The 144,179-nt window shown below is 45.4% G+C and overlaps 2 protein-coding genes across 3 annotated transcripts; one reads left to right on the forward strand and one right to left on the reverse strand.

The window, feature by feature from the left end:
- Positions 1 to 64,966: 64,966 nt before the first annotated feature.
- On the forward strand, positions 64,967 to 75,994 carry LOC138296931 (general transcription factor II-I repeat domain-containing protein 2-like). The gene is given in 4 exon segments (XM_069236451.1): positions 64,967 to 65,030; positions 69,061 to 70,887; positions 72,915 to 73,893; positions 75,832 to 75,994. Coding segments are annotated over 4 exon segments (3,033 nt in total).
- A 1,846-nt stretch (positions 75,995 to 77,840) lies between these two features.
- Positions 77,841 to 117,794, reverse strand: LOC138295299 (zinc finger protein 850-like). Of its 2 annotated transcripts, XM_069233506.1 has the most exons (3): positions 117,354 to 117,794; positions 86,494 to 86,653; positions 77,841 to 84,927 (listed from the first exon to the last, which is right to left on the reverse strand). In XM_069233506.1, the coding sequence occupies exon 3, from the start codon at positions 84,035 to 84,037 to the stop codon at positions 81,908 to 81,910; it is 2,130 nt and encodes a 709-aa protein (XP_069089607.1). In that variant the 5' UTR covers positions 84,038 to 84,927; positions 86,494 to 86,653; positions 117,354 to 117,794; the 3' UTR covers positions 77,841 to 81,907. The 2 variants fall into 2 exon arrangements, with proteins under 2 accessions (XP_069089607.1, XP_069089606.1); XM_069233505.1 differs by lacking the exon at positions 86,494 to 86,653.
- Positions 117,795 to 144,179: the final 26,385 nt, after the last annotated feature.

Raw genomic sequence — 144,179 nt, forward strand, 5'->3', positions numbered from 1 at the left:
AGCATGAGAAGGATTTCTGCAGGTGAGTAGCCTTTCCTGCATTTTCTTTGAAAAGCAGTTAAAAATGAACTGGTCTCTGATATACATGTCAACAGAATCCTCAAATTCGCACGGAGCTGCTAATATGCGTAAAGCAGCAACATATTCTTCCACGGATTCGTCGCTAGATTATTTGCGTTTGAAAAAACTGTGTCCTTCCAACAGTACACTCGATTCTTCAGCAAAATGTTTCTTTAGACTTTCAATGGCTTCAGTGTAAACATTCCAGATGCTATCTCTGCTGGGACTAGGTATTTGAGGAAGGTTGTCGAATATGTTCTGTCCTGCTACTCCCAGATGAGTGAATAATAATGCAAATTCCCTGGGTGGACTGTATGAAAGCCCATCTACAGCTGCTAGGTAGTTTTCAAGATCCTTATCCAGCGTTTCCACTGTATTTCAGGTTTACCAAGTCTAGGCAGGAAAGGAGGAGGATTGATCACATTTTGTGGAGATGCATGGTTTATGGTTAAAGAAAAGATGTTGCTGTTCCTTATTTCACTCCTTTTATCAAATGTTGCTCCTAAATGAGAAGCTGTAACTCTGTCTGTTTTTTTTCTCTTATAAATACGGCCGTACGTTTATAAAATCTTTGAAACTCCTAGGAAAGAGAAAGAAAAACACAGCCACATGTAAGCTAAAATGCCTCCAGGTAGGAGGAAGAATCACACAGTGCTATCAGTGCTGATGATCGATTCGTATCCAAGTGAGCTGGAGATCCAGAGTCAAACGTCTAGGCGCTGCGCGTGAGAGCAAGGAAGTCAGGAGGCAAGGATGGGCGCGTGCTCAGGCACGTGATGCAAGGTCCAGAATGAAAGCAAGGTATGCGCGCATGCTCAGGCGCGTGGCAGAGTACAGCGCGAGTCGAATACGGCAGACAAAAAAACGGTGAGGGTAAAATAAGAAGAAATACCCAGTTGCAAGTCTTATAGGGAGGCAGAACGCACTTGTAGCATTGAGAAATGGCCGCATAAACAGTTCCCATGCAGCGGTCACGCGCCAGTGGCTCTTTGCGGAGACGGAAGGCAAAAATCCTTTACCCCACTCCTGGCACCAAGTTCTATACAAATCAGCTGCCTCCCTCCTTTTCTTCAACTAGGAACTCCCTAATCCCCAGTGCTGAAGAAAACCCAAATATAGCTATTTGTACTGAGCAGATCTAAAAGTATCAAATGTTACACCGGAGAGGCTGGTAATCTGTGAAAATTACACCTTCAGGAAGTGAAAAGAGCATGAAAATAAAAAACAGCAGACCTTCATTTGAGTACTTTCTCTCCTTCTCTGTTCTTGTAGATATTGGGCCAACAGCAACCGTGAAAGAAAGACCATCTTCAGAGGTCCAGTATTCAATAGCAAATAATAGCAATACGTGTCATGCAATGTAGTCAAGCTTTACTTGCATTGAATACTACATAAACACGAATTGAGTGTGATATGTGTGGGGAGTGCAAAATCAGACACATCATGTTGACACATTTTAATAACTCTAACAAATGCAGTAATACCTTGAGTTTCATGTTTTCATTAAAAACATGCTTGGAACTTCATTCTAAGAAATGGTATACAGGAATATTATATGCATGACATCCTGGTACGAGACGTTTGGTGACCCCATATTTATCCCACATAAGAAGCAATGAAGTTAAGGATGTAAACGTCTGAACTGTGACTCAGGAAGGATTTGTTTCAGTTTCAAGGCTGCTTTAAGGCACTTATCATTGAGTTGGTAGTACTCTCTGGTGCATATTTAATCACTGTGAACATTAATTCCCAACTAAACCCAAAGATAGATGAGTCTTCCTCTTTACTACAGGCAACTCTGCTAGTTGAGGAGTTATCCCAGACCGTGGTAAAGCATCAGAGAAAATGTAAAACATTTATTTAACTCAAAATTAAATACTACAAATATTTTTATGTTGAAGATTAATGTAAATTCATTTTAGATATTTAGTTTAAATGTAGAAGAAATTAGAACAATGTTGCAGCACTATTAAATTCATTCTGAATTAAATCTTCAATCAATGGAAATGTAATAAATGACAATTATTGTTCTGAAGTTTCCATTTAAATAAAATTCCCACCTAAAGAAATGAAATATTTTCTATTGTGCATTAATAATTATTACAAATTATGTATAATATGAATTAAAATTGATTTAGGGCCTCATTACGAGTTTGGCGGTCAGACCGCCAGACAGCTCTCATGGGTCGCCCATATCTTGGCCAAGGCAGGACCTACAAGCGACAAGACCATCCTGCAGACAAGTCTGGTAAGCGAGGAGTCAACCGTGACAGATTGCAGCGCCCAACTAACCAGCCCTTTTTGAGCAGCATGGAAGATAACTCAACGGTAGCTGCAGAATCCAACCAGTCGTTGCTATTAACAATTTAACAGCAAGCCCAGGAACTACAACAAGTACGTAATGAAAATGCAGCTTTACGACAAGCCCTGGCAGCCCGAGCTTCCGACGTTGCCACTGTCTCTGCTACCACGCTACGTTTCTCAGGAGATCCGCACACACTCCGAGAGTTCCTTGATGCCCTTACTGTCTATTTTGCTTTTCGTCCAACGCAGTTCGCACAAGATAAGACAAAGGTGGGATACCTTATCAGTGCCTTGTCTGGTCCTGCTTTGGCATGGGGAACTCCGTTGGTAGACGCCGCTGACCCTAAGTTATCTGATTATTCAGCTTTTCTCACTGCTTTCAAACAGATGTTTGAACGCCCTGGATTAGAGGCATCTGCAGAAGAAGCGTTATGCGATATCCAACAAGGTAACCAAGACATTCTTCAATATATTACACGATTTAGACAACTAGCAGCAGAGACAACATGGGTAGAACGCACCTTGGTAACTCTGTTTTGAAGGGGTCTATGAGAGGAAATTAAAGATGAATTAGTACATTCAACCAGAATAGAAGATCTATGTGGATTGATGGATCAAGCACTTTCCACAGAGTATCGTCTCAAGGAACGCGTCTTGAACGAAGAAAGAATCGCGGTCCTTCTTATGTTGGAAATCCACGTCCAATAGTTCATTGTACTGAAGACACTCGATCAGCCTCAAAAGAGACGACAGACGACGAACCTATGCAAATAGATGACGCTCGTGGCCCTCTCGCAGCAAGTGGACATGAGAATCGGCGTCGAAAGGGATTATGTCTTTATTGTGAAGCTGCTGGCCATTTGCTACGTACTTGCCCTGTCCGTCCAGTAAAGGCCTCAGGAAACGCCATTCCCCGTCCTCTATGAGAAGGGAGGGGACGAATTTTCGGCGCTACCTTCTGTCAGTTCTTCCAACAAGAATTCTACAACATTGTTTTTGTTACCAGTCACCCTACAGCTACTTGATGGTTGGGAAGAAAGAACTTTTGCCTTATTAGACTGTGGGGCCAGTGGAATATATATGAATGAGAAATGGGCTATGGAACACATCATCCCTCGAGTACTGAAAGATATCCCAGAACAAGTTCATACTGTTGATGGTTCTTTACTAGCCTCTGGTCCTGTCACCAATGCTACGCCTACTTTGTGTCTACACTTTGGTAAACACCAAGAACATGTTTCTTTTGATTTAATATCCACACCTAACCATACTATAATCCTAGGCATACCCTGGTTTACAAGGCATAACCCATATATCAACTGGGAAACCAGAACTATTTTTCTTTCCTTGCACTTCTCTCAAGTCCACTGTTATGCTTCAGGCACATTTTTGTCTCCAAAGAAGATGTTGCCCATAGCACCTGGAGTAAGTTGTTCCATAAATGCTATTGAAGGGGTACCTAGTCATCATATGGATTATGCAGATATGTTTAAAAAACCAATAAGATCTGTGCTACCACCACACAGAGCGTACGACTGTACCATTCCATTGGAACCAGGTGCTGTAGTTCCCTTTGGTAGAATGTACTCACTTACTGAATCAGAAAAGAGTATACTCAAGGACTATCTGCAGGAAAATCTCCAGAGTGGTTTGATTGCTCCATCTTCTTCCCCAGCTGGAGCTCCTCTTTTTTTTGTACCCAAGAAGATGAAGGATCTACGACCCTGTATAGATTTTCGTGGGTTAAATAAACACACTATAAAGGACCGATACCCCTTACCCTTAATAAGGGATATCCTGGAATCCGTCAGAGGAGCGCGTCGATTCACAAAGTTAGACCTTAGAGGAGCTTACCATCTGCTGAGAATAAAGGAAGGCAATGAATGGAAGACTGGCTTTCGCACTCCTTTTGGTCATCATGAGTATAGAGTAATGCACTTTGGGTTAACCAATGCCCCCTCCACATTTCAGAGATTTATGGATTTTATATTTTCTGATTTATTAAATCACACTGTGGTTATTTACTTGGATGACATCCTGATATACTCTAGAAATCCTAATCATCATACCGTGCATGTACCCCAAGTCCTAGGCCAACTTCAACAGCATCAATTGCTCTCCAAACCTGAGAAATGCACATTTGATAAAACAGACGTGAAATATCTGGGGAATCACATCAGTCCAACTGGTAGTTCCATGGATCCTGAGAATGTGCAGGCTATCCTTGACTGACCATACCCCTCTTCTATTAAAGAAACACAGTGTTTTTTAGGGTTGGCCAACTTTTACTGTCAATTTATTCCCAATTTCGCACAACAAACCAGTCAAATAACAAAGACCCTTAAGAAAGAGAATTTACGTACTGGTTTCTTTGGACTGACATTGCCGAAAGAGCATTCCAAGAGTTAAAACATGCCTTTACCTAAGCTCCAATACTACGACATCCTGATACCACTAGACAATTTATTGTGGTCACTGATGCTTCAGAGAGAGCTATATGGGCTGCCTTACTACAGAAACAAGTGGATGATGACCTAGAACATCCCGTCTTTTATTTGTCTCATGTGTTATCAGATTCTGAACGTAATTATTCTGTTTTGGAACGCGAACTTGTAGCATTAAAGACAGCATGTAACGAATGGAGACATTTCCTTATGGGATCTAGGGAAGCAGTTGAAGTACTAACTGATCACCAAAATTTACAATGTTTACGGAACTTCCAATGTCAGAACAGTCGTCAAGCCCGTTGAGATTTTTTTTTTCTCAATTTGATTTTTATATTACATATATCGGTGTTCTCCGAATATACCCGCAGATGCCCTGTCACGGCGTTATCCTGACATCGTTCCTTCTCCTTCGCTACATCTTATTGAACCCCAAAGAATCATTGGTTTAGTACAGTCGTTTCTTGACAAAGTACGGTTAGGCTATTCCACTCTTTCGGACTCTGAAATGAAAGAACTACGTCCAAAATTGCGCAAGGTCAAAGAACATTTTTACTACAAGGATGCCTTGTTTCTTCCTTCAAACGAGGTACAAATGAGAGCACTCCAAATGTGTCATGACTCCCCTATAGCGGGTCATCGTGGAATTAAAGCCACACAAGAGCTACTCCTCCGTTCTTTTTGGTGGCCTACGCTTAAAAAAGACACTGAAAATTATGTGGCGTCATGTCCCATTTGTGCCCAAGCAAAGTCACCCCATACCAAGCCAGCAGGATTACTTCATCCTTTAAATGTACTGCCAGCCCATTGGTATACTATATCAATGGATTTCATGTGTTCCTTACCACCCTCAGCAGGTAACCAAGTGATAATGGTGACTGTGGACTCTTTCACTAAAATGGCTCATTTCACTGCCCTGAAGAAGTTACCCACATCACAAGAATTAAGCCAAATCTTTATACAAGATATATTTCGTCTTCATGGTCTGCCTCGTGCTATCCTTTCCGATCGTGATCCACAGTATATATCACGTTTTTGGAAGTATTTCTGCAAGACTTTACAGACTGAAGTAGCCTTGTCTTCTGGTTTCCACCTTCAGACCAATGGCAAGGTCTAGAACAATATCTACGTTGCTTCTGTAACACTACTCAGAGTAATTGGTCCACATGTTTACCTATGGCTGAATTTTCATAAAATAATACAATACATAGTGCTTCAAAAAACACTCCTTTTTTTCTGTTCATATGGTTTTCACCCCAAGTCTTTTCCTACCGTAATGAGAAATTTTTCTACACTCCCTTCAGTTACTTTCTATACTCGAAGATTCCGTACTATTCAGCGCCTGATCCATTCTAACCTCCTAGCTACCAAACGACGGATGAAAAGGATGGCTGATAAGAGACGCTGTGACGCTCCATCTCATAAAGTACAAGACAAAGTTTGGCTTTCCTCCCGGTTTCTACCTTTCTGGCTATCACAAAACAAGTTCAAGCCTCGTTATTATAGACCTTTTTCTATCCTTCAACAAATCAATCCTGTTTCATTTTGGCTATGTTTGCCTCGGACATGGAAAATTCATCCTGTTTTTCATGTCTCGCAACTAAAACCCTACAGGCCTGATCCTTTTGGCTGACAATTCCCCTGTCCTCCTCCCATTGTGGTGAGTATGAGGTCCAGGAAATTTGTGATTCCCGTCTGTTCCGCAATCGCCTCCAGTATCTCATCCAATGGAAACGTTACCCTTTGAGCGAGTGTTCTTGGGAAGATGCCTCCTCTGTTCACACCCCTTTTTCAGTACAGCAGTTTTTCCGTCTGCATCCTCACAAACCTGGAGCTCCGGGGGGGGGGCTACTGTTGCGCCACAGCCTACCGCAACGCACCCCAAGGTGACCAATTCAGAACGCGGCTGTGGCCGCGGTTCCTCTTTTCGGCCACTGGGCATGCCGCTTTCTTTTTTTCCTCACCGAGGCCCTAGGTTTCACATCCGGCCTCGGCGGGTGCGGGAGGCGACATGGACTAAGGATTAATTTGGCCTCATTTTCCCCACTTTAGCACATACCTGGTTTTCTGTTTCTCTCTATTCTTCTTTCTTCTGTTTTTTGTTCGTCTTTTATGGTCTATCTCTCTTTTGGGTGGAGCCATATTTTGTCTTCCTTTTCCCAGCACACCTTTTTCTTCCGTGCATGCATCAGGATCCCTATCTAACATGGTGTCTTCATCTACATTTTCTATGATAGCTGTCTCAAACTAACATGGCGTCTTTTCCCTTCCTGCATGTCACTTCCTGTTTTGGGGTATATAAGGACTCAGACACTTGATCTCCTTATGCTGCAACACTTCCTTTTGGTTGTGATCACGCTCCGGTTTTTCCAGCCCCTTTTTTTAGCTTCTTTCTGGCTTTCCAGTTATATTTTTGTTTTTTGACTACTTACCTTGCCTGTTCCAGGGAGTTCCAGGGAGTTCCAGCCTTGAGGTTTTTTTCCTTCGTTTTTTTTCCTCAGGGACTTCTTTTGGAGGGCATGGACTGCCTTGACGTTTCCTTGTCAACAGCACCGTGGCTACCAAAAAGGGTCGCCCATATCTTGGCCAAGGCAGGACCTACAAGTGACAAGACCATCCTGCAGACAAGTCTGGTAAGCGACGAGTCAACCGTGACATGTGGTCTGACTACCAGCACTGTCAGCCCATTAACCAACCACCAAATGTATTACAAGTCAAAAGTCGCAGTGACGGTTCAGCCATGGCAGTCTTCCAATGGTGAACCGAACCACGTGGTTCGCAAGCACCACAATACACAATACTACATTGGATGGATTTGAAAACAACACACCTGACACACATTGCCACACTCGACACACCTGCAAATCACAATCTGATCCAGGGACTCCCCCAGGAAAAAGTTCAGGAAAGAAACTTCCTAGCCTGCCCATTACTAGACAGTCTAGCATAGTTGGTAATGATGAAGAGCCACACCATACTAATAGTGTTGTCTCACATCATAGCAAAAGCATTTATTCTCACCACAGGGGTACTGATGTTTCTGTTAGCCAAGCTGTTAGGGTGCCCTCTGTAAGGGACAGGTCTCCTTCTGTTCATTCCCATCATACCTCTGTATCTAGAAATGTCCCTCCCACCAACCCTGATGACAGATTGTTAGAGAGGGAACTCAATAAGTTGAGGGTGGAACAAACCAGACTGAAGCTTGAAAAGCAACAGCTGGATTTGGATAGACAGTCATTAGAATTAGAGAAGGAAAGACAGAAGTTGGGTTTAGAAACCCATGGTGGCAGCAGCAGTATTCCCCATAGTCATCCTGCAAAAGAGCATGATTCCAGGAATCTGCACAAGATAGTTCCCCCTTATAAGGAGGGGGATGACATTAACAAGTGGTTTGCTGCACTTGAGAGGGCCTGTGTTGTACAGGATGTCCCTCAAAGGCAGTGGGCTGCTATCCTATGGCTATCATTTAGTGGAAAAGGTAGGGATAGGCTCCTTACTGTGAAAGAAAGTGATGCCAATACTTTTACAGTTCTTAAGAATGCACTCCTGGATGGTTATGGCTTAACCACTGAACAATACAGGATAAAGTTCAGAGAGACCAAAAAGGAGTCTTCACAAGACTGGGTTGATTTCATTGACCATTCAGTGAAGGCCTTGGAGGGGTGGTTACATGGCAGTAAAGTTACTGATTATGACAGCCTGTATAACTTGATCCTGAGAGAGCATATTCTTAATAATTGTGTGTCTGATTTGTTGCACCAGTACTTGGTGGACTCTGATCTGACCTCTCCCCAAGAATTGGGAAAGAAGGCAGACAAATGGGTCAGAACAAGGGTGAACAGAAAAGTTCATACAGGGGGTGACAAAGATGGCAACAAAAAGAAGGATGGTAAGTCTTCTGACAAGGGTGGGGACAAATCTAAAAATGAGTCTTCATCAGGCCCACAAAAACACTCTGGTGGGGGTGGTGGGCCCAAATCCTCCTTTAATCAAAAACAAGAAAAGAAACCATGGTGCTATTTATGTAAAGTAAAAGGCCATTGGACAACAGATCCCAGTTGTCCAAAGAAAAGCACCAAGCCTCCTACCACTGCAACCCCTACTGCTACCCCTAGTGTCCCTACTAATAGCAGTGGTGGTGGGAGCAAACCTACTAATAGCCAATCCAAGGGAGTAGCTGGGCTCACTATTGGTAACTTAGTTGGGGTTGGCCTTGTTAGGGAGGCCACAGAGGCTGTGTTAGTCTCTGAGGGGGCTATTGATTTAGCCACCTTAGTTGCTTGTCCCCTTAATATGGATAAGTACAAGCAGCTACCCCTAATAAATGGTGTTGAGGTTCAGGCCTACAGGGACACTGGTGCCAGTGTGACTATGGTCATAGAGAAACTGGTCCACCCTGAACAACACCTACTTGGTCACCAGTACCAAGTAACCGATGCTCACAACAACACACTTAGCCACCCCATGGCTGTTGTTAATCTCAACTGGGGGGGGGGTTACTGGTCCAAAGAAAGTTGTGGTAGCCACAGATTTACCTGTAGACTGTCTACTAGGAAATGATTTGGAGACATCAGCTTGGTCAGATGTGGAGTTGGAGGCCCATGCAGCAATGCTGGGAATCCCAGGGCATATTTTTGCTTTAACCAGGGCTCAGGCCAAAAAGCAAAAAGGACAGGGAAGCTTGGATCCTGGAACAATGGACCACGTGCTCCCTAAAGCTAGGGCTAGTAGAAGCAAACCACTTGCTACTATCCCTCCCTCTACAGTGGATTCTACTTCTGAGGAAGAAGAATTTCCACCCTGTGCAGAACCTACACCAGAGGAGCTGGAAGGAGACACTGCTGAGCTTTTGGGTGAAGGGGGGCCTGCCAGGGAGGAGCTGAGTGTGGCACAGCAGACCTGTCCCACACTAGAGGGTCTAAGACAGCAAGCTGTCAAACAGGCTAATGGGGATGTCAGTGACTCTCGCAGAGTTTACTGGGAGGACAACCTCTTGTACACTGAAGCAAGGGATCCTAAACCTGGAACTGCCAGGAGATTAGTGATTCCTCAGGAGTACAGAAAGTTCCTCCTAACTCTTGCCCACGACATTCCCCTAGCTGGACACCTAGGACAAATGAAAACTTGGGACAGACTTGTTCCCTTGTTTCATTGGCCTAGGATGTCTGAGGACACAAAGTAATTTTGTAAGTCCTGTGAAACCTGTCAAGCCAGTGGCAAGACAGGTGGCACTCCAAAGGCACCCCTTATCCCAGTGCCTGTGGTTGGGGTTCCCTTTGAAAGGGTAGGAGTTGACATAGTTGGCCCCCTTGACCCTCCTACTGCTTCAGGCAATAGGTTTATCTTGGTGGTAGTGGACCATGCCACAAGATATCCTGAAGCTATTCCTTTAAGGACCACTACAGCACCTGCAGTGGCAAAAGCCCTCCTGGGAATATTTTCTAGGGTGGGCTTCCCAAAGGAAGTAGTATCAGACAGAGGAAGCAATTTCATGTCTGCATACTTAAAGGCCATGTGGAAGGAGTGTGTTGTAACTTACAAGTTCACTACACCCTATCATCCACAAACAAATGGACTGGTGGAGAGATTTAATAAAACTCTCAAAGGCATGATTATGGGTCTCCCTGAAAAACTCAGCAGGAGATGGGATATCCTGTTACCATGCCTCCTTTTTGCCTACAGGGAGGTACCCCAGAAAGGAGTGGGCTTCAGCCCCTTTGAACTCCTCTTTGGTCACCCTGTTAGGGGTCCACTAACACTTGTCAAGGAGGGTTGGGAACAACCTTTAAAAGCTCCAAAGCAAGATATTGTGGATTATGTACTTGGCCTCAGATCAAGGATGGCTGAGTATATGAAAAAGGCCAGTAAAAACCTTCAGGCCAGCCAAGAGCTCCAGAAGCAATGGCATGATCAGAAGGCTGTTTTGGTTCAGTACAAACCAGGGCAGAAAGTGTGGGTCTTGGAGCCTGTGGCCCCAAGAGCACTCCAAGATAAATGGAGTGGACCCCACACAATTGTTGAGAAAAAGGGTGAAGTCACCTATTTAGTTGACTTAGGCACTGCAAGGAGTCCCCTTAGGGTACTCCATGTAAACCGCCTGAAACCCTACTATGACAGGGCTGATCTCACCCTGCTCATGGCAACTGATGAGGGACAGGAAGAAGACAGTGATCCTCTACCTGATCTCTTCTCTTCCACAGAACAAGATGCTCTTGTGGAAGGTGTAGTTTTGGCTGATTGTCTTACTGCTGAGCAGAAAGACCATTGCATAAATCTCCTAGATCAATTGTCTGAACTCTTCTCTACTGTGCCAGGTACCACTTCTTGGTGTGAGCACACTATAGACACTGGAGACAGTTTACCTGTCAAAAGTAAGATCTATAGGCAGCCTGACCATGTCAGGGACTGCATAAAGCAAGAGGTACAGAAAATGTTAGAACTAGGAGTGGTTGAGCACTCTGAAAGTCCATGGGCTTCTCCTGTGGTACTTGTACCAAAACCCCATTCCAAAGATGGAAAGAAGGAAATGCGGTTTTGTGTAGACTATAGAGGTCTCAACTTGGTAACCAAAACTGATGCTCACCCTATACCCAGGGCAGATGAGCTCATAGATACACTGGCATCTGCCAAGTATCTAAGCACTTTTGATTTGACTGCAGGGTATTGGCAGATCAAATTATCAGAAGATGCTAAACCTAAAACAGCATTTTCAACCATTGGAGGCCATTACCAATTTACAGTAATGCCTTTTGGTTTGAAAAATGCACCTGCCACTTTTCAAAGGTTGGTGAACACAGTCCTGCAAGGGCTGGAGGCGTTCAGTGCAGCATATTTGGACGATATAGCTGTCTTTAGCTCCAGCTGGGATGATCACCTGGTCCACCTATGGAAAGTTTTGGAGGCCCTGCAAAAGGCAGGCCTCACTATCAAGGCTTCAAAGTGCCAGATAGGGCAGGGTAAGGTGGTTTATCTGGGACACCTTGTTGGTGGGGAACAGATTGCACCACTTCAGGGGAAAATCCAAACAATTATTGATTGGGTTCCCCCTACCACTCAGACTCAGGTGAGAGCCTTCCTAGGCCTCACTGGGTATTACAGGAGGTTCATTAAGAACTATGGCTCCATTGCAGCCCCTCTTAATGACCTCACATCCAAGAAAATGCCTAAAAAGGTATTATGGACAGCAAACTGTCAGAAAGCTTTTGAGGAGCTGAAGCAGGCCATGTGCTCTGCACCTGTCCTGAAAAGCCCTTGTTACTCTAAAGAATTCTATGTCCAAACTGATGCATCTGAATTAGGAGTAGGGGCAGTCCTATCACAACTTAATTCTGAGGGCCAGGATCAACCTGTTGCTTTTATTAGTAGGAGGTTGACCCCTAGAGAAAAGCGTTGGTCTGCCATAGAGAGGGAGGCCTTTGCTGTGGTCTGGGCTCTGAAGAAGTTGAGGCCATACCTGTTTGGCACTCACTTCATTGTTCAGACAGACCACAAACCTCTACTTTGGCTAAAACAAATGAAAGGTGAAAATCCTAAATTGTTGAGGTGGTCCATATCCCTACAGTGGAACATAGACCTGGGAGTAGCCACTCCAATGCAGATGGACTCTCCAGATATTTCCACTTAGACAATGAAGACTCATCAGTCATCAGGTCATGGCTAGTCTTATTGTCCTTCGTTTGGGGGGGGGGGTTGTGTAGGAAAGTACCATCTTGCCTGGCATGTTACCCCCATTTTTCACTGTATATATTTTGTTTTAGTTGTATGTGTCACTGGGACCCTGTTCACCATGGCCCCAGTGCTCATAAGTGTGCCTGAATGTGTTACCTGTGTAGTGACTAAATGTCTCACTGAGGCCCTGCTAATCAGAACCTCAGTGGGTATGCTCTCTCATTTCTTTCAAATTGTCACTAACAGGCTAGTGACCAATTTTACCAATTTACATTGGCTTACTAGAACACCCTTATAATTCCCTAGTATATGGTACTGAGGTACCCAGGGTATTGGGGTTCCAGGAGATCCCTATGGGCTGCAGCATTTCTTTTGCCACCCATAAGGAGCTCTGACAATTATTACACAGGCCTGCCACTGCAGCCTGAGTGAAATAACGTCCACGTTATTTCACAGCCATTTTACACTGCACTTAAGTAACTTATAAGTCACCTATATGTCTAACCTTTACCTGGTAAAGGTTAGGTGCAAAGTTACTTAGTGTGAGGGCACCCTGGCACTAGCCAAGGTGCCCCCACATTGTTCAGAGCCAATTCCCCGGACTTTGTGAGTGCGGGGACACCATTACACGCGTGCACTACATATAGGTCACTACCTATATGTAGCTTCACAATGGTAACTCCGAATATGGCCATGTAACATGTCTATGATCATGGAATTGCCCCCTCTATGCCATCCTGGCATAGTTGGCACAATCCCATGATCCCAGTGGTCTGTAGCACAGACCCTGGTACTGCCAAACTACCTTTCCTGGGGTTTCACTGCAGCTGCTGCTGCTGCCAACCCCTCAGACAGGCATCTGCCCTCCTGGGGTCCAGCCAGGCCTGGCCCAGGATGGCAGAACAAAGAACTTCCTCTGAGAGAGGGTGTTACACCCTCTCCCTTTGGAAAATGGTGTGAAGGCAGGGGAGGAGTAGCCTCCCCCAGCCTCTGGAAATGCTTTCTTGGGCACAGATGTGCCCAATTCTGCATAAGCCAGTCTACACCGGTTCAGGGGACCCCTTAGCCCTGCTCTGGCGCGAAACTGGACAAAGGAAAGGGGAGTGACCACTCCCCTGACCTGCACCTCCCCTGGGAGGTGTCCAGAGCTCCTCCAGTGTGCTCCAGACCTCTGCCATCTTGGAAACAGAGGTGCTGCTGGCACACTGGACTGCTCTGAGTGGCCAGTGCCACCAGGTGACGTCAGAGACTCCTTCTGATAGGCTCCTTCAGGTGTTAGTAGCCTATCCTCTCTCCTAGGTAGCCAAACCCTCTTTTCTGGCTATTTAGGGTCTCTGTCTCTGGGGAAACTTTAGATAACGAATGCAAGAGCTCATCCGAGTTCCTCTGCATCTCTCTCTTCACCTTCTGCCAAGGAATCGACTGCTGACCGCGCTGGAAGCCTGCAAAACTGCAACATAGTAGCAAAGACGACTACTGCAACTCTGTAACGCTGATCCTGCCGCCTTCTCGACTGTTTTCCTGGTGGTGCATGCTGTGGGGGTAGTCTGCCTCCTCTCTGCACTAGAAGCTCCGAAGGAATCTCCTGTGGGTCGACGGAATCTTCCCCCTGCAACCGCAGGCACCAAAAAGCTGCATTACCGGTCCCTTGGGTCTCCTCTCAGCACGACGAGCGAGGTCCCTCGAATCCAGCAACTCTGTCCAAGTGACCCACACAGTCCAGTGACTCTTCAGTCCAAGTTTGGTGGAGGTAAGTCCTTGCCTCACCTCGCTAGACTGCATTGCTGGGAACCGTGACTTTTGCAGCTACTCCGGCCTCCGTGCACTTCCGGCGGAAATCCTTTGTGCACAGTCCAGCCTGGGTCCACGGCACTCTAACCTGCATTGCACGACCTCCTAAGTTGTTCTCCGGCGACGTGGGACTTCTTTGTGCGACTTCGGGTGAGCACTGTTTCACGCATCCTCGTAGTGCCTGTTTCTGGCACTTCTCCGGGTGCTACCTGCTGCTGAGAGGGCTCCTTGTCTTGCTCGACGTCCCCTCTCTCTCCTGACGCAATTTGCGACATCCTGGTCCTTCCTGGGCCACAGCAGCATCCAAAAACGCTTACCGCACGATTTGCAGCTAGCACGGCTTGTTGGCGGTCTTTCGGCGGGAAAACACTTCTGCACAACTCTCCACGGCGAGAGGGATCCGTTCACCAAAGGGGAAGTCTCTAGCCCTTTTCGTTCCTGCAGAAACCTCAGCTTCTTCTGTCCAGTAGAAGCTTCTTTGCACCCACAGCTGGCATTTCCTGGGCATCTGCCCATCTCCGACTTGCTTGTGACTTTTGGACTTGGTCCCCTTGTTCCACAGGTACCCAAGATTGGAAATCCATCATTGTTGCATTGTTGGTTTGTGTCTTTCCTGCATTATTCCTCTAACACGACTTCTTTGTCCTTAAGGGAACTTTAGTGCACTTTGCACTCACTTTTCAGGGTCTTGGGGAGGGTTATTTTTCTAACTCTCACTATTTTCTAATAGTCCCAGCGACCCTCTACAAGGTCACATAGGTCTGGGGTCCATTCGTGGTTCGCATTCCACTTTTGGAGTATATGGTTTGTGTTGCCCCTATCCCTATGTGTCCCCATTGCATCCTATTGTAACTATACATTGTTTGCACTGTTTTCTAAGACTATACTGCATATTTTTGGTATTGTGTATATATATCTTGTGTATATTTCCTATCCTCTCACTGAGGGTACACTCTGAGATACTTTGGCATATTGTAATAAAAATAAAGTACCTTTATTTTTAGTATAACTGTGTATTGTGTTTTCTTATGATATTGTGCATAGGACACTAAGTGGTACTGTAGTAGCTTCACACGTCTCCTAGTTCAGCCTAAGCTGCTCTGCTAAGCTACCATTATCTATCAGCCTAAGCTGCTAGACACCCTATACACTAATAAGGGATAACTGGGCCTGGTGCAAGGTGCAAGTACCCCTAGGTACTCACTACAAGCCAGTCCAGCCTCCTACAATGTGTTCCCCGGAAACTTGCCTGTGCGAAGAACCCAAACCAGTAGATGGTTTTATGAGGCTTTTTAGAGGAGCAACACGGCAAGGGTTAGGATGCCCGTCAGGGGGCCTAATAACGTTAGCTTCTACAAGAATAGCGAACAAGATCACAGAAATAAAAACCAAATGTCGCTGGCTATTGGCAGGCCGGGTAGATCTCTACAATGAAATTGGAGGTGTTAAATAGGTTTTGATAATCAATGTTTATATACAACCAGGGAACATGTCTGATTATAATACCCAGCGGGGTCTGTTTGAGGGAGATTTGGAACTTCTATATTCTTTGGCCACCTTCACTGTCACCCCACTCAGCAGCCCAGAGTCCACCTGTCCAGAGATCACTGACTGGCATCTCACATGTGAACTAGACTCACCTGGGGGAATGACAGCTGTGTACATTGTGTGTAGTACAGGGATTGACAGCACTACAATACCCAGCAGGCACTGTTCTACAATGACAAAAACCAGAACAGTGTAACATGCTCAAAATAAATTACCTTGTTTGGCAAATCCCTAGTCAAGTGTACCCACCTGACAGGATGATATCTGTATAGTGTGTGTGCAAGTCAGACAGGACTGCTAAGACCAGGAGGTACTGCTAGTGTCACTCTACTCAGCCACCACAATGTCCTATGCTCCAATGACCACTGAAGGGTTGTTCACCTGAGAGGTTGATATTTGTACGGTGTGTGGGCAGTACAAGCACTGACAGGACTGCTATGGCCGGGAGGCACTGCTACTGTCTCTACAAACACCAGAACAGTGCCCCCCGAAGACAACAGTATTTCAAAGCTGGTTATGTTCTGCACTCACTGGGGGAGTTGGCAGCTGTCAGGTATTGTGAAGCAGTGAGAGTGAGAGAACTGCAACTCACAGCAGCCACTGCTCTCCCAATTCAAGACTCCAAAACGGTGTCCTCCCCCACGATACCTCAGTGTACCAGTCACCACTGACGTGCACTCACCTGGGAGGAAACCAGCAGTACAGTGTATGTAATACAGGGAGTTACATGGCTGCCACTCACAGGAGGCTCCCTTACTGTCACTCCACAGACTAATCCAGTGTGCACTAGCAAAAATACCTTTCTATGGGAACCCACGCATGAAGTGCACTCATCTGGGGAGATGACATAAAACAACTGCATGAAGTACAGGGAGTGACTGCTAAGGCCAGGAGGCTCTGTCTTACAAAATCCAAACACAAGCCCAATGTGCATCTGTCCCAATATCCATGTTTAGTCTAAAAAGAGCAACCAGGGCACTCCATGATAAATTATTTTGTAACGGATACTTTAATCCTTAGCGTTGCAATATGTAAACAAAAATACAGAGATGTACAAAGTCCATGTAAACAATTGAATATACGTGAGATCGGTGATAGCCAACACGTGTTTCGTCCTCACGGACTTCTTCAAGGCTGTAAACAGAGACAGATTGGAACTCTTTTACAGAGAGAATGTTCCACTACCAGCCGGTAGGTACATATTCAAAGCGTTAATGTATGCATATTTTAACATGCAACGTGGGCCAGAGAAGAGATACCCATAAATGTTACAAGGTGTAGTTCAGAATAGAAACACTGTATAGGATGTGTACAAGAGGAAAAAGGGTGGGAGACGGTCGTAGACAGTATTAAATGAGAGAATAGCTAGCCACCACAAGTGAATAAAATGTGATAAAAGTGTGCTGATATATATACGACAGGGATTGCAGAAAATGCCCAACAATGTGCATAAACTATAGAAAATATGGAAAACGAGAATGCCCGTGGATATCTTAAAATACCTTAATGGTTCTGTGAATTCAGGAAATGCGAAGTTCCAATATATAGTGAAAGTAAAGCCATATCTGTATGGGGAGTCCAAGAAAAAAGAGAAGCACTTGTAATACAAATGCTAAATCTACTGGTACTGCACTGGTGCTAAAGTTGAAAAAACAGAAGAAAAAGGACCTACCCGGAAAATTGTGATTTATGTGTCCGGATAAGGGAGGGTCCTTAGTGATATCAGGGACCGATAGTACTCATCAGGGCATAAGACTACCCCAAGGGGTGAATCCGTAGTTTGGGATACACACTCCGTCTGAGGTCTCAGTAGACCATGTCTGCGGAATAGAGCAGAGATCTAGGAAGATAAATGTGCCGACATGAGAGACACACAAGAACCACATTTACAGTTAACTAAGGGAAATACCCAAAAATTAAAATCAAAGGGACGCGGTCATACCATGAATTCGGTCGTAGACGCCAAATACAGTGAGTAACAACTAGGTACCCGATTAGACTAACTCGGGACCACAGGAAGGTGTACACCGAATAAAGAAATCGATACTATCGTTACGAGTATGTTACAGCGTTGAGGACCTCGGTGTAAGGGGTTGAATATGGAGTGACCAAAAGAAAATAGTATGAGCCTGGTCCAACGCTTAGAGTTGCGGATACAAGTTAAATAGTGAGGAAGACTGGTGGCGGCTCGTATCCGATGAAATATATGACGGCATAGCCGTAAGTATTGGTGTAATTATCCCAAGTGTGCAGGCACATTAATCACTTCAAGCGTACGGGCGGGACAAAGTTAACAAAAGAAAACGCTCTCAATAGTGGCGCTACCCGCTAAACCTCCACGCGTTCAAATACATAGGGACTCTAGGACGGTAAACTCAGGATGCCCTTACCGGTGATTCCCCAGGATCCGGGAGTCAGTGACGCTTCGATAAGCGTGCCGGGTACAGCGTATGATAACGCTGACAGGTAACGTAGGACCAACTCAGGCTGAGCACTGCCGATATATAAACGTGTGCAGTGTAGAAAACAAAAAAGGACTACGCTTTCGATAGGGAGACGCATGAGTTGAGCTATTGACCACAATAAGAGGTACTACACGGGCGCCATGTTACGTGTATTAATGTGAGCTATGGCATGCAAAGAAATCCCCGTTATTTGTATTCAAAACAGCCAATTACCCAAGGAATGTGCTCCGATACGTTGTAGTGCGTGGTACAGGGAGAGCCCAAATTACCCGAGTTGTTGTATGCAGAGTAGTAGAGGGAGGTTCTTTTAATGACAGTAGGACATATTCTCAGGTGCATACAGCATATGTATTAGACACAGAGTATATATGAAAGAACAAAATGGAAAAAATGAAAAAAATATAAAAAAATAGTAAATATATATACAGTACAAAAATCATTTTCCTAGTGTGCAGTTGTCAGATGGTAACATATATACATTTAACGCTGTACTAGAACAAACGATTATGATCAACAAAACATGGAATTTCAGAGTTTGCCACACAGGGCATTATGTACAGGCACATAAGGAATTTATTATCATTATTGCAAAAATGATAATAATGGAGTACAGAGAAGGATTGAATGTATACATACATAGATGTAAAGCTAAAGTACCAATGGGCAACCGCTCACTAGTGTACGACTAACTGGAATAACATAGCAGTTTGTCGTCCAGTACTCAGTAACAGGGGATTAAGTGAGGAGGGAATGTCACAAGAATGTCATGTATTCAGTCAGCGAGAAAACACGCAAACTCAAAATGTGTGGATGCTGCAAGAGGGGGCAAAGCCTGTGTAGATCGATTACAGAAAAACATGTAGGTCTTTATGTACATTAAGGCCTTGTTCAACCGCTCGCAGTTTTATGATCCATCTACTTTCGAGGCGTCTGAGAGCCAAAGTGCGGTTCCCTCCTCGAGGCATTCTGTTGAGAGAGTCGATCCCATGGATATGAATATCCAGCACTTCTCTGTGCCCATGGGTTTCATTATAATGAATCGCAAAGGGATAGTTAGTATTACATGACCGGATGGCTCTCAAATGTTCTTGGATTCTCTCCTTTAATGGTCTGATGGTACTTCCAATATATATGAGCCCACAAGTACACACAATGCAATATATCACATAACTGGTGTTGCAATTGATAAAATGTTTAAGTTTATATGTGATTCGAGTATTGTACTGAAAACTTGTTAACTTATCTTTGATATAGTTACAGATGTTGCAATGTCCACACTTGTAGGTGCCCACTGGCGGTCTAGACAACCAGGTGTCCCTGTTCTCAGGCGGTAGAAAGCTGTGACAAAGTTGGTCTCGTAAGGTAATGCCCTTCTTATAGATAATGCTAGGGTTAGTGGTCAGACCATTTTTAAGAGTACCGTCTGTAAGAAGTAGTGGCCAATGTTTGCGTATAGTTTTATGGATGTTGGAGCTTAGTGCACTGTGCGCGATCACCAGAGAGATACACTCCCGTGTGTTCTTTTTCTTAGTGTTGGCAAGTAAATTCAGACGTTTAATTTTTGAGATCTTATTGGTCGCTTTTTTAAGAATCTGAGGATGATAACCTCTGTGTATGAAACGTGATTTCATGTTATGTAGTTCTTGTTGAAAAACCTGCTCCTCACTGCAGTTATGGCGGATTCTGGTCGCCTCACCATAAGGAATGGCGTTAATTTGTGGCTTTGGATGTGAGCTCATCGCATGCAGAATGGCATTGCATGCAGTGGGTTTTCTGAACAATTTAGTTCAGATTTTGCCATGTTCAATATAAATAGTGAGATCCAGGAAGTTAATGGAAGATTGGCTGGCCTTGTGGGTAAATTTGATGTTGTAAGTATTGTTGTTCAAGTGTTCAGTGAAGAGTGAAAGGGAGGATGCATCCCCTGACCAGAAGACTAAGATGTCGTCGATGTATCTACCCCAGTAAAGAATGTGTTGTGACAGGGGTGGAGGGCACGAGTGCCACACATGCATTTTCTCCAGATACCCCATATAGAGGTTGGCATATGAAGGTGAAAATTTGGCCCCCATAGCTACTCCCTGTATCTGTCGATACCAATTTCCATTGTGTAGGAAAATGTTGTTATCTAGGACCAAATTTATCAAATCCACAATCATGCTAGTATGGTTTAGTAGAGAGGCATCTCTAGTGTCTAAATAATGTTGGATGGCAACAAGACCCTCTGCTCTCGGGATGCTTGTGTACAATGAAGAAACATCCAAAGTAACTAAAAAATGCCCTTCCGTCCATTCGTAGTCAGTGATTTTGCATAGTAGGTCCTTTGTATCCCTGATGTACGAGGGTAGATTCTGGACAAAAGGCTGAAGGAAAATGTCTATGTACTCCGACAGTTTCTCTGTGGGAGAACCAATACCAAAGATAATTGGTCTACCCGGGGGGAATAGACCAGATTTGTGTATCTTGGGTAGAATATAGATACATGGTGAGGTGGGCGTGTTGTTATAGAGGTACTTGTATTCCATGTCCGATATTAAGTCCAGATTGAGAAATGCTTGTAGTTTCTTTAGAATACTTCTATTGACTTCCAGCATAGGGTTGTGTGAGAGTTTGCGATATGCGTTGCCATCTGACAGTTGCCGATCCAGTTCGGATAAGTAATCCGCTTTGTCCATAATCACAATGTTTCCACCCTTGTCTGCCTCCTTGATCACTATGTCCTTGCACCTGCTGAGTGAGAGTAAAGCTTGTTTTTCAGCAAGCGTGGTGTTATGTACATGGATGGATTTACGTCCTAACAAATATTGTTCTTCCTAGCAATAGAGATCACTAGTGACTCTACTGCAGAAAGAATCAATCGCATAATCCCTGGGTATTACAGGAGTGAACTTGGAAGTTGTCCTCAGACCACTGAGGGACCTGACATTGCAGTCTATGTTAAGATCTGTCTAAATCTCGGTTAGAGGTACTAAGGGTTCTGCATTGTGTTCAATTGAAAGCAAGGTTTGGATGTCTTTAACTTCCTTGATGGTCATTGTACTGGGAGTATGGTATAGGGTGGTAATATCCATGTTTGTGAACTTGCAATGGTACTGTACTCACATAGGAGGATAACTTATGTATTCTGTGTAGTACTTGGAGTAACAAGACTGTAAATTCCAGGAAGGCCACTCCATGTAACTCCAATCACCAGGACACTGTACTTATGTTGCAATGTATCTGTCTGTGAACTCACAAATGAACTTTACTCACCTGGGCGGGTCCAAGAGACACATCATGGTACACTCTGTGATGTGGCTAAACACCTAGATCCATCTTGACAGCTAAGCCAAGAGGAAGATGTTGTGGTCAGGAAGGACAGCTCAACATGTGCACACCAAAGAAAACAAGAACCAAAGGCCTCAAGCTGCGTCACCTGAATGATATTGGCAACAGGCACATTCACAATGCACTGACCACATGATGACTACAATCACATATACAGCAATGTCCAGGGTCTGCCGCATAACAGTCAACTAGGACTTAAAAGGGTCAAAGCCACATCCTCAACCATGTTTGCCTGCACTGCTTGCAAGATGTATCAGTGAGCTCATACATTCTGCAGCTGGTTGACTGAAATGGAATTGGTATATCCCACAAATGTCAGGTCTATACAATTGACAGCATGTGTACCAGTCACACGAGGAAAACCTGCCAATCCAACCTGTAAAAAAGCCTTGGCTAAATGTCACTGTAAACTATTGGAGGCAGAAGTCACAATATAACCTATAACACTGTAGCTCTCACATCAATAAGTTGAGCTGCCACTGGGAACACCAAGGCCACTGAAGAGACTGCCACTATCCCCATGGATGAAGCCCTCAGTGATGACAACACACCTGGACGTCTGGTCGTTGAGGACGGTTCTGGCCCATCAGGGCAACCTGGTCGAACAACACCAGTGAGCCTCACCGTGACCACATCAACTCCTCCCAGCCCCGTTGCAACTACATCTCAGGCAGCCATTCACCCCCTAACCTGTGCCCTGAGGACAGTGGCTACCATATTGTGCCCCCCGTCCAGGATCCTGAGTCACAGCAACATACCTCCGACAATGATGGACCTGGAACCAGGGATAGTGGGCAAGCTGTGCCAAGGGTTCAGACACATGAGGGTAGGGTGAGTGGGAGGGTTGTTGTGGGCCAGAAGCATGTGGCCACTGAGGATGGTTCTGGCCAGGACACCATCAGCCAAGTCTTGGGAGCCTATCAACAATCCCAAGGCACGATGGGCCAGGTACTTACTGAACTAAGGGAAATCAAGCAGCTTCAGAGGAACTTCAATCAACAGTCCCTGGAAAAGTGGGAGGCCACAAACACCATCATGGCCTCCCTATGAGGGCTATTCAGGGAGATTAGCAGTACTCTGATCAGGCAACGTGAACAACACCACACCCCTTCCTTTGGCCCAGCAACACCAGGCCCTTCTACATTGGTGGCAGCAACTCGGAGAGAGGCCCTGTCAGGGGATGCACCTGCCTCAGACCCCCTTGCCATTGTAGCTGCAGAACCCCTGAAAGTGGAGACGTAGACCCAAGACTCCAGGAGGTGCGGATGGAAGACACCTACCACTGCCAGCAAGTGACCTCTTCCTGATTTCACTCCTTTGGGTGCCAATTAATCACTCTGTTGACTGTTCTCCAACCACGTTCCATTTTCCATGGTAGTAGGGCACTGGACTTTTGACTCCAAATGTTGTGGCATCTATTAATATGATGTCATCCATCACGACTGACCCCCTCACCTTCATTTTCTGTTGCATCAGTTTTTTTTTTTAATTCCTGCACTTATGTAAATAAACTTACCAATCAAAAACAGTGCCTGCTTGCTTCTGTTTCACGTGTTGAAATGTTGAGATGTAAGCCCTTGTGATGCCCAGGAGGAAGACAAAAGATGGTACTAGAAGGAGGGATATGTCACACATAGGGCCTCATTACAAACCTGGCGGTCAAAGACCGCCAGGGCTGTTTTGGAGATTGTACCGCCAACAGGCTGGCGGTACAATCTTGCGGTCGCACTGCCGGGACCGGCGGTTTACGCCATGGTTGTCCCGGCGGTTTTAATCCGCCAGTGCTTGCAGCGCTGCCCAGGGGATTACGAGCCCCCTTCCTGCCAGCCTGTCCATGGCGGTATAGGCAGTGCAGGGGCCCCCAGTCACAGCCCCACACTACTTTTCACTGTCTGCACAGCAGACAGTGAAAAGCACAACAGGTGCAGCTGCACCCGTCGCACGGCCGCAACACCGCCGGCTCCATTAGGAGCCGGCTCCCATGTTGCGGCTGACATCCCCGCTGGGCCGGCGGGCGGAATCTCTGTTTCTGCCCGCCAGCCCAGCGGGGATGCCAAAATGGGGCCGGCAGGAGTGCGGCCGCATTGCGGCTGCACTCCAGTTACACCTTGGGGGGCGGCGGTGGCCGTCCGCCAAGGTTGTAATGAGGCCTATAGTGTCATGCTGAGGATTAATAGCAACACCCTGATACAAGTGTCTGGTCACACTAAATATTTTATTGCACTGTCCAGCACATAGGCTGTCAAAACCTCTGGACTGTCATAGTCAAGAATGTCTGAATCATATTGAAACAGGCTAGATATGCCAATGGACAGGGACGTGGAATTTCTATCGCCCGACACTCTGCCCGTTTACAGACAAGGGAACTGTCTACAGTTGAGGTAATATGTGTCTATATATTAATGCTGTTCGAACTTGTATTTATGGTTCATTAATGAAAAGCCTTCATTATTAAGGTGAGCACTGTAAATAAATGTTTTGAGGTCACACTGCACTACTGACAGTGGTTCCAGTAAAATAAAAAAATTAAAAGTCTACACACATGTTGAAAAGTTTGACAATATAAGGCTAAGTATAATGCTTCTAAAATGCTCTCTGATTAGATGCAAATGTTTGCAGATGCTTGTAAGCAAGAGCGATGATTCTTTGCTTTCAAAATAAAACGTTCAGCAAACAAATTGCAGGTAGAAAAAAAAACGTTTTGCTGCTATGACATTTTAGGTGCTCTTTCTTTGAAGTGTCATTTAGTAAAATGTGTTGATGCATGCTAGTATTTCCCAAAAATATTCCTAATGGAAAATCAGTGTAACCCTTTTCAACAAGATTATGGGAAGCATGGAAATAAACATACACTGGCAAAGCCAACCTATCCAACTTTTTTTTATTTTAGAGTGTTTTGGTTTCGTCAATGTGTGTCTTGTTTTGACATGGCTTATTTAACACTTTATTGATGTGGGATATGCCAAGCCCTCACCATTGGGAAAAAGAAAAATACGTTTTTGGTCTTAAAAAGCACACATTGACACCAGTGGTGCAACAAAGGCCCTGCAGCCCCCCTCCAAGGGGGCCCTCTCAGCACAGCACCTGCCCTGAGTGAGTCTGGAGGTGGGGGGGCATTTGTTCTTTTCAGGGGTCCCCTCCAGGTTTGTTATGCCACTGATTTCCACAGTAGTTCCTGGCACTAAACAAAACTACTTTGTGTGCCAATATGCTCCCTGTGGAAGAGCAGAATGCGATCACTCGCAGTAAAGCCAGTCGATAGAGAGAGGAATATAAGTTTTATAAAAACTAAATGTCTTTGTTAACACCAGACCTAATTAGGGGCCCAATTCTTAAAGAAGTCACGAAAAGTGCACCCATGGTATATGTCTTTTAATTAGTGGCTTTCATGAATTCACAGGAACTTACAGAAGTAGACCAGGAAATCATAGTCCTAGCAAATATTTGTGAACTGTATTTTAGTACGAGCAAATATGCATGTGTAGATATGCTCATGTGAAAATCTATTGAGCGTTTACAAGTTCACTTTCCCTCCAACCAATTTTTTCCCAACCCTGGAAGAACTTCTGCTTCTGCCATTGTCAGGAGTAAATTTCCAACCTTTCTCATTATGGGAAAAGATTAGAGAAGAGCTAGTGAAGATCCTTAAAACATGCAAGTTAGTAGGTTTGCAGACTCAAGGATATTCCAGCCCTAGAACTATTGATTACCGCTTCCTCCAGCCCTACTACATAGATCTGCAGGAAAGGGGCAAAATAAGGAAATTGCTATAGTAGGGATTGAAATTGCAAGTATTCAAGCCCGACAATAGTAGTCTTGGCATAATCAAAGCTCCTATAAAATGAGATTGCTGCAATAACGTGTCACCGCACATGGCACCAAAGGGACAGGAAGATTTTTTTACAGGACAAGTAGATTTAAGAAACAACATGTCCCTTTGGCAAGTAGATATTTTAATAAATTCCACACCCCTGCCCAGACCACAAAAGAAAGGGCCTTGTTAGACCTTGTCCCATGGAATAGGCTAAGAAATGAGTGGTTGTTTTCACCAGCCTGAGCCTTATCACATACCAAAACATGGTCTGACAACATATCATAAGCAATGGCACAGACAGAGGGCAGTACAACAGTCCCAGATCATGGGTCCATCCCATTACAATGACAAAGCATCTGGTGGTATGATACAACCTATGTCAGTGTTGTGGCGCATATTGCAAACCACAGAGGGTAACCCATAAAACCCAAAGGGGTCTGGGTGAAACCTTATTACCAAACAACAAGGACCCCTTAGGAACCAATTGAACCCACCTATTGCTTTACTTAATACCACAACAAACAGCATAGACCCCAACTTCAACAAACAATCCTTTATTCTGTATCCAAAATATATTAATTAGTTCTCTATATACAACATTCACAATCCCCAAGAGCTAGAGGGGGTCGAAACGTCGACAATGATGCTTCAGCCTGGATTTGTTATTTTTCTTTAGAAGGACTAAAATTGAAGATTGAATCCTGTCAGAATATTGTAGTGATTCAATGTGATAAAAGGAACAACAAACAGGCTGAGATATATCGTTTTAATCTTACCTTTTGAATTATATTGTGGGAGATTGATTATTCTTTGTCTTTTCTAACATTCACAAGCACTTGATCCAATTGCACTCTTTTTCTGTCCTTCTTCTTTGTGTTGTTACAATGGAGGATTGTAAATGTTGTATATAGAAAAGTAATTAATATATTATGGATACAGAATAAAGGATTGTTTGTTGAAGTTGGGGTCTATGCTGTTTGTTGTGGTATGAAGTAAAGCAATAGGTGGGTTCAATTGGTTCCTAAGGGGTCCTTGTCGTTTGGTAATAATAGTGTTGTAGCGCATGCACTCTGGCCTGCAATGAAGAGACATATCTACAGCTACAAACAAGTCGTACATGATCATTGTCAACCCAATGTGAAGGGAGAATGCACATATTGCACTTGATCAGAACATATTTACAGGCCATATGATCGCACACATGTGACAACTGGACCGACACACAAGGTCAACCCAGGGTATCCTGCACTTCAGATTTCCACCCACACACTGTCCAAGCTGCTTGGGCATATGACTCAAACACCATAAACCAGTGACCAATATTACCTGGATCAAACCATGTCCACTTCACATGTCAGAACAGCATAAGATACCAGCCAGTGTTACAACACTGAAATGCCCACATGAGGATGGCATGGTGAAGGCACCTGGATAAAACCAATACAAGGAGTTAAGGAATTTATACCTACGACCATAAGCTCATATCAAACATCAGTGGATGCATTTACAGTGCAATGAGACTGACAAAACCCTGCAGATAATCAAGGTAGTGAAATGTTCAAGTCTGACTTAGCAAGCAAACCTTGAATGTATCCTGCACAGCATAACATCCAAAATCTGTAGGAAATACATCCTACTCCACACATCCCGACAATTACAGTTCCTCATACACTCCCAGACATAACATAACAATACTTAGTTACACTCAGGTAAAGTGGTGATTGATGAGATCTGCCCGCAAGTCTTCACCTTTCTCCTCATCACTGTCATCCTCACTTGCCATTTCAGGATTCTCACCCGGTTGCATTGCTAGGTCCCAATCTTCTGGGATGTATGGCATATTTCTCCGTAGGGCAATGTTGTGGAGCATGCAGCAGGCCACAATGATCTTACACACTTTTTCCGGGCTCCACCTGTTTTGTCCAGACACCTAAATCTGGCCTTCAGGAACCTAAAAGCCGACTCCATGACACGCTGTGCTCTTCCATGGGAATTCTTGAAGCAGACTTCCCCTGGCGTAGTTGGGTTCCTCACCAGTGTCAACAACCATGGATGTACGCAGAGTCCCCTGTAATGGAATGGAAGATGTGTGCAACTATAAGTCTCTCTCATTGGATTTGTTACAGCAGACATTGCACACACACAAACATGATAGATTTGACTTACAAACCAACCAGGCCCTCTCTGGGTACAGTTGTGACATCAGTTGGGGAATTGCGCTGTTTCGCATAATGAAGACATCATGGACTGAACCCGGATAACGGGCACAGACTTGTGAAATGTAGCTACCCACCAAACAAACAACTTGGACGTTGATGGAATGGAAGCTCTTTCTGTTGCTGTACACTTGTTAATTGCCATGATTTGAGACCAAGGCAACATATGTACCATCAATGGCTCCCACCACATGCAATGTGTGCCAAACCATAGAAGACAGCCTTCACATGGGTCAAATCCTCAAGTTGAGGAAACCGGATATAGCTGTCTAGTTGTTTCAACACTGCTGAGAGTACATCCTTCAAAACCAGATTGAACATAGGCTGGGACATCTCAGCAGATAGGGCCACTGTAGTTTGGAAATCTACCATGAAATATGCAATGGGTGGTATGCTATTTGGATGACTAATGGCAGGCATCAATTCTGGCTCCAACTGACAACACAGGTCCACAATTGTTAGCCAATTCAGACGGTGGATCTGAATGATGTGGCATTCTTCCATGGTCTGAAGGTCTGGCAGTGGATGATAGACAGGAGGTTGTCCCCTCCCTGGGTACCTATGTATGACAAGAAATGAGTATTGTCATTATTCGATGTGTCCCTTGCAACATAGAGGATGCATGTGTATGTTAAAAATGTGACAAGGCATGTACTGAGGTGTGGACATGATACACAGTACACAACACAACTGATAATCACACAGCAGTCACATGTCACCCCCTTGCATTGCCCTACATGTCTACACTTCATGTAACTGGTCATCACCAATTGTGCAACAAAACATGCCTCTCGGACTGTGATTAGATGTCCCAAGCATTTAAATTACCTTTGTCGGGGTGGGGGGGAATGTGCCCCAAAGCAAATCACCATATATGCCTAGCAATGTAAAACAATGGTGTTTCAGTAATAGGAACTACGTGAGAGGAAAAGACAAGCAGTTAATGATGCAAAATCCAACTGTTATGAAGGTGTGATACATTTGTCAGTGCCATATAACGTATTTCAGGCCTCTAAAATGGCAGATACCTGACCTACTCCACAGGACATTAGGAACCGCGTCATGTCGGTAGGTGGTTGCAACCGCAGCAGACACATTCACAGGCTAAAATTGATTCCAGTGGCAGTCGTAGGCCAATGGCTGTGTCCGCCGGCGGTGACAGCCATGTACATGGCGGACGTGATGCCATGTTCTGCAAAATCCCTTCTCTTGACTGCTGACACTGCTGCCAGCAAGATCTTCACTACCTGAGCTGCTGTATACCGCCTCTGGGTGCAATCATGCCACACCCAGTTGAGTGTAATGTGAACTATGTGTATGGTGCCACAGACATTTCAAACCAGATCTGCCCTTGCTAGACTGTTGTTTCAAAGGCATATCCTGACTTACTCTGCTCCTGAGGTTAGCACAAAAAAACACATGCCAATTGGCTGTTGGCAACATGACGTACTGTCATTCATGGAAGTGTTGGGAATGGAGTTTCACGTAGGTCTGTCTGCTCAGCTTGCAGAGACCGGGGCCTGTCAAATGTATCTCACTGTATTTGTCCCAATCTGGGCTGATGTCGAATCACTTTTGCTATGCAACTGTGGCACTGTGCCCACTCCCTGTATCCCAGCACATCATGTTATGAGGCCAAATCTTGCCTCAGTGCTAATATGCAGCGTATTGAGGCTCTATCCTCTGATAAGAATGTAAATATTATTATGGAAGAGCTGATGATCTGTGATTGATGTGCACTCAGCATCTTTGTCAATGTTTGCTTCAGAGCCTTGACAGGTCCCTTGATCCCACAACACTGCTTTCACCTTCATACAGGTCACGTGTGCTGTGCAAGCTCATTGCATTTCTGACATTGCATAAAGTGCAAACAGGGTGTTCATTACTGATAACCCATGATGTGTGGCTTAGTTGTCTGGTCATATTGCAGACAATGTACAATGCATGTCTATGTTACTCTTAAGGTAATCTATGCATTATGGACACGTATGTCAAAAAGTGTGTTTTGTGTTGATGATGAGACACACAGACCCCTCACCCCCTGAAGTGGAATGATCATGTGTATTTGCACATGTCTACACATGGACAGGCTAGACTCTTTCCCGTGCTCACCATGCCAATCCCTCCATTGTTACCAATGTGTGATGTTAGAGCTGGCACCCTGGCAGTAGCCTGTAGGGACTGTATGCAGAGGATCATTCTCACAGATTGTGAGTGTTTTGATGCATTCATAGTTCAGGAGATTACCTTTCAGAAGCCACATAGGTGTGATGTCTTTCATAGTGTTTATGATCTCTGTCAGATTGCTAGATCACCTCCCAGAAGATGTCAGTTGACCTACCTATTCAGTGCAGGGCCTGAGCTGGGTGGTGGGTAGGGCTGCATATTGGGAAGTGTCTGTAGTCATCTCCTTGTAATCAATGACTGCTGTGTGCCACACTTGGGCAGTACGGGCAAGACAGGATGTTCTTATCTTGGTGTACTGACATGCATGTGCCTCAGCCATTTTGGAGGGGACTTGACATAATTTCTTGTCTTGTCTTTTGCAAACATTCAGGTCAACACCCTTCAGAAGAAAGGGATTTGGAGATTCATCGACAAGAAGGTGCGGACCCTGGGGTTCCACAGCCTGCGGAGCGGCCGATGTTGGAAGAGGTGGGAGGACCAGAAATGCTGGGCCCGGAAGATCACGGAGGTCCAGCTGGGGCTGTCCTCCCAATATGGGCAGGGTGTCCATCAGACCATGACCCCCCTAATGGCCCGCATTCTGGAGGTGGCCTATGCAGAGCTGGATGGGCATTTGAGGGCAGCACAGCAGCCACAAGGAGGTGAGTACACTGCAAATTCCTGCCTGTGCCTTTTCCAGGTGATGGAGTGAGATACTGACTTCTCCCCTTGACAATGAGGAGTGAGCCATGTGTCACACAGTAGGTGGGAGCTTGTTTGTGTTGACATGTCATGTGTATCAAACCGGTGTGCCTTTCCCTTTGGACCTGGGACATAGGACAATACTGGAGGAATCCTCAGGCCATTTTCTCAGCAGGGACCACAAAAGGCTGTGTACAGTGGTTGTTTATTTGCTGATTGTTGTTCTAGTGGGTCTAAATTATATCTAACAGATCACTCTTCCTAAATGTTACAGGCCAAAGGTAAGTAGGTTGTGTATCACTGTACTCTGCTGTGTCTGAGTTTATGTGTATGTAGACATCTGCACCCAGGAGCTAGTTATCTTCAGTGTATGATGGGTGCTGGTGATTCACTGCAGTCTGTGATGTGTAGGCGTCCATCATACATATGACATGGCTTACATAGGTATTGGTTTGCAGCTGTAGCAAACTACCTTCCCCTGGTAAGTGTTGAATGTCAATTCATATGAATGATGTGTCATCACTGTTGTCAACATTCCTTGTGCCTAAATGTCAGCATGTGTCCCTTTCTCTTTGGGAAACATTTATATGCTGCAGTTTAATGTATGTCCTACCTATGTTGATGGGATGATGTCTGTATCCCCTCGCATATATGTGCATGACATGTTTAGTGAAATATTAAATCTACAATGAGCGTCCATTGCATGAGGTGCCACAAACAGGAGTGTGCCACCATTGTTTATTGTTTGACATATACCTTCATGTGTCATAGTATGTCATTTGGCATGTAAAACTGCAGTAGCTATGAGGGAGATGACAGGTAGGCCCAGAGATTGGAATCACTTTGTGTTTATTTATGCTCTTGATATGGAATTATGCGGAAAATTGCACATGTGTAATAGTTGAGGATTGTGCCCTGACTGTTGGCATGCATCATAGATTCTTTAGGAAAGTACCCTCTTTTGGCATGGTTACCCCCACTTTTTGCCTGCAATCAGTGTGCTTAGACTGTTTTCACTGTGATCCTAACAAGGACCTTTGTGCACTCCACGATTGGCATACTGGTGCCCCCTAATAATTCCCTAATATATGGTAATTAAGTACCTAGGGCACGGGGACACCAGGGATTCCCAAGGGGCTGCAGCATGAATTTGGCCACCCACGGGAGCCCATGACAATTGTATCTGCAGGCCTGCCATTGAAGACTGCGTGAAAAGATGCATGCACACTTTTACCACAGGTTACTACATCAGGTCACTATAAGTCACCCCTGTGGTAGGCGCTCCTAGCCAGAGGGCAGGGTGTAGGTCCTTGTGTGTGAGGGTACCCCTGCATGAGCAGAGGTGCCCCCACGAACTCCAGTTCCATTGCACCGGACTTTGTAAGTGTGGGGAAGCCATTTTACCTATGTTGTTTGCACTGTTGTATGATGGAACCAAGCATGCCGGAACAAGGCATGCCTTTACAATGAATTGAGTTGTAAAAGCATCCCTAGAAAAAGGCATGTGTGGAAACAGCATGTAAAATGGCATGTGCGGTTCTTTCATGCAACCCGCCCTGAGGCCCCAAAACTACCCCAACACTAATACCGAAACTAGCCGGAGCCCCCCCACCAGCCCTGAGCCCTAAAAAAAATAAAAAAAAATATTCCAACCACCCCTAACACCGAAAGTACCCCAATGAACCCTAAAAAAAAACCTACCCCGACCACCCCACCCCTGCCCCATAAAAATAATGTACCCCGACACCACCACCCACCCTAAGCCCTAAAAAGCAAAAAACTATCAAGACCTCCACCCCACCCCTAAAAACTAAACTACCCTGACATCCCTACCTGCCTGAGCCCTAAAGCCTTCCCCAATAAGTAAACTACCTGACTCCCCACCCACCCTATTCCCTAAAAAAACGAAAACTATCCTGTCCTCCCAATCCCCTAAAAACTAAATTAACCCAACTACCCCACCCGCCCTGAACCCCCAAAAAATATATCCCTACCCCAACCACTGCCCCATAAAACTAAACTACCCGAAACCCCCACCCATTCTGAGCCCTAAAAAAGAATATATATATCCTGACCCCGCACCCCTAAAAATTAAACTACCCCGACCCACCTGCCCTGAGTCCTAAAATTAGCTACCCGGACTCCACACCCCTGCCCTTAAAAAACAAAAGTACCCCGACACCCCTGACCACCCTAAGCCCTAAATCCACCCCACTGCTAAAAACTACCCACCAACTCTGCCTCAACCCCACTTATCTCACCACGCCCTCTTTCGATCTTTCCTCCTTTTCTCTCTTCCCTCCTCCCGCCCTTCCTTAAACCTTCCGTCACCCCTCTAAAAATAAACTACCCCACCCCCACCCTCAGCCCTAGATAAAACAAAATACACAAACACCCTCACTCCCCCTAAAAAAAAAAATTAGCCCCCCCCACCCTAAGCCCTAAAAAAGAAAATACCAAAACACCCTACCCCAGACCCTCGAAAAAAATGGCGCAGCACCCTCTCCCTTGGAAATAGGTGTTACAAGGCTGGGGAGGGGTAGCCTCCCCAAGCCACAGGTTTGCTTTGAAAGCCACATTTGGTGCCTTCCTTGCATTAACCGGAATGCACCAGTCCAGGGACCCCCGGTCCCTGCTCTGGCGCAAAGCTGGACAAACGAAAGGGGAGTGACTTCTTCCCTGTCCACCACTACCTCAGGGGTGGTGCCCAGAACTCCTCCAGGTGACCACTTGATTCTGCCATCTTGAAACCAAGATGTGCAGAGGACCCTGGGACATCTGAGTGGCCAGGTCAGGCAGGTGATGTCAGAGAGCCCTCTTGATAGGTGGTCACAGTGCAAGATGACCAAACCTCCTTTTAGGGCTATTTAATGAGTCCCTTGCGGGTGGGTCCCCAGATTCGGTGGGCAAGACTCCACCAGGACTCCTCTGCATCATCTACTTCTACTGCTGGCCACCGTAATTGCAACTGGACATACCAGGAACAGACAGGACTGCAACTCCCAAGACCACCTTGTCTTGCAACATTGTTTGTCCATCTCCTTCCAGCAACTGCAACATTTCCCTGGCTGTGCATTCTCTGGGGTCAGCAAGACTTTAGCTGCACCAAGAAGCAAGAAGGAATCTCCCTTAGAGTGAAGGAGTTACCCCCTGCATCTGCAGGCACCAACAGCAACGACGAACAGCTGCATGGATCTGCTCTCCTCTGGAAATGTGTGGATCCTGCCTCACAGGTCTGGAGTGGTCCCCTTGGTCCTCTCTGTCCGCTGTCAACTCTCGGAGACGGTGAGCCCTTGCCTCTCCTTGCAGGACAGTGCCCCTGTGCACCGCAACTCTTGCAACAACCAACGCTTGTTGTCTCCTGCTCCAAAGGATCTTTGGGCTCCGAGTAGCCACGGCCCCAAGCACTTCATCCTTGCAAAGACAGTCTCTCCTCTGCTGCTCCAGCGACATGGGACTCCTCTCTAGGTCTGTTGACTGGGCCTCACTACAACTTACTATGCCTGCTGCCACTGGGATGCCTGGGTGGGCTGCGACTGCTTCTACTGACTCTCTCGACAGCTGAGGGTCAGCCTGGACTTCCCAAGGGTCGAGTCCTATGGACCTTGCTGGTCCTCTTCAGCCTTGCCTTCTTTTGCCTCCTCTTGCATTTGCCAAGGCTTGTTGGTGGTTTTCCTAACCACTGATCATCTGCGACCCTGCAACCGACGTGGGACATCATCTGCACTGCTCCAAGGACTTCTCTGTGGATCCTGGGCTCCACAGCTGATCCTCTCCTTCCCTCAGCAACCTGGATTTTCATCCACTGAAGGGTGGGTAGTGGCTCCTGCCCCAACTGGATACTCCATTGTGGACTGGTCTCTGTCCCCTTGTTTTTCTGGCCCTCTTCTTCCAAAATCCACCTTTGGTTTCCTCTGGTCTGGTCCTGTTCTTGCACAAACCATTTTCTAAGTCCTCTTGTTAGTCCTTGAGAAGACCAGGTACTTACCTCTCCTCTCCTGGTCACTGGTGGTCACTTAGGTACTCTTCTATTGAGGTCCAGAGTTCTCCCAACTCCCCTCTAACTACTCCATATCCTTGGGTGGGGTCTTCACTTCGCATTCCACGATTTTAATATACAGTTTGGTCCTCCCCTAGGGTCCTGTTTTTCTACAATTCTTGCCAATGCTTATTATTTGTGTGTGTGTATACATATATATATATATATATATATATATATATATATATATATATATATACAAATAAAACAAGAGAGAACTCTGGGAAGTTCCCAAATTTAGGTGGAGAGCAGCTCTAGTAAGGAGCACCCTACAACACCAGCGACACTCTAGATTTGCTCACCTCAAATAAGCATAGGATCAGCACAGTGCTATCCACACCAAGCTACATAGTGACAAAGTCTTTTGCCATTTATAAAGCAAAGTATATATATATATATATATATATATATATATATATATATATATATATATATATATATGTGTACTTACCTCCAGTTGGGGGACTGCCTATAAGTAATCTAGCGTAGTGTTACTGTAATAAATTACCTTTTTCAGGCTCTGGTCTCCATCTGATGGAAGCCATTCACCCCCGCCTTGCGTCCCCCCTCCACCTCCCTCTTCCCAGTCTAAATCCCTCCTTCCTCTACCTACCCAAAGCACACAAACAGATCCACAGTCATCGAACTCTACAGACAAATAGTGTGCACAAAAAAACAAGCACCACAAGACACACTGGCATACACACAAACAACATTCACCTACAGACACAACAGTCATTACTTCCCTGACACCCCCACCGCCTCAGCATCACTAACAAAAACATCAAGCATGCCTACAGATACCACCACAACAGTCACTGACACAGCCACTACACACATCCTACCCATAGACACCACCCCAGCAGACCCACAGACATCCACCACACCTGCATACACCACAACTACAGATACACATATATCCACCACATATGGCCAACCCGCTGTCACCACCCTAGACACATACCCACCCATCACTGCATACCCAAGCACCTCCACCTCCCGTCCCCCCAAGGCGCACAAACACCAACACTCACCCACCCAACAGACACCCACCACACACAAGCATACCTTGCATAAGTATGTACCCACGACATCCACACCTACACAGCCTACAACTACTCCCTGACCTCCAAATTCTGACCCCCTTCTGATGACCGTCCCCATGTTTCCAAAAAACTGTTCCTATGTGACCTTGACCTTACCCCGGTTCTACCCCCCCATACCACATCCAAATGGACCCAACCTAGCTCCAAGGCCATCCCTTTCACCTCCAAGGCCTCTCATGTAAGCACCCATACCTCTCCCACCACCAAGAAGCCCACCACTCCCAAGAAAAAGCCCCCCAAAATCTGATCCTCCCCATCCCGGGATAATTCCTGGGGTGCCTGCCTGCTCCCTTGATGCCCCTTCCTGTGCAGGTTCCATGGCAGTTGGGAGTCAGGTTTAGGCACATCACGGTGCTATTTACGGATTTTTTCGGATTGGCCAATTCTTTTTGGACTTGTTAATAAAACCCCAATATTTGGTTTTTTTTCTGGTATAAATTGGTCCTACAATTCCTTTACTACCATACTGTTGTTCCTGATAAATTTGTGTTGTGTGCCTGCAGTTTGAGCCTGCTTGCTGCTCCATGTGCTGTTGTTTGCATAGTGAGTTTGTGAGCAGTGCTGGTGTCACCTGAGAGAAGGGTATATATTGTGTGTATAGGTGTGTGTGTGTAAATGCAATGTTGGTATCATGGCATTGTGTAGTATTTTGTATGGTAAGTATTTCTTTTTGTGTTGTGCAATGTGGGCATGTATGGTGTCCACCTGCTATTGCTTCTGTAGGTATCTGATGTGTGTCATCTTGAGTTTTGTTTGTGCAGACATGGAGTGTGTTCAGTTGTGCTAGCTGTGTTTGACTTTGCCAGAACATGTGTCCATTAGGTGTGTGTCCCTTGCAGCTAGTTCCTGTAGGGGCATGTCCCATGCAGTAGGAGCTTTATGTGCTTCGATGACTTGCCCTTCTCCATTGTGCAGATGTGCCTGACATTTGCGTTTAGTATTGTTTGTTCCTGGGACCCATATAGGGCCATTTCCTGTGCACGTTAGTTTAGGGGCCTGTTTGAGGTGATGTACGTTCCAGTGCAGTCCCCTTCCCTGGGTGTTCCAGATGCCCCTCCCCCCATTTTTTGCATGCACAGTTGTCATTTTGTTCTTTGTACATTTGTCTATCTGGGTTTTGTGCATGCCATTGCACTTCCATTGTGCTGTGATGTGTAAGTCCATTGCAGGGTTGTTTCATGGTGGTGTTGTTCGTGTTTCATGCCACTTCGATACATATGTATGGATAGTCCCTGGCCAGTGGTGAATGTGGGTGTGTGAGTTGTAGTTGTGTATGTGCTGTAGGTGTGTTGTTTTTGATGTGTGTGACAATGTTGGGAAGCCTTCACTGTCCCTGTGCCTGAGCTGTGTGGCCTCCTGCATTTGTACAGTGTTGAGGTGCAGTGTAAGTGTGCTGCCCAAAAGGGGAATATATTGACTGTGTGCGTGTCTGTGTTGATGTATGTAGGTGTGTGTGGGTTGATATGTGTACCCCCCGCTGTGAAATGCTGCCCGTATGATGTGTGAGCACACTCAACACACTGTTTTTAATGTTATTAATGTTATTGATACAGGTAGGTGAGTGTACTTACAGTTGTGGGCATTCACAGAAGCATGGATTTCGTTGTCTCTCCATGAGCAGGAGCAGAGACATGATGCTTGTGAAGGGCTCCATGGCGGCACCGGACGTGTAAGGCTGCCTGCAGGTGAGTGACTCCCTTTTTACTCTTTGTTTCCACTAGCTTGTACATGGTGGTTGGACAGCCATAGTCACATTGGCTGTGTCCAACCTTGTAATGAGTCCGGCGGAAACACAGGCTCCTCTGGCCTGTTTGTGCTTCCTCATGACCGTGGCAGTCTGTGCTACCTGGCGGTGCTGGCGGACTTTTGTTAGTATGACTGCCATACTCGTAATACAGTGGTCAGACCGCCGCCAAAGCGTCCGCCAAACTCACAATCAGGCCCTTAATTCTTTGTAATAAAAATGACTGTATATTTTAAATTCAAAATAGGCTATTACATATTTTGTTATTAAATTATCAATTTTATTTGTTTTAAATTAATTTATATTTTTCATATTTTAGCTTATTTTAAATAACTGAATTTAATACAGGGTTTTATTTTAAGTCCATACCTCCATTATTTTATATAGAGGTTGTTGCGATACCAGAGGTTGGCCACGTCTAGTGCTAGACTTAGTACAAAAAACATAAGTTGTTCCAAAAGTGTACATTATACCTGTAAGCTACTACAAAAGTGTAAATTACTACAAAAGTGCACTTTGACAATCAGGCCTGTAGAGAGGAGTCCTGTCCTTTAGTATGTGTTATTACACTTAGAGAAGTGACCAAAGAATTAAAAAAAGATAGTCAATAATGATTGACACATTCTCAACTCTCTCTACTCAGGCCACGGTTTGTCCTAAAAAATGAAAAAAAACATCAACCATCTGATGATAGCCAAGCAAGCTTCCAAAAGAAGAGCATCCAACATAGCGTCAGTACTTGGTCTTCCCCTTTTAAAAATATTACAAGTACGAAAGTTGTACAATATGCGATCAAAACAAATCATATCAGAAATATCTACCTTCAAGTTACATGCTATGCAAATGTTATGTGCATGTTATGTTATGCAGATGTTATGCAGATTTGTGGAGAGCACTATTACCTGGGAGGGTATCCGGGCACTGAGTAGGTGTCTGCCTAGACCAGCTTACGACCTAGTGGGACTATTAAAAAAGCCGGGCCTCCAGCTTCTTGAAGTAAGGAGGTGCTACTATACTGTACAGTGGCAGGATGTTCCATGTGTGAGGAGCGATGTAGGAGAAGGCTAGACCACCAGATCTGGTTTTCTGTATGTGTGTGGTGTGTTGCTCCTTCTTTTCTGCCTGTACCTCTTCCTCTCCCTGTACATTTTCCTCCTTCTCAGCAGTCAAACAGGGTTGGTGTTACCTTTCCTCGCTTTCCTTGTATGTTATCCTCAGACACCTCTCACCTCATACCTTTTGTCTCGCAGCATGTCCTCCTGTGGATCCTCTGCTCATATTTCCTGCTCCTCCTTCGCCAATGCTTCCTACTCTCCCTGTACGTCACCATCCAGAGTTGTAAATCATTGCGGGTGATTTTCTGCTCCTCGCTTCTCCCATCGTCCCTCATTCTATACCTCTTGCACCTTCTGAGGTGTAAACCAGGTCTGGTGGACACTTCCCCCTACTTTTTCTTCTCTCCTTGTAACTCCTTACCAATGAAGCCAACACTCGACTTTGTGTAGTGAGTGAATTACCGTATAGCACAAATTGGCAATTTTTCTTTTTCTGTGTGGAACATTGTGTCCTGGTTATACTATTAATAAGCTGTTGCTGAAAGGGACTTCAAGCTGTAACTTTCATGAGACAAGTGCATGTTTACTGGCACTGTATTGCACAATATAAGGGTGCAGGGCTTCTACGTGAGACAGATCTTCATACACTGGATTACATCACAACAGTGGAACAAGGCGTACATGGAATTACTGTGCGGACCTTCAGTGTTATACTACTAGATTAATATTTACCTTTCTAATACTTGCTGGATTAAAACTTGCCTTTGGAATAATAACTACGGGGGTAGGATATATTTTTGGGATTGGTAGTGTTTGTGTAAAATTACTACAAGTGCCAACTGGTACAGTACTGTGTCGTTGTATTTAGCACTGAGTTACATTTATTAGTCATGGGTGCTTCTAATACTTTCACTGACTCAACCACAACCATTTTTACCCTAATCAGATGAACTACCTATTAAATGGCATGAGTGGAAAGAATATTTTCTCCTTTACTCTAACACTATTGAAGATGAGGAGTTAATGCAATTGAGAAGAAAGAAAATGTTACACTTGCTAGGTCCTCAAGGACAATTCCATGGGAAAAAAAACCTTGGGGTTCAGGTGACTCCAGTGTATTCCAACAACCATTGGAAGACTTAGACAAATATTATTCTACCTCTGTGTTTATTGTGATAGACAGTTACAATTTTATTTTTAGAAGAAAACAGAACAAATTGGAGCCTGTGGAAGATTAGGTCTTAGCATGTAGGTTTGAAGCTTTACATGATGAGCTTATCTGTGACCGGTGGTGGTGGCGGGGGGGGAGGGTTATAATGTATGTTTATAACAAGCATAATCAGAAGAGGTTATTAATATATGAAGAGGCATTCCTAGTAGATGTAATTACTAATGTTAACAGAGCTGAAATTTCTAACAAATGCGCCACAGCAGCTGGGGAAACCTTGACGGAAGAGTCTAAGGACGTGGTATGTAAAGTCAAACAGAGAGGCAAAAAAGACAAAACCAAGGTTGAGGGGACTACAAAAAAGACCACAATTAAGTTTAAAGACAGAAAATGTAATAGATGTGGTAATAAAGACGACTTAGCATACAGCAAGAAGTGTTCTGCAACAGACCAAAAGTGTAAAGGAAATGGAATTAAAGAGCATTTTGTGAAAGGGTAGAAAAAGTAAAGCAAGTAAAAGCGTAGCTAGGGTGCAGGAAGGGGCGGGTTCAGATTCCTGGTCGGAAGGGTCTGAGTCAGAGTCAAACAACAAGGACAATGAGTGTGTGTATAAGGTATCAAGGAGCACATTATTGCAGTGAAGTGAATCTTCTGAGTAAACATTTGAGGTCAAAATCGATCTGTGACATAAAAATTGATGGAGTGTAAATTGTAATTGTGGCAGACTCAGGTGCACCCTACACATCTGTCGACAAACAGGGGTGGAAGGAAACGTTGCTGATGCTTTAGAGAACACACCGTCTGCACCTGCTGTGACTCCAGAAATCTTTATGTGAGCCCCTATTTCGATGACAGGGTTTGGGGAATTAACATTTGAGCTGAAAGGTAGAAAAGATATGGGCCAACTTTATGTTGGGTTGGGTGGACCAGAGGACTCCTAACATCATCTTGGACCTGAATAGTGAGGGACAGGTATTGGTTGTTGGAGGTGGTGAGCAAAGTGGGTCAGTGTTCAAGAGATACACCCAGATGTATTTTCAGGAAAGATCAGCACACTTAAAGGGCTTTCACACACAATTGTGCTAAAAAAGATGCCATCCCAAGGTACAAAAAGGGAGATTCACTTCCTCTTTCATGATCCACAGAATCAGGAGATTGAGAAACTGCTCTTAGCAGGAGTAATTGAACCTGTGGAACCCTTCAAATGGATTGCCCCATTGGTAGAAGCCAGACATGCGAATGGGAAAATCCACTTGTGTGTGGGTCTCAGATACCTCAATAGTAACATTGTAATTGAGAGATTTCCATTACTTAAGATGAATGAACTTTTAACAGTGACAAAAGGCATGAAATGGTGCTCATCGATAGATATATCCTCTGCTTACCACAAGGTAAAACTGCATGAGGAAAGTAAACCGCTAATCACATTCCTGACCCCCAAGTATGTTATCGATCTATATGTATGCCAATCGGCCTCGCAGCTGCGGTTTTCCAAAGACGAATGCATTGGTTGTTCAAGAACAAGATGGGGATTGTGTTCTTTCAGAACGACATCTGGTTATGAGGAAAACCAGAACCCACATCACTATAGGTTGAGAGAAGTGATGGAAATCCTTCATGAGAATGGGCTTACAGCTGAGGTTGAGAAATGCAAGTTTGGAGTGACAGCACTAGACTAACTAGGGCAAAGGTCACGTCAGAGGGGATTAAGCCAAATAAAAATCTCCTTAATGCTGCTAAGGAGGCTCCAGCTCCTGCTAATAAGGAGGAGTTACCATATTTTTCTTTGGCTGGTGGACTTCTTTGCTAAATTTGTCAAGAATTCATCATAAAAGGGCCTATAACTCAATCCAGCTTTTAAACACTGAGTTAAATTTGCTTGGTCAGACACCTTATAAGTATGATTTTGTGCAAATCACAGGCAGCATTTGTAATGCTGGCAGCTTGCAGAGTTTTGATTCTATGCTGGACAGCATCTTAACCACTGATGCGAGCAATAAAGGTATAGGTGCAGTGCTGAGTGAACACATGGTGGGGTTTGCTTCAAGGGCCTTAATTCCTGCCGAAGAGTGCTATTCGGTTTTAGAGGAGGAAACACTGGCCATTGTGTGGAGTTTTGAACATTTCAATAATTTTGGGTGGAGATTAGAGGTGGAAGTGAGGTGTCATCATAAACCTCTACTGAAGGTGTTGTCCTCGGAGGGTTTATTCAACACCACATCTAGAGTTGGTACGCCTGTTAGATTATAGATACACCTTGTGGTACCTCCTAGGTATTACAAACAAAGTGGCTGGCTGCCTTAGAAAGGTTACCTTTACTTTTAGAAGAGACTGTCAGTGACGACAAAGAGGAAGCATGTGTGGCTTGGATGGGTGACGAGAGGATGGTTATTTGAAAGGATGAATGGCGCAAGGCAAGTGAACAAGATGTCACCTTGAAGAAGGTGACAGAATTTGTAATATTGGGCTGGCCAGAGAAGAAATGGTTGGATAATGATTGTAAGAATTTTTGAGAGGTTCACAATGAACTCACAGTAATGCATGAGAATGTCATGAGAGGGGGGTAGTTCTCTATAAGGAATTAAGAGAGTCTATCATAAAATTGTTTCATGATGGACATTTGGGTATTGTGAAGAGTAAATGGAGAATGAAAGAAAACTATTGGTGGCACAGAAGTATTTAATGTTAGTGCTAAATGTGTTAGTAAATGAAGGATTTGCAATTAGTGATAAACTATTCATGGAACCATGAATGAGCAAACTGTAGCTCTTTAGGCAGCACAGACATTAAATTAGATTGATTTGTGTACCGTATAGTACCAGATTGCAAGTCAGTGACATTAGAAACTCCTAAAAACTCATGTCCAAACTGCACATCAGAACTGATGTCCACATTGGTTGTAAGACACAGTGAAACAAACTGGAGCCGGTACGGTGAGTTCAAACAGGCGTTTATTCCTTGATAAAAACCGGGAGTGAGACACCGCATGACCGATGTCGTCTCCTCCTCTTCGTTTCTTTTCCTAGGTTCTGTCCCACGCGCTTACACGCCAGAGTCCCCCGTTGCATGGCACGTGGAACAGAACCGTACGAGGATATTACACCCCCCCGTTCCCTCGAAAATAAAAAATATACAACAACATCATCGTACAGAACATTGAAACATTAACTTAACATGAATCAAATATACAATAAATAAAAGTATTGATGATACAAACAAAGTATAACCCTAGGCAGAAGCACCTTGACAATAAACCCTTTTTTTTTTTTAAACATTCCGTGTTAAAGGTGCCTAAGAGATTCGATGACTTTGTCAAACAGTAATCAACCGACTTTGTCAAACAGTAACCAACTTTAACTTTACTGTTTGACAAAGTCGGTTGATTACTGTTTGACAAAGCCATCGAATCTCTTAGGCACCTTTAACAATGACCTGTCCCTAACCTTCACACCTACACACTCACTCTTGTTCAATGGAGGGTCAGTAGAACAGGTACCGTTATCTACAATGTTACCAGAGCTGTTTCCCAACTCAATAACTTCTTCCGTGTGAGACTTACAGGCACCTTTATAACCTTCCCACGGTTCCACACATTCCCATCACTCAACAACATGGTATATTTGTACACTTTTCTCACCTCCAAAGGCTCTTTAAATTTAAGATTCCCCTTTTGCTGTCTATGCACCCTTCACCACTCGTACCCAATCGCCAACCTTATAATCACCAGGCACTCCACCCATATCAACCTTTTTACTCTCCACACCTTTTGACATGAATGACCTAGGTTTTCTACCCCTCATGACCTCGAAAGGTGACTTCCCAAACTATGGGGGGGTTGTACGGTAAGACCAAGTTAAGTCCTTCACTGCCTTCTGCCAATTTATACCATTATAGATCGCTAATTGCAGCCCCTCCTTCAACGTCCTGTTCCACCTCTCCACCAAACCATTACTTTGAGGATAATAAACTGATGCCCTGATGTGCTCTATGTCATATTTGCATAAAAACTCCTTCATAAAATTTGATACTAATTGCACAACATTGTCTGAAACTATCGTTTCAGGGACCCCTTCTGAATCAAATAAATCCACCAAGAACGCCACAACACACATAGTGTTGACATTCTCCACAAATCTCATGACAGGCTACCTGGAAAAATAGCCAACAACCATCAAAGCATATTTAGGAACCCTTCCCAATACATTAAACGGACCCATTATATCAATGGCTATTTTTTTCCACGACCTATCCGATTTGTCAGATGCAACAAGATCATTTTTAACACCCTTTTGAGATTTGTCACTCCACGCACACAACATGCATTCCCTCACATGATGTTCCACATCCCTGTGAAGCCCTGGCCACCAACACTCCGATCTGACACGCCTTTTAGTTGTGCTCATTCCAAGATGACCCTCATGAGCCAACTTCAACACCCGTTGCCGTAAAACAGAAGGAACCACCAAAAGCTCACCCCTGAACATCACTCCATCCACCATACACAACACTACACAAACTTGACGGAAGCATTCTGCATCACAAGAAGCACCACCTCTATTTTGCCACCCTTGTCGGCAATAACCCATGGCCTCTTGCAACATGACATCTTTTTGAGCCTCTGACACCCATTCTTCATGTGAAATTCTACCTTCTGTCACGCTTCCTACATCTACACTTACAAGGGCTATAAGTTCATCAAGTTCAGGCTCACCCTTCCCCCCATGAACAGACTGCACAGGAAGCCTGGACAGACAATCAGCCAACACATTCTTTTTCCCAGGAAAATATACCAAATCGTAATTGTATCCCAACATTCTAGCCACCCAACAAGCTATTCTAGGTGTGGCTCTACCTGCCCCTTTAGTTGAGAACACCTCAATTAAGGGACGATGATCAGTACGAATCACAAACTTCAAACCCCACACAAACTTGCAAAAGTGACCTACACCCCACCAACATGCCAATGCCTCCTTTTCAATGGTGGAATAGTTCATTTCAGACTAACTCAACAGTCTGGAAGCATATGCAATGGTCACTTCTTGTCCCCCTCTTCTTTGCATCAACACGGCACCAAGCCCCACTGAACTGGCGACCGTATTACTAATGATCTCATCCCTGGTGTCAAACAGTTTAACAGCTAAAGCCGAGGCAATATGTTTCTTCAACAAACAAAACTCCCTTTCACACCCATCGCTCCACACAAATTGCTCCCTCATGCATAACAACTTCCTCATGTGTACAGTCTTGTCTGCGAGCTTGGGAATAAACTTTGAGTAATACTCTGCCAGGCCCAAAAACGATCTCAATTGATCTTTGCTGGCTGGAGAAGGCGCACTTTCTATCGCCTCTACCAAATTAGGTTTAGGAGAAATCCCATCTCTGTTTATAGAATGACCAAAATACTCCACCTTAGGCACGTTCAATCTACACTTCTCCAATTTGATCGTCAGACTATTTTCCCTCAGAACACTCAAAACTTTCATCATAGCATCATCATGCTCCTTCTGGTCTCCACCAAACACCAAGATACAATCTTGGAAATAAGTAACACAGGAGATATCTTTTAATAAATGATGCATCACTCATTGAAACACAGATGACGCTGATGCCAAACCGAAAGGCATGCGTTTTAATCTGTACACCCCCTCTGGAGTAATGAAAGAGGTTAATGCTTGTGACTCAGGATGTAACTCAATTTGGTGATATGCAGATGATAAGTCTAAGGTAGAAAACACACTTGCCCCCTTCACCGTGGATAACATATGACCAATATTCGGTAGAGGATGTCAATCCACCCATATAGCAGCATTCAAATCGCGCAGATCCACTCATAAACGAATGTCTCCGTTGGCCTTCTTAGTGATCACCACTGGCGCCAACCATTCTGACGTTCTATTTCTTCTATCACACCTTGCTCCGACAACTTGGATAATTCCTGTTGTAAAAGTTCCCTCATCACAATAGGAACGGGACACAGTTTATGCGCCTTAGGTACAGCATCCTGCTTCAAAGCAATCTTATGCATAAAACCCTTTAATTTTCCCAATTTATTACTAAATACCTGTGGGAATTCTTCGACAAAGTTGGCTCTTGGCACCATGCATACATTAGACCTCGACCCTAACAATTGATCCGGGTGATTAGGATCAAGAATTATGCCAAGGTGTTTTTGTTGCGGCCAACCCAATGAATTGGTGCCCTCCTTAACAAAATATACCTTAGATATAATAGCTGTACCTTGGAACTCTAGTGAAGCTTCCATATACCCCACAAGCTCAATAGGTTTGTTACCATAAGCTAGCAATTGCACATCGGGTGGTTTGATATCATGCATCAGAAAACTAGACATGTTTTCTTTTCCAGTCAAAGTATATTTTGCTCCAGAGTCAGCCATCACAAGTACATCTACCCCATCAATTTTAACTATGCAGTGCGGACCACTGGCACTCACACTACCTACATTCACCACTTGCAAAATAAATTGTTGTGCATCAATATCCTCACTATCACTTCCCACTGAATTGATTGTTCCTCTACCCCTCCTTATACTCATTTGCTTCCCCTTGCATACTTTCACAAAATGTCCCTTGGATTTGCACTTCCCGCAGGACAGCATAATCAGTCGCAATGTGCCCCTTAAACCCACATTTATAACAAATAACATCCTTTCTTCCATCCATCTTCGAAGATGTCCCAATTTGGTCCCCCTTTTTGAACTTAGAACCTTCTGCGTTAACCGCATTCACAGTTCCAGGCACGGTGGATAGTTCCTTTAAACCCTCATTAGTTATCTCAATTCTTTTAATAAAGTCAATGGCTTTCTGTAGTGCCAGATCCTCTGTATTCAACAACTTCTCTTGAACTTTTCTGTCATTAACTTTCAAGACGAGTTGGTCTCTCAGCATTTCATCTTGAAAATGACCACAACTTTATATTTTTTTTTTCCAAAGTTGTAGTTCAACTGTTCCATGGCAACCTCGTACTCATCCTTATTTTGGTCTTCTTACCCATAGGGGTATGGTAAATGTTTCAAAATGTGTCTACCTTCTGCTCCTAAACAGTGCTACAACATAGCCATTTTTCTAGATGCAGTGACTATGTCTCCACCGACAGCCAAGACATATGCTTCAAAACCCTCTTTCCAGTCCTCCCAGGATATGACTGGTTCTCCAGGGGTGTTCAAGAAGAAACTTGGTGCCGTAAATCCTTCCATTTTTGTTTTTTAAAGCAGTAAAATCCAAGTAACTGTGTCTGAATCTGAATTTAACTACACATGAATAGCTGCCAAGAGCATTACCAGTTGCTAAGTCTGGCTCCACGACCCTCAAGGACTAAGCAAGTACTGTTGCTAGGTTATATACACTAGCTCGGCACTGAGCACTCGGCTCTCAACAGAAAAATTTAATTCAAAAGCATTTCCTGTTGCTTAGCAACTGACCCCAGCTCGGCACTCAACAGGGAAACTCAATCCAACAGTGTCTCCCATTGCTTAGCAACTGACACTGGCACGACAATCTTCAGACTAGGCTTTCCACAGTTGCTAGGCAACCCACACAGACACGACGCCTCCTCCTCTTCGTTTCTTTTTTCTAGGTTCTGTCCCATGCGTTCACACGCCAGAATCCCCCGATGCATGGCACGTGGAACAGAACCGTACGAGGATATTACATACAGTTCAAAATATCAATCAACTGGGTTTTCTTCTAGACCATGGCTAATCACCCATTTGGGTCTCAAGGTGCTTGGGGGGTGAGGGGGCTGCAGTTCAGTCAAAGCACTGGCTGGCCGGTTTAGTCTAAGAGCCAGGTCCTGAGGTCCTTCCTAAATTGAGGGAGACTGCCTAAGATGAAGAGGAAAAGAGTTCCAGATCTTAGCGGCATGGTAGGAGGAGCATCTTCCTCCAGCTGTGGTCTTGCTTGCAGAGAATATCTCATTCTCATGCTGCAAAGATGTAGAGCTGTGGTTGCAAAATCAATACTGATATCACCAACTTAAACCTGGTCAGATATCAATTCATAAGAAAATATAAACTACTGTGGCTACTGTTTTCCATCATGGACACTCAATCAGCTCTGGTCAGCACAAAGTCTACCTTAATAATTCATCTGGCTGAACGGAATGTGATGATGTTTCTTCTACAGTAAAGCAGAGGTTACCCTGGAAACTTCAAAATTCCTATCTTATATTTCTACAACTAAAGGTCTAGAAGAAACAATATTTAGAAACATGTATGAAGATACAAATAGCCACAAAAACATTAAAGTTAATTTTCATTGTCGTTATGTGGCCTACTAAGGATGAATATCTAATGATGGAACTTTTCTAATAATAATAAATGAACTTAAAACACCTAAATAAGTATCAATGTGTGTTATGTATCAATGTTGATCTCATGCCCATAAAATGTGGGTTATTTTTCTACATGATTGCATTTCATTAAACTAAACACACTGTTAGTATCCTGGTGTATACACATTTTACATACTACTTCAAGATACATTCAGTGTACATACAAATTCCATTATAAAGAGTAGTACGCCACGAGAGGCTCGTGAGAGAAAACCAGGAAGCACTGCCCCCTCAGACTGAAAGTGAGGCATTGCCTCCCTGGCTCTTGCGAGTTCTCACTAGAGGCACAAAAGAACCACCAATTATGGTGGTCTTGTCTGGCTCTCCAGAAGTCTCCCAAGAGATTTTAAGAAGCGAAAAAAAGGGAAACATAGTGCATACAACATAAATCACGTAAGTAGAGGGTAGTTCTAAAAAGAGCTGTTTTTGTCAAGCGTTTCCAACAACTATTCAACTGTTTTTATATTTTCAAAATTTTAAATGTTTAAACAACAAGAGCGTTTCCTTAAGGAGAAAAACTGACAGAAAAAAAATATTTTTAAAAACTACTTGAGAGGCATCTGTGCTCTTGTATGAGCCTGCCGTGAGCAGACTTGCTTGTCTCTGATGAAAAAATGATCCTCTTGCACAAGCATCAAAATATTGTTTTATTCAAGTAAAAGGGTTATTGTGCCCTTGTCCAATGAGAACCTGCACAGGAACAGTATCTCGTGGGGAAAATGATGTTGAAACAACTGTCGAGCTGTCTATCTCCACAGCAGGAGCCAACTCTGCCCGTGCAACCCTTTGCGGATACACCGCCTCAGGTGTCTACACGTCCATGTGGTGCACATGCTATATTGTTTAATTTTTCCCTCCCTTGGCTGATCTTTTTGCTGCAAAGTTTTCATTTAACATACATTGCACAAACCTTCTTGGCACGGGCATCATTGCAAAGTATTGCCACATCAAGGATTCCCTGGGTGGCTGAGCTGGTGCAGAAGCCCCTTGATTGTTAGTCTGAATTTGGATGAAGTCATATTTCTGCTGAAAGGAAAGGGGATGTAAGAGCAAGCCAAGCATATCCATTCTCACCAAGTTCAAAAATTAAATAAAGCAAAAGGATGGTATCTTCTTCGTCTAAATAAAGACATCCATATGAACCAATCAGAGTTCTTATTTAGGATTTGGTTCCTCTTCTGGACCTCTTGCAAGTGTCTTGCAGGCATCTTGAGAGACAATAAACAATTCTTTTTTCATGTTTTATAGTGCAGTGGTTCCCAAACTTTTGGCTTCTGTGGACCCCTACTTTATCATTATTGGAACCCGGGGACCCTTGCTGAATCATTATTGGAATCCAGGGACCCCCATTGAGTCATTACTGAAAGCTGGGGACCTAATATGTTAATATCACATTATCTAAGCAGTCGTGGACCCCCCGAGGAGGCTTTGCGGACCCCCAGGGGTACCCGGACCACAGGTTGGGAACCACTGCTATAGACTCAACTGACCTATCTTAACAGGTAAATTTGTGTGGGGTAGGGCACCATCAAGCCAATTGTTAAGGTCTTCATAAGATAAGGGTATCTCTAAGGATGCATAAGCTCTATATTGTGCAGGAGGGTTTCTCGGTGTATAATTATGAAATGTATTCGTGTTCCCATCCACTGCTGGAAAGATGACCCTAGAATAATATGTTTCTTGGCTGCATGAGCTTCAGCAACAGATGTAACTCCACTCCCCATGGGCCGCTAAGCCATTTGCCAATAAATGTGCAGTTAGGGGGCCTCATATTTACTGCTATTGCTACCCGCTGAGGGTTCGCCATATTATTGGTCTATTGTGTTCAGAGATAAGGATACCAACTGGGGATCAATCCTTTTATGGTTCAAGCTGAACAACCTACAGCTCAGGATATGTCCCACCTGCCTAGCTGAGGAGGAGCTCCTCAATACCACGGATGTCTCCGTATATAGTATTGAGGTGTCTTTAGCCTTCAGTGAGACAGAGATACTTACGAGGATCAGATTTTTTGTTCCTGACCAAACGTTGGGCGCCATGTCATGTAGGTTCTCATTAGGGTAATGAGGCTACTGGATTTGCATGGTAGGATCGCCTAGATTGTGGGTACTTAGTACAACTCCACACCAGGTGACACATGCCTGCCTAATCCGGGGTTTCCGACTAACTAGCAGCTCCCCATCTCTGACCAAGATGATTGTGGCAACCGAGCTCATGGTAAGATAACCTCCCCAGGGAATCGTGGTACATCAGATAACAACCCGTTCTCTCAGTTACCAGGATCTCACTCAGGCAAAGACAACAAAGGTAGAATATTTTTCAATAAGCATTTATTAAAATATCTGCATCTTAGATAAAAGCATATGCATAGCAATAACAAGGATGCTAAAAACAATAGGAGCAGGCATGTGACTAAACATGTAAAACACAAAAACAGTCCTACCATCCTATCTAAACAGGGGAGTGGATCTATAGCCCCTCACCTATGCTAAGTATGAGCACAGGATACTAAGCCTAATCTGCTCTTCGGGTTTCCCCCTGGGAGAACTTTATCCCTCATACCTGAAGAAAAGGCCTGAAGTCTGAAAAGACACCATTCCTATTGGGATCAGGGCTCGGTCGTCTAAGCAGGTATCTGTAGTGAAGCTTGCAGCAATCAGCATACAATCGTGGCCATTTGGCTGGAATCTCCCTCAAACGTGTCTGGGACAAAAGGGGTGTTTTTATAATAAAACAGCTGGAATTCTAAGAAATAGTCCCCACGTACGAGTGTGTGTGTTTCTGCGAATGCTGGAGACACAGCATACCATGTTTGTCGGCAACCCTATCTGACTGTAGCCTTGAAGAAAGCACAAAGTGAAATAAACGACCTACCAAGAACGTGATGCTTTCCTAGGCGAAAGTACAAAGAGATAGAGAAAATAAAACAGCACCGCTAAAATAGCTATTGTTAGAATAATATAGCAATGCTGTATAAAACGTGACTGTATTAAAGTGCACAGCTGCAGGCCTAGTTAGCTAAAACAACTTTTTTTTAAAGATGACTAAAATAGCTACATAGCAATACATGGATGATGGTTGTTATCAATTTGGATCAAAGTGATACATTTCAGTGGCAGCAGGGAGGGTGGGTCGTCTAAAGTTACGCCCCATGAAGGAGCCCACAGCAACCAAGGTGGTTAGTTTGAAACAATATCGATTTCGGGAAGAACATGAGAAAATAAGTGAGACTATATAGGAGTTAATAGAGGCAGGTGTGGTGGCTTTAGTCACCACTGAATGGAACAATCCTTTGTGGCCTCTGTGCTGAGCAGATGGGTCGCTACACAATGATGATTGATTACAGCAGTTAAACAAATATACATCCCCTCTGACTGCTGCAGTCCCCGATACCATCCCTTTGATTGAAAGGATACAAAAACATAAATGGACCTGGAATGCAATTATTGATATTGCTAATGCTTTCTTTTCAATACCACTGGCCCCTGAGAGTCAGGAGCAATTTAGTTTCTCCCATGGCGTTAGACAATTCAAGATGTTAAAGCTCCCATTGGCCCCACCATCTGTCACCGGCTGGTGGCAGAACACTAGGATGAAATATCTGTCAGTCCAGGGGTGCAACTGTCTCATTCTATCGATGATGTGATGATTGAGGGAGAGACACATCAACAGGTGCAGACTCAGTTGGACAGGGAGTGGAACTCTTGCAGAGCAAAGGGTGGATGATCAATCCAGATAAGGCACAAGAACCCTCTCAAAATGTGACGTTTTTAGGAATCCAGTGTCAGCTGGGACATAGGGAGGTGTTGGCGCAGGCAAAACAAAGGATATCAGACTTTGCTATATCCCCGAAATAAGCAAGAGACTCAGCGATTCATTGGATTGTTTGTTTTCTGGAGACAGCATGTTCCTCACTTGAGTCAAATGTTGGCCCCTTTGTACAAAGTGACAAGAAAGAAGCATTAGTTTGAATGGGGAAAGCAGCAGCAGTGTGCGTTTGAAATGGCAAAGGAGGCGATCCAACAGGCTTTAGACTTATGTCCCGTACAGGAAGGAGACATTAAGTTACATTTAACCGTTCGGGGGCAATATGAAATTTGGAGCTTGTGGCAAAAACAGGGAAGAAAGAGGGTGCCCCTGTGTTTTTGGACCAAAAAGCTACCAGATGCTGGAAAGTGATATACTCCCTTTGAGAAACAGTCACTAGTGTGTTATTGGGCACTAGTGGAAACTGAGTAAATTACCCTAGGTCATAATGTGATTCTAAGACCGGAGATTCCAATAATGCAGTAGGTGATGAGTTCACCTAAAACTCACCGGAAAGGACATTCACAAGAAGCGAGTATAATAAAATGGAAGTGGTACATACAGGACAGGGCCCGAGTGGGACCAGCAGCCCCGCATGAACAGGTGGCACAGGCCCCGTGCAGGATAATGAGAGGGTGCATGAGGTACCAGAGATAAGAGTCACCAGTGAGGTAGGGTGAACCATTTGAATCCTTGTCCCCTGAGGATAGGACGCATGTATGGTTTACCAATGGTTTAGCTAAGTATGTGGGGGCCAAAAGACTTTGGAAGGCAGTGTCATATAACCCAGTCACCAAGAAGTTGTCTTCAGTTACAAGAGTAAAGGAAGAGTAGTCAATATGCATAATTATATGCTGTATATCAGGCACTGAAACAATAATTGCCTGGGGCATGTCACATGTATACTTATTCTTGGTCTACCACCAATGGGTTAGCCACCTGGCATGTACATAACTGGCAAATACATTCCATGGAGGTATGGGGAAAATAATTGTGGCAAGAAATTTGGTAAATGCTAGAGCAAAGTACTGTTACTGTGTATCATGTAGATGTCCACTGTCCCACTGACTCACTAGAACAGTGGTTTAATCCCCACCATCCGTGCGTCATATTTAAAATACGGCGCCCCATGGCACTAGTTAGGAGACTAGCGTCAGAATTTTTTACGCTACTCCGGCGCTTTGCAGGATTAGCGTAAAACTTTTTGACGCTAATCTTACAAAGCACCCGGAGGCCCATTGTAACAAATGGAAGCCTCCTTTTAATGCCTGCTCTAAGCAGGCGTTAAAAGTGCTGGAAAAAAGTGACCAAAGAAATCTGTCAGATTTCTTTGCGCTATTTTTTGGGCCCCCCCTAACGGGGGAGTGACCCCTTTGCATACATTATGCCTGGCTTAGGCATAATGTAACGCAAAGGGTTTCAAAGTGATGCAATGAATGCATTGCGCCAGGTAAACATGATGCCGCGTTTTTGGTCTTCTAACGCCACATTAACTAAAAAAAAAAAAATGACACTAATGTGGCATTAGAATGGCACTAGGGGCTTTTAAATATGTCCCTATGAGGCATATTTGAAAAAAAGTGGTGCTGCACACAGTACTGCAAAACTTTTCTTGCGCCCCTTAGCGCCCCCCTAACACCACCATGTGTGCGTTATATTTAAAATACGGCACACCATGGCGGTAGTTAGGAGACTAGTGTCAGAATATTTTACGCTAGTCCGGCACTTTGCAGAATTAGCGTAAACATTTTTGATACTAATCGTGCAAAGCACCCAGAGGCCCATTGTAACCAATGGAAGCCTCCTTTAAATGCCTGCTCTGACCAGGCGTTAAAAGTGCCTGAAAAAATCTGACAGATTTCTTTGCGTCACTTTTTTGGCCTCCCTAACGGGGTGATACCCCATTTGCATACATTTGGCCTAATGAAGGCATTAGACCGCGCAAAGGGTTACAAAGTGGCACAATGCATGCATTGTGCCACTTTGTAAATATGGCGCGTTTTTGGCCTTCTAACACCATATTAGCGTAAACAAATTACACTAATGTGACGTTACAATGGCACTAGGGCCTCTAAAATATGCCCCTATGGGGCATATTTAAAAAAAAGTGGTGCTGCACAAGGGCTGCACCACTTTTCTTGCACTCCTTAGCGCCCCCCTAACCCTATCATGTGCCCGTCATGTTTAAAATACGGCGCACCATGGCGGTAGTTCGGCGATTTGCATCAGAATTTTTTTATGCTAGTCTGGTGCTTTTCAGGATTAGCAACCAAAAAAGTTGACGCTAATCTTGCAAAGCACCCAGAGGCCCATTATAACCAATGGAAGCCTCCTTTTTTTATGCCTGCACTGAGCAAGCGTTAAAAGTGCCGGAAAAAAATGATGCAAGAAACCTGTCAGATTTCTTTGTGCCATTTGTTTGGCCCCTTTAACTGGGGGATGCTCCCTTTGCATACATTATGCCTGGCGCAGGCATAATGTAGCGCAAGGGGTTACAAAGTGGTGTAATGCATGCATAGTGCAACTTTGTAAATATGGTGCAGTGTGTTTTTGGCCTTCTAATGCCACAGTAACGTCAAAAGAATTGCGCTAATGTGGCGTTAGAATGATGCTAGGGGCTCCTAAATATGCCTCTATTTTTTATGTGGATAGCTGAGTGGATTAGTAAAGCCAGCCTTTAGAAATGCTTTAAAGCACATGAATGTAAGTGAAAGGGGAGCGACGGAGAGATGAAGGGCACATTTGCCGGGTGGTAGTGAGCGAAACCGAGGAGGTAGTCATGGGGTGGGGGTGCCAAAATAAACTGTCGCACAGGGCGCCACCAGCCCTAAAGCCGGCCCTGATCGGGAATGGATCTGCCAGTGGTAACCTGGCTAGAAGGTACCTTGTATTCTTAGGACACCAAGGAGCCCCAGAAGAATCTGGAGGGTCACCAAAAATACGATCCATGGCATCCTTCAGCTACCTAGCAGTGAAGGTGTCACTATCCTCTCAGAACGTGGACGGGTCAGCAGCGGTAGTGGAATCGATTCTAATGTGGGGGTGTCCGGCGACTACGAACAGTGGGAGTCTCGGTAAGAAGATCTTTTGTGCTTTATTTGACTTACCTGATCCTTGTGACCTTGATGAGCATCAGTCACAGAAAGAAGCCTTGAAAACGTGCCCGCGCCCTTGAGTACGACAGTTTCAACTTTTGGAATTTGATGACAGCAAGTTTGTTCTCAATCTCGAATGGACCTGCAATTCATTTTCGCACATCAGCTACATCACACCGAGCCATGTTTGGTGCACAGGCACCAGAGACGGTCTTGGTGGGCGTCTATCATGGACATCTGCTGATTATAGTCACAACAGAGCTTGAAGCCTATTGTTTTGGAGGGAGACATGACTGCACACTGAGGGGAGGGAAGGGAAGGGAAAAATCTGTCAGAAACTACAGCATTCAAGAAGCTCCTGATTTACATCAGCTTGCAGAAAAGCAAGAAATTGACCTCAGAGCATGGAGGTGGTGCATATCTAGTGGCCCTAATGTCATATCCAGGGAAGGACGATCCATTGTGGAGCGGGCCAATGCCACAATGGGAGAGAGTATTGCTAAGAATGTTTCCACATCCAGAATGACTGACGCCTTTAGATATTCACAGTGTCAGGAATCTGCGGTTAGAAGTCTATCAGAATGATATGTTTTCTGGAGTAATCCAGGATACATGCCAGAGCTGTGGTCTGCCTAATCCCTCTATCTGAGCAGACTTAGTCAACATACCACCAACGTACTGTAACCCTGCAATCAACTGTACATTATAAGAGGAAAAAATACAGTGGTCATAGATTGGTCCAGTGAGACACACAAATAAACTAATCATTAAGCTCTAAACCTCCTTTCCCAATGAATTGACACACTCAAGAAATATGTACTATGAATCTGGTTTTATTAAAATCAAAATCCTATTCCAGTGAATGCAATATGTATAGTTATTACTAAATAACAAACACAAACAGTGGCCACAATATTAACTAATAAAAAGGTTATTAGGAGACATTGCAAGATTAAAATGTTTAGAGTTTCCCTTCATCTGTGATCCAACTCCCCCAGTGTCTCATCCTAAACTAATCCTAGCACCAAAAGGAGCCTGTACACATTTCTTCAGTGAACTTGCTTTTTGCCCACATACCTTAGTAGAACAACTGACATTCTGTTGTGTGTGAAAACAGTTGTTGTCTGTCCCTGCATTCAACAGGGATGGTTTGTCCTCACGCAGGCCAACAAGACTCATGCCTGGAGGCTCTATGTGCCTGCCTTTGGTCTTCACATAGATAAAAATGTTTGCAGCTTCAGTTTGTGCAATTGCTCAGCTCCTTGGAGTGAAGATTCCTCGCTGTCTATCCTCTGTTTAACCCCTTCGATGCCTGGCCTTTTCCCCCTCAGGTGCAAGGCCTTTTTTTGGATATTTGGGGCAGTTCGCGCTTAGGCCCTCATAACATTTTGTCCACATAAGATAACCATGCCAAATTTGCGTCCTTTTTTCCAATGTCCTAGGGATTCTAGAGGTACCCAGACTTCGTGGGTTCCCCTGGAGGAGACCAAGATATTAGCCAAAAGCAAACATTTCAATAAAAAAAAAAAAAATGGGAAAAAGGGCTGCAGAAGGCTTGTGGTTTTTCCCCTGAAAATGGCATCAACAAAGAGTTTGTGGTGCTAAAATCACCATCTTCCCAGCTTTCAGGAACAGGCAGACTTGAATCAGAAAACCACATTTTTCAACATAATTTTGGCATTTTACTGGGACATACCCCATTTTTTAAAATTTTGGTGCTTTTAGCCTTCCAGTTAGTGACAGAAATGGTTGTGAAACCAATGCTGGATCGCAGAAAGCTAACCATTTCTGAAAAGTAGACAAAATTCTGAATTCAGCAAGGGGTCATTTATGTAGTTCATAGGTTTTCCTACAGAAAACAACAGCTGAAATAAAAAATATATTGAAACTGAGGCGAAAAAACAGCCATTTCTCTCCATGTTTTACTCTGTAAATTGTTCCTGCCATGTCAGATTTTAAAAAGCAGTATACCGTTACGTCGGCTGGACTCTTCTGGTTGCGGGGATATATAGGGCTTGTAGGTTCATCAAGACCCCTAGGTACCCAGAGCCAATAAAGGAGCTGCACCTTGCAATGGGTTTTCATTGTATACCGGATATACAGAAATTCATTTGGTAAAATATAAAGAGTGAAAAATAGGTAACAAGGAAACCTTTGTATTTCCAAAATGGGCACAAGATAAGGTGTTGAGAATCAGTGGTTATTTGCACATCTCTGAGTTCTTGGGTCCACATACTGTTGTGGTACTGAGGATTTCCACCCCAGCTGAACTTATAGTGTCACTACAATGGCGAATCCACAGCAGTTACAAATGGCAGTTAATATGAGGCACCCTCTAACTGCACATCTATTAGCGAATGGCCTAACGGCCTAGGGGGGTCCAGTCACATTTGTGGTGGATGCCCATGCAGCCTATAGAACAGAACTTTTCTATTCTAGGGTCACATTTCCAGTAGTTGATAGGAATACAAATACATTTCACGAATATACATCTGCAAATGTGCCTGGACAATACAGAGCGTACGCATATTTAGAAATACCTTTATTTCATCAAGAACATGATAATTGTCTTGATGGCGCCCTACCCCACACAATATTACCAGTAAGGGTAGGTCCTCTAAGTCATAATGGTCCTGCCTGGTCTTTATTGGCCACTTATACACCACATCCTGCGGTTGCAAATTTAGCAGTAGCTGAGGTTCGTCGTTTATATACTGAACTAACAGAGATATACAGACGATTAGTACAATTTGTAATGCAAACATTAAATATAAACCCAGCACGTGCTACTCCAGCACATCCACATGCAGCAACACCAGGTATAAATCCTGCCACTGTTCATTCGATTATGGGTAATAAAGTACCCGCCAAACGAGAGGAAGCTCAGTTAGCACAAAAGATTAATGCGCTGGAGGCAGTATTTCCCCATACGGGACCTCAGGATAAACATAGAATATTAACAATGTGCTTGCCCTTTGGAATGGTCCCCACAGTAGATAACCTGGGGCACGGTGTTTGCCACGCTCTACACAACCGCACATGGTACACCGACACTTGCAAATTTACCAGAGGTGTTGAAACAAATTCAAGATCTTTACGGGGCTGCCCCGGCCCTAGACTTAGGGATGCAATTGATGGGCAATTTTGACACAGTATCCTCAATCATTTTAAGTAATCTTAAAGGGGAAGCAGTAGCGCTTGCAGTGCACATGCAGCTCAGTGACGTTCCTCAACAGGATCAGGAACGAGAGCGACCCAAAATTATCACAGAGACCTATTCTAGTATCGGTAGAGAAAGTTTAGGGGCCAGACCATCTAAACCACAATTTCAGGGTAAATCGAGTAAAGATTCCCCCAAGCAAGCACCTGAGGGTAATAATAAATGCTGGGATAAAAAGCAAACAACTCCTAAAAAAGAGAGGGGAGAATCTCCGTGTACGGAGACCCCGCAGAACAGATATAATCTCAGAAATAGAGATAATATAAAAACGCCTGATAGATATCAATATACTGATACACGCCAATCTTGTTCCTTTCAGGACTCATCGAAAAAACAAAATGATAGAGGTGGGCGGTCAGAGCGAAGGACAGAGTACGTGAAACCGAGACAGGAATCACAACGCTCTTCGGAGGTTTCTGTTAAAAAGGAAGAGAAACCCGACCAACAAAAACCACAATTCAAAAAGAAAAAGGTGGCAGCAGTCGCAGTCTGACATGCCACTCAGGAAGAGGGTCCTCTTGAAGAACAGGAAATGGGCTCTAGCACTGCTAGACAGCACGGTAGAGGTCACAATAGTTCATCTGAGTCTTCTGGAGCATCTGGAGGTGAAAGCAACTGATGACTTTATACAAGTAGAAACTGCGGACATGCGTGTCTCCACGCCTGATAGGGTGTATAAAGTAATGCAACAGTTAGAAGGAGACATTGAGTGCATAATAGACAAAATCTTTTAGGATCGTGTAGTAAACACATATGATATTTTGTTGGCCGAACAAGATTGGCCACCTGAATTTGTCCGTACCTGCCCATATGGAGAAGATGTCATTAAGCCATCCTTCTCGCCACTTGTTCCAGAGGAACAAGCTGAATCCTATTCCATTGAATGGGCTTTGGCACAAGCACCTGCATTATACCGAAACCACTTTGGATGGGATAAAGAATCCCCCTACCATGTAATTCCAATTAAAAGTGAACCTCAACCGCAACTGCAGTATCCCATAAAACATGAAGCAAAAGCACTGGTGAGAGAAATACTCACGCAATTAGAGTACCAGGGCGTAATTGAACTCTGTGTCTCACCAATGAATAATCCATTATTCCCAGTAGCTAAGCCAGACCATTCATATAGAATAGTCTTAGACTACAGACATTTAAAGTCATACACACACTTATGCTATACAAAATTCACATAGCACAGCACTAATGAACAATATAGTGTGTAAAAAATACAAAACAACACTGGACATTTTGAATGTTTTTTTCTGCCAGAATATAGCATCTGAGAGTAGAGACTTAACAAGTTTCAGTGCACTAGGCTCCCAGAAAAAATTCTGTTTACCGCAGGGGTATAAGAACAGCCCAGGACTGCTTGCGGCTCATGTTACTGCAATTTTGCACAAGACTGACCCTGAAGCATTGTCCTATGTAGATTATATTTATCGTACGGATGATGAATTGCTACAACATTTAAGACGGGTAGCTCGCATTGTTGTCAAATTTCCTGAATTTGGCTACAAATTTGACTTAAAAAAAACAAAAATTGCCTTCCTCAGCGTCCTGTTCCTGGGATATGAATGGCAACTGACGTAAAGAGCCTAGCGCCACAATTCTTAGAGAAATGCGCACAGTTACAACCACCAAATACAATTACAGAAACTCCAATCTCTATTGGGTTTCCTAAATTTTGGCAGAATTTACATTCCAGATTATGCTACACGCATAAAACCTTTATATGATCTAATACGTCCTGATTTTTCAAGTAAATTCTGGACAATTGAACATACACGTATTCTTCGAGAGTTGCAAACAGACATGCTTGCAGCACAACACTTACACACGAGGGACAACAAAACACATTTGGTCATCAGAGTAATAGCTGGGGGCATCGGTTTCACCTATGTGACATTCAATGAAGGTGAGACAGTCCCGATTGCATACAAATAACACTTATATTCAGCGGCAGAACAACGCTTTGCTCCTACAGAGAAAATTCTCACTGCTGTACAGATGGCTGTCATTAAAGAAAGACCTCTTGCCCAAGAAAAACGCATTATTGTCATTTCTCCGATCCCAGACCTAGAGGCTGTTACAAAAGCCAGCGTTCCAAACGCAAAAGCATTACATCCATGTTGGATACAATGGGCTACGTCTCTGACAGCCACTGATGTAGACTACATTTTTGACCCAAAGTTACAAACTCAAGAATTTTTACAATACTAAATTGAATACCCAGTTCCAACAAATACATTGCCCATTGAACAATATCAGAGTCATGTACACCGATGGCTCAGCACAACCTGCAATTGGTACTAAACACCAATATTCTGCTGTTTTCGCAGTCGTAAGTGGCTACATGGAGGGCAATACATTTTGTCCTTTCCATACCTTTACGCAAACCCTGGGGGAATTGCACAGCACACTTGGCAGAACTAAAAGCTCTGCTGATGGCACTGGAACACACGGATCCAGCTGCACAGCCTACGCTGATTGTTTGTGATTCATATTGTGTCCAGTCCTTTAATGAACACCTGCATTATTGGTGCCAGAATGGGTTCAGAGATTCCAAAGGCAACACCATCAAACACAGACTTCTGTGGGGGAAAGCAGCAGATCTGAAAGAGACGCTACCAAAAGTCCACGTTGTATATACACTTGGACACCAGCACGTTGGGATACACGTTGCTGGAAATACATTGGCTGATGAAGCCGTAAAGTCAGCAGTGGCTGTGGCCGCTGTAGCTGCAGTGACTCGTTTGAGTTCAAAACTAGACGCAGACATTTGGGCTGCTGTGACAGCTACGGCTGATGGTACGCCCTATCCGAAAGGATTTCCTAACAAATATCACTATCGAATGGGAGGTATGCTGAACGCTGAGGTTAAGATACCAGGCGTAGGTGTACGAGACATTCCAAATAGAGACATAAGATCACAATTGATTAAAGCAGCGCATGATGGGGTGGCATCTGCCCATGCTGGTGTGGCGGCTACAATTTCGATCCTGCAGGCCTGTTATTGGTGGCCAGGTCTTTACAAAGAGACCAAGCAGTATGTCCTTTGTTGTGACATCTGTCAACAAATTAAAGTTTCCACTGCCAAGCGCCAGCCGCAGACACCCCTCTTAATTTCCAACAAACCATTACAATGTGCGTACTTGGACCACTGTGGTCCCCTAACACCGGACAGTGCATACAAGTATATTTTGATGGCTGTTGATTCATGCTCCGGATTTGTATGGGTGTGGCCACAACGTTCAGCTGACGCTCAGGCTGTTATTAAAGATTTGCGAGTCTTTATCGGTACATATGTGGTTGCGGCTTTCCATTCAGACCAGGGCACTACTTTGGCCTCCAGGGCATTGAGGGATGCCATGGCTTCGTTGGGGGTCCAACTCCAGTACTCATCTCCATTTCATCCAGAGGGAAATAGTGTCATGTAGCAATTAAACCGTGATTTAAAGCAATCCTTAACAGCCAGAGTCCTAGTTACGGGTCATAGTTGGCTTAACCACCTGTATGGAGTCCAGAGAGCACTAAATAATCTGCCTAGAAGGTCCCTGGGGGGTTGTACTTCATATGACTGCCTTTTCAGAACTTGAATGTATGATCCGGATCTTGATGGTCCTGGTGTGGAGGCAGCAGAAACACCCTTTGACATAAATTAACGTGTCACTGTCTTACAGGAATTGCAACAGTTCCGTGATGATAATTCTTCTATCAGTGCCACCTCCACAGGAATCAAGGATGTGCCTGTAACATCTACCGGCTGGATTCCCAAAGTTGGGGATCATGTACGTGAGAAAGTCGCCTATCGAGCAGCAGTCCCAATACTAGGGATACAAGGTACCAGAACTGTAATTCTACCACCGTCGGCAGGTGCCAAAGAAAATCGTTTTGTCTTCATCAACAATGCCAAACTACACCATGTGGCCGATCCTACACAGGCTACCAAGGGCAACCTCCAGTAGCTCACGAATCCCTCTCACTATTGGCGAAGATGTTCCTCTACAAGTCGTTTATACCAACACCTCTCCGAGCTTGGGGAGGGTGGAAGATGATCTTGCATTGGTTCCACTAACATCAAACAATTTAGAAATATTTGACCAAGTTGATTCAACTACAACACAGACGGATGGTGCTATCTATAGTGTGCCACCACAGGAAACACCAACTCCACCACTGACCACTGCTCCACCATTTGCACGAACTGCCTCTGGATATTTTGCTGACTTCAATGATGACTTCTCAGACTCATTCGCCTCATCAACAGCTGGCTTGTCAAGTGCGCGTAAGCTAAAAAAACTGGCTTAAAGAAACACATTTTGTTTTTCCATGGAACTATCTATGGCTCTCTTTGACTCTCCTAGCCTTTTTTCTTAGGATTGGTTTTGTCATTACCTTTTTCATACTAATAAATGGTCAGTTTCTGCCTGAAAAATCAACAGTTGAACTGGTGGAGGGGGTTTTAAAACCACATTTTTCATCACATAAAGTCCGAAGAGACATCCTTTGTGAACACTTCTGCAGTTCCAATTCCTGAAAAGTAATGTTTGATATATATGGTCCCACGGAAGTCATTCAAATACCAAACGTGTTCAAAATATCGATGAATGATATAGTGATACCAGGCATTGTTTCTGATGATTGGGATGTGAAAACAGTTGATTCTATGATGACCGAATTACAATATTTTACTGTCTTTGAAAACGAAGATGTTTATCAATTTAAAGAAAATTATGGTGATATGTTTTCCAATCATTATTATGGACACCATTTCATACATAGAGCTAGTAGCCCCAAAACAATTTTTAATTATACACAATGGGAACATTGTCCGACTCCACCACAGGGGAGTTCGAAAACATACTCTGAAAAGTTTGCATATTTTTCTGGGCACAATGCGAAAAAAGCTGAGTCATATTATTTTAAGGTACCACTTACTAAAGATATACATATTTTAATGACTAATATGAAATTTATATATTCAGAATCCTTTGTTTCCTGGTTGTCTATAGAAGGCTATGAACATTGGATGAAATTGATTGATCTGAAAAGTATATGGGGAACAAGAAATTGGCAAATTAAGTGAAAGGAAGCTTTGTTTTCAGCATGTCTTATTCCTGCACAAATCATCATTTTAAATGAAACAGTACAACAGACAAGATGTTTAGGCTTAGCTAAAATTAAGGAATTAAACATGCCCAGTATACCTGCCCCCGCAAAGTTTTATAAATGGCAAAAATATACAAATGCAACTGAAAATTAGCTCGATGAATGGGTCCAGAATGGTACATTCAATGCTACACTGACACGTCCTGGCGCATGGTTATTGTGGCCAGTGGATACCAATGGGTGTCATCAATGTTTTATTAACTCCTCGGGGGGGGTTTAGAACTAGTAGGCCAGACCCTCGCTGTATATCATCCTAACATGCGGGTATAGGCACAACATATAGTGTAGGTAAATTGTGCCAGCAATGGTTAAAATCATCACTAGACGCGGTTAGAGGGCACCTCAGTCTCCTGTCTAATACTACTGACTTACAGGACTTCTTGTTAGGCCCCAGAAGCCACCGTGGGAAACGTTGCTTCTATGTGGTATATAATGAAATTTGGAAGCTTTTCCAACAGGAAGCAGCCACCCGGTTAAGGCGAATAGACCAGGAAAATCTAAAAAAAATAAAAAAGGCATTAGCTGTTGAGGATAATGGGATGAACCCCTTGCCCGACCGGATATATACCATAAATAATATCGTCTCTTCGGCTATAGACATTATACAATCAGATATGTCTTCCTTATACCATGGACCGAGTCAGATCAGGTCCATTGTGCAGTTGGGTTGGACACTTCAAACATTGAAGGCGGGTTGTGTTTCCTGGCAGCATGTCAGTGCAAGGGAGATATTTTCTTCCTTTAATTTAACGCGAAAACAACTAATGGCTAAAAAGGAATCAACTTATGTGATGCTTAACATCGAGAAAGTAGAAAGGTTGCCTTTTACTGTGGATGAAATACCATCAGCTGAGTGTCTAAAACACAGGGTCATTAATCTGCCTATTTCAACACTGCAATTCACCTCCTGTTTAAAAAACATTCCTGTAGGCAGATATGAAAAGCTGGGAGATAGTTACATCCATGAGGTGTGGGAGCTTCCCTTCTCGTACAAATGCTTCAATGGCATGAAAGAAGTCTTTCTTAGCGATACAGAATGCGAGAGTTCAGTCAGCCATTCAATGGTTTGTAAACAGCTGTCCTTGCATGGGGCGTGTAACGCATCTGCTGCAAACTTGGCTTGTTATCTGAAGGGAGTTCCAGTCCCCTTGATTAGACCCACGTTCCAGGTGCTCTCAAACAGCAGCTACGTCCTCCTCAATGGTGAAGACTGTTGTGGCATGCGGGCCGGAATAGTTTACATTGTTTTGGTCTCTAAGGTCGTTACATGCTGCGGGAAAGTACTCTTCCCCCCCCAACAAAATTAAGGAGGTAGCTGATATTTGGCCTCACATTGCTACTTCAAACGTGAATTTTGACAAGTTGAGCAGACTCAAGGCTTTACTGTTTCAAAAGCATGTGGCCCTTACATTTGCGCGCGAGACCTACGCACTTCAAGTGGCAAGGTAATCGACAGAAATACAGTCCCTGTGAAATACAAACATTCTGAGACACTTTGGTGAACTCGTGGGACGAATATTTAATGCGTCCAGTACAACTGGAATCGCACATTTTCTTAAAGCTGTTGGTTCTGGTTTGATTCACACCTCCTCCGTATTCGGTTTGATACCTTCAGTTATCCACTCAACTTTCTCTAGTATTTTCGGGGGAATTCCGATAACTTTGGATTTATTAGCTGGCATCCTGCTGTTGCTGTTTTTTTATGCACAATGGCTGTCCCGCCACAACTTGGAGAAATGACGGCGCTCCCATCAGTGCAGCTGTGTCGTGAAAGTATGATGCAGTATTTTGGAGCAACACTCCTTGAGTAATTGGTGTGGCTGGTCTTTGTCATTCAGACCAGTTTTGCATTGTTTGCAGCCGGTGTTTCGGTGCCTCTGGTGCTCTTTCGAACATGCACTGGAAATCTGTTTTTAGCAGCAACGCTTGCCTGCAGTGGACGCTGATCTGTTGATGTTCTCACTGAGGGCTCAATACCGAACATGAGCATTAAGGTTGCGTTTGCTGCGTGAAGCTACTTAAGAGTTACCCTTCCTGGAGGAAGTTGTTCACGACTCATCACTGGGCACACCACTGGATGCCGCCTTGGTTGACACTAGGGCTACGGAACACACCTCTTCCTTGATCCTTCATGGCGAGGACTTCCCGATTTTAACATCGGCTGAAGAGGATGATCTCCTATTCTCCATGACTCAGAATTAGATTGGAACTTTTCTAAATTAACATGCCCTTCGAATTCGGTTTTATGCCACATGCTCATGTCTTAAATTGTCATGTAGGATGCTTGTGTGTCCCTTTAACTTGTCCAAATTGACTTTGCATTTATATATATCCTAGGTTGGGCTTTTTTAGCGATAACATTTTAGCTTTGGCTTTGAACCACTTTCAACCGACAAGGGGAGGGTGTTGTGTAGCCATTTTAGTTATAGCTCCATGCAAGTTATTTTAACATACTAGGCCGCTGTGCACTTTAACCTAGATATATTTTATTCAGCTTCGCTTTATTATTATTACAATAATCATTTTTACGGTCTTGTTTATTTTCATATATCTAACTGTTTTTGTCTAGGCCAGCACTCTGTTCTCAAACAAGACATTCTTGATCACTCTGTGCTTCATTCAAGGCTGCAGCTCGGTACATTGCCGGTGAATGTGTTAGAAGTTTAGTCTCCAACACTCATAGAAAATACACATCCTTACGTAGGGACATTTTCTCGGAACAGCAGCTGTGTTAATATATAAACACTTCCTTGTCCCTTACACGTTAGCGGGAGATTCCAGCCAGGGAACCACGACTATATGCGGATTGCTGAATGCTTCGCTACAGATGCTAATGCAGACCACAGGCCTTTGCTCAGGTATGGGAGTTGATGTCTTCCCAGGGTACCTGAAGGGCAGAATTAGAGCTTAACATGCTGTGCTCAAATTACAACCTAGATAGGAAATAGTCCATCGATTATAGTGACAACATGATAGCGTTTTTATGCTTCACTCTTCTCGTCACATTTTATATACTGTCATGTTGTGTCGTCCTGGTTATTGCAGCTCACGCTTTGCTATCTAAGATGCAGTCGTTTTTATTAAAACTCATTATTGAAACATATACTGCCTCTGTTTGTCATTTATACATGAGACAGAATTGTAAATGAGAGAACTGGATGCGACCTGAGTGACCACGACTTCCCTGAGAAGCCTAGTATGTCATGCGCTCGGCCGCCCAATCATCACTATCCTTGGGTAGAGATGAGGCACAGCTAGTTAGCTGGAGCAAAACCCGGATGGGAGCGACAGGTGTCACCTGCAGTGGGTTAGACTTAGTCTCCCACACCACAGGCGATTCTGCTGCTCAAAATCCAGTAGTCTCATTAGAATTATGAGAGCTTACGTGACAATACTTGCATGTGAATTACAGGGCATTTCTCAAATAGACGTCTTTTTTTACACACAGTCTTACATTTGGAACGAAAAAATGTAGAGAGAGACAAGGGGCAATAACACTTGTTCTATTCTTTGTTCCCCCAAGTCTCCTGATAAAAATGGTACCTCACTTGCGTGGGTAGGCCTAATGTCTGCGACAAGAAACGCAACATAAACACTTCACATTTTTACACTGAAATCCGACGTGTTTCTTGGAAAGTGCCTAGCTGGGGATTTTGGCCTCTAGCTCAGCCAGCACCCTAGGGAAACCTCCCAAACCTGTGTATTTTTTAAAACTAGACACCTATGGGAATCCAGGATGGGGTGACTTGTGGGGCTCTCACCAGGTTCTGTTACCCAAAATTCTTAGCAAACCTCAAAATGTGGCAAAACAAAAACACTTTTTCCTCCCATTTCGGTGACAGAAAGTTCTGGAATCTGAGAAGAGTCACAAATTTCCTTCCAACCAGCATTCCACCCAAGTCTCCAGATGAAAATGGTACCTCACTTGTGTGGGTAGGCCTAGTGCCCACGACAGAGAATGTCCCGAAACACAACGTGGACAAATCACATTTTCCTAAAGAAAACGGACTTGTTTTTTGCCAAGTGCCTACCTGTGGATTTTGGCCTCTAGCTCATCTGGCACCTAAGAAAACCTAGCAAACCTGGACATTTCTGAAAAGTAAACACCTAGGGGAACCCAGGACGGGGTAATTTGTTGTGCTCTCACCAGGTTCTGTTACCCAGAATCATTAGCAAACCTCAAAATTTCGAGAAAAATAAAAATCACTTTTTCCTCACATTTTGGTGCTGCAAAGTTCTGGTATCTGAGGGGAGCCAGAAACGTCCTTCTCCCTACCATTCCCCCAGGTCTCCTGATAAAAATGGTACCTCACATGTGTGGGTAAGGCATATACCTGCAACAGGAAATGCCCCAAAACACTATGTGGACACATCAAAATTATCACATACAAACGTTTTTGCAGGGGAGAGGGCACCTGCATTTTTGGTCCTGGGCTCAGCAGCCATACAGTGAAACCTACCAAACCCAAACATTTCTGAAAACTAGCCCACGAGGGAGTACAGGGAGTTGTGACTTGCGTGAATTCCCCAGTGTTCTTACCCAGAATCCTCAGCAAACCTTAAATTTAGCTAAAAAAATAACAATTTTCCCACATTTCTGAGTGGGATCACCGCACTGGCACAAATTTCCTACCACCTACCGTTCCCCCCCCCCCAGTCTTCTGGTAAAAATGATACCTCACTTGTGTAGTTGGGCCAAGAGCCTCTGACAGGGAAGAGCCAAATACATGTCGAAATTGAGGTGGAACCAAAGTGGGTCCAAAAGAGCAGTTTGAAAAAAAAACGTTTTTGGGCTGACAAGTGGGGCAGAATTTTTATCGGTATAGATGCAACACTGCTGGTTGGCAGGAATTTTGTGGATTCCTGCAGATTGTGGAAGGTTCTATGTAGGAAGTTGGCTCTCTATGTACTATTTCAAAGTAAGAAATAGCATGCACAGAGCCCAAGGGTTCCCCTTAGAGGTGAGATAGGGGCAAAAAGAGATAATTCTAATGCTCTATTTTGTGGTAGTGTGGTCGAGCAGTTGGCTTATCAGAGGGTAGTGTTAAGCATTTGTTGTACATACACACAGGCACTAAATGAGGAACACACACTCAAAGACAATTCCAGGCCAATAGGTTTTTGTATAGAAAAATATATTTTCTTAGTTTATTTTAAGAACCACAGGTTCAAGATTTACAATCAATACTTTACATGAAAGGTACTTCACTCAGGTATCACAGGAACTTTGAACCAGCAAAATAGCATGCACAGTTTTGGCAAAAATGGCAATAAGCTATTTTTAAACTAGACACTGTGCAAATTTCAACCGTTCCTGGGGGAGGTAAGTATTGGTTAGTTTTGCAGGCAAGTAAACCACCTACAGCACGGGTGTCAAACACAAGGCCCGCGGGCCGAATCCGGCCTGCCAGACCTCGTCAAGTGGCCCGTGTAGCCGCCGCCGGCCGCCAGCCTTAACCTTTTATTCTCGCTTTTTTTTTTTTTGACACAAGAAAGCCGCCTCTTCAGCGCATGCGCGGCAGCCTACAAGCCAGAGAACGTCTGCCCTCTAGCGGCGCCGGCCGTTCTACACAGGAAACCTCCACTTTACATGCATTCAGGAAACCTCCACTTGTTTTTATATTGAGCGCATGCCATCCTGTGATGTGACAGATCCAACAGCTGCCTGAACCCTTCTCTCCTGTACTGTAAGTACATATGATGTATGTGGGGGGTGGGGGGTCTGCTTATTATTCTGCTTAAAAGTCTGAGCGGTAAACTTTGGATATACTGACCACTTCCGTGTCGCTTTACGGTGGTATAGGGACCATAAACTACAATCAAATAACCCAAAAATGTCCAAGAAAAGTTGATGCAGAGGGAAGGCAATTTCAGGAGAGATGGGAAAGTTAATACATGTTTGTGACTAATGGAGACAAGCCGGTATGTCTTATTTGCTATGAGGCAGTGGCAGTGATGAAGGAATACAATTTACGCCGGCACTTTGAGACCAAACATGGAGCCAAATTTGCTAACCTTAGCCACCAGGAAAAGCAACAAAAAGTCCAAGAATTAAAAGGTAGCCTGCATTCTCTACGGAATATTTTTGCAAAAATGACAGCAAAAAATGATGCAGCAGTGAAAGCCAGCTATCTTGTGGCTGAAGAAATTGCGCGAGCTTCAAAGTGCTTTTCAGAAGGTGCATTTGTAAAGCAGTGTATGCTGAAGGTATGTGAACAGGTGTGCCCTAAGCAGAGACAGGCTTTTAACAATGTCAGCTTGTCAAGAAACACCATCACAGACCGAGTCAGGGACCTAGCCTGTAATCTTAAAACAAAGTTGGCTGAAGAGGCATGCAGTTATCTGGCATTTTCATTAGCTGTTGATGAAAGCACTGACAATACTGATACAGCTCATCTAACTATTTTTGTAAGAGGTGTGAAGGAAGACTTGTCTGTCAGTGAGGAGCTCTTGGATGTGGTCGCCATGTATGGGACAACAACTGGGAGGGACATCTTCAATGCAGTGGAGGAATCCATAAATAAAATGAAATTACCTTGGGAAAAGTTGGTGGGACTTACTACTGATGGCGCTCCAGCAATGTGTGGACAGAGAAATGGCTTGGTTGGACTGTTAAAAGAGAAAATGAAAAAAAGTAATTGCCACACGCCGCTGATAACTTATCACTGCATTATCCACCAAGAAGCTCTGTGTGGCAAGGTTCTGCAACTGGATAACATAATGTCCACAGTCACGAAAACAGTGAATTTTCTGCGTGCACGGGGTCTGAATCATCGTCAGTTCCAACAATTTTTGAAGGAGGTGGGCATGGAACATACAGATGTGCCATACCATACAGAAGTAAGGTGGCTGAGTAGGAGCACCGTTCTCAAGAGATTTTTTGAGCTTTTGGAAGAAATTACTCTTTTTATGCAAAGTAAAGGGAAGCCCTTGTCAGAACTGTCAGATCCAAACTGGCTGTGCGATTTTGCCATGTTGTGTGACATAACAGAGCATCTCGCCCAACTGAATCTGAGGCTGCAGGGCCACAAACAAGTCATAACCTCAATGTATGAGGCAATAACAGCTTTCCAGGAGAAACTGCGCCTATGGAAGTCACAGCTTGAAAAAGACAGTCTTGCCCACTTTCCTATCTGCCAGAGCATCTCAACCTCATTCCCAGGTACTTTTTCATGTGCTCGATTGGATACCAAAGTGAATCGGCTGATTGATGAATTCAATCGACGCTTTTCTGACTTTAAAGAACAAAACTTAACCTTTACCAGCTTTGCCAATCCCTTCAACATCGATGTTGACAGTGCACCACATCACCTTCAAATGGAATTAATAGAACTTCAGTGTAACAGCAGCCTGAAAGCGAAGTTCCAGGATGCGACAGTCGACGACTTTTACCGTCTCCTCCCCCCTGCTTTGATGCCACAGCTCCGACTTCAAGCTGCACGTGTTCTGTCCATGTTTGGGAGCACCTATCTATGTGAACAGATGTTTTCAGTCATGAATCTGAACAAGACCAAGCTCAGATCACACATCACTGATGATAACCTCCATGCTGTTTTGCGGATTGCTACAGCACAAGACCTAACGCCAGACATCGATGGACTGACCTCAGGAAAACTATGTCAGCCATCTAGTCAGAAAAGTTTAAAAAAAAAGTTAATGCCTTGTGTTTGCCATATGTGTAATAAACAGTGTTTGGCAATATTTGTATGTTTAAAAAAAAAAATTACTGTCTGTTACCAAAAATCATTTTTCAATAAATTGTACAATAATTGTACATTTGAATATCTACTTGCCATTATTCTGACTATGTTTCTGCTTTTAGAGCTAGTTATTACTTACATTATTACAAAAAACAGTAATAATTGAATGCAGTGACAATAATTTATGATAATAAAGAGTGGACACATAGTCCTACAGATACAACCGGCCCTTTGAGGGTGACCAAACTGCTGATGCGGCCCCCAATGAATTTGAGTTTGACACCCCTGACCTACAGGGTTCAAAGTTGGGTCCAAGGTAGCCCACCGTTGGGGGTTCCGGGCAACCCCAAAGTTACCACACCAGCAGCTCAGGGCCGGTCAGGTGCAGAGGTCAAAGTGGTGCCCAAAACGCATAGGCTTCAATGGAGAAGGGGGTGCCCCGGATCCAGTCTGCCAGCAAGTAAGTACCCGCGACTTTGGAGGGCAGACCAGGGGGGTTTTGTAGGGCACCGGGGGACACACAAGTCAGCTCAAAAAGTACAGCCTCAGCGGCAGGGGGCAGCCGGATGCAGAGTACAAACAGGCGTTGGGTTTGCAATAGGTTTCAATGGGAGACCCAGGGGTCTCTTCAGCGAAGCAGGCAGGCAAGGGGGGGCTCCTCGGGGTAGCCACCACCTGAGCAAGGGAGAGGGCCACCTGGGGGGGGGCGCTTCTGCACTGGAGGTCGGATCCTTCAGGTCCTGGGGGCTGCGGGTGCAGTGTCTTTACCAGGCGTCTGGTTCATGGAAGCAGGCAGTCGCGGTCAGGGGGAGCCTCTGGATTCCCTCTGAAGGCATCGCTGGGGGAGCTCAGGGGGAGGGGGGGGAGTCAACTCTGGCTACTCACAAGGTCGCAGTCGCCAGGGAGTCCTCCCTGTAGTGTGGTTTCTCCGCAGGTCGAGCCGGGGCGTTGGGTGCAGAGTGGAAAGTCTCACGCTTCCGGCGGGAAACGTGCAGTCCTTTCAAAGTTGTTTCTTTGTTGCAAAGATGTTTCTTCTTTGGAGTAGAGCCGCTGTCCTCTGGAGTTCTTGGTCCTTTTAGATGCAGGGTAGTCCTCTGGGGCTTCAGAGGTCGCTGGACCCTGGGGAGCACGTTGCTGTTACAGTTTTTCTTGAAGTGGGGAGACAGGCCGGTAGGGCTGGGGCCAAAGCAAGTTGGTGTCTCCGTCTTGTCTGCAGGGCTTTCAGGTCAGCAGTCCTTTGTCTTCAGGTTGCAGAAATCTATCTTGCTTGGTTCTGGGGGCCCATAAATACTCAATTTAGGGGTTTGTTTAGGTCTGGGGGGGTTAGTAGCCAATGGCTACTAGCCCTGAGGGTGGCTACAACCTCTTTGTGCCTCCTCCCTGAGGGGAGGAGGGCACATCCCTAATCCTATTGGGGGAATCCTCCATCTGCAAGTTGGGGGAATCCTCCATCTGCAAGATGGAGGATTTCTAAAAGTCAATCACCTCAACTCAGGACACCTTAGGGGTTGTCCTGACTGGACAGGGACGACTCCTTGGTTTTCTCATTATCTCTTCCAGCCTTGCCGCCAAAAGTGGGGCCGTGGCCGGTGGGCATCTCTACTAGCTGGAATGCCCTGTGGCGCTATAACAAAGGGGGTGAGCCTTTGAGGCTCACCGCCAGGTGTTACAGCTCCTGCAGGGGGAGGTGAAAAGCACCTTCACCCAGTACAGGCTTTGTTACTAGCCACAGAGTGACAAAGGCACTCTCCCCATGTGGCCAGCAGCATGTCTGGTGTGTGGCAGGCTGGCAAAACTAGTCAGCCCACACTGGAAGTCGGGTATGTTTTCAGGGGGCATCTCTAAGATGCCCTCTGGGGTGTATTTCACAATAAAATGTACTCAGAATCTGGCCCCAGTGATTGTTGACACAGATTATTTGGGACAAACACATTCGGATCATAATCCGTTATTTGAGAGTCTGAGTTGGGACTCTGCTCCTCCGTCCGTTCCTACTTGGCGGTTGAGACCAGAACTGTTAAGGATGCTGACATTCGGACATCGTTGGGCGTTGCGATCCCAGACTACTTTGAGCACAATGAAGGCACAGCCTCGTCGGGATTGTTGGAATGGGATGCATTCAAAATTTTTATTCGCGGGCACTGTCTGGGGACCCAGTGTAGTTTGCGTCGCTCTGTTGAGCGTGACTTGTTCTGGGTGGAACGCTCCGTGCTCTGCGAGGGGGAGGTGACTGATGACCAGACACAAGATCCGAGGTTGTCTGCGGCTCGTGCAGAACATTTATCATTACTGGAGCCACTGCGCTGGCTGAACTATGCCGCGCATTCTGCGAGAACTCATGCCTCGGCCGATAGGGCGGGAAAGCTACTTGCCTGGCTGATCCGTCGTGACTGTGACAGGGGGCCGATTGTGGAGATTCAATCCCGGGGTGGAGGGATGGTGTACACACCTAGGGCAATACATGCAGAGTTCACGAACCACTATGAGGCACTGTACGCCTCAAACTCACCTCCCGCCAAGGGTCTCGACAATGACTTTCTTCCTGGTTTGGAACTTCCGGGTCTGGAGGAAGAGCAGGCAGAGGCATTCGAGGAGCCTCTCGACCTCGATGAAATAAAGTCTAGTATTGGTGAGCTTGCATCCGGCAAAACCCCGGGTTCGGATAGTTTGCCTGTTGAATTTTACAAGGCTTTTGCACCTCAGTTGGCGCCCTGGTTGCTTCACATGTATGAAGAAGCTATTCAGAGGGGCTACCTGTCAGCTTCTCAGAGAGAGGCATTGCTGGTCTCTCTTCCTAAGCCCGGGAGGGATCCAACGGAATTGGGATCGTACCGGCCCCTAGCAATGCTGAACACCGACTACAACATTTTGGCTAAAGTGTTAGCGGTGCGTCTTGCTCCGAGGGTGCCGGACCTGGTCCACTCCGACCAGAACGGGTTAGTGCCAGCCAGGGACACCTTGCATAATATCAGACGGCTGTTTCGCGTCATGCAATACGCGAGGCGAGACTGGCCGAGGGCGGGATGCTTAGTCCTGGATTTGGAGAAGGCCTTCGACTCACTGGAGTGGCCTTACCTGTTTCGAGGCTGTGGCGGTTTGGTGTGGGACCCTCTTTTACCCGGCTGGTGCGGCTGCTGTATACTAAGCTGAAGGTTTGTGTGAAGATCGGAGGCGTGATATCGGAGTCGATCAATGTGGGTAGGGGCACAAGACAGGGGTGTCCTCTCTCGCCGTTGCTGTTTTCCCTCACCATGGAGCCCCTGGCGGCGGCACTGCGTGTCGAGGGGACTGACTGGGGCATCGCTCTAGGAGATGGTATACACATAGTATCGTTGTATGCCGACGACCTGCTTCTGTACTTCCGTGACATCACGCAAATCCCTCCAAGGGTGGGAGCGCTGCTACAGCGCTTTGCGTTAGTATCCGGTCTCAAAATTAATTGGTCCAAATAGAGTCTCTTCCCCTCTGACCCGGGGCTCAGGGATCCAGGACTTTCAATAGCTGGGAGTCCTGTACCGTGGCTGCCATGCACCTTCCGATATCCGGGTATTTGTGTTTATCATTGTGGGAGGGACCTGACTGACGGTAACCTCACAAGAGCGGTGTCTTCGATTAAGTCACAGATGTCCTTCTGGAGGACACTGCCGTTGTCGGTGGCCGGTAGAATAGCCCTTTTAAAAATGGTGGTCTTGCCGTGATTATTGTACTTCTTTTCAAACCTACCGTACTATGTCTCCCCCGGCTTCTTTAGGTCTCTGGAGTCGGAACTGCAAGACTTCATATAGAATGGTAGCCGCTGCAGGGTTGCCTTGAAGAAGCTATACTTACCGTCTGAGAGGGGGAGGGCTGGCGGTCCCGAACCTAGAGCATTACTACCTGGCCGCCCAACGTCAGTGGGTGTCTAGGTGGCTGGCGGGAGTCCAGGTCACTGATATAGCATCTGAGAGCGGTCCCTGGTCAGCACAGCAGATCCTACACTTATTTCACTCGATTACGCACGTGCCGATCCCACGACAGCTGTCTCTCGGGTGGCATACAGATGCTTTCACAGATCCCTTCGACTCACCAGGCGGGTGGTCCCATTTGCATCAGCCTTAGCGCTGCTGGGCACGCCACGTGGCCCCAGGATCACATCGGACTTGGAGCTGCGTGCATGGCACGAAGTGGAGCTGTGCACACTGGGTGATCTCTATGAGGACGGCCGGCTGCGGTCATTTAGTCGCCTTCAGGAGTTGGGGCTGCCACCCGGACAGTTCCTACTGTACAACTCCTTGCTGAGTGCACTGAGATCCAAATGGGGAGACGTGTTGGCAGCTCCCCCTACGCACTTGCTGATTCAATATCTGCATGTGATGGGCCGGGGTCGTCGCCTGGTCAGCTGGCTCGCTGACACACTGCGGACACAAGTGGTCCTGGAGAGTGATGCGCTGCAAATGGCCTGGGAGGGGGATGCGGGCAGCTCAATCTTAGAAGCACAGTGGAGACTAGCCTTATCTGGCCCCCGTAATATACCCGCAACTCCAGATTCCACTTAATTCAGTTCTACATTGTCCACAGAGCTTATCTCACCCCAGCCCGAGTGAACAGATACTTTGCTCGCCAGGACGCTGCTTGCCCCCGCTGCTGTGCAGTGGGCGCGGATTTGTTGCACGTGGTCTTGTCCTTCTTTGTGCTCCTATTGGAATGCTGTGGTCGCCTGTCTGTCAAAGTGAACAGCCCGGCGGGTTCTAGGCACTTGGGAGGCGTGCATACTGGGGTTGTTTCCTAGAGGTAAGAAGCATAGAGACGCAATACGATTCAAGGATCTGTGATTAATTGCGGCAAAGAGGCTGGTGACCTGCAGATGGAAATCATCTGATCCCCTGCGCTTGCAGGCTTGGAGATGCTCCTTTGAGGAATGGGCCGGGGCAGAGTGCAGCGCTGAGGAGAGAGGAGGCGCTGGGGCTGCGTCAGTTCCCATTGTCGGCTAGCTGGGAGGAGATGATGACGCGGTTGCTGAACATGAGCGGGGCTCCTGAGGCGGAGAGCTTGGTCTAGCATAGATGGGTGTTTGCTAGGTACGTGGAGCACTGAGGGAGGGTGCTGTGTGTGATCGTTGTCGGGGCCTGATGCAGAGTGGGAGTTAGACAGTGAGTTGATGACTGGAGCGGGAGATGAGCTTCACCCCCCACTGGTGTACTGGACTGAAGCGAAATTACCCTCAACCTAGCCAGGATGTGCCTGCAAGACAATTTTCTGCATGTATTACTAACACCCAGCAAAAGTTGTTGTTCATATTGTTTGTTTGTAACCTGTTTACAGCATTCGCTTACCACTCAGTCGCATTTGAGATGTAGTGTGCACGGCGGAAATTCAGTACAGCGGCTCGTCCTACCATGTTTTCCCTTGGTTCAACCGTTTATAGCCGCTGCCCCCTTTGCTTGAAGCCATCAGAGCCAACAGTCCTTGCTGTCTCGGGGGGGGGGGGGTATGCAGTCGTAACCTGTTTCATGCCTGAGCAAACTAAATGGCTGAAGGTCGAGTAGCAGCTTGCCAAGTAACTTACGTCTTTCTCTACTTGACTGTATCCATCTAAATGGACATTTCCAAGCATTGTAACCGCACAACACTTTCTCCTTGCGCATTAATGTTTTTTGTTATGAAGAAATAAAATGCAAATAAACAGATTCATGAAAAAACAGGGCCTCTGGAAATATCTGATTTTGCAGCTGCAGTGGTTTCTGCATAATTATTGGTTTTCCAAATTCCCCACATAACTCATCATCTGCTACCATTTGCAGAGTAATTGTTTCTAGTTCAAATGGATCAGAAGTTACTAAAAATGTGGTGACGTGTTGCTGCACAGTGGAAGGCCCTTCCAAAAGCTGACCAGTCATCTTTCTGTTGCATATTGCTGTAGTTTGGTGTCAAACTGGTACTATTTAGATCAAATCTTTCCCCAGAAAGACACCACATTATCTGCCTTCTCTAATTATATAATTTATTCAACCCTGCCAAATAATTAGGCTCTCCCGTGCCACATATTTCCAGTGACCCTGATTATAATCAAATATGCACCAAAGTACAAGGTTAACGTTTTACAAAACAATTAAAAATAAATAAAGCCTTCCAGTCATTGAATGACAACTCAATATATGCTCTTCCACATGTTTGAAGATAACCTCCTTCCAATACCCCCCTGCAACTTAGGACAACTGAATAGATTCCTTCAATATTCTGCTGAATCTTTCAACCGTTCGATTAGCTTGGGGGGCGAAATAATGTACAACGGTGATGGGTAATATTTGTTTTTCTTAAGAAATGTGACATTTCTTTCAAAGTCAAGTGCATACAATTGTCTGAGAGCGAAAGGTTTCAGTTACTCTCAAAAGCAAACACTTCCTCAAGAAACTGGAGATGCAGAAAACTCTTGTTAAAAAGTAAATTATTAGCTTTCAAAATTATTCTTGTGCGCCTAAATATTTCAAAAACATCTCTAACAACCTTCATATGATTTTCTAAAGTGGAACTGAAGATTAAAATATGATATTCAAAGAACATGACATTTGCTGGATCATCCAGTAATTGAGTCAGGAGATTTCATAAACTGAAGCTGCCGAACAAAGCACAAATGGCATACAGCTGAGTCCAGAGCTCCAAAATGTCTGAAGAAAGAAGTCAGAGTCTTAGAATCCTCACTAAATCGAACCTGGTGATAAGCAGATATAAGACTGAGCATATTTCGCCCCAGCCATAGTGGTGATCATCTCAGTCAAATTTGGTCAAGGGAACCTGTTTTAAAATACTCTTTCATGATGTCATTTAAGGTCTATGCATAGTCTAATTTCACTACTTGCTCTAGTAGGTAGGACCACGGGTATTAGTAATTCAGTTGCTTCCAACGTTTCAATTATACCTTCAGCACATAATACATCTTTACTGCATCTTGTAAACTGAGAATATTCCTTAGTTTACACATAACTGGTTTTAACATTCTTCTGTAAATACTGTGGGCATAACCTTGTTTGTATACAATCAATTGTTTTCAGAAAAAAACATTTGCAAAGTATTTGAATACAATTTCTGGAAAATAGTCAATTTTAGTGGATTAACACTTGTGGGTTAGATTTAGGATTAAAAGAGATGTCTAAAAGATTTTGATGAGAACAGCTCAAAATAGTATAGCCATTAACTGGTAAGTAAATGTTACTAGTAGTGGTGTTGCCTCTAAACTCAAAGTTAGCATTAAAGAAACCTATCAATTCAAAAGGTTTGGTTTAACCACCATAACTACATGGCATGACATCATGTTCTACCTAATTAGGCTGATGAACAAAATATGTGGCTAATACAAGTGGTAGGTGGGCAACTACATCCATGATGATGGATAAACTAATATCATTTAGTAGTACAATATGTGAGGGAGGTTAACAACATCGATTTGCAATACAATTGACTTAGCTAATAATTTCATGTACAATGTCCTCCTTGACTGAAGAGATTTCAAAAGCTCTTTAATTTTCTGAAGTTTTACTCTATTTGGCATCACAACCTTATTCACTGTAAGATTTGAACATAACTTAACAAGCTCTGCAATACTTGTAGTTAACCAAACGAGTAGTAAAGCCACATCAGCAACATGGGCTTTTGGATTTAGACGTTTGAAGGATTTGGATTGCGTGTTAGATCTAGTAGCTGTAGCTTGCACTTTAGATTAGTTATTTTTGCTTTTACGTAATATTTGAGGGAAGGCCAAGGGTTGGTCAACATTTTTAGCTATGGCAAGCACTTCACACAATTTAGCGTTAGCCGCCATAGCAGTTATCTAATTTTATCATTTTTGTATTCGAGAATAAACAGATATCTAATGTTTAGTCAGTGTTATTGCCAAAATTACAAGTAAAGGCTAATTTAAGAAGAGTGGTTAGATAGTCCTCCATAAATTAGTCATCTCCTTGTTCCCTTACACTGAAATGGCAGTGTTCAAGGATAGTAGAAATCTTAGGTAAGAATTGGTTATTAAGTTTCTTAAAAGTCAAGTGAAATGAATTTAAGCTATATAGTTTGTTGCCATCTTCAAATACATTAGATAAGTTATATGTTACTAATAAAATGGCAAGATCAGACAATAAATGACAGCTGACAATTTGAAATACATGAGGAATCCACCTGTGAAAGCAATGAAAGGCGAGTAAACACAGTAGAAAAAAAAATATAAGTAATGCAGTGGTATATACTTTTTTCTTATAGCATAATTTGAAATTGCAATACAAAGTAATAAAAAGAATGTAATATGTTACTTAAGACCAGCAAAGGAATAAAAGTATTGTGTCTGTTTTAATGTTTTGTTTAAAAGAGGCAGGATCTAAGAAGCAGGAAGTTATCACAGAGATGAGGGATGAAGCCTTGTATAAAAGTTTGGGTGTACATGCTGATAACGTGAAGATGCTGGTCTAACCAGAGTGATTATACAATGGTAGGGGGAGACAATGCCAATATCATTTATAAACAGAAGTATCTCCTTATTAACAGAGAAGCATTGTCATGACTGGGGAAATGTGCAGTAGCCATCAAAGGCTGGCATAGGATGAGGAGTGAGCCTGAGACTGTTCCCTTGGACGTAGCAGGTGCATGTCCCTGCACAGAACTGCTATAGAACTGCGCAGAAGCACAGCAGTGCTGGCACATGATATGAAATAACACACACGTGGGTAATGAAAAGCAAGGTAGCAGCGTTTCAAACAACAACAAGTGGTCAGTGATTGGGGAGACCACTAGTCATTGAAAACTTATATCTCAATCCATTTTCAAGGATGACAAGAAGAAAGCTTTTGCTTTAAATTGGGACGAACACAGAACTAGTCTTAAAATCAGTTGACAAGTCAGTGGCATATGTACCTAAGCACATTCAAGCAACATGTTAGAAAGTAAGTAGGTTCTGTGAGAATTATATATGCAGGGATGCACAGCAAATGCCAGTTAGAAGTGTACAGCAGTTAACAAAGGGATGGAGATTAAAATAAAGTCCAGACAAGGTGAAGTAGGCAGTGGCATTGTACCTTGAGATATTAGTATTTCTATTACTTTTTGGTGGCTAGTCCAATCATCTGATATAGTTTGGTGGAGGGGTTACTCTGTCACAATGGTGCTAGATATCCTGTTCGCCGAAATATAAATCCCACTATATCGTCTGGGATTTATATTTTGGAAGAAGGGATATCCATCACCGTTGTGACGGAGTAACCCCATGTCAAACTCTAAATCAGGCTCTTATTCTTTACTTAAGAGAAAAAAAAACTCCATCATCCCGTCCATCTTCATTCACTCCACCTCAGCTCCAACCCTTACAATCTTTTTCAATCATAACATTTGACTACAGAGTATAGAATTATGAACAGTATAAGGTTTCAGGAAGGAGGCAAGATACCAAACTAACGCTGCCTCCTAGTTTTATTTCAGAACTCAAACCAGAGATTTGTAATAGAGGTTGTAACATTTGTAGATGCTGCAGCCACCCAATCATATTGTTCTACTACATTCTCACCATATCCACAGTATCCAACAGCTGATAGGAGAAAGCTCCCTAGGCCTAGAGAAGTGGTTCCCAACCTTTTGACTTCTATGGACCCCCATTTTATAATTACTGGAATCCAGGGACCACCAATTAATCATTATTTGAATCCAGGGACCCCCTACTAAGTAATTACTGAAAGCTGGGGACCTTATCTGTTAATGTATTTAATTTTCTAAGCAGTCAAGGACCACCTGAGTAGGCTTTGAGGACCCCCAGGGGTCCCTGGATCACAGGTTGGGAACTACTGGCCTAGAGCATTTAATACATTTTTTGGTAACAAACGGATTTTGTGGTACCAATAGTCAAGATATTTCTATATTTTCTGAGAATGAACCACTTTATGCCCAACCCAAGCTCCTTTTTAGGAGCTAATTTGTGGAGAAGTGGTGAAAGGATTTATATCAAATCACCTTTGAAGTGCAAATTTTCTCATGGGAATCAAAATGGTAAAATTACACTTTTGGGATTGCCCTTTTAAATTTGACCACACTTGATGGATCAGCACAAAACTTGCCATGAATGAGCAAAAGTGGTTGAACTATTTTTTGGAACGTTTTGTGCAGATCTGTCACATAGCGCCAGTTAGTAAGAAAATAAAAATGTCTTTACACTCTGTGTATAGATAGGACACAGTCAGTACACACACACACACATATATATATATATATATATATATATATATATATATATATATAGTGTCTCTTTGTTCCTATTTTGGTAACTATCATATAGTACTATAAGATCTCCTATTTTTTACATTTCAAAATCAATGGACCATATGCACCTCTCACAGTCGTCCCATAAGCAGCAAGTTCTTTGACCTTTTTTAAAAAATGTTTTTGTTTTTTTGAAGTCCTGCACTGACACATTGAACTGATGCACAAAGGGCTAACACATTTTTATAGGTACTATTAAATAACTGTTGTTCTACATTCTATATTCATTTTTTGTGTTTATATTTCTGCAATTTCAATCAGTGTGGTTTTAGTTATAGAGCAACAAAGATTTATTACTTACAGCTATAATGTTACCATTTCTAGAAGTATTTGTTCTAGGTTTACTACCATCAACAACCTTAGGGCATAGTTCAAGGTAGGCACATTTTTATCACGGGCTGCATGCAGCTTGTATGTGATTTTATTTTTATTTTATTCATAATGCATGGTGTGTTTTACCCTTACTCCTGAAGACAGTGACTATAAGGTTAATTTAGTTTTGTGGAACGTATAATAATGAATTGAACCTCACTGTCAAGCCTGATATCCAGATGATGCATTAAATGTCCATTTGTAATAAAAGCCTTGTAAGACTCAGTACATTCAAATGCTTTGTTTCCAGTGTGGACTCTCTGATGTTGCATTCAATTACTCTTTATAATGGACTCCTTGCCACATTCACTATAACAATATGGTTTCTCCCGTGTGCACTTTCTGATGTTGTATCAGTCCTTCCTTTCTGCCGAATGACTTGTCAAATTCACTACATCTGTATGGTTTTATTCCAGTGTGAACTCGTTGGTGTTTCGTGAGCTCCCCTTTTGTCTTGAATGCCTTGTGGCACTCAGTACATTTATGTGGTTTTAGACCTGTGTGCACTGCATGATGTATCTTTAGAGAGCTAATTCTAGCGAAAGTCTTGTTGCATTCAGTACATTCGTACGGTTTCTCCCCAGTGTGAACTTTCTGATGGAGTACTAATTTTCCATTAGTAAAGAATGACTTGTTGCATTCTGTACATTCATATGGTTTCTCCCCTGTGTGGACTTTCTGATGTTGCTTTAAGTGTCCCTTTCTAATGAATGCCTTGCCACATTCAATACATTCATATGGTTTCTCACCAGTGTGGACTTTCTGGTGTAGCACAAGGTAAGACTTTGTAGTGTAGGCATTGTCACATTCAGTGCATTTATACGGTTTCTCTCCAGTGTGGAAGTTCTGGTGTTGTGTTAACTGGCTCATTGTAATGTAGACCTTGTCACATGCAGTACATTTATATGGTTTCTCACCAGTATGAAGTTTGTGATGTTGCATTAAACTTCCCTTTACGCTGAACGCCTTATCACATTCAGTGCATTCATATGGTTTTTCTGTAGCGTGGCTTTTCTGATGGACATTTAAGTTTTCCTTTCTAATGAATGCCTTGCCACATTCTGGGCACTTATATGGTTTCTCCCCAGTGTGGATTTTTGTATGATTTTGTACTTGTTTCTTTGTAGTGAATGCTTTTCCACATTCAGCACATTCATATGGTTTCTCCCCAGTGTGGATTTTCCAATGTTGCACTAGGTTTCCCTTTATAGTGAACGCCTTATCACATTCACTACATACATATGGTTTCTCCCCAGTGTGGACTCTCTGATGGATTATTAGGTTTCTCTTAGTAACAAATGACTTGTCACATTCAGCACATTCATATGTTTTCTCACCAGTGTGGACTTTTTGATGGTCAGATAGCTGTTGCTTTTTAATGAAAGCCTTGTCACATTCAGTACATTCATATGGTTTTTCCCCAGTGTGGACTTTGTGATGATTCTTTAGGATTTGCTCTGTATTGAATGCCTTGTCACATTCAGTACATTTATATGGCTTCTCCTCAGCATGGACTTTCTGATGTTGTATTAACCGTTGCTTTGTAATGAACGCCTTAACACATTCAGTACATTCATATGGTTTCTCCCCAGTGTGGAGTTTCTGATGAAGTATTAGGTTTACATTACGATAGAATGACTTGCTGCATTCAGTACATTCATAGGGTTTCTCCCCTGTGTGTACTTTCTGGTGGTGCACTAGCTGTTCCTTTCTAATGAAAGCCTTGTCACATTCAGTACATTCATATGGTTTTTCGCCAGTGTGGACTTTCTGATGGAATATTAGGCTTCTATTAGTTAAGAATGACTTGTCACATTCAGTACATTTATATGGTTTCTCTCCTGCATGGACTTTCTCATGTTTTATTAACTGTCCTTTTGTAATGAATGCCTTGTCACATTCAGTACATTCATATGGTTTCTCCCCAGTGTGGACTTTCTGGTGTTGAGCTAATTGATCCTTTCTAGAGTAGGCCTTGTCACATTCAGTACAATCATATGGTTTCTCCCCAGTGTGGCCTTTCCGGTGTTGAACTAGTTGATCCTTTCTAGAGTAAGCTTTGTCGCATTCAGTACATTCATATGGTTTGTCACCCGTGTGGAGTTTTTGATGTCGCGTTAGATTTACCTTCAGTCTGAATGCCTTGTCACATTCAGTACATTCATATGATTCCTTCCTAGTGTGGACTTTCTGATGACTTATTTGGTTTCTAATAGTAAAGCGTGACTTGTCACATTCAGTAAATTGAGACAGTTTCTCTGCAATGTGAAATTTCTGATGTTGCATTAGCTCTTGATTTGTAATAAACGCCTTGTCACATTCAGTACATATATATGGTTTATCTCCTGCATGAACTTTCTGATGTTGTATTAACTGTCCTTCTGTAATGAATACTTTCTCACATTGAGTGCATTCATGTGGTTTGCCTCCCTTGAGCATTTTCTGGTGTTGTATTAGTTTTCACTTTCTTATGAATACCTTGTCATATTCAGTGCAATCATGTGGTTTCACTCCAGTGTGGAGTTTCTGGTGATCAATTAGGTTTTCCTTTGTAATGAAATACTTGTTGCATTCAGTACATTTGTATGGTTTCTCACCATTGTCGAGTATCTGATGTTGCATTAAATTTTCCTTTAGCCAGAACGTCTTGTCACATTCAGTGCATTCATATGATTTCTTACCAGTGGGGAGTTTATGATGCCGCCTAAAATATTTCTTTAGAAAAAAATTCTTGGCACATTCAGGACATTAATATGGATTTAATACTCTGAGTCTCACCTGATGTATGTTTAGATATCCTTTTTTTTTTTAGTTCTGAGTAAGTCCTCTCCATTACAAGGACGTTGAATTAACATGGATATCTCTTTTTCATCACTTCCTTATAAGATTCAGTACATTTACATTATCTTTTTCCAATGTCAGCTTTCCGATGTGCCGAAAGTCAGGCATTTAAAATGTGATGTTTAAATACACTGATAATAAATTTCTCCGAGGAATGCTTTAGTTAATGAGTGTGGTCGTTCATCGCTGTATAATATAGAATAGTTTAAAAGTTAAATGTTTCATATTAATTAGGCAAATATTGCCGCTCCACAGTGCAGTTTCCGCAGTCAACTGAGATCACATATACTGGAAGCACTTCTGACATAGCAAAAATCCTAGACCTTTTTTCTGTAGTTTGGATGCTTTGTACCCGAAAACAGGTACTTGAGACAGTATTGCTGCCACTGGAAGTTGCTTCACACGTTTTAAAAGTTATTGTTCCACACAATTTATTTGAAACAGGTTAATGTTTGATCCAGTTTCCCTTCATGATGTATTTGCTGCACCTGTTGGGATGACAAAAACGCATTTTGAATGAGTTAAAAGTCAATTCCACAACTATGAAATGGATATGAAGGCAATATCGAATATATGCATAAACAACACACAAAAACAGAAAAGGAAGTGTGAAGTAAAACGGTATCATGGTCAAACTTCTTTATTTAAATTAACTGGTAGAATCAACAGTACTAAATATCGATGGATCATGAAGGAGAGTGAAACTTTCAGCCCTTCATCATAACATATACAACAATGTGTGACCACTGTGACCCATTTAGGAGGTTAACAATTAACAACCACACGCCCCTTAATTAGTTGATGATAATAATCATAATTTAAAAAAAAAAAAATATATATATATATATAGATTAGAAGGTATGTCGCTCAGTGAATTTGCCAAGACACAAAAGCATTAAGTCACAAGTAAAGTGACTATTTCTAACTTCTCCTATTTCATACAAAACAGTACCAGGTAAACGAGGGGTCTTCTGTTGCAGCTGTTCCCAACTTGAGGTCCGAAACACATTCCCAGGGTGTTCACAGGCCTGGGCCGGCAGGAAGACCCTTCTCCAGGAGGGGCCCCTGACAGAAAGTATGTATCTTTTTATATTTATTACTTCCTCTGTGCAGCAGTTTTAAAAGCACTGCAAAGCCATGCGGGGGGGGGGGGGAGGGCAAAAATTAAAGCGTCACAATAACTCTGGTGATTAATGTACCTGCTAAAGAGAGATGGGGGTTTTCTCTAGTCTACCTCAGCTAAGTTAGCGCAGATGGTTAATATGCCTGCTGCAAAGAATGTGTATTATACAAAGAACAATGCAATATTTTATGTGCATATCACAGTGGGTTACTGCTTTTGTTACAGAGATTCTTTTGTTACTTAGCAGTTCATAAATTACAATCTTAATCTAGGACAGTGAGCTATAAACTGCCATCACAGAGGTGCATGCAAACTGCACAGCACAAATTAGAAAGTTATGTTTTTTCCCCCAGTCTTTCATTTTCCTAAAAAATGTTTGCTTGCGTAGAAATATATTTTTTATTATTAAAGTCAACGCTACCCACTGTAATGTGTTCTGAATCCTGAGTTTGTGTTCTCCAGACCAAGCACTCTTAGAAAATGCCTACCACTGAAGATGACGTGAATCCGACACCTTTTAGTCCTTGTAAAGTGCTCCGACACCCTACACTGGTATGAGAGGTGCTATAAAAACTGAATTACATGTGACAGAAGTTATGGAGAGGAGATAGGCCCTTATGGTTTTACTTCCCTTCCCCACCACATATTTACGTGAAACATTTTCTCAGATCTTATGCACCTAAAAAATAAAACAGAAATCGCTTGGGAAATGTGGAATCTAACCTGAGGATTCAACTTTCCTAAATAAATTCAAACATTGAAAATGTAGTCGCCGAGTTGCAGCGCCAACCTTCCCATTAACATTTTTCGATTTTTGCCTTTTTTTCCAATATAAAATAATCATATCTTTAGTAATTCCAGTATTTGTTTGGTGTGTACTTGTTTATGTATATTTTGCGAATTAAATTAATGTTTGAAACTTAAATCTTACAAATTGCTTGGGGTCCCAGGCTTCCAGCAATGATTCAGTAGCGATCCTCAGGAGTCAAAAGATTGTGAACCACTGTTCTGTTGAATAAATATCTCCCAATACATCCTACCCAATTTATTTGATGCTGCTTTCTTATGTGCCATGTGCAGCACACAGATAACTGCAGAGATATAGAGGAAGAAAAGAGAGGAGTTATGGGGGCCGGAGTAATAAACTAATAGACAGAGATAACTTTTTTTGATTAAATACACTATAAAAGCACAGGGCAGCATAACAACATTGGAAAACAAGTCTTACAAATCAATGAAGTCACTGACACACTGGAAGGTAGTGTGCACATAAGAGTGGAAGGAAGAGGACCTATTATCGCATGACCTACCACAAAGGGCGACCCTACCTTAGTGGCTCCCTGAGGCGTAGACTACGGATCTGATTTAGATATTGGTAATCAAGTTACTCTGTCACAACGGTGACAGATATCATGTCCGCCAAAATGTAAATACCATTGTATCCCATGGGATTTGATTTCAGGGGATAGGATATCCGGCACCACTGTGATGGAGTAACTTGTCTGCCAGTATCTAAAATCAGACCCTGTAAGGCCCAGATCTAGCTTGTCTAAAACAAGATAATGGAGATAAAAAAAATAAAAAAAAAATAAAAAAAATCTAAATATCTTTATCCAATCACTTTCAAAAGCAGATCATTAAAGACACAGATCAAACACACAAATTCCTAAATAGATAAAAAGCATGCAGATAAATATGGACTACCGTTCTAGATCAATCATTAAAATCGTGAGGTAAAACATACAAAAGGCTGAATAAAAATGTTAAAACCCCACGTGTTAAAACAACATTATACTGTGCAGCGGAATCACATTTTTCAGAAAAGAGCCTACTGTTATGCATACTTTAGGGCATCCTTGTTGCTGTAAATATAATACTGCAACTCTGCATTTATTCAAATTGGATTTGTGTTTGACAGGCAACAAATACCGTTTGGTGAGGGGGATATAGAATTTACAGAAAATAAACAAAATGAAGCAAGGTCTGGGGAGACATCAGATTACACAGGCATACGCGAGAAGCAGCGAACTGACCTTGCGGGAAACTAAGAAGTCACCTGATTGATCCTAACCTGAATCGCGATCACAACATGCGTTCCTGTAGGAGGCTGGCCTAGCTTATAGTGGGTACCTTGTGGTACTTACACTCTGTGCCAGGTCCAGTTATCCCATATTAATAGATTAGTAGTGTTCTAGCAGCTTAGGCTGATAGAGGTAGCTATAGCAAAGCAGCTTAGGCTGAACTAGGAGACATGCAAAGCTCCTACTACACCACTTATATCATATAGCACTTATATAATAAGAAACACAATACTGTTACTAAAAATAAAGGTACTTTATTTTAGTGACAATATGCCAAAAGTATCTCAGAGGATATACTCCCTTAGGAGGTAAGTAAAATACACAAAATATACACACAGACCAAAATCAGATAAGTAAAACACTTAGAAAAGTAGTGCAAACACTGCAGATCAGAATAGAATGCAATAGGAGACAATAGGCCTAGGGGCAACACAAACCATATACTCTGAAAGTGGAATGCGAACCACGAAGAGAACCCAGGCCTAGTGCAGTGTGTAGAGGGTCGCTCGGAGTGTAAGAAACCACTAAGGGTGTCCAAGAGTCCCCACCCCAAGACCCTGAAAAGTAGGAGTAAAGTTACCCTACTACCCCAGAAAGACAGTAAAGTCTAGATAGGGGATTCTGCAAGGACAACAACTGACTGCAAAGCACTGAAGACGGATTCTTGGACCTGAGGACCTGTAAAGGAAGGGGACCAAGTCCAAGAGTCACGCAAGTGTCCAGGGGGGGGGAAAGGAGCCCACTAAACCCCGGATGAAGGTGCAAAAGGGCTGCCTCCGGGTGGAAGAAGCCCAAGATTCTGCAACAACGGAAGGTGCCAGGAACTTCTCCTTTGGTCAGAAGATGCCCCACGGCGTGCGGGAGGATGCAGAGTTGTTGCCATGCAGAAAGACCGCAAACAAGCCTTGCTAGCCGCAAGAGTCGGGTTGAGGATAAAGGGGGCTGCCCGGGCCCAGGAAGTACCAGGAGGTTGCCACTTGGAGGAGGAGACAGAGGGGGCACCCAGCAACACAGGGAGCCCATGCAGAAGCAGGCAGCCCCCGCAGAAGCACTTGAACAGGTGTTCAAGAAATCTGAGCACAACGGTTGACTCAGCAACACGAAGCCAGTGATCAACTCAGCGAGTTGAGCAATGTAGGATGGAGTGCTGGGGACCTGGGCTGTGCTGTGCACGAACGAATCCATGCAAGAGTGCACAGAAGCCCTAGCAGCTGCAGTTCACGCAGTACACAGGATTACTGTCTGGCGTGGGGAGGCAAGGACTTACCTCCACCAAACTTGGACAGAAGGACCACTGGACTGTGGGGGTCACTTGGATCCAGCTCCTGTGTTCCAGGGACCACGCTCGTCGAGATGAGAGGGGACCGGTGAAGCAGAAGTTTGGTGCCTGCGGTAGCAGGGGGAAGACTCCGTCAACCCACGGGAGATTTCTTCAGGATTTCCAGTGCAGGGTGAAGGCAGACAGCCCTCAGAGCATGCACCACCAGGAAGCAGTCGAGAAAGCCGGCAGGATTAGGAGCTACAATGTTGCAGGTAGTCTTCTTGCTACTTTGTTGCAGTTTTGCAGGCGTCCTGGAGCAGTCAGCGGTCGATCTTTGGCAGAAGTCGAAGAGAGAGATGCAGAGGAACTCTGGTGAATTCTTGCAGGTCGTTATCTGAAGAGAAACCCACAGGAGAGACCCTAAATAGCCCTCAGAGGAAGATTGGCTACAGAGAGAGGTAAGCACCTATCAGGAGGGGTCTCTGACGTCACCTGCTGGCACTGGCCACTCAGAGGTCTCCATTGTGCCCTCACACCTCTGCATTCAAGAAGGCAGAGGTCTGGGACACACTGGAGGAGCTCTGAGCACCTCCCCTGGGAGGTGCTGGTCAGGGGAGTGGTCACTCCCCTTTCCTTTGTCCAGTTTCGCACCAGAGCAGGGCTGGGGGATCCCTGAACCGGTGTAGACTGGCTTATGCAAGGAGGGCACCATCTATGCCCTTCAAACCATTTCCAGAGGCCAGGACAGGATACTACTCTCAGGCCCTTAACACCTATTTCCAAAGGGAGAGGGTGTAACCCCATCTCTCAAAGGAAATCCTTTGTTCTGCCTTCCTGGGACTGGGCTGCCCAGGCACCAGGGGGGCAGAAACATGTCTGAGGGTTGGCAGCAGCGGTAGCTGCAGAGAAAATCCCAGAGAGCTAGTTTGGCAGTACCCGGGCTCTATGCTGGAGCGCCGGGGATGCATGGGATTGTCCCCCCAATACCAGAATGGTATTGGGGGGACAATTCCATGATCCTAGACATGTTACATGGCCATGTTCGGAGTTACCATTGTGACGCTACACATTGACTTATATGTAGTGCACACGTGTAATGGTGTCCCCGCACTCACAAAGTCTGGGGAAATTGCCCTGAACAATGTGGGGGCACCTTGGCTAGTGCCAGGGTGCCCTCACACTTAATAACTTTGCCCCCAACCTTCACTAAGTGAGGGTTAGACATATAGGTGACTTATAAGTTACTTAAGTGCAGTGTAAAATGGCTGTGAAATAATGTGGATGTTATTTCACTCAGGCTGCAGTGGCAGTCCTGTGTAAGAATTGTCTGAGCTCCCTATGGGTGGCAAAAGAAATGCTGCAGCCCATAGGGATGTCCTGGAACCCCAATACCCTGGGTGCCTAGCTACCAAATACTAGGGATTTATAAGGGTGTTCCAGTGTGCCAATCAGAATTGGTAAAATGAGTCACTAACCTGCAGTGACAATTTTAAAAGCAGAGAGAGCATAAACACTGAGGTTCTGGTCAGCAGAGCCTCAGTGATACAGTTAGGCACCACATAGGGAACACATACAGGGCATACTTTATGAGCACTGGGGTCCTGGCTAGCAGGATGCCAGTGACACAGGCAAAAACAAACATACACACAAGTAAAAATGGGGGTAACATGCCAGCCAAGATGGTACTTTCCTACAGTTCCCAAGGACCAGGACCACACTTAAGTATAGTGCTGCCCTCGGTGCAGTTTGTACAAGATAGCAGTCCCTGACTGATGGCTTCAACAATTCTCTACCCTCTCTCTAGGCCCGTCTCAGAGAGAAAACATTCTCTAATCCATTGTCAATCATTTCTGGATTTATTAGTGGGCTTCTCATAAATTGAGGGGGCAACCTCAGGCAGCAGTTGTCTCTCTAATACACTGAATCCAGGATGTCTTATTCCCATACCAGCATGAGACACATTCCAAAACAATTTCCCTATTCAAGCTAGCTTCCTCGCTGTGTCCGACTGTACCCAACAACATCAGAGGAGCAAGATGGATCTGGTCCTCAATATACTCCAAACACAATTCTTGATGGATTGCCAAATGGGGAGTTACTAAGGGGATGCCCCACCTCCCGCAAACTACAGCAAACTCTAGTTTTCCTTGATTTAGATTCAACCCACTTGCCTAACGCTCCAAACACCAGCACCACAGGTCAATATGGGCAAACACTTTCTTGTGTAAATTTGAAATAGGGGGCATACAAGTTTGTTTCCTATGGCGGAGGCAAGAGAAAAAAATGTAACCGATCGTGTACCAAAAATGCTTTTTCCTATTACTAATGCACAGACTCCGATTGCATGCACTATCATACATAATGCCAAGATATGGAAACTAAGTCACTCTCTCAATGACATTCTCCGCAATACTAATGCATCGAGTTTTAACATGTTTGGGGCCACAGACCACAACAAAAGTTTTTGTCAAACTGATTTCCAAATCTAGCTGTTTCATGAACAGCGAAAATGTAGAAATCATTGTCTTCAGGCTGTCGTAAAAAGGACTCGCTTCTCAGCGAGACTGCTGGTTTAGGGCGGCAGCACTTCTGCTTGTAGGCGACGGAGTCACTACCACACCAGTTTGCATCTGTCGGCCCAACCATTCCGGCTCAATATCAGCACCGCACCAAAACACAAACAGTAAAGGTAATTTCTGGCAGCCTTGTGCATGGACTCTGAATGAGACCTCTCAGGGAAGTTGTGGTAAACAAATCTCACCCCTTTCTCTCATCAGTAACCAGTCTCTTATACAACACACAGGTGATAAAGGAGATACAGGAAAGTTTCAATACATTTATTGAAAATACTGCAATCTGTGATAAAATGCATGAGCTGCAATGATCAGGATTGTGAGAGTAAGTGTAGGAAATATAAAAAAAACCTAACGTATTGCAATAAACATGAAATATGCAGTTCCTAATAAAAGAGACCTGATCTCTACCCTAAGGAAGAACTTGGCATGATAAACCCAATCTGCCAATACAGTGCCCATAAGAAGTACCTCCCACCCCTGTTACCTTGGGACAAAGTCAGTCTCGAGATCAGACTTCATGGAGACACAAAGGCAGAGGTCTGCTGCAGAGCAACATGCAGTGTAGATGGCATCCTGGGCGGAACCCCGTCTAATGAAATTGGTCTCATGAGGTGTATTTATTTGGCACGTTATTGTTTGTGCAGGAATCCTGACATGGGCATGTACCTAAACATCAGATTGTGTGTGCAAATATGTGTCCGCAATTACCTAACAGATACCTGCCATGTTCGCAATTCTTTTAAAAGTAAAGCGAAAGGACATGATGACAATACCCTACGTACAATACTGATAATGATACTTTCTTGGAATGACACTGATTAAGTAAATGAAAACATTTCTCTAAAATGCAAGTGTTTGCAGGCAGTGCTAAAAGGAATAATAAAATACATGGAATAAAACAGAGCATAATTGGTGGGTCAATGGGGACTGGCTAAAAAGGGCAAAAGGCTTGCAAGCTGAAGGCTAAACTAACGCCTGTGCACAAGAAGGGACATAAAATGGACACACAAAGCCACTGGCGGCCCTGGCATTCATCATGGCATCATCTGCATATAAAACTGCAGAGACAGATTTTTTATTGACCAACAGCACATCTTCCCCTGAATTCACTAGAAAGGTTTCCATGACATTTATGTTTATTAGAAATAGAATAGATGCCAGGACAGAGCCCTGGAAGACGCTGTGTTTAATCGGAAAGGCAGCAGAGCACTCTCCTCTATCCCCATACCTCACAGAAGCCACAGTGTCCTAGTGCAGACAACACGAAAAGGTGACCAGGTCCTTGTCAGACCCCACAGAACTTATAATATCCTAAACCTTGAATCTGTTAACACATCAAAAGCACTTGTTAAATCCAAAAATGCTTGCGTCATTAACAGCAGCCTCTGCGGTGTTGTGCGTTTCTCCATCCACGTTGCGTCGATCTTCCAGCCGCGATGCATGTGGAACGGCGATTTTATCCCGGAGGCCGGGAGCACGTCATTTATCAGCCGCAAGGCGGGTGGTGTGTCGAACGTTTTCCCGCACGCCGGTCTGTTAGTGGATTTTCAGTTCTTAGTTGCCAGCTTCACCTCTCAAGGGCCCAGGAACTAGATAGGGCACCACTTGGCAGGTAAGGAGTCTCAGCAGAGAGTCCAGATGCTGGCAGGGGAAGTCTTTTATGGCCCTGAGACTTCAGCAACAGGAAGCAAGCTCAGTTCATGCCCTTGGAGATTCTTCTCAAGCAGGAATGCACAACAAAGTCCAGCCTTTGTTCCCTTTCACAGGCAGAAGCAGCAACTGCAGGGTAGCCCAACAAAGCACAGTCACAGGCAGGGGCAGCACTTCTCCTCAGCACTTCTCCTTGGCAGAGGTTCCTCTTGCTTCCAGAAGTGATCTAATCTTCAGGGGTTTTGGGTGCTCTTCTTATACCCCTTTCTGCCTTTGAAGTAGGCTTACTTCAATGAGAAGTATCTGTTGTTTACAAGAACCTGCCTTGCCCAGGCCAGGCCCCAGACACACACACGGAGGTTAGAATCTGCACTGTGTGAGGGCAGGCACAGCCCTTTCAGGTTTAAGTTACCACTCCTTCCCTCCCCTCAGCCCAGATAGCCCTTTAGGATATGCAGGCTACACCCCAGCTCCTGTTGTGTCACTGTCTAGAGGAGAGGTGAAAACAGCCCAACTGTCAAACTGACCCAGACAGGGAATCCACAAACAAGCAGAGTCACAGAATGGTTTAGGCAAGAAAATGCCTACTTTCTAAAAGTGGCATTTTCAAACTCACAATATAAAAACCAACTTCACTAAAAGATGTATTTTTAAATTGTGAGTTCAGGGACCCTAAACTCCATATTTCTATCTGCTCCCAAAGGGAATCTACGCTTTAATATTTAAAGGCAGCCCCCATGATAACCTATGAGAGAGATAGGCCTTGCAACAGTGAAATCTGAATTTGGCAGTATTTCACTGTTAGGACTTTTAAAAACCATCAGTACATGTCCCACCTTTATCATACACTGTACCCCACCCCTGTGGAAACCTGGGGCCTACCTTAGGGGTGCCTTACATATATAAAAATGGAAGGTTTTAGGCCTGGCAAGTGGGTACACTTGCCAAGTCGAATTGGCAATTTAAAATTGTACACACAGACACTGCAGTGGCAGGTCTGAGCCATGTTACAGGGCTACTCTTGTGGGTGGCACAATCAGTCCTGCAGGCCCACTAGTAGCATTTGATTTGCAGGCCCTGGGCACCTCTAGAAACATACTAGTAAATTAAAATATGCCATTCATGGAGAGCCATTTACACATACATTTTACATAGGAGCATTTGCACTTTAGCACTGGATAGCAGTGGTAAAGTTCCCGGAGTATCAAAAACAGCAAAAACAGAGTCCAGCACACATCAACATTCTGGGAAACAGAGGCAAAAAGTTAGGGGAGACCACGCCAAGGATGCCAAGTCTAAGATTATATAATATTATATATTTTGTTTAATAAAATATAATACACTTTTTCTAATAAATAAGCCATACGCAGTGACAGTCCTGCCTCAGCATTGTGGCTTTCATTGAGAAAAGGACACTAGTCTGAATACAACATCTCCCAAATACATTCCAAATATTATTTAGCAGATATAATTATCATCAAAATGTGGTTCGCATTGAGGGGAAAATGTGCCAAATATGCCTCTTCCAAATAAACTAGCATGCAGATGTCCTAAATATCCTTAAAGAAACTCAGAAATAAGTGAATAAAGGACCTTAAACAAAACAACAAACGTTCCAGATAAATCAGTTCTAGAGGTAATGAAGGATTTGGAAAAAGGAAAAAAGTGGTGAACTATTGAATTCCACATAAAATAGACTGTTGGGTGGTGTCACTGAATGAGCCATTTCCATTTTGTAAAGAGGAGGATGTCTCAGCCTGGAGCAACACTGCTTTTAATTTGCACTTGTAGGTAGAACAGTTGCTTTCCAAGCCAGGCCAGGCTGCCAATCGCGTGTTGTTCACAATGACAGGTGTAAAAAGGCACTACCATCCAGCTCCTCATGTTTATCTAACTTTCTAGAACACCCAAACCAGTGACAACTACATTGTTTCTATCCTATAATATCTGTGATAAGCTGCTCCCACAAGGCAAAGAAATATTCCTTCAACATAAAGATTTCTTTGAGGACTGCCAATGCAGGCTACGTGACAAGGTGCTCCCAAAATTGAAAACACAACATGTCCACTAAAAACACTGCGTTTAATATCTGTAAGTCACCCCTACAGCAGGCCCTCTACCCTGCATTATATTACAAGTGAGGGCATATATGCACAAGCAGATCTGTTCCTACTATTTCTTTGTCAATCCTTAGACATAGTAAGTGAACAGTGAAGCCATTTTAAACACCCGTGCAGGACACTGGTCAATACGAGTTCCTCAGCTACATGATGGCTTCTCTGAAAATAGGAATGTTTGGTATCAAACATCATGTATTGATAAGCCCACACTGATTCCAGTGATGGATTTAGTAATACATGCACCCAGAGGGCACCTTAGAAGTGTCCCCCGAAAACGTATGAACTGCTGGTAAGTTCACTGACCGGCTGGCCAGCCTGCCACCAACGGATAACAATCTGACCCCCCCCAGGGTGAAAGCCTTCACTCTCTCGAAGGCAAAAACAACATCCTGTCAGGGATGTGGTGCTACCCGCTCGTTCCCACAGGATGACCTGCATTCCAAGGCAGAGGCTTCAAAGAAGCCACCTGCCTTTGGTATGCAGATCTGGGTCTCCTCAGAGGGAGAAGCCAACACCCCTGCCTCAGGGCCTATGTGGCACCTGGATAGGAGGGCAAATTGGGTAAGCAAGGGTGTGTTGCTCTTCCAGGATGAACACACCCCTAGGGTAGTCAGCCTGAAGTGGACACGACTTTGGAAATTTCGCAATCTTGCTTGTGGTGGACTTTAGGAGCTCTGGACAGGGTGATGCCCACTACCCACAGGAGGTGGTCATCTAGGGGGTGTAGTGACCACAAGGGTAAGCAGCTCATTGGCTACTACCCTTCACTCATCTTAAAGACCCCTAAATTGAGTATTTAGGGGGCTCCCATACCAGATTCTCAGATCTTCGCTGGACACAAAAGAAGGAGTGGACAAGAAGCCTACTGAACGCAAGAACCAAGGAGCACGACTGACTTGGCGCCAGTCCTGCCAGCTGCACCCGACCCTTGAGGAGCAACTGACCTGTCCTGCCATTGAAGCTTCCATGAAACCGGGAAGAACAGCCAGTGCTTCGCAATTCACCAAGAAGAACTCCCTTGGAGCTCATCTGCAGGCACACAGGAAGGAACTGTGAGGACCAGAACTACCAAAACACTAACACCAGATAGCACCACTGCACCAAGCTGCTTAGCCCGAACCAATGTGGTCTAAGAGTACCAGCGTGGTTTCCTGACCCCCCAGAGACGAAGTCCACCCTGTGCTTGCCCACTGTGCACTTCCCGACAGTGTCTGCAGCCTTTTTCTGCAGACCCCCCTCCAAACGCCAGTAACTCCAGCATCGGACCCAACCCCAAAGGACACCACTGCACCCATGCACCCCAGCCCAAGGAAGAGTGGATCAACAGTGTTCCCATGTGCCCGAAGACCTCTTGGGTTAAGCTCCCTGTAGGTTCTCCAGGACTGATTTTTCAGTCCCAGGTGGAAACACTTTTGTGATCAGATCATCTCCTACTGAAGTGAATGGGACAACCGTCGCTGTTAACATCTCTCTGCATCCGGACGTCCCACAACTGCCGAGGTGAACTACTGGAGCACAAACACTTAAGCACTGGTTCAAAGTGGTAATGTAGTACTAATGCCAATGAATCTAGCAAAGCAGAAAGTGCGAAGGCAAAAGGTTTGGGGTAATACCATGCCAAGGATGTCAAGTTTACCAGGTCTCCTTTCGTCCCCTTCTCTGTTTTGAACCAGTGTGGCAGCTTTGGAGGGAAGTGGTACCAGTCTAGAGAACAACCGCCCGCTTGCACTGAATTTTTCCAAAAGGAAATCTCTTCTTTACTTTCATTTTTTTTTTTTTAAGCAGCCCTACTTCCTTTGAAAAAACTTGAGCAGCTTTAACAAAAATAATCCATATTCAAATATAATCACAGGGGAGGTAAGTCTACTGTCTCCTGAAGGCACCATCCCTGTATTTGCCGTCAATCATAGGGGGTCGTAGACTGTGACCTGCCTAATGATTATTAATTATGCAGGGTGTCTTGCAGCTGCCTGCGATTCTTTGGACTGATCTATTAGCACATATGTAAGTACAAAAAATAAAATAGGGGTCGCAAAAGGTAAATACATAATTTGCAACTGGTATTGTGATTACATTTGGCTCTTAGTTTTTATATTGTGCAAACAATGTGCTTCTCTTCTTGTCAAATCCAACTGATTTCTCTAGGAGATGGTTTGCATGTGATTATGAAACATGGCTAACTTTCTAGTATAAATTCGGAGAAATTTAAACTTTTCCTAAATTACAACCCTAAATGAAACCACCCTCCGTTAGAATCCTCCTGACTTATAATATTTGAATCAAAATTAAAGATAATTATAAACGTTAAAACAAAAACGTCCCTTCGGAAACTAAAGCAACTAAAGTTATCTTGATGAATAACCCATAATGAAATTGAACTACCAAAAAAAAAAAAAAAAAGCCATGCCTCTAATCAAGTTAAAACAGCAAGTTCACAAACACAAGGACACAACTGTCTGAGGAGTAAGATTGAAAAGAGTTGTGACTGTGCTGCATGATGTAGTGTTCTGTTGACCTTTTACAAATGTTCTCTATGGTTCTTTTATAAGTTACTGCTGGAGAAAAGGATGCATAATGTTAGTCTCTTGCCCTGCCATACAATCTTGGTGACAGGGGGCGCATTATAGCTGTTGTTTTCTGTGTGTACCAGGCATTACATGACGAGCTCAAGGAGGTCACTAGAAGCAGTCGTCACCATGTGATAAACAATGGAGTAACATGGGAGCAGGGGTGTAGGAAGTTGGCTCTTTATATAGTGGACCAAAGTGAGGTACCCTGATTAAAGAATCCAAGCAATTCCTTAGGTATCACAGAGGCACTGGGTGGGAAACAGAGGAGCATGTCGTCGGCATACAGAGAGATGACGTGCATACGTCCTCCGACTATTATACTCCTGCGGGCCATGTCACGACACAATAGGATTGCCAATGGCTCCATGGCCAAGGAGAAAAGGAGCGCCCCTGCCTCATGCTGCGTTCAATAGTGTACTGTTCAGAAACCACAGGCCCATTCGTAGCCCGTGCCACTGGGTGCACATGTAACAATTTCACCCATGACATGAATCCCTGTTGGGGTGTGGCCTGGAGCCACAAGACGGCAGATGGCTTTTAACAACCACTGTGCTGCAAGGCCCAAGATCCAACAGTCATCACTGCTATCGGGCCCCAGTGGAACTCATAACTGATGCAGACTTAGTGAGGACAGGGAGAGGCTCCCATGGACCTGACCCTTCGCATGTTGTGCTGGCCAGGTTTACACATCAGATAATGGTCCGGTGCTTCTGCAGCCCACCATGTGCCTGTGGGTGGCTGCTGGAGCGTGCGCTGCCCACTTGGACTGAACCGGCACTGGAAGTGGGGGCCAGGAATGCTGCAGGCAGTGTCACCCATTAGCTCCTGTCACCCTAGTTTCTGGCACGTGTGCTCCCACTGGACTGCGCATGGAGGCGCAGTGCTATGTGAGCCAAAGAATGACGGACTGAACTGAAGGTGAAGCACGTAGCGTCAACAAACTGAGTAGCGTCTGGCCCGCCGCTAAATGAACTTCATCCCGTCACCAAAGGGTGTCCTGCACTGTTCATATTGAAATTGCCCCTGTCTGTCTCCCCACACACAGAGCTGGAAGACAAGGTGCTCAAAGAACCCATCCAAGAGGCTTTAACACATTTTGTAATTGAGATCTGGGGCACTGCAACATCGCACACTGTGGACTAGGAGGCTCCAAAGCTAGTATTGTAGGGTCACTGCATCAGGACATCAGTGGGGGTTAGGGCAGAAGTACATGTCATTTTCCTTCACACTGAAAATAAGCTCAGAGAACTGGAAGTGGATTCCCATACTGACCCGGTGAGATGCCAACAGCTGACCAGGTCCACAAATCTATTATCTGTCACCCCCAGCTTCGATGGCCTGCTCGATGGCAGACGGGTCACTTGCTGGAAGAAGTGAGACTCACCCCACTAACAATGCGCAACATCTGGTGCACAAAACAATTCTCCCATACGCCACATCACCTTAACACTCCACCACCCTGCTAACAATTGTACATGATAGTTATAAACGGGCACTCAGACTGATGCTCTCCTCCCCACAGTCTTTCCCTGAAAACAGACTTCCCGCTATAAGCCCGTTTCGAGCAATGATAGGAGAGGTGGGTATCTAACATTGGGAAGCAGGGGGAAAAAGTACTTTGGGAGCTCTGTTTTATGGCGGAGTTGTTGGAAGGTCATCATTGTGCCCTGTTCACTCCAATGTTTGTTGCTGACTGGTATGCTGATGGTAACTTACTCTGACTGTGCCTTGGGCTCTGTTAGCCAGACCCAGGCCACTGCTAGGTTAAAACACACACGTGTAGTAAAGTACACTAGGTATTATGGTACCCTTCCAATTGGCCTGACAGACCTTGCAAGTCCCTAGTATATAATAGAGCATGAAGATTAGATGCCCAGTAGAATTTCTGCACTTGCATGTGTGCACTGCTGTGGGATTTCTGTCCTTTTAAATTCAGACCTGCTTTGCAGCCTGTCTTTGAAAGTTAAATTCATACCATTTGCATGACAGTCCCTATACGCCCCCAGTAAATAATAGGTCAAGGGGGTGCCAACTACCTATGAGGCCCTAGTAGATAAATGAAAAAGCAGGAAGAAATAAAAAAAGAAAAACAGACAAAGGAACACACACCCTGAGCAGCACGGCTGCTGGAACAAAGTTCAGTAGCAAGAAGGGCTCCCCATCAACTGATATAGAAGTGGGACTAGGGAAAACAAATCAAAAACCACAAAATGTCCCTCATGACAAAAAAACAGGGTTCCTAAATATGGAATCCCAAGCTCACAAACAGATAAAGCTCTCAAGCCACAAGGATCGTAGACAGTTATATATATCCAAAATCTAGTTTTATTTATTTAATCAAATATGTATTCTTAAATTCCATTATGGCATAGAAAACTCGATTGCCTAATGATGAAAACTAATAATGTTCTTTAGGAAAAAGTCAATAAATGTAAAAAGAATGAACACAATCACACCAATGCACTCATACAAAAATATTTAAAAAATACAAAAGGGACAAAGCTAATCATAGATAGCGAAGGAAATACCTGCACAAAAAAATAATATATATTCCCCGAAATGGACCCACCGGTCTCATAAATTAGGCTTCGACAACATTATAATCAACCAATATGTCCGGTTTTTGTAGTCCTCAGACTGCCATGTTTTGAAGAAGTCCTTTATTTTCCTCTGTTTTATTATTTATTCAATCAACACTTCTTATATATCCATCTCATTCTTTTGTATGGGCCGTTGTACACATCCTTAAACAATAGGAGAAAAGTAGATAAATGGGCATGAGGGTTAGAGGCCCAGCAGTATTGCTGACACGTGGGCACTGCTGGAGGTTTTCTGCCATTTTTAAATGCAGAGTGACTTTGAAGGCTGCATTTAAATGGAAATGGTGCCCCAATTCGACCTTGGTGCCAGGGCACTTCAAGAGTGATAATCTACCTTATTTTTACATCTTCTCCCCTAGGTGTCCAAGGGGTGGGTGGGATCACATGCCTAAAAGCAAGGGCCTTGTGTAGGAGACTGGCCTGGCCCCGGAAAGTTAGTTTGGCAGTACCCGGGTTCTGTGCTAGAGACCCGGGGATGCATGGAATTGTCCCCCCAATACCAGAATGGTATTGGGGATGACAATTCCATGATCCTAGACATGTTACATGGCCATGTTCGGAGTTACCATTGTGACGCTACATATAGGTAGTGACCTTTATGTAGTAAACGCGTGTAATGGTGTCCCCGCACTCACAAAGTTCGGGGAATTTGCCCTGAACAATGTGGGGGCACCTTGGTTTGTGCCAGGGTGCCCACACACTAAGTAACCTGGCACCTAACCTTCACCAAGTGAGGGTTAGACATATAGGTGACTTATAAGTTACTTATGTGCAGTGTAAAATGGCTGTGAAATAACGTGGACGTTACTTCACTCAGGCTGCAGTGGCAGTCCTGTGTAAGAATTGTCTGAGCTCCCTATGGGTGGCTAAAGAAATGCTGCAGCCCATATGGATCTCCTGGAGCCCCAATACCCTGGGTACCTAGGTACCATATAAAAGGGAATTATAAGGGTGTTCCAGTGTGCCAATGAGAATTGGTCAAATTAGTCATTAGCCTGCAGTGACAATTTTAAAAGCAGAGAGAGCAAAAACACTGAGGTTCTGGTTAGCAGAGCCTATTGCATTCTATTGTGATTCTACATAGTTTGCACTACTTTTCTAACTGTTACTTACCTGTTTTTGGTTTGTGTGCATATATTTTGGGTATATTACTTACCTCCTAAGGGAGTATATCCTCTGAGATACTTTTGGCATATTGTCACTAAAATAAAGTACCTTTATTTTTAGTAACTCTGTGTATTGTGTTTTCTTATGATATTGTGCATATGATATAAGTGGTATAGTAGGAGCTTTGCATGTCTCCTAGTTCAGCCTAAGCTGCTCTGCTATAGCTACCTCTATCAGCCTAAGCTGCTAGAACACCTCTATTCTACTAATACGGGATAACTGGACCTGGTACAGGGTGTAAGTACCACAAGGTCCCCACTATAAGCCAGGCCAGCCTCCTACATTAGGTGATTAGTGGTGTCCAGGGGAGAGTCTGGTGAAGAACAGCTCTGCAGCTACACAGGAATGCCAGAGCAGGGGGAGGGGTAATAAAACATCAAGCCTCAAAGGATAGCAGGACAGGCAGAGAATGCCAGGTCACCTACCCCCACCCCTCACCAGATACCAGACTTAAGGAAGGAATTTGAAAATGTTAGGAGGAGGAGAGCTATGGAAATGAGCCACACTGGGGGTTGGTTTAGTCAACTCTGACTGCTCTGCTGATATTTCAGCTATAATGGATTTCGGAAGAATGATGCTTTCTAGGACAGGAATATGTCACACTTTGGAGGAAGTGGTCTTGCATGGGTGTCACCCTGTATTCTGTTGGTCAGGGGTGCCTCCATTCCTGATGCCCCGGAGCTGGGAATAAATATGTGAGAGGTGCATAGCCTCTCAGATCTGCTGCCTGAAACTACAAGAGGAAGAAGGACTGCCCTGCTGGAATTTGGATTTGCACCCTTGGCCTGCACTGCTGAGGGAACTGCACCTGCTGCACAATCTGGTACTACAGCCCTCGGGACTGTGCCTTACTTCAAGGACTCAGGAGTGGACTCCCTGCAGCTACAGGTTAACAGAGCTTCACCTGCATCATCTCCAGCAAGAGTCCCCAGCCTGGAGTGCATCCAGTGGATTTTTAAGGATTTGTCCGGTGTGTTGTGGGAATTGTGGTCCATCCTTCCACGGGCCAGCCAGAAGATTCCAGACCCTTGGATTTGCATTCTGGACCCTTTGGACCTGCAAGGAGGAAACACCTCCTGAAGTTTGGAAAAGATTGGAGAATTTTGGTACAGTGGCACTTTTTTTTCCTAAGCACTAGAAAATGTTTATTCTTTAAAAATTCATATCTCCGGTTCCCTACATTGGATTTTTGAGGTTTTGGTGTCTATTTACTCACAAAAAGATATCCTATTTTCGTTAACTGGTGTGAGATTTGTATTGTGTGTGGAGTCTCACTTATTTACTGTACTGTTTTTTTCTAATGCGTCACACTCTTGTCCCCTAAGTTAGGCCTGCTTGCTCCGTTACAGCTACTAAGGTTTGAGCAAGGGGCTAAATTACTGAGACATTTATTGACCCTATATTTGGTTAGTGGTGTATTACCAGATGAGTGGTAGGTGCATACTTACCACAACCAATAACCCACTTTCCGACTGGAGTGTTTTAATCCTTTAATCAACCGAAAGCAGACTGGGGCATACCAGCCGGGCGCTTCCTAATGCTTGCAGCTGAACCGTAGCACATCACGGACACAGAACTTGAACATCACCCCGTGATGCACACACTTCACATTATAGGCAGTGGGTGTCGCCTGACCACCTGGGTCACCGAGCATTGGCGCACACCATCCGAGACCCCTTTGCTATAATCTCTTTTGACCTGGGAGCAGGATATTGGTAGGGAATTCACAGATAAGAATAGGGAAAGAGTACTAACTTATCCCAAGAAAGTTTCACGAAATTTCAATACATTCAGCATAGCGTACTGCAAAGGGACCATCTTAGGCCTGCGTCCTTGCACCAAATAGGTGGTTCCTTCCCAGAATGCACTTAGATGCCGGAGCTCCACCTCAGATTTGGCCTATAAGTTTTGGGCCTGTCCAGAAGTGGAGCGACTGGATGAATATTTCTGGTGCCATCACGGGGCTAACAGACCAGGCGGATATCTGCACCATAGAAAGTACCCTTCTTGGTCTTTTTAAATGCCCAAAATGAGCAAAGGTGACCAACTGTTTTATTGACATTGTCCTGTTAATTGGCCGCAGAACTATTGCCATGCACTGGAAAGTTCAGGCCTTCCCAGGCTTGCATTACTGGTGAGCAGTGCTATTGAAATGGGGAAAAGTAGAAACTGTAGCACATAAACAGGAGGAGGCGCGGGGACTGTGCAGGATACCAATTGCAGCTGACTGGGAAACGTTCATGCAAAACCTGCTACTATATAAAGAGGAGCTCCTGTCTCCATCCCCTTTCCTCCTGCCATGGTCCCCCTACCATCAATATGCTCCTCGCGGCTGGTATCCCCTCGATTCCCCTCAAAGTGCCTTGATTCTCAGAACGGATGGAACACTAACTCAAACTGCCTCATAGAACAAGCTTACGGTTAAAAGGATCTATAGGAAGAAGGGGTATTTGTAGGGTAGGATAAAGTAACTGCAATGTTGAGCATGATATGTATGATTTGTTGTAACCATACTGACTTCCTTGTTTTGTTACTGTTTACAGACTTTAATGATTCAAGGGCTCCTGATGTATATATACACATTATGTGTCCATACATCAACCTCTATGTCTAATGAACAGACTATACAGTGCACAGATCGGAATGTGTCACTGGCTCATGCTTATCTTCTTAACAACTAATAAAAATTGGTTTAAAAAAAAAAAAAAAAAAAATCTGGGTCCTAAGCCCCCATCCATCTCAACACGTCCCAGAGGTACTCCCATCTGAGGATATCAAAGGCCATTTAAATATCCAATGCCACTGCTACAGACAGTGTCAGAGTCAGCCACTGAGTGTATCACATGGGACAGCCCACGCAGATACATCTGTGTCCCTCTGCTTGGCATAAATCCGCATTGATCAGCGAGTACCAGATGAGTCAAAACTCTGCTCACTCTTGTCGCTAAATGTTTTGGCCAGGATCTTGGTGTCAACTTCCACCATAGAGAGGGACTGTGAGAAAGTAGCCTCTTTCTAGCCTTGTTACCCCCACTTTGGGCCTGTCTGTGAGTGTATGTCAGGGTGTTTTCACTGTCTCACTGGGATCCTGCCAGCCAGGGCCCAGTGCTCCTAGTGAAAACCCTAGGTTTTCAGTATGTTTGTTATGTGTCACTGGGACCCTGCTAGTCAGGACCCCAGTGCTCATAAGTTTGTGGCCTATATGTATGTGTTCCCTGTGTGGTGCCTAACTGTCTCACTGAGGCTCTACTAATCAGAACCTCAGTGGTTATGCTCTCTCATTTCTTTAAAATTGTCACTAACAGGCTAGTGACCAATTTTACCAATTTACATTGGCTTACTGGAACACCCTTATAATTCCCTAGTATATGGTACTGAGGTACCCAGGGTATTGGGGTTCCAGGAGATCCCTATGGGCTGCAGCATTTCTTTTGCCACCCATAGGGAGCTCTGACAATTCTTACACAGGCCTGCCACTGCAGCCTGAGTGAAATAACGTCCACGTTACTTCACAGCCATTTTACACTGCACTTAAGTAACTTATAAGTCACCTATATGTCTAACCTTTATCTGGTAAAGGTTAGGTGCAAAGTTACTTAGTGTGAGGGCACCCTGGCACTAGCCAAGGTGCCCCCACATTGTTCAGAGCCAATTCCCTGAACTTTGTGAGTGCGGGGACACCATTACACGCGTGCACTACATATAGGTCACTACCTATATGTAGCTTCACAATGGTAACTCCGAATATGGCCATGTAACATGTCTAAGATCATGGAATTGCCCCCTCTATGCCATCCTGGCATTGTTGGCACAATTCGATGATCCCAGTGGTCTGTAGCACAGACCCTGGTACTGCCAAACCTGCCTTTCCTGGGGTTTCACTGCAGCTGCTGCCAAACCCTCAGACAGGTTTCTGCCCTCCTGGGGTCAAGCCAGGCTTGTCCCAGGATGGCAGAACAAAGGACTTCCTCTGAGAGAGGGTGTTACACCCTCTCCCTTTGGAAAATGGTGTGAAGGCAGGGGAGGAGTAGCCTCCCCCAGCCTCTGGAAATGCTTTCTTGGGCACAGATGTGCCCAATTCTGCATAAGCCAGTCTACACCGGTTCAGGGACCCCATAGCCCCTGCTCTGGCGCGAAACTGGACAAAGGAAAGGGGAGTGACCACTCCCCTGACGTCACTCCCCTGACCTGCACCTCCCCTGGGAGGTGTCCAGAGCTCCTCCAGTGTGCTCCAGACCTCTGCCATCTTGGAAACAGAGGTGCTGCTGGCACACTGGACTGCTCTGAGTGGCCAGTGCCACCAGGTGACGTCAGAGACTCCTTGTGATAGGCTCCTTCAGGTGTTGCTAGCCTATCCTCTCTCCTAGGTAGCCAAACCCTCTTTTCTGGCTATTCAGGGTCTCTGTCTCTGGGGAAACTTTAGATAACGAATGCAAGAGCTCATCCGAGTTCCTCTGCATCTCTCTCTTCACCTTCTGCCAAGGAATCGACTGCTGACCGCGCTGGAAGCCTGCAACACTGCAACAAAGTAGCAAAGACGACTACTGCAACTCTGTAACGCTGATCCTGCCGCCTTCTCGACTGTTTTCCTGGTGGTGCATGCGGTGGGGGTAGTCTGCCTCCTCTCTGCACTAGAAGCTCCGAAGAAATCTCCCGTGGGTCGACGGAATCTTCCCCCTGCAACCGCAGGCACCAAAAAGCTGCATTACCGGTCCCTTGGGTCTCCTCTCAGCACGACGAGCGAGGTCCCTAAAATCCAGCAACTCTGTCCAAGTGACTCCCACAGTCCAGTGACTCTTCAGTCCAAGTTTGGTGGAGGTAAGTCCTTGCCTCACCTCGCTGGGCTGCATTGCTGGGAACCGCGACTTTTGCAGCTACTTCGGCCCCTGTGCACTTCAGGCGGAAATCCTTCGTGCACAGCCAAGCCTGGGTCCACGGCACTCTAACCTGCATTGCACGACTTTCTAAGTTGGTCTCCGGCGACGTGGGACTCCTTTGTGTAACTTCGGGTGAGCACCGTTTCACGCATCCTCGTAGTTCCCGTTTTTGGCACTTCTCCGGGTGCTACCTGCTGCTGAGAGGGCTCCTTGTCTTGCTCGACGTCCCCTCTCTCTCCTGGTCCAATTTGCGACCTCCTGGTCCCTCCAGGGCCTCAGCAGCGTCCAAAAACGCTAACCGCACGATTTGCAGCTAGCAAGGCTTGTTGGCGTTCTTTCGGCGGGAAAACACTTCTGCACGACTCTCCACGGCGAGAGGGATCCGTCCACCAAAGGGGAAGTCTCTAGCCCTTTTCGTTCCTGCAGAAACCGCAGCTTCTTCTGTCCAGTAGAAGCTTCTTTGCATCCACAGCTGGCATTTCTTGGGCATATGCCCATCTCCGACTTGCTTGTGACTTTTGGACTTGGTCCCCTTGTTCCACAGGTACCCTAGATTGGAAATCCACAGTTGTTGGTTTGTGTCTTTCCTGCATTATTCCTCTAACACGACTTCTTTGTCCTTAGGGGAACTTTAGTGCACTTTGCACTCACTTTTCAGGGTCTTGGGGAGGGTTATTTTTCTAACTCTCACTATTTTCTAGTAGTCCCAGCGACCCTCTACAAGGTCACATAGGTTTGGGGTCCATTCGTGGTTCGAATCCACTTTTGGAGTATATGGTTTGTGTTGCCCCTATCCCTATGTTTCCCCATTGCATCCTATTGTAACTATACATTGTTTGCACTGTTTTCTAAGACTATACTGCATATTTTTGCTATTGTGTATATATATATTGTGTATATTTCCTATCCTCTCACTGAGGGTACACTCTAAGATACTTTGGCATATTGTCATAAAAATAAAGTACCTTTATTTTTAGTATAACTGTGTATTGTGTTTTCTTATGATATTGTGCAAGTGACACTTGTGGTACTGTAGTAGCTTCACACGTCTCCTAGTTCAGCCTAAGCTGCTCTGCTAAGCTACCATTATCTATCAGCCTATGCTGCTAGACACCCTATACACTAATAAGGGATAACTGGGCCTGGTGCAAGTACCCCTAGGTACCCACTACAAGCCAGTCCAGCCTTCTACAGGGACCTATAGAAACTCTGGTCCATTAGGTCTCTGCCAAGCTTGGGGAACATGATAATGTGGGCCTCCTGCATAGATGGGGTAATTTGCTACTGGGTCAGAATTCCAAGAGGGTTTCCAGTAGGTAGGGTGCTAAAAGATCAGCAACGGCCTGATAATATTCCTCTGGGAGACTATTAGGCCTGGGGGGCTTACATTGAACCATGGACTGAATCACCTCCTGCAGCATCTCTAGCTGGAGTTTCTTATCTAGCCTATACCTCTGGGCTTCTGTAAGAAGGGGTAGTTCCAGGTTATCCAGATGGACTGTCAACAGATAATAGCACAGGAGCAGGTTAATGCGTACCTAAATGTTGATCATCTCACCATATTCACACAGCAGTGAGAGATTCAGTGGTGGTGGACACTCATTTGAGGAGTCATGCCAGCATTCTCATTTGTCGCCCTCTCTATATAGGCACCGGCGTCAGTCTCGGAGGGTCAGACAGTCCAATCTATACCCGATTTCCCCAATGCGCATCTGCGTCAAGGTCTCCCGACCTCTCGCCTACGTGGGCCTGCCTCTGGATGTTTTTAGGCTTTTCTTATCTGTGCCTCAAGACATCGCAGCATACCACTAACATGGGACATGCATTCCCCCTGCGTCACCACCTTCTAAGTCTCCCATGTTAGCCCGCTCTGTCTGGCAGTTAACCAGTTAGTCTCGAAAATTTTGCAGTCACCTCCTGAAGTTGCTGGAAAATATTGCATCACCCAGTGCCTCGGAGAGGAGGTGCCACAGGGGGCCGCAGCTGAGCCTCAGTGGGGTCCAGTGCATCAGCAGTGGTGCGTAGTTTTAGAGGAACTGTCAAAATATATTAACAGATTGCACAGTTTCCACCTCAGTCTTTGTTATCAAGAACCTATCCAGATGGTTATGAGTGTCATGAGTGAGGATCAGCAAGTCCACCATCATGGAAGCGGGTTTACTTTTCCCAGATCCTAGAAGGGGCATAGCTATTAAAGTTCAAAGCAAGAGATAGGCCATCAGGATTCTCTCAACGCTGGAGTCTTCTCCACAGTGTCCAGTGCACTGTCATCCGAATTGGAGCCCATGACGGCCTCCACAAGAGCTCTCACTTCCTTGTGCTGAGATCGCGGAATCTCACAATCCAGAGTGCCATAATTGCGGACGACCACCACACAACTCTGAAACGGGCATGTATGGTGTGTCCCAGAAGTTGAAACTCAGTCCCAGACCCCCTCAGTAGTAGTAAATACATGTGTGCAGTCACCAAGGAGAGCTTTCAATTTAGCGGATAGAGAAGCATATAATGGAGACCCATTGCTCTGAGCTTCTGCTTTACTCCCCCAAAAGTAATCCACATTTGTTGCACTTGCTTAGTGTAGTCTGGAAATGTATGGATCACTTGTTTTTCCATAGTTAGGACACACAGCTTGGCGGAATGCCTGAAGGATAGCGCCCCTGTCTAGGTAATTAAGCTTTTTTGCAATCACAGTAAGCAGTATTTCCCCCACAACCTACCTATCCTCAACAACTTTTTCTCGAATACTTACCGTTTATACTGTTTCAAGAACAATAAAAGACAGTTCTTTGAAACCAAAACGCTGCCATCTCGAGTCATAAATCAGCCATCCTCGTACAAAGTGGTGTCAGAAGTGGGATCAGAACTCAGTATACATATAGAAGAAGATGGAGGAAAAACCCACCATGGCGAATGTAATTGCTCAACTCGCGGAGGGACAACGCCATCTCCAGTTGATGTGGGAGCAACAAATGAAGGACGCTAAAGAGGAGAGAGAGGCGTTACAAACAGCCCTTAAAAGTCAGGCCACAATTATGGCCAACAATCAACTGGTCCATGAAACTGCCTTGAGCAAATTAACAGAAACCATTGCACATACTAAAGTACATCCGAAGGTGCCCAGCAGTGTGCTACAAAAATATCAAGACCAGGAAGACCCTGACTCTTTTTTTCTTAATTTTGAAAGGGTGGCCAGCTCAGCCAACTGGCCCGAGGAAAAATGGGGCCAGTATGTAGCCCCATTATTGACTGGACAGCTGCAAGCCACATATCAAGCCATTAATCCTATGGGTACACTGCCATACAAGGAGATCAAAAAGACCATCCTAGAAAGGATAGGACTTGACAGCGAAAGTTATAGGAGCAAGTTCAGACACATGAAATGGGGATTACAAGAAAATCCGCGGGCCCTATATTACAGAGTTCAACATGCGGCGGGACGATGGTTAAGACCCACAGAAAAGACTTGGGAGGAAATGTTCGATGTTATCGTCCTAGAACAATTCCTTGATGCACTGCCTCCATCCACAAGGAACTGGGTTAGGCTACACCCAGGGTTAAGCAACGAAACTGCCATTGACCTAGCCTGTGTCTTCCACAGGAGCCCAGATTTTAGAGCTAATCCCAATCGAAATCTGGGTCAATCCCCTGCACGGCCAAATATAGGGAAAGTAGTGCCTTCCCGACCCTTAAGTTCACATGAACAAGAGCGAATACCTAGTCCCCATCCTACTCCAGCCCCCTATCCTTCTAACGGGCCTCAATGTTATAACTGTTCAGAATGGGGTCACATTGCCCGGTTTTGCCCACAAAAAAAAAAGATATAGAGGAACCAATGGAAATTGGTGTCACTAAAGGCAGGGTTTTCTGGGCTGGAGAGGCTAAGCCTACATATACACTTCCCATTCGTCTAAATGGACAAGAAAAAGTAGCCTTAGTTGACTCTGGTTGCAGCCAGAACGTTATAAGACAAGACCTAGTAGAAGCAAGACAAACCATGCCCCAGACCCAGGTACTGATAGCATGCGTCCATGGTGATCAGTCATATTATCCAGTGGCAAGGATCAGGTTTCAGTGGAGGGGTGAGGAAGAAATCCTCAGGGTTGGGGTATTGCCACATCTTGAGGAAGATATCATCATTGGGACAGACTATGCAGCCTTTCCACGATTACTGAACAAAACCGGGGAAGAACATATGATGAAGAAGTGGTGGGAGGAAATACCCTATGATACTGAAATAGCCGAGACTAGACCTCTCAAAACACACTTAAGCAAGAGACGGAAAAGATCTCCTGACATACACTAAAGACTTAAGAGAAAATCTACAGTCGGTTTGGGATAGGGCCCATGAGAATCTACGAGAAGCCCAAGACAAACAAAAGAAGAATTGTGCTCCGTACCCTTAATGTTGGGGACAAGGCTTTGATCCTTCTCCCCAGTAGTGAGAATAAGTTGTTAGCCCGATGGCAAGGGCCATATGAAGTGTTAGAACGAATCAACCCAACAACATACCGACTGGCGCTTCCCCATCGACCCCAAAAAGAAAAAATATATCACATAAATTTGTTTAAAAAAATGGCAAGAGACCGATAATATACATAGAATACAACATATCATGACAGAACAGATAGAAGACATTCCGTATCCCTCCTTTTCCTCTTCCTCCAATTTAGAGGATAATAAACCCAAGATCAATACCTCTCTTGATGAAACATATCTAGATTCTCTCTTTCAAACTATTACAACCTATGCAGATGTATTCTCACGACAACCTGGCCACACTACTCTAACTGAACACAGTATTCGAACTAAGAGTGAGGCAATCGCAAGACAAAGACCCTATAGGATTCCTGAGGCCATGAAAAATATAATCGAACAAGAAGTTACAAAAATGTTGCAATCCGGTATTATTGAGCCATCCAATAGTCCCTGGTGTTCCCCTATAGTGTTAGTACCCAAGCCAGACGGGACCACACGCTTCTGTGTAGATTACAGGAAGGTTAATGAGCTCACCTACTTTGACGCTTACCCTATGCCTCGCATTGACGAACTATTGGAGAGAATAGGGCACGCCAAGTTCATGTCTACTCTAGATCTCACGAAAGGATATTGGCAGATCCCATTAAAAGAGACCGACCGAGAAAAAAACGCCTTTGCGGCACCCTCTGGATTATATCATTTTACCGTCCTCCCTTTTGGGTTACATGGGGCCCTGCCACCTTTCAAAGGTTAATGGATATGGTCTTACGTCCCCATCGCTTATATGCAGCTGCATACTTAGACGACATCGTGATATTTAGTGACTCATGGACTGACCACCTCAAATATTTATCAACAGTATTACAGACATTGAGAGAAGCCCACTTGACTGCCAATCCCGAAAAGTGTATGTTAGGTTGTACCTCCATTAGATATTTAGGTTATGTCTTGGGACAAGGACTGGTCCGACCTCAAATTGAAAAAGTAAAAGCCATACAACAGATCCCGATTCCAACATAAAAAAAAAGAAGTGCGCTCATTCCTTGGTCTCGTCGGCTACTACAGGCGATTTATTCCAGGGTTTTCCAACATTGCTGAGCCCCTTACGAACTTGCTGAAGAATGGGTCACCTAAAACCTTTTCCTCATTACCTGACGCAAGTATGCGCAGTTTCTTGAGACTCCGGGAGGCCTTGGCTACTGACCCTGTGTTATGTTGCCCTAATTTCGGTAGCCCGTTCTATTTACAGACCGACGCCTCTGATGTGGGCCTTGGAGCTGTGTTGTCTCAACCCCAGCCTGATGGTTCTGTTCACCCTGTTTTGTATATAAGTAGGAAGCTTCTCCCGTGGGAACGACACTACCCCACTATTGAGAAGGAATGTCTGGCCATTAAATGGGCCATTGAATCCCTTCGTTATTATCTTAGTGGCCGTCCCTTCTCCCTCCTGACTGATCATGCCCCTCTCACCTGGCTGTCTCGCCATAAGGATACCAATCCTAGAATCCTGAGATGGTTTCTTTCCTTACAACCCTTTTCGTTTCAGGTGCTCCATTCTCCCGGCCGTCTCATGGCGAATGTTGACTTTCTCTCCCGATGTCCTCCAGCTGAGCGTCGTCTACAGACACTCTCTAGGGGGAGTGTTTGTGATGGGTCGCTCCGACCCGACCCACACAATTACATTGCTTGAGCTGATTCTGCCACAAATGACCTGGAGACAAATGGAGACTCTGACGCTTTGATTGGTTGGTTACAGCAATCGCGGGAACGGCCGCAGGTTAAAAGTGGAGTTTTGCTTATGTCAGGGGGTGTCGTGAGCTGGAGCCGAAACATCCTGGAACTGGTAGCAACGGAGGAAAGGAAGGAGTGGAAGGAGCAGGAGGACGAGGAACCAGGTATCACGGAGACCACCGGCCGGACGAGTGTGATTACGGGGCAGTCTGGAGCAGAAGGACCACAGCGGGGAACGGAAGACCACTGGCCCCGGGGAGCCTACTCTTGAGCCGCCACGCTTCAGGAGAAGCGTGGCCTTCCCAGGTACGGAGACGCGAACAGGGAAGAGGAGCGGGGAAGGGAGGCGGAGAAGAGTGGGGAAGGGAGGGGGGAAAAAGGGAAACGGGCACTTTGGGGACGGGGGTAAGAAAACATCACTAAACTCAGGTATGTAGAGTAAAGGCGAAAGAGAGACAGAAAATAAGGCACCAAGAAGATAGAAGCTTACGCAGGAAAGAGAAAAGGGAATGAAGACAGCGGAAAAGTCCACTTGAGTTATTATCAAAAACAACTAAGAGAGAGAGAGAGAGAGAGAGAGAAAGAGAGAGACGGGAAAAACATACAAGAGAAAAGAAGACCTACTCAGGATGCAAAAGAGGGAAAAGGCAGGAAAGAAGCAGCTCAGGAGAATCAGAAGAGAGAAAAAAACAAGGGAAAGAAATAAAGGAGTCAAGAAGACAACCGAGACAGGGAGGGAAAGAGAAGGGAAAAAGAAGAGAGAGTAAGCCTAAAACCTCTTCCCCACTTACTGTACCTATTCTCTTTTTTTTTTTTTCCCCGCGAGGTACTGGAAGAAAGAAGAGAAGAAGACGAGCTAAGAAGTCAACCAAGAAAATAACCCCACAACCTACCTATTCTCAACAACTTTGTCTCTAATACTTACCGTTTATACTGTTTCAAGAACAATAAAAGACAGTTCTTTGAAACCAAAACGCTGCCATCTCGAGTCATAAATCTGCCATCCTCGTACAAGGGCACAGTGAGATTAACGGATTTGCCCAGAATCACAGGATGGCAACCCTGCCAAGTACCATGCATCAGGGTGTACAGTAATGCATTTTTGTGCTGGTGCCTGCAATACACCACGAAAAGGCAAACGTCATTCATTCAGTAGCTCCTACATGGTTCATTAAATACTTAATCAGGCAACTCTGTAGAGTATGACAAACAAAGCTGCCAGAGCACTTTGTGCTGCCAGTCCCTGCAAATACAGTCAATATATACCAGGCCCAGGTCAAGCAAATGCCACTCTTTGCTACAGTCAGCAACAACTTGGGCTTGCCTATGTTGTTTAGTTTTCAATTCGATTTTCGACATTCACAGAGAAGCATCAGCCTCCAGGCCCAGCCCTAACTACCCATGTGTACCCTGTTCTATATAAAATTAGAACCAAACAAAGACAGGCTCTGAGCCGAGACTTCACCTGTCAGCATTTTCTGTCCACATATTTCAACACTGGGAAGGTTCTGCCTTCATCCGGTCCACACAGCAGCACCTTGAAGCCCTGCACCAGCCTCAAGATTTGAAAAGAGCTCAGGTCCAGCAAGCACAGAGGAAGGCAGCCTCTCTGAGCCGAGCAACACTGGGTCAGGTAGCACTAAGAGTTGCACAACCAAGAAGCACCATGACAAGCCAGTCCTGACAGGCCTCTGCCTCTACCAATAGTCAGTGAAGATGTCTACACACTAATGGGAGTGGAGTGTTCTAGAGTGGAGCAGAGTGTCCTAGAGTGAAGATGTACAGAGTGGAGTACTGAGGAGTAGAGTGTCATAGAATGGAGTAGAGTGTGGTAGAGTTGAGGGGCACAGAGTGGAGTAAAGTGCCATAGAGTCTACTGAAGTGGAGTAGAGTGTCCTAGAGCAAAGATGTATAAAGTGGAAAGGAGTGTTGAGGAGTAGAGTGTTGTAGAGTGGAGTGGTTTAGAGTGGTAAAGTGATGTGGAGCGTCATGGAGCAGAGTGTTCTAGAGTGAAGATGTATGGTGTAGAGTTTTGTGGAGTGGAGTGTCGTAGAATAGAGTAGAGCACAGTGTCCTAGAGTGGAGAAGAGTGTCTTAGAGTGGAGATGTATAGAGCAGAGTAGAGTGTTGAGGATTAGAGTCCCATGGAGCAGAGTGTCGTAAAGTGGAGGGGTATAGAGTAGAGTGCAGTGGCGTGGAGGGGCATAGAGTGGAGTAGAATGTTGTAGAGTGGAGTGGTGTAGAGTAGAGTGGAGTGTTGTGGAGTAGAGTGTCCTAGAGTAACGATGTATAGAGTGGAGAGAAGTGTTGAGGAGTAGAGTGTTTTAGATTGGAGTGGCTTAGTGTTTAGGTGCACAAAGTGGAGTAGAGAGATGTAGAGTAAAGTGGTGTGGAGTAGTGTACAAAGGAGTATGCATGGTGTGGTAGTGCACTGCCATTACAGACAACACATTTTCGATTGAAATGACCATTACATTTAAACGCAGACTTTTACTGATCAAACTATACAGCATGCAAATGATGTGTGGAAATAGCATTACCTAGCGTACTGACTTGTTTTAATCATATTAAAATATTAGTTTCCACCACACTTACGTTTTACAAAAAAACAAGCTTCATTTGTGCTTTCCTAATTCTATGTCAGGACCGGTGGCGAAGCTGGATTGGGAATCGGGTCAACAGAGGATGGAAGAGGCAGAAAGCCAGCCTCGCTGGCGTGCGAAGCCCATAAGATGGGAAGTCAGGGGGCCTAGTGCTCTGGCCAGAGCTTTATAAACAGACAATTGGACATTTGAGTCCAGTGCTTCTACCAAACTTTCTTCAAAAGAAGAGGGAAATATTCCCCTTTGTCCTCTTCACAAACTCATGCAGTGAAATCGCACATGCATGCATGTGCCAGAAGGCCAGCCGAGACTAGAACGAAGATACGCAACTAACCCAAGATTGCAGCCGCGTCTGTGCTCCCTCTCCCGCCCCACAAAGAAAAATTGGAATAACGAGTAATCGCATCCCTGGAGGCCGAATCGCTCCCACCTGAAAAGCGCAATCACAGGCTTCGGCATATGCGACACGTCATGTCTATCAAATTAAAACACATTAACCAAGCAATATAATAATAGTCAAGACGAGCACTTAACTGGCAGCGGAGCAGCAAAGAAAGAGAAAGTCTTGTGATGTCGGGAGTTTATATATGTGGTCTATCTCTATGGTTGCTCACATGATTATTGAAGTTATGGGAAATGTAGTTTTAAACAAATCTCTATTTTTATTGGCTGCTGAGTAAAATAAAGCATGGAAAGAGACGCATAATCCTCAACTATGTGTCCTTAATAGAATTGAAAATTCTTGACATGATAGCTAGAAAATGTTATATTCTAAAATATTTGCAGTTCATATACTCATAACTATGGGGGTCATTACGACTTTGGCGGTCTTTGCTAAAGACTGCCGAAGCCATGGGCGCCACAATACCGCCAGTGCTGGCGGTATGTGCTGCACCCTATTATGACTTTTCCGCTGGGCCAGCGGACGGAAACAGCGTTTCCGCCCGCTGGCCAAGCAGAAAAGTTACATCAACATTGAAGCCGGTTCGTAATAAAGCCGGCGGCAATGTTGATGTGCAGCGGGGCAGCAGCAACCGTTGCACATTTCACTGCCCATAATTTGGGCGGTGAAATGCGCATTGGGGCTGTGCCTGGGGGCTCCTGCACTGCCCATGCCAAGTGCATGGGCAGTGCAAGGGCCCCCAGGGCACCCCGAGCCCCCCTTACCGCCAGTCTTTCCATGGCGGTGTTTACTGCCATGGACAGGCTGGCGGATGGGGACTCATAATCCTCAGGGCAGCGCTGCTTGCCACCTTGCGGTAGGCAATGAATATGACCGCCTGGCAGTAGGCTGGTGGTACCGGCAGTATGACTGCCGCAAATGGGCCACGGTCATAATGCGCCTGGTGGACACCGCCAGCCTGTTAACGGTACTACTGCAACGGCCGACGGGGCGGTCCGGGGCCACCGGGGTCGTAATGACCCCCTATGTGTTGAGCCGGTGTTCAGACTCGAACATGCCGCCCCCAGTTGTATAGTCAGCTGCTCTCCCCGTGATGTCACATCCGCTACCTGAGACGACAAAGGGATACCGAAGTTGCTGTGACCTTACACCTTCTCCCTAGAACGACAGATGGATACTTATGTTCCCCTGACGTCACATCCTCCCCCTAGAATGACAGATGGTGGTTCCCCTGACGTCACATCCTTCACCTAGAACGACAGATGACTGTTCCCGTGACGTCACATCCTCCCCCTAGAACGAAAGATGGATACTGATGTTCCGCTGACGTCACATCCTCCCCCTAGAACGACAGGTGGCTGTTCCCGTGACGTCACATCCTCCCCCTAGAACGACAGATGGATACTGATGTTCCCCCCGTGACGTCACATCCTCCCCCTAGAACGACAGGTGGCTGTTCCCGTGACGTCACATCCTCTCCCTAGAACGACAGGTGGATACTGATGTTCCCCCCCGTGACGTCACGTCCTCTCCCCGAAACGACATACTGATGTTCCCCTGACTTCACATCCTCCCTCTAGAACGACAGTTGGATACCGATGTCCTCATTCTAAGAGGCCTCTTCAGCCAGGCCCATGTGCTGCTCAGTGTACAAAAGTAACCCGCGGTGTCCTTACCGGGCCCTGACCCCGCGGCCTTGTGATGTCTGCGGCAGCAGAGGAGCCTCCAGGGGCCTCCGGGGAGCGTCCGTCCCGGGCCTGAGGTCACTTCAGCACGAGGTCGCTCTGAGCATGCGGACAGCAGCTGTTCCCCCTCTCGTGGTAGCAGTGTCTCTGGCTCTGAGCATGCGCACAGTAGCTCTTCCTGCAAGTTTTACTGCCGTGTCTCTGAGTTTGAGCATGCGCAGATCCACTGTTGCGTTTCCACGTACACAAGGCTGCCTTGTGCGTGCGCAGATCGCCGGTTTGTGTTCCTTTTCTACGTGTACGACGTGTCCAGGGCGTTGTGCATGCGCAGATCAGCGACTCTTGCGGTGTCTCGGGCTGTATGTACAGATCGCCTGTTTCTGCACTGTTTTTACCTGGTGTCTCGGGCTCTGAGCATGCGCACAGTAGCTGTTCCTGCACGTTTTACTGCTGAGTCTCTGATTCTGAGCGCGCGCAGATCCACTGTTGTTGTTCCATGCTGCCTTGCGCATGCGCAGATTGCCTGTTTGTGCTCTCGGTTTACGGTGACTCAGACCCTGAGCGTGCGCAGATCCGCTGTTCCTTTGCTACGTGTACCACGTGCCCAGGGCGTTGTGCATGCGCAGATCAGCGACTCTTGCGGTGTCTCGGGCTGTATGTACAGATCGCCTGTTTCTGCACTGTTTTTACCTGGTGTCTCGGGCTCTGAGCATGCGCACAGTAGCTGTTCCTGCACGTTTTACTGCGGAGTCTCTGATTCTGAGCGCGCGCAGATGCACTGTTGTTGTTCCATGCTGCCTTGCGCATGCGCAGATTGCCTGTTTGTGCTCTCGGTTTACGGTGACTCAGACCCTGAGCGTGCGCAGATCCGCTGTTCCTTTGCTACGTGTACCACGTGCCCAGGGCGTTGAGCATGCGCAGATCAGCTACTCTTGCGGTGTCTCCGGCTGCGAGTGTGCACAGATCGCATCTTTCTGCTCTGTTTTTACCTCGTGTCTCGGGCTCTGAGCATGCGCAGATGCGCTTTTCCAAGCCGAACATTAGCTTCCATACTTACCCAAGACATGTGATCTGAAAGTTGGTGGAGCGGAAATTGAGAGTAGGTGCATCTTGTGGCAATTGGGTCCAGGGAGCGGGCTCCCTAACCATGGCGTTGCAACAGTGATGTAGCATTGGCAGCCCTATTGAGCGGAGGGGCCCAGGATGCCTTAGAGACCCATTTTGGTGCTTCCTGCTCTGCTGGGCCTGGTCATCGTTGTCATCATCCCTCTTTTCCTGCTCTGCCGGGTCGTTGTCTTCCGGAGCCTTTGTGCCTTGATCCTCCTTGTCCCCTTCTTGTCTTTTTGCCTCTGGTTGCCTGAGCCTCTGCTCTTGCTCCTAGTAGTGCTGTTCTCTGTCCCCGGTCCTCGTAGTCCTTGTCCTCTTCGTGTTATGCAAGCTTGACTTGATCTCTTGCTCCGCGTCCTCCATGCTCAGGTCTTTGTATGCCTAGTCCTCTTTGTGCTTGTGCTTCTTCTACCATCCTGGTGCCCCCGGTCCCTATTCTCCTGGTTCGTGTTGATCTTTCTTTAACCTGATTCCTTAGTCTTCGTCATTCTCTGCTTTCTTGCCCTGTTCATTTGATTCCTAGGGTATCCCAGTTCCCTGTCCTATTGGAGCCTTGGTCCACACTGGCTCTTGTATCCTGGCAGTTTTTGGTTTGGCTCCTGCAGCTCTTGTCCTCCTGGTTTGGATTATCCTGTTCCTCCTGGCCTTGTTCCTTGTCCTCTTCATCCTTCTGGTCCGCTACTGCACCCAGTGCTCCTAGATCAATTGGTCCTGTTTCTCTTTGTTTTGGGACTTCCTACAGCTGGTCATTTTCATCCTGGTCCTTGGACCATCAAGATCTATCCCCCTTGGCCTTCCTGTCTCTGGCTCTCCTGTCCCTCCTTACCCTGGGCCTGCTAAACTGAGGACTGCTCTTTCTGCTACACCTGTTACTCTGTCACCTGCTACTGCTACATGTTCTCTGTCCTTTTGGTGATAATCCTTTTAGTCCTCCTTGCTCTGGTCTTCTTGTTTCTGGCCCTTCTAGTATGTCTGGTCCCCTCATCTTACTTGTTTATTCTGGTCCCCTGGGGCTACTGTTCAGAGTCTCCATTCTATTGATCTTACTAGTCCTTCCTGATGAGCTCCTGATCCTTCTGACTCTTGTCACCCTGCTCCTGGTTCTTGAGGTTTCACATCAACTGGTCATAGTCCTCCTTGCTCTAGTCTTTCTGGCCCTGGCCCTCCTGTCCCTTCTCACCCTGCCCATTATGTTCCTAGACCTCCAATGTGCCTGTTATGTGTACTTATGTTTACTTTTGAACTATGCGCTGTGCATGGTAAATGTCGTGCCAGTGTGTGGTTGTTGCTAAGATTGGAGCAAGTGAAAGTTTTATTGTAAGGGAAGTTGGTAAATTAGAGATGGACAACTTTCGAGTGAAGACGTGTTGGCCTTTTCTCCTGCATATGCTTAATAAAGAAGATTACCTCATTTGTAGTCTGTGCAGTGTTTATACGTAATAAAATTGGTGACAAGCTGCTTCCTGTCATCAAGTATTTCGGCTGCTTTAAGATTTATGGCATTAGGCTGTGCTGCTATTTTTTTAGAACAACAAGAAGTACAACGCCTTCCGGTGAACCCGAGCGGAACTGCAGGAAGTCAGAACAAAGACAAAGGCTGACACTGAATACTCTAGCTAAGCAATAGCGAGGGCGCTGGCTGCCTGAATTAGTGGTTTTCGTGAGCACAAATTCCAAAATATGCTTATGCAGCGGAGCCTCAATTTTGGGGCCTGACAGTCTGCTCATGATTCTGTCAGGACCGGAGGCTGCAGATTATGCTTCTCTTTCCTTTACTTGCAAACACAGCAGCCAGTAGAAAGTGAAAAACATAACAACTACGTTACCCATGAACCAAGAAGCCCCTCCATATCACCCACCAATTAAGTCCCACTATATACTACAATTTCTCTAAAACCCAAAGTCCATCCTCTTTCTTTGCCGCTTACACAGCCAAAGATAAGTACACATTTTCCTTTACCATTCTTAACTACATTGCATGATGTTATTTGATATAAATATCACTCAGTGCAGCTTTTTAGCCTACAGGCACCCGCATACTTCAACTCTGGTGACTGGGACTGAATATTCTGTCTGTCGCTCTGGATACCGATATTGCGCTAGCACGCTTTAGGTCACTGTAACTAACGTTTGTAGGAGGCTGGCCTGGTTTGTAGTGGGTACCTTGGGTACTTACACCTTATACCAGGTCCACTTATCCCTTGTTAGTGAAGTAGTAGTGTTCTAGCAGCTTAGGCTGATAGAGGTAGCTATAGCAGAGTAGCTTAGGCTGAACTAGAAGACATGCAAAGCTCATGCAATACCACTTATAGTTACACAGTACTTTTACACAAGTAAAGACAATACTCAGTGTTACCAAAAATAAAGGTAGTTTATTTGGGTGACACAGTACCAAAAAATATCTTAGAGGCAATACTCCTTCTGGAGGTAAGTATTATACACAATATAAACACTAGACACCAAAATTAGACAAGTAAGTAATCATAGAACAATGCAAACAAAAGGAAATGCTATAGAATGCAATGGGAGAAAATAAATAGGTCTAGGGGCAACACAAACCATATACTAGGAAAGTGGAATGCAAATCACAAATTCCCCCCTAGACAAGTGTAGTGTGTGCAGAATCACTGGGAGAGTAAGAATACAGCAAAGGTAAGTAAATTACCCCAGCCCAGAGCCCAGAAAAGCAGGAGTAAAGTACTGCAAGTTTCCTAAAGACATACTACACCTCGTGATTGGGATATTTTTTGTAACCAACCAAGTCTGCAAACAACAAATGCTGGATTCCTGGACCTGAAGACCTGCAAAAGAAGGTGACCAAGTCCAGAAGTCAAAAGAAGTTCCAGGAAGGGCAGGAGCCCCTGCCAACCCAGAAGAGGGTGCAAAAGAAGAGTCCCCAGTTAGTCGAATACTTCAGGAATGCACCCTAGGAAGATGCGGCGGGTTCCTGCATGATGCAAAGGATGTCCCACAGCGTGAAGATGGATGCAGATGTGATTTCGTGTTGGAAGTCGCCAACAAGCCTTGGTTACAACAAAAGTGCGTTTTGCATCAAAATGGCGCTGTATGGACCCAAGAGGGACCTGGGGGCCTCAACTCTGTGCGAGGAAGAAGAGGGGTCTCTCAGCACTTTAGAGAGCCCTCAGGATGACAGACAGCACCCACAGGAGTCCCAGGACACGGGGACAAAGCAGATGCAAAACACAGTTGGTGCAGGACAACAAAGGAAGGTCCCACGCCACCGGAGAACAACTCAACGAGTTGAGCATCGCAGGATGGAGTGCTGGGGACCTGGGCCAGGCTGTGCACAAAGGAATTTTGCAAAGAGTGCATAGAGGCCTCAGGAGGTGAAGAAGATGCAGTACACAGGGGTACCGTCGCTCTCAGGGAAGGCAAGGTCTTACCTCCTCCAAATTGCGTCAGTAGGGCCTCAGGACAGTCTATGTCGATGGGGTCCAACCTCTGTGTCCTTAGGAGCACGCTTGTTGCTGTGAGAGGAGTCCAGGGGTACCGGTCGTCGTCTTAGAAGGTGCCTGCTGGAGCAGGGGAGTGACTCCGTCACCCCACGGGAGATTTATTCGGTCCTTCTGGTGCAGGGTGAAGACAGGGAGTCCTCAGAGCGGGCACACCATGGAAACTGTTGCAGTTGTTAGCTGGAGAAAATGAAAAGTATCACTTGTGGATACTTTGTTGCTCTTACAGCGGTTCCTGGAGCAGGCTGCGGTTGATCCGAGGTCAGAGGATGAAGTAGTAGTTGCAGAGGATTCTTGAAGGAAACTTGCAAGCAGAATCTGAAGAGAACCCACAGTAGAGACCCTAAATAGCCCTGAGAGGGGGATTGGCTACCTTATCATGTAAGGACCTATCAGGAGGGGTCTCTGATGTCACCTGCTGGTACTGGCCACTCAGAGCCCTCCAGAGTGCCCCCATACCTTGCAAAGCAAGATGGCTGAAGTCTGGGACACACTGGAGGAGCTCTGGGCACCATCCCTAGGGTGTGGTCACTCCCCTTTCCTTTGTCCAGTTTCACGCCAAAGCAGGGGACAAGGGGTCCCTGAACCGGTGTAGACTGGCTTATGCAAGGAGGGCACCATCTGTGCCCTTCAAAGCATTTCCAGACGCTGGGGGCGGCTACCCCTCCCCAGCCTGTAACACCTATTTCCAAAGGAGAGGGTGCAACACCCTGCTCTCAGAGGAAATGCTTTGTTCTGCCTCCCTGGGACTGAGCTGCTCAGACCCCAGGAGGGCGGAACCCTGTCTTTGAGGTGGCAGCAGCTGCAGCTGCAGCTGTAGTGCAAGCCTCAGAGCTGGCTTGGCAGTACTGGGGGTCCATAGTGAAGCCCCCAGGATGCATGGAATTGGCTCCCCAATACCAGATTTGGAATGGGGGGACAATTCCATGATCTTAGCCATGTTACATGGCCATATTTGGAGTTACCATTGTGAAGCCACATATAGGTGTTGACCTATATGTAGTGCGCACGTGTAATGGGGTCCCCGCACTCACAAAGTCTCAGGAAATGGCCCTGAACTATGCCAGGGCACCTTTGCTAGTGCAAGGGTGCCCTCACACTTAGTAACTTTGCACCTAACCTTCAGCAAGTGAAGGTTAGACATATAGGTGACTTATAAGTTACTTAAGTGCAGTGAAAACGGCTGTGAAATAACGTGCATTATATCACGCAGACTGCAATGGCAGGCCTGTGCAAGGGTTTGTCTGAGCTCCCTATGGGTGGCAAAAGAAATGCTGCAGCCCATATGGATCTCCTGGAACCCCAATGCCATGGGTACCTAAGTACCATATACTAGGGACTTATAAGGGGGGTCCAGTGTGCCAATTGAAATTGGTAAATGATGTCACTAGCCTATAGTGACAAATTTAAAAGCAAAGAGAGCATAAGCACTGAGGTTCTGATTAGAAGAGCCCTTGTGACACAGTCAGGCACTACTGACAACACACACATTAGGCCACAAACTATGAACACTGGGGTCCTGGCTAGCAGGATCCCAGTGACACAGTCAAAACACACTGACACGCACTGACAAACAGGCCAAAAGTGGGGGTAACCATGCTAGAAAGAGGCTACTTTCTCACATTGTTCTTTTCCACAGATCTGGCTTTCCAACATCCACACTTTGTTTTGTGAAGAGTGCCCTCCCGCGCAGGCTAGAGGTAAACAAAATCCCCAAACCAAGCACTTGGATGAATCTTCCATTCTTCCTTCAAGTAAGAACTTGTCTTTCAATCCTGATCTCATCATATGTAGGAAAGTAGCGTCTTTTTGGCATGGTTATCCCTACTTTTTGTCTGCTGTCAGTGTGTTTTGACTGTGTTCACTGGGATCCTGCTAACCAGGACCCCAGTGACTTTGCTCTCTCCCTCTAAATGTGGTTGTTCCTGACTTAGTACACCCCACAATTGGCATAGTGGTGCCCCCATGACAGTCCCTAGTATATGATACCTAGGTACCCAGGGTATTGGGGCACCAGGGGTTCCCCATGGGCTACAGCACTTATTATGCCACTCATGGGAGCCCATGTAAAATGTGTCTGCAAGCCTGCCATTGCAGCCTGTGTCAAAAGGTGTGTGCACCCTTTCACTACAGGTCACTGCACCAGGTCACTGTAAGTCACCCTATGGCAGGCCCTCCTATCCCAGAGGGCAGAGTGCAGTTACCTGTGTGTGAGGGCACCCCTGCATAAGCAGAGGTCCCCCTATAAACTCAAGCTCCATTTTCCTGTATTTCATAAGTGCGGGGAAGCCATTTTACCCATACACTAAACAGAGGTCCACCTACAAAATGGTAACTCCGAACCTGGGCATGTTTTGTATCAAACATTTCAGAATCATACCCTGATATTGTTGCAAGTATTGGTTGTATGATTCCAGGGACTCTGGGGGGTCCTTAGAGGACCCCCAGATTTGATTCTACCAGTTTGCAAGGTTTTTCCCAGGCAGCCCGCGCTGCTGCCATCTTTGCTGCCCTCTTGCTGCTTGACCAGCTCATGCCTAGGTGTTACATGGTGTAGGAAGCTGGCCTGGTGTGTGGTGGGTACCCACTGTACTCACACCTTATACCAGGTATCCCTTCTTAGTGACGTGTAGGCAGTGTCTAGAAGCCAGGCTCTCTAGAGTTAGCTGTGGATGAGCAGCCAAGGCTTATTTAGGAGACATGCAAAGCTCATGCAAAACCACTCTTGTCACACAGCATTTACACACATGAAAGAAAACACTCAGTTGTACAACAATAAAAGTACTTTATTTTTGTGACACAATGCTGCAAAATACTAGAAGGGCAACCCTCCAATAGGAGGTAAGTAATACACTAAATATATAAACTAGTAAACAGTAATAGGCATAGAAAAGGTTAGAAAACAGTGCAAATAGCAATAACCAATAGTGATCCTAGGGGGAGCCCAAACCATATACTAAAAAATGGAATGCGAGCACAGGACACCCACCTAGGTAAGTGGAATGTGTAGAGGGAAGCTAGGAGTTCTAGAAACCATAGAGGTAAGTAACACAGTACCCTCTAGCAACCAGGAAAGCAGGGGTAATTCACTAGAATTTCCCCAGGCCACCTAAAATGAGGAAAAAGAAGAAAAGAAGACACCCAGACAAGACTGCAGGAATACAGCAGTGGATTCCTGGAGAAGAAGACCTGTGGAGAGGGGGGATCAAGTCCAAGAGTCATAGTGGAGTCCAGGAGGAGTAGGAGCTACTTACAGGAGTTGGTTGATGGTGATGAAGAACAGGTCAGCACTGCAGCCCTGTTGCCAGAGAAGAGTTCCTGATGGATGCACAATATGTTTCACGCTGGAGTGACGATTGCAGACGGGTGTCGGTGCAGGAATTCCACCAACAAGCCTTGGCAAAGACAAACTTGCGGTTAGTGGAAAAGTGGTGCTGCCGGGGACCAGCAAGGCCCAGGAGGAGTCAACCCAGGAGGGGGAGTCACCGGGGACCCTGCGCATCGCAGAGATTCCACAGGGGCAGAGGCAGCACCCACAGGAGTCCCAAAGGACAGGGACACAGAAGTCGTAGAAGGAGCCCACACAGCACTAGAGGAAGGGATACCATACCGCTGGAGAACCACGCAAAGGACTGTGTGTCGCAGGAAAGAGTGCTGGGGACTGGAGATACACGTCGCCTAAAGATCCCTTGGAGGAGATGCAAAAAAGCCTTGGCAACTGCAAGAGACGCAGTGCACGGGGAAGGCAAGGGCTTACCGCCACCAAAGTTGGACAGCTTGCAGAGAGGACCAAGAGGAATACTCCGGTTCACTATCCATGATGCAGGATCCACGCAGCTCAGGATGAGAGGAGATCCACGCAGGCGGTTGTTGTTGGAGCAGATGCCTGCCGATGCAGGGGAGTGACTCCTTCACTCCAAGGGAGATTCCTTCTTCTTGCACAGGCTGAATAGTTGCTTTCTTCTGAGGATGCACTGCTGGGGAAATGTAGCAAAGCTGGCAGGAGCCAGGGAACAAAGTTGCAGAAGAGTCTTCTTCATTGACTGGAGCATTGTCGGTTTCTGGAGGGTCCAGTCGCAATTCCAGTGGCCAGAAGTCAAAGTGGAGGTTGCAGAGGAATCCTGCTGGAGTCTTGCAAGCCGAATCTGAGAACCCACCCAAGAGAGAGACCCTAAATAGCCCTGAAAGCAGGATTGGTCTCCTAGCCAGGTAAGCACCTATCATGAGGGGGCTCTGACGTCACCTGCCTGGCCTGGCCACTCAGATGCTCCCAGAGTTCCCTGCTAACCTGGGAAACAAGGTGGCAGAACCCGTAACCCTATGGAGGAGCTCTAAGCATCACCCCTGGGGTGGTGATGGACAGGGGAGTGGTCACTCCCCTTTCCATTGTCCAGTTTCACTCCAGATCAGGGACTTGGGGTCCCTGAACTGGTGTGGACTGGTTTATGCACGGAGGGCACCAAATGTGCCCTTCAAAGCATACCAGCGGCTTGGGGCGGCTACCCCTCCCAAGCAAGTCACACCTATTTCCAAAAGGAGAGGGTGTTACCTCTCTCTCCCAAAGGAAATCCTTTGTTCTGCCTTCCTGGGCTTGATCAGATCAAGCAGCAGGAGGGTAGAAACCTGTCTGAGGTGTGGCAGCAGCTTGGGCTGCCCGGAAAACCCCGTAAGACTGGTGGTAGCAATGCTGGGGGTCCTCTAAGGAGCCCTCAGAGTGCATGGGATCATACTTCCAATACTTGCAACAGTACTGGGGTATGATTCCAACATATTTGATACCAAACATACCCAGGTTCGCACGTACCATTATGTAGCTGGGCACAGGTAGTGACCTATGTCCAGTACACGTGTAAAATTGCGTCCCCACACTCACAAAGTCCAGGAAAATGGGCCTGGAGTTTGTGGCGGCACCTCTGCTAGTGCAGGGATGTCCTTACACACAGGTACCTGCACCATGCCCTCTGGGCTGAGAGGGCCTACCATAGGGGTGACTTACAGTGACCCGGTGTGTAAAACCTGTAGTGACTTGGTGTGTAGTGACCTGGAGTGAAAACGGGTGCGTGCACCCGTTTCACGCAGACTGCAATGGCAGGCAAGCATAACCCTAAATATTACTTTTAAAAGGTTTAAAAGAGTCTTAATCCTTAGAAATAACCAGTTGTCTCTTTGTTACACACAGTACCTGGTATGCATAAAAAATAACGACACATGGGGACCACAGAGGACGAGATGTGTGGGAAAAAGGATGTTGCGTCAAATTTTCCGGCACGTCACAGATGATGTGTTGTTTCTTTTCATTCTGCAAGGGGTTTGCATCATTTTTCGGCACGCAATCTTGGTTCTTCACTGCGGTGCGGGGATATTTTGACACCCACGGACAATGCTGGGAAAATCCTTGATGCATTGGAAGAAGGCACAGGCACTGCGTCAATCTGGTAGGCGATACATCAAATTTTCCATCGCAAGGCAGGCACTGTGTTGAATTTCCAGTCGGGAAGTCGGGGCTGCGTCATTCTTGTCAGCTGTGCGGCGATTTCTTGGTCGCAGTGGAGGCTTTGCGTCAATTTCAGCAGGCGGTGCGCAAGGAGTTTCCTGAAGAGATTAAGGTGGTCATTCTGACCCTGGCGGTCTTTGACCGCCAGGGCGGAGGACCGCGGGAGCACCGCCGACAGGCCGGCGGTGCTCCAATGGGGATTCCGACCGCGGCGGTAAAGCCGCGGTCGGACCGGCACCACTGGCGGGGTCCCGCCAGTGTACCGCGGCCCCATTGAATCCTCCGCGGCGGCGCAGCTTGCTGCACCGCCGCGGGGATTCCGACCCCCCCTACCGCCATCCAGATCCCGGCGGTCGGACCGCCGAGATCCGGATGGCGGTAGGGGGGGTCGCGGGGCCCCTGGGGGCCCCTGCAGTGCCCATGCCACTGGCATGGGCATTGCAGGGGCCCCCGTAAGAGGGCCCCTAAATGTATTTCACTGTCTGCTGCGCAGACAGTGAAATACGCGACGGGTGCAACTGCACCCGTCGCACAGCTTCCACTCCGCCGGCTCGATTCCGAGCCGGCTTCATCGTGGAAGCCTCTTTCCCGCTGGGCTGGCTGGCGGTCTGAAGGCGACCGCCCGCCAGCCCAGCGGGAAAGTCAGAATTACCGCCGCGGTCTTTCGACCGCGGAACGGTAACCTGACGGCGGGACTTTGGCGGTCGGCCTCCGCCGCCCGCCAAGGTCAGAATGAGGGCCTAAGTCTTTTTGGCCTTGAAACTTCTGAAAACAGGAGGCAAGCTCAATCCAAGCCCTTGGAGAGCACGTTTGGGAAAGGCAGAGTCTTTTTCAGTAAAGTCAGAGGCCAGCAGGGCAGCAGTCCTTCTCAGCAAAGCAGTCCAGATGAGTCTTTTGGGCAGCTATGCAGTTCCTCTTGACAGGTTGCAGGTGCAGATCCAGAAGGGTCTGAGTTGGTGGGGCCAGAGATCCAGTTTATAGACCAAATAATGCCTTTGAAGTGGGGGGGTGTCTTCAAAGAGTGGTTTTGAAGTGCACAAGTTCCCCTTTCAGTTCAGTCCTCTCTGCTAGGGTCCCAGTAGGAGGTTTGGCATCTATTGTGTGAGGGCAGGCCACTAGCGTTTGTAATGTAAGTGTCAGGCCGTCCAGCCTTCCAGCCCTGGAAGACCCATTCAGTATGCAGATGAGACTGAGTGTCCTGGGTTTGTGGTTGTCTGGGTGAAATCCACAAGGGAGCTGTCAACCAGCACAGACCAGACATTGATTGGAGACAGGCTGTAAGGCACAGTGGCATTTCTAAAATAGTAATATAAAATCCGACTTCACCATTAAGCAGGATTTTGTATCACCATTCTGGCCATACTAAATATGACCTGGCTACTCCTTCCAGATCAGGATCTACCACTCAAACAGTATATGAGGGTAGCCCTAATGCTATCCTGTGAAAGGAGCAGGCCTCACAGCAGTGTAAAAACGAATTTAGGAGTTTTACACTACCAGGACATATAGAACACACGTTCATGTCCTGCCTTTTACTTACATAGCACCCTGCCCCATGGGCTACCTAGGGCCTACCGTAGGGGTGACTTACATGTAGAAAAAGGGGAGTTTAAGGGTTGGCCAGTACTTTTAAATGCCAAGTCAAAGTGGCAGTGAAACTGCACACACAGGCCTTGCAATGGCAGGCCTGAGACATGGTTAGGGGGCTACTTATGTGGGTGGCACAATCAGTGCTGCAGGCCACTAGTAGCATTTAATTTACAGGCCCTGGGCACATGTAGTGCACTTTAGTAGAGACGTATAAGTAAATTAAAGATGCCAATTGGGGATGTACCAATGTTACCATGTTACCATGTTTAAGGGAGAGGGCATAAGCACTTTAGCACTGGTTAGCAGGGGTAAAGTGTGCAGAGTCCTAAAACCAGGAACAACATTGTCAGAAAAGTGGAGGGAGGCAAGCAAAAAGTTGGGGGAAGACCACCCTAAGGATGTCAGGTCTACCAGTGTAGCGCTAAGAGGATTGAGGGAGAGATCCTAATACAGCCTCACAGCACTGAACCATCGCTATAAGGCCCAGGGGAGAGGGGTCCTCCTCAAGCACTCGCGATGCTAGACCATGGCTATGAAGCTCATGGGAGGGTCCTCCGCTGTCCTAGGCCTTGCAACCATGATCTAGTGCTGCGAGGCCTAGGAGGAGGCCCCCAGAATATGGGAGCTCTTTTCTACGAGCCTCTCAACAATGGTGTGGCTCTGGGCCCAACCCCACTATGACCCAAAGCTGTGAGGAAGAAGGAAGGGTGGTCCCATCTGCCTCGTCTCACTGCTGTGGTCTAGTCCTGCAAGGCCCAGGGCAGGAGATTTCCCTTTTGGTCTCTATTTCAAATTTTGAGCAATAGGTTTACAACTTAGCTCTAGTATCCAAATATAAAGGAAGTCTTAATCGTTGAAACACCAGTAGTAAATATCAGTATTTACCACACATACTGCCACAGAACCTGGCACAGTGGGTATGATTTAACAAAAATATTTGATAACTGATGTGAGGTTTATGGTGGAAAGTAACATGGTGTTCTAAAGCTGGGCACAAGGGTGACAATTCCTTGGAAGGGGCAGCCACGTTGCCTTGCCATCAGAACCACTTGGACCCCCATCTGTGGTATACTGCAGTTGATGGAAATGTGGAACTAGGAGACACAGCTTTTAATCCTGGCCTTCAATTTGGCCAAATTGAGTGCATTTTTTTCAACTTATTACTCTGCTGCTCCCTCTTTGACAAGATTGGGATTGGGAGATTGTAGGAGGCTGGACTGGCTTGTAGGGAGTACCAAGGGGTACTTGCACCTTGCACCAGGCCCAGTTATCCCTTATTAGTGTATAGGGTGTCTAGCAGCTTAGGCTGATAGATAATGGTAGCTTAGCAGAGCAGCTTAGGCTGAACTAGGAGACGTGTGAAGCTACTACAGTACCACAAGTGTCACTTGCACAATATCATAAGAAAACACAATACACAGTTATACTAAAAATAAAGGTACTTTATTTTTATGACAATATGCCAAAGTATCTTAGAGTGTACCCTCAGTGAGAGGATAGGAAATATACACAAGATATATATACACAATAGCAAAAATATGCAGTATAGTCTTAGAAAACAGTGCAAACAATATATAGTTACAATAGGATGCAATGGGGACACATAGGGATAGGGGCAACACAAACCATATACTCCAAAAGTGGAATGCGAACCACGAATGGACCCCAAACCTATGTGACCTTGTAGAGGGTCGCTGGGACTATTAGAAAATAGTGAGAGTTAGAAAAATAACCCTCCCCAAGACCCTGAAAAGTGAGTGCAAAGTGCACTAAAGTTCCCCTAAGGACAAAGAAGTCGTGTTAGAGGAATAATGCAGGAAAGACACAAACCAACAATGCAACAACTGTGGATTTCCAATCTAGGGTACCTGTGGAACAAGGGGACCAAGTCCAAAAGTCACAAGCAAGTCGGAGATGGGCATATGCCCAGGAAATGCCAGCTGTGGATGCAAAGAAGCTTCTACTGGACAGAAGAAGCTGAGGTTTCTGCAGGAACGAAAAGGGCTAGAGACTTCCCCTTTGGTGGACGGATCCCTCTCGCCGTGGAGAGTCGTGCAGAAGTGTTTTCCCGCCGAAAGAACGCCAACAAGCCTTGCTAGCTGCAAATCGTGCGGTTAGCGTTTTTGGACGCTGCAGTGGCTCTGGAGGGACCAGGAGGTCGCAAATTGGCCCAGGAGAGAGAGGGGACGTCGAGCAAGACAAGGAGCCCTCTCAGCAGCAGGTAGCACCCGGAGAAGTGCCAGAAACAGGCACTACGAGGATGCGTGAAACGGTGCTCACCCGAAGTTACACAAAGGAGTCCCACGTCGCCCGAGACCAACTTAGAAAGTCGTGCAATGCAGGTTAGAGTGCCGTGGACCCAGGCTTGGCTGTGCACAAAGGATTTCCGCCGGAAGTGCACAGGGGCTGGAGTAGCTGCAAAAGTCGCGGTTCCCAGCAATGCAGTCTAGCGAGGTGAGGCAAGGACTTACCTCCACCAAACTTGGACTGAAGAGTCACTGGACTGTGGGAGTCACTTGGACAGAGTTGCTGGATTCGAGGGACCTCGCTCGTCGTGCTGAGAGGAGACCCAAGGGACCGGTAATGCAGCTTTTTGGTGCCTGCGGTTGCAGGGGGAAGATTCCGTCGACCCACGGGAGATTTCTTCGGAGCTTCTAGTGCAGAGAGGAGGCAGACTACCCCCACAGCATGCACCACCAGGAAAACAGTCGAGAAGGCGGCAGGATCAGCGTTACAGAGTTGCAGTAGTCGTCTTAGCTACTTTGTTGCAGGTTTGCAGGCTTCCAGCGCGGTCAGCAGTCGATTCCTTGGCAGAAGGTGAAGAGAGAGATGCAGAGGAACTTGGATGAGCTCTTGCATTCGTTATCTAAAGTTTCCCCAGAGACAGAGACCCTAAATAGCCAGAAAAGAGGGTTTGGCTACTTAGGAGAGAGGATAGGCTACTAACACCTGAAGGAGCCTATCAGAAGGAGTCTCTGATGTCACCTGGTGGCACTGGCCACTCAGAGCAGTCCAGTGTGCCAGCAGCACCTCTGTTTCCAAGATGGCAGAGGTCTGGAGCACACTGGAGGAGCTCTGGACACCTCCCAGGGGAGGTGCAGGTCAGGGGAGTGGTCACTCCCCTTTCCTTTGTCCAGTTTCACACCAGAGCAGGGCTAAGGGGTCCCCTGAACCGGTGTAGACTGGCTTATGCAGAATTGGGCACATCTGTGCCCAAGAAAGCATTTCCAGAGGCTGGGGGAGGCTACTCCTCCCCTGCCTTCACACCATTTTCCAAAGGGAGAGGGTGTAACACCCTCTCTCAGAGGAAGTCCTTTGTTCTGCCATCCTGGGACAAGCCTGGCTTGACCCCAGGAGGGCAGAAACCTGTCTGAGGGGTTGGCAGCAGCAGCAGCTGCAGTGAAACCCCAGGAAAGGCAGTTTGGCAGTACCAGGGTCTGTGCTACAGACCACTGGGATCATGGAATTGTGCCAACAATGCCAGGATGGCATAGAGGGGGCAATTCCATGATCTTAGACATGTTACATGGCCATATTCGGAGTTACCATTGTGAAGCTACATATAGGTAGTGACCTATATGTAGTGCACGCGTGTAATGGTGTCCCCGCACTCACAAAGTTCAGGGAATTGGCTCTGAACAATGTGGGGGCACCTTGGCTAGTGCCAGGGTGCCCTCACACTAAGTAACTTTGCACCTAACCTTTACCAGGTAAAGGTTAGACATATAGGTGACTTATAAGTTACTTAAGTGCAGTGTAAAATGGCTGTGAAATAACGTGGACGTTATTTCACTCAGGCTGCAGTGGCAGGCCTGTGTAAGAATTGTCAGAGCTCCCTATGGGTGGCAAAAGAAATGCTGCAGCCCATATGGATCTCCTGGAACCCCAATACCCTGGGTACCTCAGTACCATATACTAGGGAATTATAAGGGTGTTCCAGTAAGCCAATGTAAATTGGTAAAATTGGTCACTAGCCTGTTAGTGACAATTTGGAAAGAAATGAGAGAGCATAACCACTGAGGTTCTGATTAGCAGAGCCTCAGTGAGACAGTTAGTCACTACACAGGTAACACATTCAGGCACACTTATGAGCACTGGGGCCCTGGACACATACAACTAAAACAACATATATACAGTAAAAAATGGGGGTAACATGCCAGGCAAGATGGTACTTTCCTACACAACCCCCCCCAAACGAAGGACAATAAGACTAGCCATGACCTGATGAGTCTTCATTGTCTAAGTGGAAATATCTGGAGAGTCCATCTGCATTGGAGTGGCTACTCCCAGGTCTATGTTCCACTGTATAGTCCATTCCCTGTAGGGATATGGACCACCTCAACAATTTAGGATTTTCACCTTTCATTTGTTTTAGCCAAAGTAGAGGTTTGTGGTCTGTCTGAACAATGAAGTGAGTGCCAAACAGGTATTGCCTCAACTTCTTCAGAGCCCAGACCACAGCAAAGGCCTCCCTCTCTATGGCAGACCAACGCTTTTTTCTAGGGGTCAACCTCCTACTAATAAAAGCAACAGGTTGATCCTGGCCCTCAGAATTAAGTTGTGATAGGACTGCCCCTACTCCTAATTCAGATGCATCAGTTTGGACATATAATTTTTTAGAGTAACAAGGGCTTTTCAGGACAGGTGCAGAGCACATGGCCTGCTTCAGCTCCTCAAAAGCTTTCTGACAGTTTGCTGTCCATAATACCTTTTTAGGCATTTTCTTGGATGTGAGGTCATTAAGAGGGGCTGCAATGGAGCCATAGTTCTTAATGAACCTCCTGTAATACCCAGTGAGGCCTAGGAAGGCTCTCACCTGAGTCTGAGTGGTAGGGGGAACCCAATCAATAATTGTTTGGATTTTCCCCTGAAGTGGTGCAATCTGTTCCCCACCAACAAGGTGTCCCAGATAAACCACCTTACCCTGCCCTATCTGGCACTTTGAAGCCTTGATAGTGAGGCCTGCCTTTTGCAGGGCCTCCAAAACTTTCCATAGGTGGACCAGGTGATCATCCCAGCTGGAGCTAAATACAGCTATATCGTCCAAATATGCTGCACTGAAAGCTTCCAGCCCTTGCAGGACTGTATTCACCAACCTTTGAAAAGTGGCAGGTGCATTTTTCAAACCAAAAGGCATTACAGTAAACTGGTAATGGCCTCCAATGGTTGAAAATGCAGTTTTAGGTTTAGCATCTTCTGACAATTTGATCTGCCAATACCCTGCAGTCAAATCAAAAGTGCTTAGATACTTGGCAGATGCCAGTGTATCTATGAGCTCATCTGCCCTGGGTATAGGGTGAGCATCAGTTTTGGTTACCAAGTTGAGACCTCTATCGTCTACACAAAACCGCATTTCCTTCTTTCCATCTTTGGAATGGGGTTTTGGTACAAGTACCACAGGAGAAGCCCATGGACTTTCAGAGTGCTCAACCACTCCTAGTTCTAACATTTTCTGCACCTCTTGCTTTATGCAGTCCCTGACATGGTCAGGTTGCCTATAGATCTTACTTTTGACAGGTAAACTGTCTCCAGTATCAATAGTGTGCTCACACCAAGAAGTGGTACCTGGCACAGTAGAGAAGAGTTCAGAGAATTGATCTAGGAGATTTATGCAATGGTCTTTCTGCTCAGCAGTAAGACAATCAGCCAAAACTACACCTTCCACAAGAGCATCTTGTTCTGTGGAAGAGAAGAGATCAGGTAGAGGATCACTGTCTTCTTCCTGTCCCTCATCAGTTGCCATGAGCAGGGTGAGATCAGCCCTGTCATAGTAGGGTTTCAGGCGGTTTACATGGAGTACCCTAAGGGGACTCCTTGCAGTGCCTAAGTCAACTAAATAGGTGACTTCACCCTTTTTCTCAACAATTGTGTGGGGACCACTCCATTTATCTTGGAGTGCTCTTGGGGCCACAGGCTCCAAGACCCACACTTTCTGCCCTGGTTGGTACTGAACCAAAACAGCCTTCTGATCATGCCATTGCTTCTGGAGCTCTTGGCTGGCCTGAAGGTTTTTACTGGCCTTTTTCATGTACTCAGCCATCCTTGATCTGAGGCCAAGTACATAATCCACAATATCCTGCTTAGGAGCTTTTAAAGGTTGTTCCCAACCCTCCTTTACAAGTGTGAGTGGACCCCTAACAGGGTGTCCAAAAAGAAGTTCAAAGGGGCTGAAGCCCACTCCTTTCTGGGGTACCTCCCTGTAGGCAAAAAGGAGGCATGGTAACAGGATATCCCATCTCCTGCTGCCTTTTCAGGGAGACCCATAATCGTGCCTTTGAGAGTTTTATTAAATCTCTCCACCAGTCCATTTGTTTGTAGATGATAGGGTGTGGTGAATTTGTAAGTTACACCACACTCCTTCCACATGGCCTTCAAATATGCAGACATGAAATTGCTTCCCCTGTCTGATACTACTTCCTTTGGGAAGCCCACCCTGGAAAATATTCCCAGGAGGGCCTTTGCTACTGCAGGAGCTGTAGTGGTCCTTAAAGGAATAGCTTCAGGATACCTTGTGGCATGGTCCACTACCACCAAGATAAACCTATTGCCTGAAGCAGTAGGAGGGTCAAGGGGGCCAACTATGTCAACCCCTACCCTTTCAAAGGGAACCCCAACCACAGGCAGTGGAATAAGGGGTGCCTTTGGAGTTCCACCTGTCTTGCCACTGGCTTGACAGGTTTCACAGGACTTACAAAAATCTTTTGTGTCCTCAGACATCCTAGGCCAATGAAACAAGGGAACAAGCCTGTCCCAAGTTTTCATTTGTCCCAGATGCCCAGCTAGGGGAATGTCGTGTGCAAGAGTTAGGAGGAACTTTCTGTACTCCTGAGGAATCACTAATCTCCTGGCAGCTCCAGGTTTAGGATCCCTATGCTCAGTGTACAAGAGGTTGTCCTCCCAGTAAACTCTGTGAGAGTCACTGACATCCCCATTAGCCTGTTTGACAGCTTGCTGTCTTAGACCCTCTAATGTGGGACATGTTTGCTGTGCCACACTCAGCTCCTCCCTGGCAGGCCCCCCTTCACCCAAAAGCTCAGCAGTATCTGCTTCCAGCTCCTCTGGTGTAGGTTCTGCACATGGAGGGAATTCTTCTTCCTCAGAAGTAGAATCCACTGTAGAGGGAGGGATAGTAGGAAGTGGTTTGCTTCTACTAGCCCTAGCTTTAGGGAGCACTTGGTCCATTGTTCCAGGATCCAAGCTTCCCTGTCCTTTTTGCTTTTTGGCCTGAGCCCTGGTTAAAGCAAAAATATGCCCTGGGATGCCCAGCATTGCTGCATGGGCCTCCAACTCCACATCTGACCAAGCTGATGTCTCCAAATCATTCCCTAGTAGACAGTCTACAGGTAAATCTGTGGCTACCACAACTTTCTTTGGACCAGTAACCCCCCCCCCAGTTGAGATTTACAACAGCCATGGGGTGGCTAAGTGTGTTGTTGTGAGCATCGGTTACTTGGTACTGGTGACCAAGTAGGTGTTGCTCAGGGTGGACCAGTTTCTCTATGACCATAGTCACACTGGCTCCAGTGTCCCTGTAGGCCTGAACCTCAACACCATTTATTAGAGGTAGTTGCTTGTACTTATCCATATTAAGGGGACAAGCAACTAAGGTGGCTAAATCAATAGCCCCCTCAGAGACTAACACAGCCTCTGTGGCCTCCCTAACAAGGCCAACCCCAACTAAGTTACCAATAGTGAGCCCAGCTACTCCCTGGGATTGGCTATTAGTAGGTTTGCTCCCACCACCACTGCTATTAGTAGGGACACCAGGTGTAGCAGTAGGGGTTGTAGTGGTAGGAGGCTTGGTGCTTTTCTTTGGACAACTGGGATCTGTTGTCCAATGGCCTTTTACTTTACATAAATAGCACCATGGTTTCTTTTCTTTGTTTTGATTAAAGGAGGATTTGGACCCACCACCCCCACCAGAGTGTTTTTGTGGGCCTGATGAAGACTCATTTTTAGATTTGTCCCCACCCTTGTCAGAAGACTTACCATCCTTCTTTTTGTTGCCATCTTTGTCACCCCCTGTATGAACTTTTCTGTTCACTCTTGTTCTGACCCATTTGTCTGCCTTCTTTCCCAATTCTTGGGGAGAGGTCAGATCAGAGTCCACCAAGTACTGGTGCAACAAATCAGACATACAATTATTAAGAATATGCTCTCTCAGGATCAAGTTATACAGGCTGTCATAATCAGTAACTTTACTGCCATGTAACCACCCCTCCAAGGCCTTCACTGAATGGTCAATGAAATCAACCCAGTCTTGTGAAGACTCCTTTTTGGTCTCTCTGAACTTTATCCTGTATTGTTCAGTGGTTAAGCCATAACCATCCAGGAGTGCATTCTTAAGAACTGTAAAATTATTGGCATCACTTTCTTTCACAGTAAGGAGCCTATCCCTACCTTTTCCACTAAATGATAGCCATAGTATAGCAGCCCACTGCCTTTGAGGGACATCCTGTACAACACAGGCCCTCTCAAGTGCAGCAAACCACTTGTTAATGTCATCCCCCTCCTTATAAGGGGGAACTATCTTGTGCAGATTCCTGGAATCATGCTCTTTTGCAGGATGACTATGGGGAATACTGCTGCTGCCACCATGGGTTTCTAAACCCTTCTGTCTTTCCTTCTCTAATTCTAAAGACTGTCTATCCAAATCCAGCTGTTGCTTTTTAAGCTTCAGTCTGGTTTGTTCTACCCTCAACTTATTGAGTTCCCTTTCTAACAATCTGTCATCAGGGTTGGTGGGAGGGACATTTCTAGATACAGAGGTATGATGGGAATGAACAGAAGGAGACCTGTCCCTTACAGAGGGCACCCTAACAGCTTGGCTAACAGAAACATCAGTACCACTGTGGTGAGAATAAATGCTTTTGCTATGATGTGAGACAACACTATTAGTATGGTGTGGCTCTACATCATTACCAACTATGCTAGACTGTCTAGTAATGGGCAGGCTAGGAACTTTCTTTCCTGAATCTTTTCCTGGGGGAGTCCCTGGATCAGATTGGGAACCATTTGCTACTTTTTCAACAGATGTGGCCCCTATGGCCTTATCTTGTTCTCTAAGCATATTAAGCAACAATTCCAAGGAAGGATTCTTCCCTACACTCAAACCTCTCTCTATGCAGAGACTCCTTGCTCCTTTCCAGCTAAGGTGATCATATGCAATCTTAGACAGGTCAACATTTTGGCCTGTGCCAGACATTTTAGAGAGAGTTAAAGTGATAGAAAAAGAGAAAAAAGTTTGTCAGAGCTTTTAGAAAGATAGAGAAAAAACTTTTTAAACTTTTTAGAACTTTTTAGAAAGTTTAGAAGTACTTTTCAGCACTTAGAATAGAGTGAAAAGAGGAAATGCAAAACTTTTTGGCTATGTGTATATACACTGACCTTGTTTTGTATATTTTTCTCTTATGAAAAGTACAATGACAAGAGTGGTAAGTAGTCTCAAAGCACTTATCCCACCGCTGCACAACCAATGTAGGAGGCTGGACTGGCTTGTAGTGAGTACCAAGGGGTACTTGCACCTTGCACCAGGCCCAGTTATCCCTTATTAGTGTATAGGGTGTCTAGCAGCTTAGGCTGATAGATAATGGTAGCTTAGCAGAGCAGCTTAGGCTGAACTAGGAGACGTGTGAAGCTACTACAGTACCACAAGTGTCACTTGCACAATATCATAAGAAAACACAATACACAGTTATACTAAAAATAAAGGTACTTTATTTTTATGACAATATGCCAAAGTATCTCAGAGTGTACCCTCAGTGAGAGGATAGGAAATATACACAAGATATATATACACAATAGCAAAAATATGCAGTATAGTCTTAGAAAACAGTGCAAACAATGTATAGTTACAATAGGATGCAATGGGAACACATAGGGATAGGGGCAAAACAAACCATATACTCCAAAAGTGGAATGCGAACCACGAATGGACCCCAAACCTATGTGACCTTGTAGAGGGTCGCTGGGACTATTAGAAAATAGTGAGAGTTAGAAAAATAACCCTCCCCAAGACCCTGAAAAGTGAGTGCAAAGTGCACTAAAGTTCCCCTAAGGACAAAGAAGTCGTGTTAGAGGAATAATGCAGGAAAGACACAAACCAACAATGCAACAACTGTGGATTTCCAATCTAGGGTACCTGTGGAACAAGGGGACCAAGTCCAAAAGTCACAAGCAAGTCGGAGATGGGCATATGCCCAGGAAATGCCAGCTGTGGATGCAAAGAAGCTTCTACTGGACAGAAGAAGCTGAGGTTTCTGCAGGAACGAAAAGGGCTAGAGACTTCCCCTTTGGTGGACGGATCCCTCTCGCCGTGGAGAGTCGTGCAGAAGTGTTTTCCCGCCGAAAGAATGCCAACAAGCCTTGCTAGCTGCAAATCATGCGGTTAGCGTTTTTGGACGCTGCTGTGGCCCTGGAGGGACCAGGAGGTCGCAAATTGGCCCAGGAGAGAGAAGGGACGTCGAGCAAGACAAGGAGCCTTCTCAGCAGCAGGTAGCACCCGGAGAAGTGCCAGAAACAGGCACTACGAGGATGCGTGAAACGGTGCTCACCCGAAGTTACACAAAGGAGTCCCACGTCGCCCGAGAGCAACTTAGAAAGTCGTGCAATGCAGGTTAGAGTGCCGTGGACCCAGGCTTGGCTGTGCACAAAGGATTTCCACCGGAAGTGCACAGGGGCCGGAGTAGCTGCAAAAGTCGCGGTTCCCAGCAATGCAGTCTAGCGAGGTGAGGCAAGGACTTACCTCCACCAAACTTGGACTGAAGAGTCACTGGACTGTGGGAGTCACTTGGACAGAGTTGCTGGATTCGAGGGACCTCGCTCGTCGTGCTGAGAGGAGACCCAAGGGACCGGTAATGCAGCTTTTTGGTGCCTGCGGTTGCAGGGGGAAGATTCCGTCGACCCACGGGAGATTTCTTCGGAGCTTCTAGTGCAGAGAGGAGGGAGACTACCCCCACAGCATGCACCACCAGGAAAACAGTTGAGAAGGCGGCAGGATCAGCGTTACAGAGTTGCAGTAGTCGTCTTAGCTACTTTGTTGCAGGTTTGCAGGCTTCCAGCGCGGTCAGCAGTCGATTCCTTGGCAGAAGGTGAAGAGAGAGATGCAGAGGAACTCGGATGAGCTCTTGCATTCGTTATCTAAAGTTTCCCCAGAGACAGAGACCCTAAATAGCCAGAAAAGAGGGTTTGGCTACTTAGGAGAGAGGATAGGCTACTAACACCTGAAGGAGCCTATCAGAAGGAGTCTCTGACGTCACCTGGTGGCACTGGCCACTCAGAGCAGTCCAGTGTGCCAGCAGCACCTCTGTTTCCAAGATGGCAGAGGTCTGGAGCACACTGGAGGAGCTCTGGACACCTCCCAGGGGAGGTGCAGGTCAGGGGAGTGGTCACTCCCCTTTCCTTTGTCCAGTTTCGCGCCAGAGCAGGGCTAAGGGGTCCCCTGAACCGGAGTAGACTGGCTTATGCAGAATTGGGCACATCTGTGCCCAAGATAGCATTTCCAGAGGCTGGGGGAGGCTACTCCTCCCCTGCCTTCACACCATTTTCCAAAGGGAGAGGGTGTAACACCCTCTCTCAGAGGAAGTCCTTTGTTCTGCCATCCTGGGACAAGCCTGGCTTGACCCCAGGAGGGCAGAAACCTGTCTGAGGGGTTGGCAGCAGCAGCAGCTGCAGTGAAACCCCAGGAAAGGCAGTTTGGCAGTACCAGGGTCTGTGCTACAGACCACTGGGATCATGGAATTGTGCCAACAATGATGGCAATTCCATGATCTTAGACATGTTACATGTGTATATTCGGAGTTACCATTGTGAAGCTACATATAGGTAGTGACCTATATGTAGTGCACACGTGTAATGGTGTCCCCGCACTCACAAAGTTCAGGGAATTGGCTCTGAACAATGTGGGGGCACCTTGGCTAGTGCCAGGGTGCCCTCACACTAAGTAACTTTGCACCTAACCTTTACCAGGTAAAGGTTAGACATATAGGTGACTTATAAGTTACTGAAGTGCAGTGTAAAATGGCTGTGAAATAACGTGGACGTTATTTCACTCAGGCTGCAGTGGCAGGCCTGTGTAAGAATTGTCAGAGCTCCCTATGGGTGGCAAAAGAAATGCTGCAGCCCATAGGGATCTCCTGGAACCCCAATACCCTGGGTACCTCAGTACCATATACTAGGGAATTATAAGGGTGTTCCAGTAAGCCAATGTAAATTGGTAAAATTGGTCACTAGCCTGTTAGTGACAATTTGGAAAGAAATGAGAGAGCATAACCACTGAGGTTCTGATTAGCAGAGCCTCAGTGAGACAGTTAGTCATTACACAGGTAACACATTCAGGCACACTTATGAGCACTGGGGCCCTGGAGAACAGGGTCCCAGTGACACATACAACTAAAACAACATATATACAGTGAAAAATGGGGTAACATGCCAGGCAAGATGGTACTTTCCTACAGAGATTGAGCCAAAGTAAAAACTGTTTGCATGATTTAGAAAAATGGACTGAATATTACTTTGGAGGAGAGAGGTGCCCAGCTACATGGTATAGTCACCCAAAAGCAGTGCAGTGGTAAATATATAGCCTTTGCAGCTAATCACAGTGTAAAGCAGTCCCTGGTCTGCTAAATTAACCAAATGTTTGATACTGGCAAAGAATATTCTCCGTGTGCCTCGTGTACTGATCTGACAACATAGCATCACTTTGAAAAGGAATAATGTATGAAATAGATACCATGAGCACACTCCCTGGACAGGTACTGAGCATGGGTACTGGAGCGGAGAGGATGCAATTCAGGAACCAAGTTCAAGTCTTGGCACCGGGACAAAATCCTGTGATTGTGGGCAAACCACTTAATCTGCCCGTGTCTAATAAAGGAATATGCAGGGCTCTAAAATTGTGTGATTCTGTGGCTGGTGCATTTTTGCATGATTGTGGATTTGCTGCATTTACCACATGATCCATCATCTCATGCAAAAGTTGCAGATTTTAACAAAAAAAGTGTTTCTAGTTCAAGCAGATCAAAGGTTACTGAAAATGCTGCCGTGCAGAGGAAGGCACTTTGCAAATGTTGACTGCTCACCTTTCGGTTGCATTTCACTGCATTTGGGTGTTAAACTAGTACTACTAAGGTGAAACCTCTGCCCAGATAGGATTAACATGTGTAAAAACAGCAAGATAATGAACTTAGACTGTCTCAAACTTTGCCGCATTATGCTACATTATTTTCATCTCCTCGCCATATAATTTAATGAACCCTGCTGCATAATTTGGGTCTCTCTTGCTGCATAATTCCAGTGGGCTTGTGTAATGCAATCAGTGTTCATGTAAAGCACTCCAATACCTTCGAGTCAAATGTCCGCTAAACAAAACTGCAATTTTTTTTATTTTTAAAATGGGTTCACTGGCTCATTCAAGGCTGTTTGCATTTTAATAGCTGAAGGTGCTGCTGAGCCTGCAGGGCGGGTGCCCCTCCTGTGCGGTAACCCCTCCCTGCCTGCCACTGACAAGCATCTTTCTCACAGCTCATAGAGGGCTGAAATCGGGATTCTATGTCAGGACCGGAGGCTCCGATTATGCTTTCTCTTTCTTTACTGACTTAAACAGCAGCCAATCAAATATAAGTAAAAGAAAAAACTACACATCCCAAGATGCCATAACATCCTATCACATGGTCCAATCAGTAGCCATGTTCTCTGTCATAAGTCCTTTGACCCTTGATGTCACTTCCTCTTTCTTTGCTGCTTCGCAGCAGATAAGTACACAATTTATTTCTCTCCGATATTTCTTGTTATCTATTGACTTTTTAAAGTGTTTATTTGGTTTTCTAGGCGTCGCGATTCAGTGCGCTTATGTTTTAGGTGTAGTTAAGCGCTCATGTGCTTTTGAATTCTGGCGTTTTGCCAGTTTTTGGAAGCCCGTTTTTTTTAGTGGAGTGGGAGCGGGAGCAGGAGCGGAGCTGCTTTTGCAGTCTCCTTTCTATTTTTTCCTCGAGTGCGCGCGTTTCCACGAGCCGATTCACTTTCACTTTTGAATTTCGATCGGCTCGTGGATTTGCAGCGCGTGTGTACAGGGGCCCCCAAACCTCCCCAACTTTCTCCCTGATGCCCAGCAGCTTCTAAACTGACTGGGTTGTAAAAATTAAACTAGGCTGCGGCCGAGAGTGCCTTCAGGCAGCTCCCTCCACATACTAACTAATGGCATTTCATTTCTAGCCTGAAATTTGGGGTTTTTGCACTCTCCCATTTATAACTCTTGGTCTACACATTTTATATTAACTTCTTAAGACTCCGATCATGGCTCAGTGGGATGACCAGGAAACAGAATATTACTCGGTGGAGTTGGGCAATCAACTAGAGGTAGATCTAGTGGAAGCCCTTGACGCCAGGGTCCAACAATCGGTAAATGATGCTCTGGTCAGAGCATTGGGTCCCTTTTATGGGCAACTATTTGACTACGCCCGTTCGCAGGGCTGGATGCAAGGGCAACAACAACCACTAACTAAACCTAAGAAAGTTAAGGACAAATCAAAAAATTTAGAATCCGGAGCCGGGATTAGTGATATTCATGCGAACGCATTTGATAAACTATGCAAAAAACGTAGTGGGGAGCATAATTATAGCTCTAAGAAGGATGCCTCCTTCTCTCCCTCCTCCTCGGATAAGGATTCCTCTTCTGATGACTCCGATGACTCGGATCCCCGATTCCTAATAAAAAGGTTAAAAAAGCGTCCCCTCCTTGCCAGGTCTTAGACTTCGACCCCACAGAAATAATACACCCCAGAGCTTCCAATTGGGTTCCGCCACCCGAAGTGGCTCAATATGTCTAAACTAATTTAAGAAAGAGCTTCGATAAAGAAGTCAGATCTCGATTAAAAACTGAATGCCCCAGGCCGGACCTAGAAGGCAAGGTATCCGACACTCCAGAGATAGACCCTACCATGGTGACTTTTATGAGGAAATTTGCGAAAGATCCCAAAAAAGGCCTGGATCGATCCTGGCGTAGTTGGCAAGACAAATTGTTGGATCTGTCTGGTCCGCTGACCAAGATCCTGGAGATGGCCTATGTGGCCAAAGAATCAGGCTCCCTTATCGGTTGGGCACAAAGATCCATCTGTCTTCTAGGTAATTCCAATTGCGCTATTTCTGCAGAACGCA

This window comes from Pleurodeles waltl, chromosome 5, assembly GCF_031143425.1.
Source record: "Pleurodeles waltl isolate 20211129_DDA chromosome 5, aPleWal1.hap1.20221129, whole genome shotgun sequence".
In the NCBI taxonomy this organism is placed as follows: domain Eukaryota; kingdom Metazoa; phylum Chordata; class Amphibia; order Caudata; family Salamandridae; genus Pleurodeles; species Pleurodeles waltl.

Excerpts from the sequence above, each read along its gene's own strand:
- LOC138295299 (XM_069233505.1), bottom strand. The coding sequence starts at position 84,037 with ATGCTCAAGGGAGGCAAACCACATGAATGCACTCAATGTGAGAAAGTA.